The sequence below is a fragment of the Musca domestica genome, unplaced genomic scaffold (assembly GCF_030504385.1).
Source record: "Musca domestica strain aabys unplaced genomic scaffold, Musca_domestica.polishedcontigs.V.1.1 15, whole genome shotgun sequence".
Lineage (NCBI taxonomy): Eukaryota > Metazoa > Arthropoda > Insecta > Diptera > Muscidae > Musca > Musca domestica.
In genome coordinates, this window is record NW_026712207.1 from 15,084,605 (window position 1) to 15,227,734 (window position 143,130).

Below are 143,130 nucleotides of genomic sequence, written 5' to 3' on the forward strand. Positions count from 1 at the left end.
CACTGCACAACGCAGGAAATCACTCTCTTTTCCCCAAAAAAATAAAACCCTTCACACAAATATTGAATTGATATTGAACTCATGTCTTTATTTGAAATTTTCTTCATAAATATTTTGTAAATTTTTAGTTTGCGATATTGTTGTTTTTGTTTTTCTTTACATAGTAAGGGGGTTTCATTTGTAGTTCTTCTTCTTTTTTGTTTTTTTTTTTAATTCATTTAAATATTGACAAAATAATTTAATATATTTTAGTAATTGCAAACATAAATATATACTAATGTATTCATATGTCAGTGTGTATGTGTGTGTGTGTGAGTTAGTGTATATATTTTGTGAGACCCTCATTAGCACTACATTCTGAGCATTTCAGGTTTCATCTTCACAGTACTGAATTTTTGATCCTTGTCTTCGAAATAAGTTTCTTTGTTTTCGTTCCATAAATCGTATTCTGTTGTTTCAAAATTTTAAATATATATTTTCTATATATATATGCTTTTGTGGAAAACTATGAAAAAACATTTATTAATTAATTTTAAGTTGTTGTTTTGTTTTTTTTTTGTTGCTTTTGTTTATTTTGATTCTATATATTTTGTTTTGAATTGTTTTCTTTTTTTTAATTTTTGCTTATTAACTAAAAACATCGCTAATAATAATTTAGAATTTGTTTCAGTTTTGTCAGAGTAAATAATTGTTTGCTCCATTCCTAAAATCTATTTGCTAAGATACACATAACCGCATATAAATATATACTATTAGTGATAGCGTGTAGTACGGTCTGACTGTCGTTTATTTATCCAAGTCGGTTCATTTACCGCTCAATACCAACTGAGTTTTTATTTATATCTTAATTTTTATTTCAAACTGATTGTACAAGATACCGCGTGAAATTGAAATGTTGTAAGAAAAATTGGAATGGATCATATGTATGACTAAAAAATTGGAGGAATATTTCTCGTATACCCCATAAAGTCCGACCGGTTATGTATGTCTGTGGATATAAATTGTCCTCCCTAAAAGGGTATGATGAAGTTCAGATTTTAGGAAGATACCTATAAAAGATAGCCCAAATCTTTTGGTATGGACTGCAATTTTTTTATAGTGGATTCGTCTGATACACTCTCTCCACATTTTTAAATTGCCTAATTTTCCACAGTAACTTTCAATGTATCCATATTTTTTTTTTTTTTAATGATGGTCCTTGATAACTTCACATCCTCTTGACCAACTAAATTCAACGAGTTGGCCATGCTCATAGAACTCACAATATTTAAGATAGGAATCTAAAATTCTATTTTTGTGGGGCTATGTTAAAGCTCATGTCCAGAGCATAAATTTGCCCGTTTCCATCTATGAAAAAAAGTTTACTCTTTACTCCTGTGGATCCTGTGGGAGTGCTCCCCAGACGTTCCTGTTTGTAAAAATAGAGTGAGAGCCGTGTTTGTATAACATCAAAAACCTGGGCATATATATATGGGAGCTATAACTATCTCTGAACCGATTTTCAAATTTGACATACTTGTTTCTAGGATCAATTTGGTCGTAATTACCAAATGCCATCCCTTTTGGGCTAACATTACTCTATCTCGTTTCCTGACCACCTTGTGGTGTAGGGTATAAAAGTGCTCGATAGGTGCACCCTTTGCTCTTTTTTGAACGAATTTTGTACCCACGAGCAACAAGCCCTTATTCGAGCGAAGCTGATATTAGAATTTTGCTCATTTTGTTTTTTCTACAAACAGAAGTGTTCCCGCACGAATTCGAGTATAGAGTGAAACTCGCTCGAAGTTTTTCGGATGTTTCCCTTGTCTGCACAGATGTGGCCTCTTCAATCAACGCATTGGAAAACAACATTGAAGAATTTATACTTAAGATACGGGGTTTACCAAAATTGGACTAAGCGTATGGACTATTTGAGAAACAGTGGAGGTCAACATTTACATGATATCAAAAATTATGTGACAGATCGAAATATTGGTCCCCGACATGGATCTTTCTATCTCGCCGATCTAGCTATGTTTGTCCGTCGGTCTTTCTATGTTCATTTGTATCGATTTTTGCAACAAACTTAATTTGTAATGGTCCAATTTCCATTAATTTGAATATGGAGGAGGGGTTAGGATCAGAATAGAAGCCTATTATTATTTAGAGATGATTGCAAAATATTTAGAGTTGAAATGGACAAAAAAAAAACAGATTTTGCTCACAGTCACAATTATAAACCGATCGACGCGGGATTTTGCATGGAGTTAGAGTATGGGGTTGAGCAGAAGCCTGCCAATTTGGACGAAACTACGATTACACGAAAAGGTCACTTCTGACTATTATAGTGATGCTGATAGCCCATATATATAGCAAAATAGGTACAATATACAAGGTGAGATGAAAAAATTGCAACCAACTTCAGACTGCTGTCATTTCTAAGCCACTCGTCCGACAGCTGTTAAAATTATTCTAGTGACAGCTCATTATATTGTTTACAAGCGTACAAAAGCATTTTGGTGAGAATTTTCCAGAAAAAAAGTTATTCGCGATGGTATTCAAACGTGATTTCTTTATATTTAGCTGGAAAACCACAAGTGGCTATCGTTAGATCACTCCAGCATTTAAATGTGAGTAAATCTTCTGTGTTTCGTGCCATCGCTCGTTACAGTGAAACTGGTAGCGTAGCCCGAAGTGAAGGAACATCAGCAGAAATAGTTTGAAAAGTAAAGAAGCGACTTGATCGAATCCCGCGTCGCAATGCCCGAAAAATGGCTCGTGTGCTGAACATATCGCAATATTCAATTTGGCAAATATTTAAAAATGAGCACGGGGTAAAGCCATTGAAATTCCAGAACGTGCAAGAACTTACACCGCAACATAAAGAAAATAAACTCAAAAGAGCTAAAGAGTTGCTTCGCTTGGCCGAAAGTGGTGAACTGCCGAATTTGGTTTTCGCCGATATGAAAACCTTCGTTGTCCAGCAGTTTGTAAACAAGCAAAATAATCGTGTTTACTTGCCAAAGATGTCAGCTCAAAATGTGCACCTTCGGTTGGCCACCAGAACTCAAGCGCCGGCCATGGTGTGATGTGGGCCGATGGTTTCGTCTCCGCTTGTTTTAATCGACCGTAGCATCAGAATAAATGCCAAATATTATCGCAAAAATATTCTGGTGGGTGTATTAAAACCTTGGGCACGCAAACATTTTAGTCGCAGACCTTGGATATTCCAACAGGACTCAGCACCATCGCACTCAGCACTTACAAAATGAAGTTCCTCGCTTCATTTCCAGCGCACAATGGCCACCAAAATCTCCGAATACCAATCCATTGGACTATTGTGTCTGGAGTATTTTGGAAAGCAAGGTTAGCACTAAAAAATACCAAAGTGTCGATCACCTCAAGCAAGCGCTTCTCCGGGAAGGGGCCAAAACACCGCAGAGAAAAATTTGGCAGCATGGGACGGTTTCATTGGCCATAATTCGTGCCAAAAAAGGCCAATTGGATCAAATCTAAACTTATTCTAAAATTCGATTCTATTTCCGACATTTTTGCTTTAATTCAATAAAATTTAAAAAAAAAAGTGTAAAAATTATGGCGTTTGACTTTGTTGCAGTTTTTTAATCTCACCCTGTACATAGCTTCAAAATAGATAGTAAATCTTTTTATATTCCATAATTTACACTTTGCAATATAATAACAATTAAAATTGTCATCTGGCATCTTCCAATAACATTCTGAATAATTAGAAGTCTCGTATATGGAAAAATATATTACATTATTTCAAATTCACACATTCTGAGCTAAATCTTGATTGATATCCATAACAATTAGCAGCGGTCGTCCATTCTCCGAAAAAATACCCGAAGTGTATTTTTCGCTAACCCTCAAAATATATAAACTTCTAAAGGAAGCCTCTTCAATTTTGTTATGATTGACTACAGCAAAAAGCCCCATCAAGTCCTCAATGGGTTTAGTTACAGGGATTTTTAGGTTTACATATGCATCTTCCAAATTTTCTAAACATAGTGGAGAAGAATTTCAAAACTCACAGGTATTTGAATGCAGTCAAAAAAAACTGTTAGCGGATCTTACAAACTCATTTGAAATTACAATTTGGCATTTCTTTTCAAATAAATCACAAAGCCTTTCTTTTTCACTATACACATTTTAAGCTTATAAAAAACTGCAAAACTTTCCTATACTGATTTCAAACGTTTACTTAACATTTCTATTGTCTTAATTTTGTTCGGCTTATTTCTTAACAGCATACTATCTCTTTCTCGTTTGCTCAACTAAATTACCTACACAAATACATTCATTCTTTCATTATTATTTGAAAATTTGTTGCTCTTGAATTAGTTCTTTGTTTTTTGATATCTTTTCATTTTAGTATTGAAAACTACTCTCCTAATTTAGATCGTTTTGAACTTTGCGTACATTACACAGCCACTTGATTATGCGTGCGTTTCTCTCCACCACCGACGGTGGCTCAGTGGGCCTATAGGTTTGGGTGGTTTGTGGCTGGGTTTCGGTGCTGTCGGGCAAACGCATCGAGTCCACGGTACTGACATCCGAGAAGAACACTGTACTGTGTTCCGAATCACTGCCATTACTGTGCTTTCGCTTCGACATGGTGTAGATCTCATGGAACTTGTCATCGTTGAGGCCCAGACGATCGAAGAATTTCTCCAAGTCCATCATGGACTCATTGCTGGGCGGTGGTTGATGGGCGTTGGGATGTAGCAATTCCTGAGACCGTCTAAGCGAGTTATTGGCATATTGATCCCGAAACTCTTTGATTTGTTGCTGATGGGAGATGGCCTGTGGCGGTTGTGGCAGATGTGAGTGGGACTGCGATTGGGTGTGGGGCTGTGGATTGTGGGTCTGCTGTTGATATTCATCGGCCGAGAAACATTTCGGAAAGAAGTAACGCGGTGGATCCGAACGCCTGTACGAGTCCATTGATGATGGTGTGGGATGGGGCAAATCATTTGACGATCCCTGCTGCTGTTGCGGCTGCTGCTGTGGCAATGAGATGCGACTGCGGTTCTTGAAACGAATGCATTTCTGCCGCTTGAATTGTATCGGCGGCGGACTTATGTCCTCAATGGAAGGTTGGGAGCCGGGTGATTGTACTATGGGCTCATCGGATGATGCCTTGTGTTTCATATAACCCCCCTGACCGCCCAGTATCTGATGAGCCGAGGAACTATAGTAGCGAGTATCATCATTCTGATAGTTGTGCATGCGTGGGGAAGGTGGTATATAGTCATCTTGAAAAGCTTCTGGTACTTCCGGGGTGGTAAAATTCAATAGATAATCGGATGAGTCGTAGTTGTCCAGCATGGCTTTGCATGAGTAATCGCAATAGGAGTTGTTACTGTGCTGCGTAGAGGAACCACTGTCACGACGATATTCGACTCTGGTTGTGGCACTGCAACATTTTTTAGTCGGTCCGTCTCGTCCATCTCGGTCAATATCGACACGATGCTGACGATAGCATGGTTCGCTGCGATGTGTGTAGTGGCCCGACGAGCCGCCGGAATCACGATTCAAAGATGACTCTCCGGCCGATTTGATTGAACGATTACCGCGACTGCAGCAGCTGAGAATCTCACTGTGCGGCGAGTGTCGATTGATTTGGGTGTGTAAATCGGGCAGGGACTTATGGCTGTTAATGTTGTAGGAAGCGGCAGTGTATTTGGATTTATCATTGGCCATTTCGTGGGAGTGAGAATAGGAGCGTTGGTAGTTGTATCTGGCGAAAGAAGAGAGAGAGAGAAAATGTTTAAATTCTTTTCGATTTTATGTGAATGAATGTTTATATTGACCAAAAATTTTGCACAACGTTATTGAAATATTATTTGTAAATCCAGTACTGAAATGATTTTATCCTAATATCGTGTGTAAGACTTCTCCAATTGCCGAAAAACATATCAAGTTAGACTATCTAGTGGGAAACTAAGTTTTTTTCATGACAGGTAGAAAAGTTTTAATGCATGACTACCAATTAATATCGACCTCACACTTTAGGATTTTGAAATTGTGGGTATTATTTAGGTGCGGTGGCGGGCATACAATTTAAGTCGGATCAAACTTGATTTAAGAGAGAGCTCAATTTCAGGTCTCCCATTTGCAATATATTTTTCTGAATTTCTAAAGCAAATTCAACCTAATTGCCTTTTTATAATCCCTGATTGGGCGCCAGGCCAATTGTCTACATTCGTGGTCTACTTTACGTGTTGACATAATTCTGCAAAGCCTATGAAAGCTTTTAATGAACAATTAGCTAAAAATGTCTTGTTGTGTCTTTTGTTGAAATACATAAACCTCTTATCACACCCTCAATAATTAGGTAAACTGCATATATGCGCACATGGGTGTTAACAAATAAATGTACATATCAATAACCTCATGCGGGGCTACATACACACACTTTATATAAATGAATGGACGTATAATTAGAAAGAAATGCCCAGCAGTAAAATAAATCAATAATACGAATAATTACAATAATCTAAAAACCAATATCTAATAAAGAAAGGCCGTGGAATTTGCCGATTAATTCTACAATTCTAAAATCAAATTTAACCTGTAAGGAAAAGTCAAAAGTCGGGCCGGGTCGACTATATGACACCCTACACCACTACAGGATGAGATGAAAAAACTACAAACTACTTCAGACTGCTGTAATTTCTGAGACACTCATCCGACAGCTGTTAAAATTATTCCAGTGACAGCTCATTATATTGTTTACAGGCGAACAAAAGCATTTTGGTGAGAATTTTCCAGAAAAAAAGTTATTCGTGATGGAATTCAAGCGTTAAAGTGTGATTTCTTTAAATTTGGCTGGAAAACCACAAGTGGCTATCGTTAGAGCACTCCAGCACTTAAATGTGAATAAATCTTTCGTGACTCGTACCATCGCTCGTTGCCGTGATAATGGTAGCGTAGCCCGACGTCAAAGATGCGAACGGAAGAAAAAAGCAACATCAGCAGAAATGGTTCGAAAAGTAAAGAGGCGACTTGATCGTCGCAGTGGCCGAAAAATGGCTCGTGAGCTAAAAACATATCGCAATATCCCATTCAGCAAATATTGAAAAATGAACTCGGGATAAAGCCATTGAAATTCCAAATAGTGCAAGAACTTACACAAGAGCTCAAGAGTTGCTTCGCTTGGCCGAAAGTGGTGAACTGTCGAATTTAGTTTTTTCTACGATGAGGAAACATTCGTTATCCAGCAGTGATCGTGTTTACTTGCCAAAGAGGTCAGCTGTGAGCCGATGGTCGCTCATCATCAGAATAAATGCCGGATATTATCGCGAAAATATTCTGGAGGGTGTATTAAAGCCTTGGGCAAGCAAACATTCTGACCGCAGACCTTGGACATTCCAACGCGCCACCCAAGAATGGTTACAAAATTAGGTTCCTCAAAATCTCCGAATACCAATCCGTTGGACTATTGTGTCTGGAGTACTTTGGAAAGCAAGGTGGGCACTAAAAATACCTCAAGCAAGCGCTTCGACGGGAATGGGCCAAAATACTGCAGAGCAACATTCGGGCAGCGTGTGACGGTTTCATTGGCCGTTTGAAGGCCATAATTCGTGCCAAAGGCGATTATAACAAATCTAAAACTCTAAAATTTGATGTCATTTCCGAATTTTTTGCTTTCATTCAATATAATTTTAAAAAATGTAAAAATTATGGCATTCGACTTTGTTGCAGATTTTTTATCTCATCTTGTATATACTTTATGGGGTCTACGACGCATATTTTGGGATATTACAAACGGAATGGCAAAGTTAATGTACCCTCCTTTTTCAAGGTGGGGTATATAAAAATCGGTTATCGTGGTAAAAAGTTTTAAAATCTTGCAGCTCTGGAACAGATCATGTTTCTGAAGTCGTCCATTAACATAACAATTCTGCAAAAGAGGTTATTTGAGAGGGGAATTTTGACAGTTCTTTTGCTGAACGTTTGCCAATTTTTGCTGGAAAATTTTCTTTTTTCACCCACTTGCAACTCTTCTTCTCCTTCCCTTCCCTTTTTGGGCAAACAATAAAGCACAAATTGTTTTATTTTGACAACTCAGCTAATTGCTTGAAATTTTTGGCAGGAATCCCGTTTGTTTACATTTCTCAGTTTCCAAAAGAGAATAAAACTAACTTACTCTCTCTGAAATATTAGCAGCTGGACAGTTTCTGCAGGAAAAGTAACCACACAAAGTTATTTTTTTTATCAATTCTAAAATATTTATTCCATATTTACCAGCAGAATTTGTTGGTTTCACTTACCTCGGTCTAGATTCGTTGTGTGTCTCTGATGAATCCTCAGCATATTCTGCCGGTGGACTTATGGGTCTATAGTTCTCTGTCAACACCAGCGGCTCTTCGCCACTGTCGTACATGTTGCCATAGGATTGTTGGGAGAAATACACCGGGGGTGGAATACGAAAAGCTACATCCTCCTCAAAGGAAACCGATTTTGTCTGAAATGGAAAAGTTTTTCTAATAATTGTGTTCAATAGAGAAATTAGAAGCCTAGGTTCTGCAATAGAGTCATGCATTTCACTGAGACTCGACTAAAACTTATGTACCTGATATGCGAAACCTGTTCATTCTGCATTACTCTTAACATCTGATGTGACTTTACTATCCGAAGCGTTAATTCTATTTTGGTCTTAATATATTGACAAATTTATGCTATGTTCAGAACCTGCAAGAATCTACTTGTTTTGCATTTTTTTTATTTTTGATATCATTAAGTCGGGTATCGTAGTCAAAATTGTTACATTATCGCAAGAATTTTAAAGTTTTCCCAACGATATCGCGAAACCAGTAAGGAAAAGTCAAAAGTCGGGCGGGGCCCAGTGTATGCTACCCTTCACCACCATGCACATTTAGTAGAGCTCCCGTAACAAAAGAATTTATTTGAAGTAGACTATCAACCTTTGACTTTAAATCAGTTATAATTTGGTTCCAGAGGGAACAAATATATAGGAGGCATATCCAATTCGGAATAGATTTTCACTTTTTTCACATTTTTCGAATGTGAGGGACTTAAAACCAAATCGGATGAAACATATATATGGGAGCTAAAGCTATATCCCAACAGATTTTTTCTTCTAGACTGAATTCGGCCGGATGTACCAAAATTCAGGTCATTTGGACTGATATTGGCCATTTGGTGCACAATGAACCCGAAATCCGTTGAAGATATATATGGGAGCTATATCTACATCCGAACCGATCTTGATACAATTTGACAGAGGTAGTTCTGGGCTATTTTTGATATCTTATACCAAACATCATTCTTGTAGGGTGTAAATTACGAATAGGGGGGGTCTTAAACACCAAATCGGATGAAACCTACATATGGTAGCTATAGCTATATCTCAACCGATTTTCCCCGTATTCGATGTACTTGCTTCTAGACTGAATTCGCTCGGATGTACCAAAATTCAGGAATTTTGGACTGCTATTGGCCATATATAAGATATATGGGAGTTTTATCTAAATCTGATATAATTATCACAAATTTCAAGAAGGTTCGTGCTTCGGTCTAACAAATATTGTTTGGAATATTTCATCTCAATCAGATAATAAATGCGACCTGCATTTTGTTCACAAGAATATATGGACAGACGGACGGAAAGACGGACTGACATGCATAAATCGACTCAGAAAGTGATTCTATGAAGATCCTAAAAAGTAACTATGGGTCTACCTCGCCTCCTTCTCCATGTTACAAACAAATGCACAAAGACATACTACCCTTACCACTATGTGGTATAGGGTATAAAAATGCAAAACTAGTAGATTCTTGTCGGTTCTGGGACAGAATTTTTCGAAAAGCATATTTAGTTTTGTCGTAAAATGTTGCGAAATGGCACTAAGTCCTCCAGTGCCAATACCCACAAAAATTAGACTAATTTTTGGAAAATTTGTTGAGATCACAAAATAACGGATTACGATAATCTCTCAAAAAATCTTTACCATCCAGAAAATTTACTTTCACACTTACCTCATTCAAAACGATTGGTTCACCGAATTGCTCCTTACGATAGCGTGACAACTTATCCCTCTCGTGACCAGAATCTGTTGACATCGATAGACGAAATTTACCCTGGTACAGGCCAGAGTTACCCGAGGAAACATGGCAGCCAGAGTTATGACTATGATGATGGTGGTGATGCAACTGTGAAGACCTACGATGGGCTTGGGTGGAACCATAACGCCGTTCTGCCTCAACCGCCGAATAGGTTGTCTCTCCATACGAAGGATTATATTTGCCCTCGTCCAGAATAACACTGGAGCTATTGCGATTCCTTTTGCCACTGCATACCAAAGTGCTGGCGCCGAAATTGGTGCGCTCCATTATGGGATTATCGCTCTTCACAAAATATGGCTTGGATTCGGCCAGCAGCTCTACGGCCGATTTACGTTTCGATTGTTGACGATCTCCTCCAGAACGATATAAAGCCGATGATGTCGGCTGGCTGTGACCCCAAAAGTTGCGACACATATCTGACGAGTTATTGGCACGTTGCACCGATGCCGTTGAGGAGTTATAGGATTTCTGCAGCGTAGAATGCTGCGAGGAATAGCCGGAACTTACAGGCATTCCATAGGCCAAGGATGAAGTGAATTGATGCTGATTGGGCGTGGTCATGGTCTGTTGTGCACTGGAAGATCTGTGATATTTTGGCAATGAGGGATACATAGCCGAGTCGTTATGAAGATGAGGAGTTTTGCTAAAACTTTGGCGACTTCCCACTCCCAAGCCACCGCCCGCCCTTAGAGAGAGGCAGCTTCCAGCAAGGGCTCCCACACCTCCTCCTCCTCCACCGCCACCACCTTCAACCAGTTGGCTGTAATTGGTATCCAATTGTCTCGCAGTTGTCGCTAATGAGGCGCAACTGTTCAACACTGCAGCCATTGAATCTGTTGAATGGTAAGAATGAGAAAAATAGGCTTTGATTAGAATCGGAGGTGACCAACACAAGCACACACCCCACACACACATACACCGTCAGGTGTAACTATTACAAGTTTGCTCTTAACAATGGTGCTCGACACAAATTCGGGTCAATGTAAACAAGTCTAAAAATCACAAAAAAAAAAAACGAAACCAACCAACACCACTGCTGTATGTCCCTCTGTCTGTCAGTCTGTCTGTACGTCCGTCCGAATATGTAAAATGTTTTTTTTTTTCGTTCCGTATAATTTTCAAGGCGTTCAAAGCTTTTTCGTTGGATTGTTCGGACCTGAGTGTGTTTTTGTTGTTTTTAGGTGCAGATGGTTTGGTTTAGACAGCATTCTGCTGTAGACAATCCAAGACCTGCGCACACCGAACAAATGTTTCTATACTAACACAAATTTTCTTCTTCCACCAGCTTTAACCAAAGAAAAAATCCCAAATGTAAAGGAATTTTTCATAATTTTCTTCATTTTATTCACTTAGAAATCGATTTCAATTTCAGTTCTTTAAACATTTCAGACATTTAATTCAGAGATTCCCATTTAAAATGGGTCCATGGAGGTCACACTTTATCCGTAACATTTTGTTTGCCCGATTTTTTTCTACGATTATTTAACTACCTTTTCCTCGGGTGGTATTAAAATTATTGTGCTTTTTTCTTTTTCCAAACAATTCCTCGGTTTTGTTAGTAATTTTTGTGATTTTTCAGTAATTTATTCATTGAATATTTGTGCGTTTTAAAATCCTGTTTCGCTCGTACGTTAAGTGCAATTCTTAACTTATTTACTTCTTATGACAGGTTATGGATGCTTTTCATCTTTGAGACCCTGTCTAACAGAAGTTCACATTCGAAACGGAATTCGAACATCCCCTGTGTGAATTGTCAATGTTAAGATTTGTGGGAGGGAAAAAGCTTCACGGGCAGAGAGGGTGGAAATGTTCTTGTGTTGGAAATTACCGTTATTTTCAAATATACATTTACCATTTTTTTCTTTTGTATTTCCTGCAAAGCTAAAAAATACTGAAAGCAGATAGATAGATCGCAGCTATAACCAATTTGATATGATTTTATTATTTTTTTATAATACATATCTCCCTAAAATTGTTGAAATCTGTCAAACTTTTATTATTATCTTACAGTGCAAAATTTGATATTTTTCGTACACTACAGTACTACAGGGTGATATAAAAAACTGCAACAAATTCAAACGCCTCAATTTTTACATTTTTTTTTAACAATTTTGTTGAATTAAAGCAAAAAATGTCGAAAATAGCATCAAATTTTAAAATAAGTTTAGATTTGTTCGAATTGGTCGCCTTTGGCACGAATTATGGCCTTCAATGTTGTCCTGCGGTATTTTGACCCATCCCTGGCGAAGCGCTTGCTTGAGGTGATCGACACTTTGGTAGTTTTTAGTGCCAACCTTGCTTTCTAAAATACTCCAGATACAATACTCCAACGGATAGGTATCCGGAGATTTCGGTGAACATTGTGCACTGGAGATGAAGCGAGGAACCTTATTTTGTAACCATTTTTGGTTACAAAATGTGTGCGATGGTGCTGAGTCCAATTGGAATGTTCTAAGTCTGCAGCCAAAATGTTTGCGTGCCCAAGGCTTTAATACACCCTCCAGAATATTCGATCGATTAATACGAGCGGCCCACACCATCACCATGGCCGGCGCTTGAGTTCTGGTGGCCAACCGAAGGTGCACATTTTCAGCTGACCTCTTTGGCAAGTAAAACTAGCCAAGCGAAGCAACTCTTTAGCTCTTTTGAGTCTATTTTCTTTATGATGCGGTGTAAGTTCTTGCACGTTCTGGAATTTCAATAGATTTACCCCGAGCTCGTTTTTCAATATTCACCGAATGGAATATTGTCATGTGTTCAGCTTACGAGTCATTTTTCGGCCACTTCGAGAATCAAGTCGCTCTTTATTTTTCGAACCATTTCTGCTGATGTTGCTGTCTTCTTCAGACCACTTCCTTGACGTCGGGCTACGCTACCAGTAACACGATAACGAACGATAGTACGAGACATTAAAGATTTATTCACATTTAAATGCTGGAGTGCTCTAACCACTTGTGGTTTTACAAACAAATATAAAGAAATCACAACATCACGCTTGAATTCCATTACCAATAACTTTTCTCCTGGAAAATTCTCAACAAAATGCTTTTGTACGCTTATAAACAATAGAATGAGCTGTCACTGGAATAATTTTAACAGTTGTGGTACGAGTGGCTTCGAAATGACAGCAGTCTGAAGTTGGTTGCAGTTTTTTCATCTCACCCTGAATTTAATTACAGTGTTGTTTCTTTTCGTACCTTTTAATCACAAAACATTCCAAAACGTACGTTTATCACAGATAATCCAATATGCCATCGTCTCATGGTCTCATTGGAAAAGAATTGCAAAGCTAGTAGATTCTTGCAGGTTATCGGTTATGGTAATAAAAACTTATACGTTATTGCAGTTCGGGAACACACCATTTATTTATTGAACAGGTAAAAAAAAGCATGAGGTTCCACCGGGCCGTACTTTTAATACCCATACCAAAACGGGAACCTCTATAAACAATTTTATAATTCAAGGATTAAATACCAAATTTGAAACAATTTCGTGGGTAGATGTGACTAGGAATATCAAAATACCGAATATCGGTGGGTATCGTTATGTGGGTATCAATGTTCTGCCGCCGGAGCTAGATCCCATTATGAACTACAAATGCCAATTTTTAAACAAATTCGTTGGAAAATACGGCAAAAATCATCAAAATGCCGAACATCGATGGGTTCGTTGTATGGGGGTATACCAAAACGTGGACCTATACATAAAATGTTTCGCCCCACGAGCTAGAACCCATTATGAACTACAAATGCCAATTTATAGACAATTCCGTAGAAAAAAAGTGGAGAAAATCATCAAAATACCGAATATCGGGAGGTATCGTTATATAGCGGCAATACCAAAACGTGTACCGATATATCTCATTTTTGATACCAGCCATCCTAGACAATACAATACAAATGGTTCAGCCAAATTTTGAATGTCTACGTCAAATAATCGTTAAATCGACTTTTCCAATTTGCGAACGAATGGGGGAAATATGATCTGTTCCAGAACTGTAAGAATGTAAAATGTTTTACTACGATAGCCAATTTTCCATTAAAACATCGGTTTTCACTACGATAAGTTTTACAATCTTGTAGTTCTGAAAAAAATATTATTGAAAATGTAATGCCTTGTCTTTAGATATTCAGAGTCGATAAAACCGTCTCCTTGTGGTATTTGTTTTATCGATAATGCGTGTCTTTCAATGATGCTCAGCGCCTTCATTTATATCATGGCTTTTAACAGAATGAACGCAATCCTCTTTTTCATATCAAGCATCATCGTTAATATAACAATCACATGGATACGGAATTATCAGCTCTAAACTTATCCTTGTCATTTTTGTGTCATCTATGACAAGTGACATGAAAATATGTTTTTATGTCATTGCCATGGTCAAAATGCATTTAATTTTGAATTGAACGTATGAAAACGTAAACAAATATTTTGACCGAAGTGTGAGGGGTTTTCATTAACACTAGTTGTTACAAAATTATTGTTTTGCTTTTTGCAAAATTTTATACCTATTCAAGTTTTGCATTTTTTTTCGATATCATGAAGGGAAAATCGATTATCGTAGTAAAAACGTTGACAAGCTTGCTGTTCTGGAACCAACCATAAATTTTTCATTCACAGTTTTGATTTTCATTTTTCTTTTACTGAATGTGCCAAACAAATTCATAGATTTACTTCAAAACATAAATTCTGTACGATGCCACGCTGCCTGAATTAAGACGCACCTTTACATTCACATGTGTTAATGGCATTTGTATGAACAATGAAATACAACTCTGAATGTTTGCAACGAATGAAGGCAATAAAGAAATGCCAAAATTGGAATAGGGATATAAAGTTAAAGAGATTTTCGATTATTGCGATATGTGTTCTACTCCAATCTTAAATGCATCTAATATTAACTGAACACAAAATATTCGCATTCATAATTACAAATATAAAAATATATATCTTATTTGGCAATGTTAGAGAGTATTGTTTTTAAAATTTTTCTCATGATAATAATTTAACTTTAATGTTTAAAAATTGTCGATAAATCGATTAAATAAAAGTCGACCTGCGTAACCCTGGCATAGATTTTTGCAAAAGCGTGTTATTTTTATTTTCCGGGTAGTTTGTTGTTTTCCTATGCCGTGAAATGTGTGCAGTAATAATAGTTTTTTAATAATTATTTGTGTTGTTGTCGAGTCAAACTATGTCTAAACGCAATATTGCCTATATTAAGCCACAAGACCCATCCTTTTTAGCAAAACTGAAGCAAGAAATTGGTTACAAAGAGGGACCAAACGTAGATACAAAGGTGATTAGTTTGCAACGTTTTTAGTGATTTGTTTGTTTATAATTTGGTGTCGGCATGCTTGTGCATGGAATTCGAGTTGTAAATAATGTAAATGTTGATTTATTCCACTAATTAGAGGCAAAAACTTGAAAATTTGGAGGATAATTTTTCGGACAGTGAAGAACCAGAACGTGAAGACGAAAAACCTTTGGTGGTGGTGTTAAAATCTGGTGATCTTACCGCTCAAGAAGCCGAAGAGGAACAGAAGCGCTTGGAAAAAGGTAAATATAAACAAACATTTATTTTCAGGTGGAAATAATTTCGAATATCTGAGCCATTGCGACGTAACCGTAATGCGCCTCCGATTGCACCACGAGATGATTGTGTAGCGATGATGGCGATGTTCGCATGTCTGTCCGCTCGTCCGTCCGTCTGAGTCTGTCCGTCCATAGCTTTACTTTATGCTTGTTTTGTGTTGTTATTCGTTGGCGATGTGTGAGTGTGTTCTGTCAGTTAGCTGTCATTTTGGTTTTAGTTGAGTCAGAAGTCGAGCGTTGGTCTGTCGTTAGTTATTTTTTCTTTTCGTCGTTTCCACGCTCCTCTTTTTTTCTACAAAAAAAAAAAAAAAAGTTCAACAAAATATATTTTTCGCAATCTAGCAAAATAACATTGTGAATTGAAGTGCAAGAAAAATCCAACAACAAAATAGTGAATATTCATCCACAAGTCTTGAAAAAATATGAACAAACAGTGCATAATTAAAAAATTATAAAAAAATTGAATTTTTTATTAACAAAAATATTTATTAAAAGGTATGTCACATAAATTTTGATTGTAAATACTTTTCTGTTTTTCCACAAAAGAAGAAAAGCATATGCAACTATTTTATGTTTCTCTGCATCCAACAATGGAATGTACTTCGTTGTAAGAATTTTCTGGTCCAAATGCAGTTTTTCAAGTCCTTAGGAAAAAGATTTTTTCATAACCTCAAAAATTTTCACTCGACAAATTTTTATTGAAAATCTCAATTGTTTTATGTGGAATCCTTCACTGCCAAACAATAAACGAATGCAGGCAAGATTGTTTCATTGCAATGGAAATGGTTTGGTCCACTAGGGAAACGTTTACAATTCCTGGAACTTTTGCCAGCGGAGCACCCTCGATTCATCTGCTTGGGAAAAAATGAAGTCGATTCTATGTGACACTCATGCACACACATACACATATTCGACCAACAAACCAACAACTGGGGCTCCGCTAAAGCAAATGCGATGATAAAAATGAACATTAAAGCGGAATGAACCAACAACAACAAGAGTAGCGGCGACGATGAAAACGACGGAGGCAACAGAAGCAGCTGTCGTCAGACTATGCCAAGACAGCCCGCGCAATAAACCAACCAAGTAACATACAATATGTTACAGACACCATAACCATGGGGGACAACAAAGAATCTGCTAGGGCTGGAAGGATTTTCCAGACGTCTTTTCCCACTCTTAATATGCAGTGACCATTCACAGTATATAGCCTTCCATTCCCAATGCCTCACAAAAGATAATAACTCCTCCAAATTTACATCAGATAGATTCCATGCACTAGCGACAGACACTTTTTGTCCACAGTATCAACGCCAAAGCAGATGGCAAACACAGTAAGAAATCAAATTTGAAAAGGAATAACAACAAAAAGACACACGATGAAAGGTGCATGGGGGAATTGACAACAAAGTACAGGATAAAGAGTAAAGCGTGATAAATTATCGCATGAAAAACACTTGGTATAAGAACAAAAATGGATAGATGGTTTCATCCAATAACTGCGTGTTTGGTTTTTCACTGCTACAATAGCAACAACATGAGTTAGGTAGGACTGTCACTACATTGGTTGCTTCTCTGTGATCCCCCTCAAGTGGAAAAGAACGGTTCGGATGTGAGGGGCTAAAGCTCTATGAAGGCGTCAAATTCTGTCATTGTAATTTTAATAGAAACTGTATAAACGTCATCATCTTTAATACTTACCTTTAGGAGGAATGGTAATGGTCTCAACAGTTGTATTGTTCTTGACCTCAAAATTTTTACTTATTTCTAAGGGAAATTGACAATAAAACTTGTATGAACATTTAAAACGAATTAAAAATGTATTAAAATTTGCCTTTTTTGTATTTGAAATTTTAAAAGTAACGGACAAATGCTGCAACATGATATATGTTTGAAATAATAAGTTTGTTCACATCTTTGGCTATATAATTTATCCCAAATTTAGAGGAACTTGACAGATTATTTGAATTTCTTATTACTTACTATCAAGGAAAACTGTTTTTGTTTAAACCGAAGACAAGTTGCAAGTCTATTTTCATATATTAGTTATATAAACTTCATGAAATAAAATTCAAAGAGACCACTTTACATTATTTTAGTAAACATTTTAAAAAGAATACATTTTAATAAGAGTTATATCAGTAAAATTTAAGGCTTCGTCTATTTCATGAATTTATGGAATAACATTGTTTGAAATTTGGATGAGTTCTTACATACAACTATTACTATCCTTTGTCTCAGAGACGGCTAGAATTCCCCGTTTGTTTTTTTTTTTTTTTAATAATTACTTTATAAATTCGAAACGTTTTGCAAGGTTTGTACGGGAACATGCATAATTGACACTTATATATAAAGTAACTACTTTCGGAAAATGTTGATTATTTTTAATGTTAATAACTATTTATTATTATATAAATTTACTCCAGATTTCCAGCCACAAGTATCTACAGGGTGAGATAAAAAAACTGCAGCAAAGTCAAACGCCAAAATTTTAACATTTTTTTAACATTTCATTGCATGGAAGCAAAAAATGTCGGAAATAGGATCAAATTTTAAAATAATTTTAGATTAGTTCGAATTGGTCAACTTTGGCACGAATTATGGCCTTCAAACGACCAATGAAACCGTCACACGCTGCCCGAATGTTGCTCTGCGGTATTTTGGCCCATTCAAGGCGAAGCGCTTGCTTAAGGTGATCAACAATTAGGTATTTTTTGTGCCAACCTTGCTTTCCAAAATACTCCAGACACAATAGTCCAACGGATTGGTATCCGGAGACTTTGTGCACTGGTAATGAAGCGAGGAACCTCATTTTGTAACAATTCTTGGGTTGCGAGTTTCTGCTGGGACGGTGCTGAGTCCTGTTGGAATGTCCAAGGTCTGCGGCCAAAATGTTTGCGTGCCCAATGCTTTAATACACCAGAATGTTTTCGCGAAAATATTCGGCATTTATTCTGATGCCACGGTCGATTAATACGAGCGGCCGGCGCTTGAGTTCTGGTGGTCAACCGAAGGTGCACATTTTTAGGTTACCACTTTGGCAAGTAAACACGATCATTTTTTTCTTTACAAACCGCTGGACGACGAATGTTTTCTCATCGGAGAAAACAAAATTCGGCAGTTCACCACTTTCGGTCAAGCGAAGCAACTCTTTAGCTTTGTAGCGATGTAAGTTCTTGCACTTTTTGAAATTTCTGTGGCTTTACCCCGAGCTCATTTTGCAATATTTGCCGAATGGAGTATTGCGATATATTCAGCTCACGAGCCATTTTTCGGCCACAGCGAAATGCTGGAGTGCTCTAACGATAGCCACTTATGGTTTTCCAGCCAAATATAAAGAAATCACACTATCACGTTTCATTTCTATCACGAATAACTTTTTTTCTGGGAACTTCTCCCCAAAATGCTTTTGTACGCTTATAAACAATATAATGAAACTGGAATATTTTTAACAGCTGTCGAGTGGCTTAAAAGTTGGTTGCAGTTTTTTCATTTCACCCTGTATATTGGATAAAGATAGGCCTTATTTTCTTTTCCTATCACCAATAAACTGACAACTGCACTGTTTAGCCCTGACTGAACCCAATGTTTACTTAAACAGATTTACGTTTAGAATTATCCTACTTATAATTACGTCTCCTGAATTTTATATCCTCAGTTTTATGGCTACAGCGCTCTAAGCTTGACTTTATCCAAAATATCTACGACTGAAAGTGTTTCCATATGGAACCGTCGCAGGGATTGTTTTAAGTTCCCAACGGCCTTTGAGACTTTCAATTTATATTGAAAATGGGATTACGGTCCTGAATTTCGTTGCAATGATCGGGTGAAAGTTCTCTTACATGTCGATGATTTACTAAAATAATATCACCGATGAAAATTTATAATCCATGTTCGTCTTCATATTCTTTAAACATTTTATGTTAATAAACTGTGCCATTGAAATATTTTGAGCCAGTGCAAAATATAGTTAAGAAGTATTTTTGAGTACAGTGTACCTGAACCTCTTAAAGAATGGGAAACATTATTGCAATATCATTCTCGAGATTCGATAGATGAGCAAATCTTTTACTTATGTTCATAGAAAAAACGTAATAGCTTACAAATTTCCAAGCAATTTTATAGTTAAACAGCTCTTAATATTTCGAAACATTTAATAAAATAAGTTATATGAAATATAGCAGCTTTTAACAGCAAAAATAGTGTTCTGTAGAGAATTGTCATTTGGAGATTAAGAGACAGTTTAATTCTGGTGTCTAAAATCATGTTTTTAAATCTTTGTGTCTTACAGAAGCCGCTGAAGCCCGTGCCGATTTGAATAAACCAATAGTCTTTCGCAAACGACATAATCCCAAGGAGGCTTCAGAAAAAGCTCTAGCACCATCCTCATCCAAACCAAACAAGCCATCAAGTAAAGAGGAGAAACGCAAAAAATCGGATAACAAAAACAGTGTAAAATTATCCTTTAACGCTGACGACGAGGAGGAAGAGGAGGAATAGTAGTAGAACGAAAAGGAAGATAAAATAATAAAAGAACGAGTTCAACAAACAGTTGTCACAAAAAAATCGATCAATAATTTGGGAATTGCTCCCATAACACCATAACCATTGCAGCTTGGAGTGGCGATTTTTTATACATACATACACACATATAAATGTTGAACAGGTATGTAGGTGTGTAGCTATATCTATAACAAACATACTTATATATGTATGTACATATTTTAGTATATAATCAATGATTTGCAGTACAGACATTCTCACCATATATACTCCTCCAAATAAGCCATCACTAAATATGTATATATACCTACATACATACATACATACCAATGTATATAGCTTTGTATTTATAATACATAAGTTGGGTATATATGTGTGTGCGTGATGAGATTTATATAATTTTATAGTTATACATACTAAAATATGTATTGTCAGGCAAAAGGTATATAAGTATATACATAGGTACGAAGTAGTATGACCTTTTTTGAAACAAAAATTTTAATTTGTCCAGAAAAATGATTTGTGCAATGAAGCAAGGACTTTTAGTAATTCAGTGATTACGAATAGTTTGATTTTTAACTAACTCGTTCTATTTTGTTTTTTTTTTTTTATTGAACAAATAGGATACGATATATTGATATTTAAAAAATACTTGTCCTAAAATTTGAGTAATTCACCTTAGATTTATGGGATCTTCTACCCACAAAGAAGGAAGGGTGGCTATTTGTTCATAATTTTAATTAATGTATATAAAAAAGATTTTTATGGAATATAGAGGTTTTGGGAAACGTGAATATATAATTAAAATTGCAATTATTATAGTTTTTTTTTCAATGGTAGTTGGCACAACTTCTGATTCTACTTTTATACAAAAGCCGATATATATTACATTAGAAAACAGCTACGTAGGCAAGTTTTCAGAACGAATGCGAAGATGGCAAATAATTAAACTATAACTTTTGTTAGATGTAATAGAATTAATTTGATTTACCTACATTTAAAGGTATCATGAAGCAAATTTTAAAATATAGTTTTTATTTCTACGATATTATTATGAAATAGATTAGGGAAAATTATATAAATATAACAGGAAAATAATTAACATCTTAAAACCTATTATAGATATTAATTCATTTATGGACATTATTGAGTGCGACTTCCAACAACCTCAAAAGAAAGAATTGTAATTTTTATTCTAGAAAATTTTGTGTAATTTATATAGGTATACATACCTACATACATACAATGCTGACCATTACTGATTTTTACCCCCGGTATGTCTCCCTGCCATTATGGTAAGCATTTTTTCACAGTTTAGTGAAAAGTGTTTAGCCAGCCAACCAGCCATCCATCCATCCCGTCCCCCCCGCCGACTGTACGTAACTCTTTCCAACCGCCTCCTTTTTATGTTACTATAGTATATTTCATATATTTTATAACGAAATCTGTTTTGCAACTTGTTTATCGGTTTTTGCTTTTGGTTTCTACCTCTTCCCTCTTTTGCTCAGAGTTTTATTCACTTTTCTTTCGCCGTGATATTCGTCGTACTGTGGATTGGTGTTTATTTTTTTTTTTGTTAAACAACCATACCTCACTTTTAAAAATTAAATTTTTGAATGCTACTCCAAGACTTTTACCCCATCGTTTGCGGCTCAGGAGTCTTGATAGCACCTTTTTTGTTTAGACTTTCTATGTTTTCCTTGATTTTTTTATTTTCCCGCTCATCATTTCCCTGCTATTGCACATGTAAAATGATGGATTATATGAATTTAAATCTCTTTTCAAGTAAATTAAATTTCCCAAGTCTTTAAAAAGCGGCATCTATGCTATGACGATGACGACGTCGACAACAGCAGTGAATGTGCGGCGAGACGAGTCTTTGTTTGTGTGTTCCTATTTAGGTTTTTCGTTTTCGTTTGGCATGTTCATCGGTTTTGTTTTGTTTACCGTATTCTTGGCAATTTTGCGTTGTGTTCATCGGTCGGTCGGGGTGCATGAGATAGTCGGTGAAGAGCTGTGTGGTTCAGAGCAGCACATTTGTTTGGCAGTGCTTTGCTTGCTAGGTTGATTTGTTGTTTTAGGAACGCGCGGTATGCGTTCAAGCAAAAAATTGTTGAATATGTTTGGTTGTTTCCTATTCTACTTCATCTTTAAATGACATTTGCTGCTGAGATGGATGTTGTTTGTGGGGTTAACACAAACAAAACATTTCAACAACCTTAAGAGATATTGGGAATTCTCTTGATTTTTACAGAGCCAAATGGTAATGCTCTCTCTCTCTCTCTCTCTTACATTGCTAACTGCTGATGGATTTCTCTTGCCAGTTGGTTGTCACGATTGAAATAAAAACCAACCCTCAGTGGTGAAGTTCAAATGTGTTCGGAGCAAATACTTTGAACTACTGCAGTGTTGCTTCGAAAAGGTACAGTTTTGTATCCAAGAGATAATACAATGTTGTACCCATGTTTCTGTGTTTTAATGAGGTCTTGTCGTTACATAATTATGATATCTACCCACGATTTAGTGGAATTATTCATTCAGATGGTCATATTCTACCTAGTTACTAAATATTTCTTAGGCTTGGCTATTTTGTTTTTTTTTTGTCTAACAGATTTCATGCATTTTGAGACTTCATTAAAAACCTAAATAGAATTTTGGCACACACCGTATTCCTTACAAGATTAATTGTGAGTATTAACCATGGTAGAATAATGCAGGTAGTCGCATCCATACAATGAAGTGTCAAACCAATTTTGCAACTTTTTTGATTTATTTATATTCAATTAACACAGTTACCTAGCCCGTAGGGCCATGGACGGTTCCAAAAACTTCTATACATGACTACTCTGAATTTAAAATTTTGTATGAAAAATTATTCAAATTCGTAAAAATTAAAAAAAAAAACGCATATCATATTATGACTTCGTATAATAAAACATATAAAAATCTACTTATTTAAAAAAAAGACATTTTGGCATATCAATGTTTCTAAGAGGTGATGCATCTACCTGTATTCTTCTACCATGGTATAAAGGTAGAATTTAAATGCTTAGGGCACAATTAACAGCTGATATCGATATTGAATAGAAGCAAAAAACTAACAAAATATTTTTACGTAAATTATCGATTTTTGTTCATCAACGGGACTTTTTCCAATAAACTTAGTAGCATGGTACAATAAGGAGGTAGAATAGCTCCGTAAAACTACAGAAATACAGCCCTCAGGCTATGTCCGCTTCCTGTCAAAATAATTAAAAGTTGTATGCAACCAGTTCTTTTTATTTATTTGAAATTTTTCTTTATTTTTTAATGGAACTAAATATCGCCTGAATTTTTTTCAAGAAATGAACTAAACTGTTCAATCTTTCAGTTCCATTGCAAAACTGGAAATATTTTGTTTTATTTTTCAAAACAATAACTGCGAACACAAAATTAACAGAAGTCGGGCACACCCATGGTACAATCAGGAGGTAGAACAGCTTCTTAAAACTACAGAAATACAGCCCAGAGGCTATGCCCGCTTCCTGTCAGACTCATTCAAAATTTTATACAAGTTGTTTCATTTTTTCATATTTTTCTTCATTTCTTCAAATGAGTTATATAGCGCGAAAAATGATTGAAATGCCTGGATTTTCTCTCAAAAATATGATCCAAACTGTTCAATCTTTCAATTTCATGGCTAAACTGGGTCGTAGCTTTAATGCGCGAGCTGCAATGTACGTGTCTTCCAATCATTGGTTTTGAAAATATTTGGTTCTCATTTTTCAAAACAATCAATTTATATACACAAAATTGGCAAAAGTCGGTCACACTTCGAGAGAAAATTATACCTTTTTATAGTACCATGGGCACACCTAGAAAAAATTGTAATCATCTGGTAGATTTACCTTACCTTTTTATTGTACCATGCTTAGTAGTTTTTATGATATAGTGATGTGAGATTTTTGAATTTTCAATTAAAACTGTGTATTGTGACAACAATCAGAAATCAGATGGACTTGCTGCCCGACCTTCTTGACAGTATATTCATAAATCCATGTACCAATATGCACAATTCATAGATGGGAACCTATTTTCTACGCAGTGAAATTTGTCAAGACATTTAATATGAGGTTACCTTCTTTAATCTATCATTCACTTGATTTCCTTAAATAAGTTTTGGTATAAAACAGGTAGTTGCGTTACTTTGATACACATTTTATCTTAAGTTTAAGTCTTTTTGCACCACGTTTTGGAGATAATTACATTTTCTATTCACTTAAATCAAAAATTTCGTTAGCAAACCGTATTAAATTCCAAAAGCTTTTTCTACAAGGTTGCTTCAATCAAGTTATAGTAATAATTCTACAATCAATGTATAGTTGTTTCCAAAAAAAATTATACTTATCTGTGGAATGTATTGATATATTTGTGTGAAGGCCCCGTCATAATGTTACCAATATGTAAAAAATTATAGCAACCCCTCATAATTATACCTACCAATCACGCGTCAGTATTAATACAGGTGAGCGAAATCATGTCATAATTGCTTTCCAGTAAGCATTTGGCAACCCTGTCGGTCATGGTTACCCAGTAAACAATTTTTGCCGAATTCGGTCCGATTTCTGTCAGAATCTCTGAAAAAATGTCCGATTCTGATTCCGAATTCCTTCCGATTTCGGTACGAAAGTTGTATGGACGTGGTCACCGAATTCGGAAAGATTTTCTGAAAAAAATCTGAAAAAATAATAGATTTTCTGGACGAATTCGGTCCGAATTCGGTGAAAATTCTTGAAAAAATAGGAGAAAAAATTAGATTTTCGGAAAAGATTCGGAGGACAATTCCGAATTTCTGAATTGCAATTTTTTTCCATCATATTTTTTTGGGAACGAAAGAGAAAGAGGCTGATTCACAACAACAACAAAACGCACATTTTTACAACGGAAAATCTAACAGTTCACAATAACAATAACAAATAGCATTTTTGCTTTGCGCTTTGTTGTTGTTGAGATCTTGAAATGAATGATCACAACAACAACTACTATGGGAGAGAATGTGTCAAACCACCACCATCCGTTTACATGTGGGAGAGAATATGCCAGAGCAATAGACAATCTACTCTCTCCGTTTTTTCGCTTAAAAACACAGGAAAATGTGCAGAAATTCTAAAAAAAAACGTTTAGAAAATCGGACCAATTTCTATCAGAAATTTCTGAAAAAAACGTCAGAAATTTCGGAAAAAAATCTAAAATCAGAGCAGTCGGAAAAAATTGTTTACTGGGTAATTTTTACCGAACTAAACAACCTTTCAAATACAACACTTGTAGCCGCAAAAGATACTCTGACAGCAAAACTCTCTCTTACAAAATATTCTCTCACGTTATTCGCTCATTGTGTGTGTGGCGGGATGGAAGGTTGACTGACTGACTGACTGACTGACTCTCGGTGGTTTGTGCGCTCAATGCTGCTCTTGACAATTTTGGCAATCTTTAGTTGTTTGTTGGTTCTCAAGAGTGTTGTGTGTCGTGTTTTGATATCACGGAATCTGTCTATGCGTTACCGTTAGCCGGTCAAAAAACTTTGTTGTAATTATTTGTGTTACGCCTCTTCTTCCCCACATCACTATCAAATCAACCTTCCTTGGAGGCCGAAGCCAAAAAATTCTCCAACGCACATTGCCATTATCAACTAACTCCCTTTCCAAGCATTTCGCATTGATGACAGCCCCAAACCAGGACCTGTAATGTGTTGGAGCCTTTGCTGGTAGCTTTTACCTTGACTCAACCCACAGTATGGACATTAAATGAAGTATTGGACTGCACTTAACTCTATTCATGGTATGAAGCAGCGCTATACTAAATACCCTAGCCATCCCCATCATGGAATACCCAAAATTAACTGATGGATTTTTGTAAGGCCAACCTGAGCTAGAAGCTGCAGAAATTTATATTCGACAATATCTTCTTACCCTTGCACCACGCCGCTTATCATGCCATTGCGCTCCGTCCCGTTCTTCTTCTAGTTTCTTAATTTTACTCCACACTCTTTGGACTGAATGGTTGGTTGGCTGACTGACTGATTCACTTATAGCGAAACCAGCAAAATATATTCTCGCTTTGTGCGTTTTCGTTTCATTTTCGTCGTTGTTTGTTGTATTTTGCTTTAGTCGATTGTTTAGCGTTTTGTCCGTCTAGTCGTTTGTTTCGCTATTCTTCACGCTGTCCGTCCGTCCATCTGTCGAATTGTTGGATCGTATGTTCGTACCACTATTTCGAAAGACTGAACACCAACGAGAGCAGTCAGAATGTCAGTTCAAACACGCTGTTCAAAACGTCGTATAGTCGGTCGATGTGTATGTATGTTTGTACAAGAAAGTTATATGTTTTGTTCAGCAGCTAACTTTACAAATTGACGGACAACACAATGTGTTTTGCTATTATATAAAAAACACGCATATACCTACCTACATGTACTTGGGTATATAATCTAATATATATAAATTTAACAATTCAAAAATATATAGGTAGTTTGGATATTTTATCAGTAAAATCTTAGAGTCCCTTCCGTCGAAATCCTCGCTTTACTTCTATTAAAAATTAGAAAGTTTTTGCATGAATTCTAGCTTAATTCTTTTGTCATTCGTTTGGCGCCAAATTTAAAGAAAAATGGCTTTTTTAACTATTAGACATTGTAGTTAAATTTTAACTGGACATTACCAACTTCTATGGAATCTAAGCTCGAATTCCATGCCCATGCCAATTTGATATTCATTATTGTGTATGAAAATAACTCCTAATAAAATTTTAACCTACTTTTATAAATTCAATTAATTATACCTATACTATATATATTCCGATTCCACGTTCTAAAATATTCGTCTATATTCTTTTTATTACAGTTTTCCTAACTACATTCGCATTTGAAGATATCCACACATTATTAAAATCCACAAATAATTTGGCATCAACAACTCTAGAATATGACTGAAGTTGATGTTTCTATGCCGGAAGGTTCAGGTTTATCATCAGCGGCTAACCTACAACATCCTGAGACACATTCAAGTGGCAGCCACGAAAATGGGAGTCTTACGAACACAGCAAACGATAGCTCCAACACTAACACAACTCAGACCACTGGAGTCAAACTAAATCAGAATAGTGGCAAAGATGAAAGCATGGAAGTAGATGGTGTTGACACGGAGGAAGACGATTCACAGATAACCTCTTCAACAGAAAATGGAGAGGGGGGTAATGCGGGAAACGACCGGGCCGATCGTGACGAAAATAGTAATAACAGTAAACCAGAAATACCTTCGAAGACCTCGGCCAACGTGAATGAGGATTCGTCAAATGCCTGTGAAAGTATATCACAGAATTGTGATAGTGTAAATAGTTCGGATGCAGGAAAAACACATTCTTCAAATCATGTTCGAGATTCAGACAACGACACAAATACCAATGACAGTCATCCCGTATCAAAGACACAACACAGCGAAGATGGCGAGGGCGCTATTAGTGCAGATGGGTCGGCTAATCATGTCGACGACACTTCCAATGATAATTCCAACCACACAAATCCCGATCCCTTGGCTGTACCGAATTCAAAACAAAGCCAGAATGGGTCAGCGTCGGCGGAGGAGAAACAATCTGATGGTGTTGTAGATTTGGGCGATGATTCAGATGTTGAAATGTCTGAAACCTCAAACATCAAAGACTCGCAAAGCAAAGAGAAACCTCCACAAGCACAAGACTCAGATGGTGCTGTTGTCATCGGTTCTGATTCAGAAAACGAAAGTGAAAAACCGGCTAATACATCCACAGCTGCTACGGCGCTTCCTTCTAAGCCATCTGAGGCAGCACCGAAGGCACCCGCAGTAGTTGAAGACGATGACGACGATGATGATTGTGTGGTAATAGAAGACGATAGTCCGCCGCCAGCACCGAATGATCTCTCGAAACGTAAGCTGGATGCTACTGGTGGCCAGGACGATTTATCTCAGCCTCCCAACAAACGGCAACGTAACAGTCTAACACCAACTCAAGGTCAGTTGAGTATAAAAGACGCTCGGTCCTTGATGGGACCGGCGGCGGATACAACAACTAAAAACGCAATTGTATATCCTGTAAATATAACACCCGCCTCCCCTGTAACTGGGCCACCAAAACTTGTACCCGTTGGAGCACCCATTGCGGCAGCATCTGGTGCGACAGCTTCGTCTATACCAGGTTTGCCGGTTATGCCCGGCATGAATAACACAACCAATGCCAATTGTTTGCCCGGCCTGACTGACGATATGTTTGTTTTAGAGGCCCCCTCGTTCATAGTTCCGTATATCTATGAGAAACCTCCCTCTGACCAAATAAAAAATGTCGTCAAAGAGTTGGAAGACAAATTTGCCTTTACAAAAGAAGACTTGGCAGGAGTTGACAAAACAGATGAGTTCGACATGATGACCGAGCAGAACAAGGAAGATCGGGAAGAAAAAAGTGCCAAAAAGAAGAAACGAGGGCAAGGTGATGATGACTCATGGTCTGAGGAAGAGGAAGATTCGGAGGAGGACGACGATGACGACTCTGAGTCGGGCGTACGTACAAAAGTCCTAATAAAGGAAGCGTCAGATGACATATCCGCCCTAAAAGGAGCTATAAAACCGGCGGCTGCGGTGGCAGCAACAGGCACCAATTCAAGTGTACCTGCTAAACCTGGCCAGGAGAACTACTTCGAGAGTCCTCTGGGTAAATTTTTCATGGACATTGGTGTCGGTTTAGTTCAAGAATATGTACAGAACGACCTAATACGTCTGCAGAAGCGAAAAATGCGCAAGAGTCTGGGTCGCAATACGGGTGAATTCGAAAAGGCAATTGCCGCACTCACAGCTAACATGGAGGCCTCAAAGAAAAAGAACGCTCCATTCAAGTTCAATATGAAACGCTGTGAATTCTGTAACTTCAAATCGGAATCCGCACTTGCCATGGCAAACCATTACGAGACGCCTCATATGAATGGAGCCATGTACAAGTGTAACTTCTGTATTTTCGAAATACGTAATGCCACAGAAATTGTTTACCACATGGAAGCTGTTCACAACATCAAGGCTCGTCTCATCAAACCCTTGCCCTATCATCAATGTCCTAATTGTGGATTCGAAGACAACGGCAAAGCGAAACTGGCCCGCCATCAGCCCGTGTGTGCAAAGAAATTCCGACCTGAAATCAATTTGGCTCCACCAAACGATTGGGAAGCGCCTGCTAAAATTCCCCGCATTAAGCCAAGACATGGACTGGTTGGAACTGCCACGGCTTACCAAGCTATGGCTGCACAGGCTGCAGCTCAAAAAGCAGCCTTGGCTACTATACAACAACAGCAGCAGGCTAGAAATATGCAAGCAGCAGCACTGGCAGCCCAGACTGCTGCAGCCAACAAGCTTAGAGGACGTTCTCCACAAATGCCCGTGGGCAATAAAAACATGCCACCATCAACGGGAGCTATGATTCGTGCCGCCAATCAAGTTCGAAATCCTGCAGCTACAAATGTTGTTTTGCCCAACAACTATCAGCTAGGAAATATTACAGGACAAATTCTAGCTGGCAACGCAGCATCGTCGAAAAAGCAGCTCAGCACGGGTCAACCTAGCATTTCCATAACGCCACTACCTCGTCAAACAGCTGGTGCGACATCCCAGTCGCCAACTACCAGTAAGGTACCACCACCTGGTATGAAACCGGGCCAGAATCCGGCTGGTGGTAAGGCTCAATTTGTTATATGCGAGATATGTGATGGATATATCAAGGATTTAGAACAATTGCGTAATCACATGCAGTGGATGCACAAAGTCAAAGTAATTTCGACAGTGTGAATTCCAACTGAGCTAACTGTATTCATTATTTTAACATCTCTTATTTCAGATTCACCCCAAGATGATTTACAATAGACCCCCACTAAATTGCCAAAAGTGTCAGTTCAGATTCTTCACAGACCAGGGTTTAGAACGCCACTTGTTGGGCTCTCATGGTTTGGTGACAAGCTCTATGCAAGAGGCCGCTAATAAGGGCAAGGACGCAGGAAGATGTCCTGTTTGCGGTAGAGTAAGTATCTTAAAAAATGCTATGTGTAGCCAATGAATTAAAAATAGTTAAACGAGTATGTGTTATTGGTACAATCAACAACACAATTTAGTCATTTTTTTAACATTTCAACTCTCCCAATTTCAATTCATTCTCATTTTTTTCTCACTGCACGCTCTGAATGCACCTTAAAATATTTTTATTATATTTATTTCCTCAAATTCCCTGTTAAACTAGAATTAATGGGAATAACATTACCATCAAGATTTATTTAGATATGTAAAAAAATAAAAATATCTCGATTTTACCTCCAGTCTATTCAAAACAAAAATTCTTTGGCACCATTTATTTTAAAACTTACTGAAATAATATATTTTTCTTTCACGTTTTCAGATGTATCAATGGAAGCTATTAAACCACGTGTCACGAGACCATCACATGACTCTGAAACCAGCACATTTATCCTACAAATGTACCGTTTGTACGGCCACGTTTGGCATGTACAAGCAGTTCGAGACGCATGTCTATACTGCACACAGTACCGTGGCCAAAAAGGCTATGGATGGCAAAAAGAACTCACCAGCTACAAATTCATCGGCAGGTGTTAGCGGGCGTAATAGTTTATCAGCAGCAAATGATTCACTTTTGAAACCATTAAAAATAAATGATGAAATCACAATTATACCACAACCTGCATCAAAATCGCGCATTTCAAACATGGATACTCATGTTATTGGTAAGAGCTACAATGTGAATGAATGACTTCAACGAATAATGCTAACAACTATGAAATTATCTTTTGCAGATTAAATGTCTCTATTAAAATATGGTCAAGAAAAAGATATACACACCGAAAATGTGTTGGCGACGTAGCAGCCTGTATGACTTTGTTCAATGCTAGACTTGGACCGCAGCACACTATACTTTAGAGAATCAACTGGAAATCTGGTTTTATGTTTAAACAATAGTTTTAACAAGTCCATGCAAAAGTGCTGGGACATTCAACGATTAGAGAGGCTGCTGTGTAAAATATTTATAAATAATTACAGAATTTTTCTGGCCCATAGTCAACCCAAAATGACATAAACCCGACAAACATATTTGTTGGTATTTCCTCCTATTCTCCATTGACTTAATTTTTGTCTCATTGCCAATATTAACACCCTACCGGATCTTTTGTTTCTACTTAACTTTCCATTTTTATTTACATTCTATTTAAGCACATGCTACTACAATAATAATGAATTTCAGATTCGAAACCCACCCTTTGTTTCTCTTTTTCTTTGCCATTTTCTTTTAATTGGAGCGGAGGAGAAATGAACAACAAACAAACACAGTAATTACAAATTTCAAACATAAAAAAGTTACAAAACCACAAGTGGTACTTGTATATTAGTTAAATACCTAATAAGCATAGAACAGTAGACTATATAAGCAACAAACTAAAATGGCAAATAAAACAATAAACTCAACAAAATTGCATATATTGGATAAAAGAAAAACAAGCGTTTGATTAAGTATCGTGCATTTGGTTAGCGAAACATATTCGGAACAAGCAACACAAAAAGCCACACCCACTCTTCTGCATCTTCAAAATGTATTATCATATGAGAATGCACGTATCCTCTTCTAATTTGTAATCAATTATGAATATTACATATAAATATATAAAAAAAAACTGAGAGATAGTATACATACATATATATATCTATATACGAATGATAAGAGACAATTCTTTGAAAATGTGAAACAAAACATCTTTAGAATATTCATAAAGAAACAAAAATAACACATTTAAGTAAAAATATAAGGTATACACACTAAAGGTAAACAATTTATAATTATATTACACATAATTTATATTATTTTTAATTTTGAGTAAATAAATGAAAAAAAAACTTCTTATTAATACTATAAATAATATAATAAATGCAAACATTTTAAAACTTATATTTTCATTTGTTTTCAATTTTGGGTCAGAAATAAGAAGTACGTGAAACCTTGTAGTATGTGCAAATGTGTTCTCAATATTTTGTAACTGTTATATATTCAAAAGTGCTGTAAATGAGTTTGCATCGAGGAATGTTTTGTGATCATTTTGACACAGATAACTCGATAAATTGTATTCTTTAAAATCAAGGTATAAATACGCGGTGTGGCTGGCAAGAAAAAATATTTATCCCATTTATAATTCGAAAATGCAAGTACGAAGAGTTGCATATGGTATTTATAACAAAATGTTTAGACATGTTATGAAAACTTTTTCAACTTTCGACTTAATGTTGAATTTTAATTAAATGTTGATTTTTTAACTTTTTATTTTGCGAGAGTAAAATCTGGAAAGGTTCAAGGCCAAATCCAATATTTTTGTAACCTCTCTCTTTTGTGCATATACACAACAGTCTTCTAACCCTTTTTTTTTGTCCGACGAAGGGTTTAAACTTGCCATATTCTAATTGGTAGTTGGGCAGACCATGTACTCAGTCCATGATACTTTTATATCCACAACCATACATAGCATGGAAAATAATTACTTTAGATTGAACTAAATATACAGGGTGAGATGAAAAAACTGCAAACAACTTCAGACAGCTGTCAGCCACTCGTCCGACAGCTATTAAATTTATTCCAGTGACAGCTCATTATATTGTTTACAAGCGTACAAAAGCATTTTGATGAACATTTTCCAGAAAAGAAGTTATTCGTGATGGAATTCAAGCGTGATAGTGTGATTTCTTTATATTTGGCTGGAAAACCACAAGTGGCTATCTTTAGAGTACTCCAGCATTTAAATATGAATAAATCTTTTGTGTCTCGTACCATCGCTCGTTACCGTGATACTGGTAGTGTAGCGCGGCGTCAAGGGAGTGGACGTGGAAGAAAACTACAACATTAGCAGAAATGGTTCGAAAATTTAAGAAGCGAATTGATCGAAACCCGCGTCACAGTGGCCGAAAAATGGCTCGTGAGCCGAACAAATCGCAATATTCCATTCGCCAAATATTGAAAAATGAGCCATTGAAATTCCAAAAAATGCAAGAACTTACACCGCAACAGAAAGAAAATAGACTCAAAAGAGCTAAAGAGTTGCTTCGCTTGGCCGAAAGTGGTGAACTGCCGAATTTGGTTTTCTCCGTCTTCGATGAGAAAACATTCGTTGTCCAGTAGTTTGTAAACAAACATAATGATCGAGTTTAATTGCCAAAGAGGTGCACTAACAAATACCAAAGTGTCAATCACCTCAAGAAAGCGCTTCGTCAGGAATGGGCCAAAATACCGCAGAGCAACATTCGGGCAGCGTGTGACGGTTTCATTGGCTGTTTGAAGGCCATAATTCGTGGCAAAGGTGACCAATTCAAACAAATCTAAACTTATTCTAAAATTTGATGCTATTTCCGACATTTTTTGCTTTCATTCAATAATATTTAAAAAAAAATGTAAAAATTATGACGCTTGACGTTGTTGCAGTTTTTTTATCTCACCCTGTAGGTCAACATTTTCCAATAGCCTAACATAACGGTGCATTCGCTATTTCGATGATTTTATCCACATTTTCTAACGGAATTACTTAAAATTTGGTGTTTGGATTTCGTAAAGGATTTTACTCCTCTAGCAGAACAATCCTATCTTACCAAATGGTAAAAAAAAGTCCAGCCCGGCTGCACTTAACATTGTTTTTATTTGTTTTTCTTTTTTTTTTTGCACCCCTGCCTTGGTAAAGTAAGTTTTTTGATATTATAATTGTTTTCGAAATAACTCATTATTTTTTAGCTTACTGGTCATGCGGAAGGCATATAGTTGTCATTATATTCAGTTTACTGGTAATGCAGAGGTCACGTTCGGTCGGATGTGCACACTCTATACCGGCGTTACTTATTGCATGGTAACATAGAACCATTTCATTTTTGTATTTTTTATACCCTCCACCATAGTATGCAGGATATATTAAGTTTGTCATTCTGTTTGTAACACCTCGAAACCAGCGTAAAATTCTATGTCGATTTAGCGATGTCCGTCCGTCTGTGGAAATCCCTCTAGCTTCCGAACGAAATGTAGCAGGTTGATAAAATTTTACTCAAATGTCTGCAGGACATTTGGTATTGAAAATGGACCATATAGGTCTACGTTTTGGTGTTCCCCCATAAAATGGTAACTACCTATTTTCAGTAATTTTGTGATTTAAGCGAAAGGTTTCAAATTTTGTATTTGAAGTTCGTAATATATACTACAGCCTGTGACAGAAAATTGTCCGCGCAGATCCACGCCTTCGTATAGCCCCCATATAACGGCACCTCCAGATATTCGGTATCTTGATGATTTTAACGACATTATTCACAGGAATTGTTTCAAATTTTGTATTGAAGTTCGTAATGGATACTACAGTCTACGACAGAAAATTGTCTGTGCAGGTCCACGTCTTCGTATAGGCTCCATATAACGGCGCCTGCTGATTCGGTCTTTTGATGATTTAGCGACATTATTCACCGGAATTATTTCAAAATTGGTAGTTGAAGTTCGTTATGGATACTACAACCTGTGGCAGAAAATTGTCTGTGAAAGTCCACGTTTTGGTACAGCCCTTATATAATGGTACCTCCCTATATTCGGTATTTTGATGATTTTAGCTACATTATTCACCGATTTTTTCTCAAGTTTCGGTATTTATTAATTTTTTTTAAATTGCCGGATTCGTTTTAAATGTTGACGGGTATTCAAAGTTCGGCCTGGCCGAACTTACAGATTTTTTACTTGTTTGATATACCTTACTACCTCCATATGTTAGGGTTCCTTATTTGTAGCACAATATAATTTAAGTTTTCCTAATGCAGAAAACTGTACAATACTCCGAAAATATGTGCTTCGTAGAGCACAACCCAAAAAAAGGTATAATAAAAACTTCTATCGAAGAGAGATTCTTTTTAACTTTTGTAAAAATGTTATATTTCTTTGCATATGTGTAGGTATGTGTATTTATGTATACTGATCTACAGTATACATCTTAAATAAACAAAACAAAAAAAAATACCTATGTATGTATAGCTCAGCTAACATGTACCAGCCAATTTCTCCTATTGTTGTAGCTTTAAATAAAAATATTATCCAATTGTTTGTTTTGCAGTCTTTTTCTAAACTCTACATTCTATAGAAAAAACGTAAAATTGTACAAATTTTCCTCAGTTAACTTCTAACGAATTTGATGCGTCATCATCGGTGTTTGTCTTAGAACCTGTTGAGTGAAGGCCCCCGGAGGGGAAGAGCGATGCAACTTGTGGCAAACTGGCCAGATCGTCGTCATTGATAATTTTGGGTTTTTCATCCTCATTGGTACTGGACCTTGTTAGCTTATAAAAAGCCGTGTCGCTGTGTGTGATGTTCACGATACTGCCAGTCAACGGCAGGGACTCCAGCAATTCTGCAGGGCTGCTGAATGCTCCAATGTTAACTGGTGCAATTCCGGTTAAAACCTGACCCGTTACATTTGTCTGGATGGGAAGTGGAATATTGCCCAAATCAATGTGACTTTTGTTTGTGTGCGTATCGTAGAATGTCAAATCGACACGTTCCTGGGATTCAAAACTGGTATCGTTGTCACCAACCTCGGTGAGAATTCCAATTTCATAGACAACAGCCTTAACCACATAACTGTAATGGCAAGCGAGAGTGAGAGAGAGCGAGAATTAGCACTGTCATTGCTGATGATTATGATATCACTTACAGATTCTTGGGTGTGTCATTCAAACTGGATTGTAATGCTTCAATTGTCTCATTATCTATGCCGGAACTGGCATCCAGAACTGGCAATGACAAACTAAACGAGGCCAAGGTGGCTAGACAACACCAAACAGCTATTACGTGGTAGTTTTTCATTTTGCCTCTGTCGATTTTGTTAATCCACTTGTTTTAGGTTAACTTAGCTGTTGTTAGTTCACGGTTGGTTATCCTTAGTAGTCCTGCGATTTAGAAATCACAAAACAATACTACAACCACCAGAATTGAATAGAAAAATTAAGGCAATTAGTTTTGCTCCTCCTAGCCACCAGCTCCGAACGAAATACACAATGTTTTGAGATCACCATTATTATGGAACACACTTTTATATAGGATCTACAGTTTTAACACCGACAACAAAGTGTCATAAATACATACAAACATACAGACCGATATGATAATGTAAAAAAAAAGTTTGTGACTGTATCAATATAGCCCCCAGTCGGTCCATCATGCGGACAATTAACATCCCTGTTGTTAATTGGCAATCTGGCTGTGAAACGTGGTAAAGTGGATCCAACAACAAAAAAAGTGCTAGATTTTAATGGTGACGTTAGCAAAACTGAAATGTGAGGGAAGCCACCCTAAATCCTCAACTTGAATACGGAGAAAACCCAGAAAGAGAGGTTAGTGTGAGAGAGAGAGGTCTGATGACGACGTTGTTTACTTTGAACGAATGTGCTAATTAATTGGGGGTAATTTGGAGCGTGTTTCCTGGCGAAGAAATAAAAAACGCTTAACACTCTCTGCCAATAGCCGAAAATTATTAGAATTATTATTATTTCTTGCCTTTGTTGATCTGTTTGTTTTCCTTAAACGTGGAAATGACATGGTACATATCTAAATTCATGTGTTAATATGCAGAATTTATTGCAATTTAAACCATTAATATACAAATTCACGAAGGACACATGACCTGCATTTTGTTCAAAAAAAAAAAAAAAAAAAGAAAAAAAAATACATAGACAGACGGATTGACATGCATAAATCGACTCAAAAAATGATTTTATGAAGATCCTCAAAAATAATATCTCGCTTCCTTTTCCATGTTACAAAAAAATGCACAAAGACGTAACACCCTTACCACTATGTGGTGTAGGGTATAAAAATGGGTTAATACCCTCCACAATAAAGTAAACAAACCCTATAAAACTATAGGGAAACTATACATACAGGGTGAGATGAAAAAACTGCAACCTTCTTCGGACTGCTGTAATTTCTAAGCCACTCGTCCGTTAAAAATTATGTTAAAATTATTCTAGTGATAGCTCATTATATTGTTTACAAGCGTACAAAAGCATTTTGGTAAGAATTTTCAGAAAAAAAATTTTGTGATGGAATTCAAGCGTGATATTGAAAAATGAGCTCGGGGTAAAGCCATTGAAATTCTAAAAAGTGCAAGAACTTACACCACTACAGAAGAAAATAGACTCAAAAGAGCTAAAGAGTTGTTTCGCTTGGCCGAAAGTGGTGAACTGTCGAATTTGGTTTTCTCCGACGAGAAAACATTCGTTGTCCAGCAGATTGTAAACAAACAAAATGATCGTGTTTACTTTCAAAGAGGTCAGTTGAAAATGTGCACCTTCGGTTGGCCACCAGAACTCAAGCGCCGGGCATGGTGATGGTGTGGGCCGCCATAACAACCGCTGATCGCTCTCCCCTCGTATTAATCGACCGTGGCCGAATATTATCGCGTAAATATTCTGGAGGGTGTATTAAAGCCTTGGGCACGCAAACATTTTGGTCGCAGACCTTGGACATTCCAACAGGACTCAGCACGTGCCACCCAAGAATGGTTACAAAATGAGGTTCCTCGCTTTATTTCCAGCGCACAATGGCCACCAAAATCTCCGAATACCAATCCGTTGGACTATTGTGTCTGGAGTATTTTGAAAAGCAAGGTTGACACTAAAAAATCCCAAAGTGTCGATCACCTCAAGCAAGCGCTTGGCCGGAAATGGGCCAAAATACCACAGAGTAACATTTGGGCAGCGTGTGACGGTTTCATTGGCCGTTTGAAGGCACGAATTATGCCAAAGGGTGACCAATTCGAACAAATCTAAACGTATTCTAAAATTTGACGCTATTTGCGACATATTTTGCTTTCATTTAATAAAATTAAAAAAAAAATTACAATTTATGGCGTTTTACTTTGTTGCAGTTTTTTTTATCTCACCCTGTATATATGGGACCTTTAGCTATATCTTAACCATTTTTTTTACCAAATTTTATACATTTTCTTCCAGGCTGAATTCGTTTGTGTGTGCCATTCGATTCGGGTTTATAATAACCATTTGGTGCACAATAAACTTGACATCGAGTGAAGACATGTATGGAACCTAAATTCAAATATGAAGCGATCTCTATAACATTTGACAAAGGTATTCCAGAGCTGTATTTGATATATTTCTCCGGATAACGTTGTTACGAACTATAGCTATGTCTGAACCGATTTCCACCAAATTTGACACTCTTGTTTCTAGGCTGAATTTTGATATATGATTCAATTTCAAATACATTCATTTTTTTTCGATATCTGGAATTGACGCTTGATCTAGCCGTCTAACGGTCATAAGTTAAGGCTCAAATTCAAAAATATAAATAAAATATTTATTAAATAAATGTAATGAAAATATTTTTTTGTGTTATCTAAATTATATTTTTGCATCGTAATTTATAATGGTAATTATGGTTTCCTCATTATTTATAATTACAATTATGTATTCAGATCCTTCTTTAAGTATGCAAACATTTATTTGGATGACTGTATGTATGCGAACACAGTTAAGCAAATGTATTTAAATAATTGGGCTATCGTGTAATTCACGCTCAATATCAAAAAAAAATATCTCAGCACCAAAGGCTGTCTTCGATGTGTGTACAGGGTGACGTATGAGCAACAATTATCGTATTTGTACGATAATTATTGTTCATGGGAAATGATGCGGTTTTGAGAAAAACCAAGTCATCAATGGGTCAAGATGCAATTTGAAAATACCGTTTTAAAGATATTTTCAACAAACCACTGAGGATTTATTAACAACCCACAAAGGGACAAATCTGTCTCAGAAGTTACTGAATGCTTCCCAGTAGGTATTTGGTTTGTTTTGAATATCGTTTAGTTTGTTTTGTTTTCATTCCATAAAACAATGGAAAATTTCCAAACTCAAACATTTAATTCACACTTAGCGAACATACAAACATTTAGATTTGAACGCGTAAATACTGCTGAGAGAGGATTCAATATTGATTTTGTCGTTTCGAGCAAAAAGCCCATGAAAACAACTTGCCAATAAATTGATTTAAACAAAATGATCTAGTTTGAACTTGTGCTTCTTATTAAAATCAATATTAATTGAATACAACATACATCTTATTAACATGATAAATAGTCAATATTACAAAATGACTAATTAATTTGTACGCAATAATAATGAAACAAAAATATATATTTCTACTAAAGTGAGCGCAAATCCAGTTGGAGACAGTATTCTATTGGTTATTTGGGTGATCAACAGCTGCCAACCATATTTGCTAACAATCCCTTGATTGTTATGGCCAAAAGATACAATGACTATTTTTTTTAATTGACGTTTAAAAACTTCTTTATTTCAGTAAGTTCTGTATCGCAAAGTTGCTTTGATCCAGCTTTGAGTTTTGTTCTCGTTTTGTCTAACCTAATCCGCATTTATTCAATCTTCGCTGGTTTATTGTAATTATCACCTTTTGTATTAGCTAAAATTGATATATCTAAATCTAGTCTTGTGTTCTAAATAAAGATTGAAAAATTACAAAAAATATGAAACTAAATTGATTGACGTGTAATAATAGAGAGTTTTAGATGTTATGACATACCGCATAGCATTGTCTGCCGTTGCTAAAAGTTTTTTAACGGGAAAATTAGAAATAATTGTTGTTGAAAAAATTGTTTTTGATCACCAAAATTAGTATCTCTTTATCCATTACGAAATTTAAATACAAAAATTCGTTGAATAATGTCGCTAAAGTCATCAAAATACCGAATATGGGGAGTTACCATTATATGGGGGTTATACGAAAACGTGTACCGACATGGCCAATGCCTACTGCCTACTGGTAAAATACACACGTGTGCAAAATTTTAGACTTCTATCTGAACTCGTTCGGAAGAAAGCGTGATTACAACAGACAGACATACGGGCATCGCTAAATCGTCTTAAACTTTTATTCTGATCCAGAATATATATACTTTGTAGGGTCTATCATGAGTTTTTCGAGGACAAAGTTAATACACCCTCCATCGATTGACAGAGGGTATTAAAAACAAAATCTGGCCATTAGAAAAGACCGACAGAAATTATCAAGATTGGTTCGTATCGAGAAAGGATAATCCTATTTTGATCCAACTTTGAAAATCCTAAGATTTGCATCAGAAGTAGGTGAGTTGCGAAAATGGAAAATATTGTTCCAATCCATCATGTACCTCCCCCACAAAGGGTCAAAGTTTTCAATATCCACGAAGCTTATACAATGCGAATCTAACATTCGATTCCTCTTGGCACATATTTCTATCAATTCGAGAGCTGTTATAAAGATGGTAGACATCGGACCATTCCTTCTGATACCTCCCCCACAAAGGGTCAACATTTTGAATAACGAAAACGATTATAAAATTATCTTAATAATGCAAACATCCCATCATTTTTACTAACACAAAATCTGCTGAGAAGATAGGATATATCGATCCACTCCTTCTGGTATTACATCCCCCCTCCCCCACAATTGGTCAAAAATTTGAATATCCATGTAGCCCAAAAAAATGGCAAACCCGACTGATGCTTTTAACTTGTTTTATACTTATTCGGATATGTCAAAAATAAATACATTATTAGTAGACCTATGGAAATATTACAATTTTCGCCACGAACTTCGTCGAAAAACGGACAAAGTGTATTCGGCGCAAGGATGGAACATATCATTGTACTGTGACGAACACTTCTCCTCAATACTAATACCTCAAACTACAAGGTGAGATAAAAAACTGCAACAAAGTCAAACGCCATAATTTTTACATTTTTTTAATGTTTAACAAATGAAAGCAAAAATGTCGGAAATAGCAACAAATTTTAGAATAAGTGTAGATTTGTTTGAATTTCCATGGCCTGCGGCCAAAATGTTTGCGTGCCCAAGGCTTTAATACACCCTCCAGAATATTTTCGTGATAATACTCGGCATTTATTCTGATGCCACGGTCGATTAATACTAGCGGAGAACGATCATCGGCTGTTATGGCGGCCTACACCATCACCATGGCCGGCGCTTGAGTTCTGGTGGCCAACCGAAGGTGCGTATTTTCAGCTGACCTCTTTGACAAGTAAACACGATAAATTTGTTTGTTTACAAACTGCTGGACAACGAATGTTTTCTCATCGGATAAAACCAAATTCGGCAGTTCACCACTTTCGGCCAAGCGAAGCAACTCTTTAGCTCTTTTGAGTCTATTTTCTTTCAGTTGCGGTGTAAGTTCTTGCATTTTTTTGGAATTTTAATGGCTTTACTCCGAGCTCATTTTTCAATATTTGCCGAATGGAATATTGCGATATTGCGAGCCATTTTTCGGCCACTGTGACGCAGGTTTCGATCAAGTCGCTTCGAGACTTTTCGAACCATTTCTGCTGATGTAGCTGTTTTCTTTCGTCCACTTCCTTGACGTCGGGCTAAGCTACCAGTATCACGGTAACGAGCGATGATACGAGACACATACGATTTATTCACATTTAAATGCTGGAGTGCTCCAACGATAGCCACTTTTGGTTTCCAGCCAAATATAAAGAAATCACACTATCACGCTTGAATTCCATCACGAATAACTTTTATTCCGGAAAATATTCACCAAAATGCTTTTGTACGCTTGTAATCAATATAGTGCACTGAGGGAAAAATCCCGTTGCGAAATCAAGCACGTATGTTGTCATTTTCGCAACGACCCGTTGTTATATTTTTCAACAACGGCTGTTGGTGAATTGTGCACGAACGTGCTCAAATTGACACCGAGACGTGGTCAACTTTCGGTACCAACAACAGCCGTGCTTAATTTGTCCATTTGTAATATTGGTAATTGCAGCCGATTACACACGAGTAAAAAATGACAACGGTGGTGCATGATTCACACACGGTCGTTGTCAATATGACACCGGTCGTGTATGAATTATGCACCACCACCTGCATAATGATGCACCACCGTTGTTACTTTGTACACCGACGTGCATGAATCGTACACGATCGTTGCCATTTTAGCAACTACCGTGTATGAATCATGCACCACCGTTGTCATTTTTTTTACTCGTGTGCAATCGGCTGCATATTTACCATTTTTTCCGTGTTATTGAAAGAGAAAGGACGCATTGTGCAAAAAATTTATTGAAAATGAATAATAATTCGCAAGATCCTCAAAATATCATTGGTGAGTTGTTAGAAATCGATGGCAATATTGTTGTGGTTCGCGATACAAACCATTGCAGCAGTCAAGATGCGGAAAACAATGAGGACGATTATATGTTAAGGGAGTTCTTAAAAGGAATAAATATGGAGTCGCTTTTTGAACAATTAAAAGGTAAGTAAATAAAAATGAATTTTTCAGTTAATCAGTGTAATTAACAAAGAATTTTCTTTTTTGTTCTTTTAGCATCACATGTAACATTTCGCAGCTTGCAGTACTTGAAAAAAGAAGATTTAAAGGAAGCAGTGCCACCATTGGGACTGCGTGTTGAATTCAGAGAAAAGCTCTTTGCTTGGAAAAAACGAAAGGTACGTATTATTTGTTTTACAGAGTTGAACTCAGTATTAATATTGTCATAACAATAGCTCGGGATTGATGACGAAACTATGTCAGTTCCATCTAAAATAGGTGAATGGTGGAAACGCAACGAGACACCTGCAAGTACTCCTGGTACTCCCGACACTACAGGTTCGAACTGCTCAAAAGCCAAAGGAATTTTGTCAGAGGTAAGGTAAGAGTAATATTTGTGTAAGCATAGTTAATGTAGTTTTTTTATTTAATATAGGATCTAACGGAATTGTTAACACATACCTCGAAGGGGAAACTAGCGCTTGAATGTAGTAGCGTTAATAAGAAATTAAGTGACGAGCAAAGAGATGATATAATTAATATAATTATTGAAGATATTTTAACCAACAATGTTACTCTTTACACTCAAGACTATATGCGCATATTGGATGAAATTTGTTCCGTTTTTCCTCTTGAAAACGAAATGAGGGTAAGATTAACAATATAAACAACGTATCTGATTATGTAGTTTCTTAACTTATAATATGTCTTTATTTTTAGGATTATTATTACATTTCAAGAAAAGGAAAGAACAACGCAAGCGGAAAACTTTATGCCAAGTATAGAAACAAGAAGTCCAAAAGAATAAAGCTTTTGATTTCCGAGCCTAGCACAAGCAAAGCAGCAACTCACACATCTCCTAATTTTTGTAACAAAGATGTTCCCGAAATTGATGAATCAGTTGAAAATTCATTGAAAGCTTCCTTACTAAGAGAATGTAATGATTGGGGATCGATCTGCGAAAAATGGAAAAGATCTTTTAACATACGGCAAAGAGATATAAAAAATTTAAGTAGCCATACATTTCTCCTTGAATGGACGAAGTTGTCCGATGCAAGAGCTTCAGAATTGGTAAGTAGCCATGAGCTATTTATTTGTATATGGATACTAATGTTTCGTTTTAGGTCAACATTGATTTCGATATTATGTATCCACAGAAAGGCAATCTTCTACTTTCTAAATGGGACCAATTTAAGAAAAAAATTTACAATTATTATGGGAAAAATATTCATAACGAACATTGCAAACAACTCTTCGCAAATGTTTTGACGGCAAGCAGCATAGGTAAATTTTAATTCCTGATTTATCATAAACATTAAAAGTAATATTTATTTTATATTTCGGTTGCAGATGCTCAAGATTATATATACGCAATACTGTTGAATTCAGTTTTACCATCACCTGCTAGGTTTAAATGTGGAAACGGTAAATTACGAAAAAAAGTAACAATAGCTGATTCGCAGGAAAGTTTCGTACTGCGACTACCGACAATTAACGATTATAAAAGGCAAATTGATACAGTCACTGAAAAGTATTACAATGCTGGATTAACTATACAGCCATTTATAATTGTGGAGGGTTTGTCCGATTTCAATATAAAAGGTTTTTATGTTTTTTTTAACCACAATTTGTTAAAATTTCAATCGTTCCTCGAATGTTTAGATACATGTTTTAAAATTTTTCATGCACTTTCTTTAAAATATCCAAATGCCTGCCAAATTCCATGGATTTTTATCCAAAAATATTTTTATGAAATTAATACTGTATATGATATAAAATCAGTTAATTTGACTTCACTTATTAATTTCTGCAACAATAATTAAAGTACAATTCAAAATGTATATTTGCTTTCGTTGCCGTAAGCATTTTGATAAGGCAAATCTTTTAATAGCTCATTTGAAAACAGACCATTTAATGTCCACTAATTGAATTGTTTTGTTAAATCAAATATGTATTTATATTGAATTTATGTAATTGGTTTCGTTCAATAAAATACTTTTCAAAAAATGTCGTTTCTTCTACTAAGGGTATAAAATGGAAAAGGAACGGATATCAAAAAATGACCACCATTGATTTCAATCTGACAACGGGCGTTGACAATCCGACAACGGAGCGTTGACAATCTGACAACGAAGCGTTGACGATCTGACAACGAAGCGTTGACAATCTGACAACGGGGCGTGCTCGAAATGACCACGTATGTGCTCATTTCATGCACATCTGTTGTTGAAATCGTTGCCAAAATCTCGGTGTCAAAATGACAACAGCGTGCTCATTTTGACACCAAACGTGGTTGATACACTATCATACACGGATGTGGTCATTTCATACACGGATGTTGTCATTTTTTCTCTGGGTGTGAGCTATCACTGGAAAAATTTCAACAGCTGTCGGACGAGTGGCTTAGAAATGACAGCAGTCTCATCTCATTTCATCTCACCCTGTAAAAATATTTTTCCATAAAACATGCATGTGCTCATATTTTTGAACGATTTATGGGAGAGAAGAATTGATAATATAAATTTCGAACGGGTCTTATATACTGTACTACAGTTTTCGTAGAGATTGTTTGTAAAATTTTAATCTTCATGATTAAAACTTAATTGAATCTTTGATGATTAACAGCATTTTTTACCCTCCTCCTCATGATGGAGAGTAAAAATAATATTGTGTTAACACATATGCTTACATTTCCCCCCTTTTATAACTATAGCTATGCCGCACTGTAAATGATATACTTTTTAAATAATTAATAACTGAATATTTTTTAGAAGTAATAACTGTAGCTTTCTGAGGCATTTGTAGTTCGGTGCTTTTTTTTGACAAAATTCAAATGAAATCTCTATTAACACAAACATTTCGCACCTTTTGGGACAAAGCGATCAGCCCACAAAACCCCAACAACAGCAGATTAAAGCAGTTGGTAGGTACAGCGGCTAACTCACTTTCCAACCAGCGAATAGTCGAACGGCTTTAAAAGCTCCGCAACAACAGCAATGACCGTCATTATTAAAGTCACCGCTGAAGCGAAACATTCGGGAAAACATACTCGGTGAACATTTTCGGTAGGTTACCGTCACGACTGGAATGAAGAGCTTCAGATTATTGGCAGTGGTGTGTTTGGTGGTGGCCACGGTGTCCTCCGCACCCGTGGATCAGTCTAAGCCAAACAATGATTTATTTGCTGGTATTCTGGGCTTCGCCCAGCTCGGAAACCCACCGAAAGAAAGTGAACTGGTAAAGAGACGCATTTACGAAGAAAATCACGACAGGGAATTGAAGCAAATCTCATTGCAATCGTTAATAAATAACATGGAAGATAGTCTATTTGCCTCGGCCTTTAGTGTCCATAATGTGGCGCATGACCCATCTGCCGTAATTCCAGAAATTAGATCAGAAGGCGGAAAAGTAAAACTCGACCATGATGTGAATAAACGTAATTTAATAGCCGAGACCACCACAGGCCCCAGTGTGGAGACAACAACTCTGATTCCGGTGGAAGGTGAAGAACGTAAAGTAGTTCTTCAAACAACTGAAAGGGTTCCCGAAAGTGCTGGTGTACCCGCTCACATCATAATCGATCGCATCGCCATCCAACCTCATCATGGCAATTTTGTTCCTTTAATACCCGCATTCGAAATCAAACACACCCGTACGGCCAATGGCGAAAAAGTACCGGAAGTTACTAGAATAAGTATTTCTAAAACGGAAATTACATCAGTGCCAAATGCAGCATCCACTACAGCAGTGCCAACTACTAGCTCTCCAGAAACAACTACAGCAGCTACTACTGCAACATCAACCACAAGCTCTACAGAAGCAACTACAACCTCAACAGACAACACGTCCACAACATTAGCAGGCACTAGTTCAACAACAACAGCAACAGAGACAACTCCAACAACATCTACCCCCACAACATCTTCAACCACTGCTGTTGTGGCCACCAAAGAAACTGAATCGACTACCGCCAAAAATATAGAACAGCTAAAGGAAGAGGAACAAGAGCTCAAGGAAAAAGTGGCCGAAATTGAGGCCGAACCCATCATCCTTTCAGCACGCGTCTAAAATTCAGGGTATTTTGGCACTTTCACAATTTTCCTTTTCTCAAAAAAATGTACATAACTTCAAATCCTTATTTATTGTATTCCAAAGCTTTTTTTGTATCATTCCCATTCGATCAAGCCGCATTTCTAACGACTGGAAATCGTTGTTTGTCCGTTTAATTTTCGAAAAATCATGTGATGTGAAATTCTCAGTATTAATTCGTATCGACCACTAATTTGTAGACTTGATTCATTTCATTATTGTTTTCAGCAATAATACAAGCATAACCGTGTACAGCAAGCAAATGTACATATGTATGTATGCATGTGTAGCTCTCTAGATATATAAGTAAGTGTATGTATTTTTGTCATTAGCATATAAGTGAAGATTTTGATTTTTGCAAAATTTGTTAAACAAATAAAAAATTATGGCGTCGTTTTGTTTAATTGTCGCATCGAAATTAAAGTTTTTTACCTCATTTCGAATTCAGATTGTCTGGATGATGTGAAAATGGAAATCAATAATTATTTTCTTTTTAAATGCAGAGAGATTTTTCGTTTGGAGATTGAGTTTGTGGTGTATGATGAGACATTTTTATACCCTCAGCAATATAACTAGAGAGGATATATATAATTTTATACGGCCAAAACGTGCATCATCAAAACAACTGTTTTAGACCCTAGGTATCTTTGGACCAAATCCGTTTCAGCGCATTTGGAGTCGATTTAGCGATGTCCGTCCGATTTAGCGATGTCTGTCTGGCTGGTGAGCATGATAAGTCTCGAAAGGAGTATCCGATTTGGTCCAAACTTGGTATATCGTAATATTTTTGTCAAACTTAGATCGAGTTTGGAGAAGGGCAATAACGGTCCTCTCCTTCTGTTACCTCCCACACAAAAGGTCAAAAATTTCATAGAAAATAACTTACCACATAGGAAGAGAACGGATAATCTGATTTTGTTCAAACTTTGCAAATCGTGATATTTGTATTACCGCAAAATTGGGTGCAAGAATGGATAAGATCGGAGTACTGCTTCTAGGGTAAAATTTTGGAATAATCGTAACGTCTATAAAATGTGATGTAAGAGTCCGATTGTCTTGAAATTACACATATAATAATATTTTTATTAACACAAGATCTGTCATAACGATGGTACAGATCGGGCCATTTCTTCTGGTACCACAAAGGGTCAAATGTTTGAATAACCAAAACTGTCTTCATATTTCACACATCCCATTATTTTTACTTACACTAGATCTGTTGTGAAGATGATATATACAGGGTGAGATAAAGTCGAACGCCATAATTTTTAATTATTTTTTTAATTAATTTTTTTAATTTTTTTTTAAATTTTATTGATTGAAAACAAAAAAATGTCGGAAATAGCATCAAATTTTAGAATAGCTTTAGATTTGTTCGAATTGGTCACATTTGGCACCCATTATGGCCTTCAAACGGCCAGTGAAACCGTCACACTCTGCCCGAATGTTGCTCTGCGGTGTTTTAGCGCATTCCCGGCGAAGCGCCTGCTTGAGGTGATCGACACTTTGGTATTTTTTAGTGCTAACCTTGCTTTCCAAAATATTCCAGATACAATAGTCCAACGGATTGGTATCCATCCGGAGATTTTGGTGGCCATTGTGCGCTGGAAATGAGGCGAGAAAGCTCATTTTGTAACCATTTTTGGGTGGCGCGTGCTGACTGCGATGGTGCTGAGTCCTGTAGGAATGTCCAAGTTCTGCGTCCAAAATGTTTGCGTGCCCAAGGCTTTAATACGCCCTCCAGAATATTTTTGCGATAATATTCGGCATCTATTCTGATGTCAGGGTCGATTAATACAAGCGGAGAGCGACCATCAGCTGTTAAGGCGGCCCACACCATCACCATGGCCGGCGCTTTAGTTCTGGTGGCCAACCGAAGGTATACATTTTCAGTTTACCTCTTTGGCAAGTCAACAGGATAATTTGGTTTGTTACAAACTGCTGGACAACGAATGTTTTCTCATCGGAGAAGACCAAATTCGGCAGTTCACCACTTTCGGCCAAGCGAAGCAACTCTTTAGCTCTTTTGAGTCTATTTTTTTCTGTTGCGGTGTAAGTTCTTGCACTTTTTGGAATTTCCATGGCTTTACTCCGAGCTCATTTTTAATATGTACCGAATGGAATATTGCGATATGCTCAGCTCTCGAGCCATCTTTCGGCCACTGTGACGCGGGTTTCGACCCAGTCGCTTTTTTACTTTTCGAACCATTTCTGCTGATGATGCTGCTTTCTTCCGTCCACTTCCTTGAGGTCGGGCTACGCTACCAGTATCACGGTAACGAGCTATGGTACGAGACACAAAAGATTTATTCACATTTAAGTGCTGGAGTGCTCTAACGATAGCCACTTGTGGTTTTCCAGCCAAATATAAAGAAATTACAATATCGCGCTTGAATTCCGTCACGAATAATAAAATAATGAGCTGTCACTGGAATAATTTTAACAGCTGTCGGACGAGTGGCTTAGAATTGACAGCAGTCTGAATTTGGTTGCAGTTTTTCATCTCACCCTGTATATTAGTTCCTTCTGATTTCAAATATAACTGTTATATAGCCATAATACGCATTCAAAAGAAGTTAATAACTGCTGAGATCTACTTCACATTAATTCCCCATAGAAATGTATACTTCTTACGGGTAGCTCTGCTAAATATGTATCGTGGTGTAGGGTATCATCTAGTCGGGCCCGCTCAACTTTTGACCTCTTTGCTGGTACTTTAGGTCTGTTCAGGCCTCAGATTACAATATGCCATCCCTGACAGGTCTTCAGATAGATTTTGGATAACCGTATATACATTATTTGAGTGAATCGAATCCAATTCCCAAACACTGTGCATTGTTGTTTGGCAATATTTACTATTATATCTTATCAGAAGTCATTTATAATGCGATTTCTTTTCATCATTGTTTTTCCAGCTTTGCTGAATATGGGGGGAGGGTATAGCACGACAGGTGTGTAAAACAACAACTGTATGCATTTCGCCCGCCAACAACAGCACCAACGAAACTTATGTTTTAAGAGGGGGGCTTCTGAATTCCCCGCCATCATAATACTACGGTTCGTTGTGCTGTGCAAACACAGATCGCTGGAAGGGAGGCTAGGTAAGGCAGATGATTCAGGGTAGGGTAGGGCAGGGCAGGGCAAATCGACTGTTTTAATTCGAGAGTGTACTTGCAGTCAGTATCTAACCAAGTGTTTAACCGTCTACTTGATGCGAGAACCCATTTAAAAGTGACAAAAACCTATCAACAACCGATCGATTTCAAATAACAATTGTAACAACATCAACAACGACGACGACAACGGTAAACAAACATTGTTCGTTTATAACAAATTTCAAAAAAAAGGAAAAACAAACAAAACAGCTACGAAAATAATTGCGATTTAAAAATGCTCACACAAAATGGTTTTGGGAGCAGTAGCAGCTGGAGGCAGCAGAAACGCCAGCAGAGGGCAGATTGCTCCCGCATATGTCAAATATAACAGCAATGAGATAGTTATTTCAGTAGTGTCGTCTTCTGTACAATTTCACATTAACAACAGCAACAACACGAAATAAAATTCTCCCAATTTTTCATATTTGAAATGAGTCATGGATCGGACTGTGTGCGCCTCAGTGTTTTGTTGGACTAGTGACTGTTGGGGTTGCTGCCGCTGCTATCATTAAGTAGTGAAAATGAAAACTTGAAGATGATCTAACTATCGTTTCGTACGGACGTCGCGTAAATGTGGGTGCAATCTTTAGTCTCTGTATTTACTAGATCCATACAAGTGCCGGTATCTATTTTTAAAGCGGGTTATCTCACAAGAGTGCAAGCGGCGCGAGTATAAACACAATGACGCCAGTGTAAACGCAGTCATTGTTTACCCACCATTATATTCCCATTCAGTCCCTGGCCCTGTTTTGAAATATTCATGCATATTCGTTTTTTTTTTTCTCAATCACTAAGGACTTTTTTATTGGAATATGGCGAATTTGTCAATGGAAAAATGACTTACAACATGAATGGTCCTTTTCAAACCACTTGTGGCTTCTTTGGCAAATGTGAAACAAAACAGATGAACCAATTAAATTGTGATTGTGAGGCGGAATATCGTATTGGTATAGCGAACTCATTTCAATCGACATGGATTTGTGTTTGTACATTTGAGTTTGATTTGAATACAAACTTTAAATAACTCTTCGCATTCGAAAAGCTACAATGTACTAATAAAAATGCATTTCGATCGAAATTGTTCTCAATGTGGATTGTGAGAACATTTTTTTCGATATTTTTTTAATATCAAACTCTATTTTTATACCCTCCACCATAGTATGGCGAGTATATTAAGTTTGTCATTCCGTTTGTAACACCTCGACCCCTCAAAGTATATATATTCTTGATCAGCATAAAATTCTATGTCGATTTAGCGATGTCCGTCCGTCTATCCGTCTGTGCTTTGACTTTTGGTATTGAAAATGGGTGATGTAGGTCCACGTTTTGGTATAGCTCCCATATAATGGTACCTCCCTTTTTTCGGTAATTTGGTGATTAAACGACATTATTTACAGGATATGTTTCAAATTTCGTACTTGAAGTTCGCAATGAGTACTAGAGCCTATGACAGAAAATTGTAACGGTACCTCCCGATATTCGGTACTTTGACGATTTTAGCGACATTATGCCCTGGAATTGTTTCAAATTTGGTATTTGAAGTTCGTAATGGGTACTACAGCCTATGTCAGAAAATTGTCTGTGCAGGTTCACGTCTTCGTATATCCCCCATATAACGGTTCCTCCCGATATTCGATGATTTTAGCTACATTATTCATCGATTTTTTTATTCAAGTTTCGCATTTGAATATTGGAATAGTTTATGCCAAAGTTTCCTATGCAGGTCCCCATCGTCGTATAGACCCTAATATTACTGCTACATTCGATATTTTTAAAATGTTAACAGAATTTTTAACGGATTTTATTTCTTTTTGAAATTGCCAAAATCGTTCCAATTGGTGGAGGGTATTTAAAGATCGGCCCGCCGAACTTGCTGCTTTTTTATTTGTTGCAATTAAGTATGTATGCAAATCTTGATTAATTATTATTATTTTTTTTTTTGATTTATGGCAAGTATTTTTCTTCCCGTCATATCCCGTTTCATCGTAAAAATATTCCTAACTGTTAATATACCTACCAAGGGGCATATCTGTTGTGCAGTTGTAAACCTCGTAACTGAATGTTTTCTTTTATCGCTTTCAATCGACGAGTGACACAATTTGAATTGCATTAAATAATGAACTTTCAATAGTCAGTCGTAAATAAATATACGAAGAAGAGCTCACTAATTGCCAAAATAAAAATTAAAGACACTTGTCGAAAAATAACAGCCAATGGAAATGAATGAAATTCCTATTTACCGGTGATATTGATAAGATATGACGAAAATTTGTATGAACTTGGAATTGTTTCTTCATGCCACACAGTGATGGAATAAAGTCTATATACACGCCTTAATTTTTAATATTTTACATACTTCTGGTACAATTATTCAAAAAAAGTTAAGTCGGTATCAGCCGACAAATGTATGCGCCCAGCCTTGAGTTATGATTATTCTAACTGGTGACCCTTTATGGGGGAGGTTCCGAAGAAGTTGACTAATATTGTCCAACCAATAGTTTAGCATAGACGGTGAAACAGGACTGTTGCTTTTCTCACTAAAAATTTTTTCCCTGAAGATGACTGTCGAAGACAGTCGAAATATCGGAAAATTAAAATCAAAATTATAAAAATAAAACAATGATGTTCTCAATTGACCTTAAGCCAAAATAAAGTTAATAGGAATCCAATTTGTATGTAAAATAAGTCTGATGTAAATATTGCAACGTACCATATTTTAACTATATAAACTACTTCCTATACTTTATATGAGATATGTGCAAATTTTGGGAAAATATGGAAACATTCATGAGGTGCCAGATCTAGCGGACCGAAGTATTCCATTTCCATTCTTCATCTAATACAGATAAAAATATTGGTATGTGCAAAATTTGAAGGAAATCTAACATATCCGATTTTATGCGAAATCGTTTTCGCTTTCTATGAGTGTCTTGTTTTTCAAAATCTTGAACCCTATGTGGGGGAGGTACCAAAAGAAATGGTCCGATCTCTATTACTTTTATAATAGTTCTCGTGTTTATAGAAATATTAAGATGTCAAGTCAGAATGGAATCAGATGTTAGTTTCACGTTTTATAAGCTTCATGGATATTCAATACTTTGACCCTTTGTGGGCGAGTTGCCAAAACAAATGGTCCGATCTCCACAATCTTTCTAACAGATCTTGTGTTGATGGAAGTATTGAGATGTACCAAGTCTGAATGGAATCGGATGTTAGCTTCGCGTTTTATGAGCTTCATGGATACTCACAGTTTTGACCCTTTGTGGGGGAGGTACCAGAAGGAGTGGACTGATATATCCCATCTACCCACCAGACTTTGGGTTAATAAAAATTTGACGAGCGTCTCAAACTACCTAATATCGGAAGGTACCGTTATATGGGACCTATACGAAAACGTGGACCGGCATATCTCATTTTGAATACCAACCATCTTAAACTCAAAATTTTAAAGCTCTTCGTAAAAAGTTGTCTGCTTGTTGAAATCGCGATCGTTAAATCGACATAGAATAGTATGCTGATCGTGAATATTTACACGTTGTGGGATGTACAACGAATATTTATAGGTGCTACAAAAGGAATGAGAAATTAAATATACTCTCCTTTTCAAGATATAAAATATCACGATTTTGGTTCTGCAGGCGTTTGAATATTCTAAAAAAAGCGTCGAGAACTTTAAAATATGCTAAAAGAACAATATGTTTTATCTGTAGTTTTCTGAAATATATTTCATAAAAATCCTTAAACAATCAAATATTTTCGTCACGAGGTCCTTAAAAAAATATTCAAATTCACCATGGTATAAAATCCTGTAAAAGCCGCTATGTTTGGCCTGAGCGTCTTTGAAAAAGTACTTTTAAAATGGACGATGTTTGTTTCAATGGTTGGTCATTGAAAAAAATCAAAAAGGATCATGATGTTTGGTGTCAGGATAAAATTAAAAAATACACGAAAATCCAAAAATATATTATAAAAATATTCTTAAAGAATACGTGAGTAAGTGGTTAACCAGAAAGACCCCAAATATATTCTTTGAACTTTCACTGTGTTTGGTTAGGATGTTCTTAAATAACATCCCTAAAAATCTTTGATTTGATTCTTAATAATCTACCATGCTATGTGAGAAGTTCCTTGAAAATATTCATTAAAAATCCACAAAGGTTGGTAAAGATTCTTTAACCCCTCGACATTTGGTCAGGAGGTCCTTGTAAAATATTCCTTAAAAACCCATAATAGTTAATATTTGCAATATTTTCTATGAACAAGTTGAAAGAACAGTATTGAGTTACTGGAATTTTGCAAATTTAATACTGGAAAATATGTTTCCAAGTTTGATCAGCTGATTTTTGCATTTTCAATTTTCAAAAAATAATTTATATATTTTAATTGATATTTCGATAATATGCAGTCTACATTAAATTATACCGTGATGCAATTAATAACTAAAATGTTTGCATGAAAAAACAACTTCTCTCAGCAGAAGTTACTGTTTTATATATGCGGGGAATTTTATTGGACCGACCCAACCAACATACCACAATATTTGCCAGGTGCAGAATGAAATATGGGTGTGTGTGAAGTTTATAAAAGATAAATTATATTCCTTTTCTTATCGTTATAATGTGTAAGTCAAATTCGGTTATATCATTAAGAAACATCAATCAAATCGGCAGTAACAGTCCAAAAATAAATACAAGGGATATCAATTTCGAATTTTGGTAATTGAAACATTCCAGTACAATACTATGAAATATTTTGTAATCGTAAATACTATGTGATCGAGACGTGCTTAATGATCAAAAATTGTCTGTGCAAAAGGAATGTAATGGAGGAATTACACAACCACTATCTTACAACAAACACCGTTACAAACTACAACCGTTACAAATTAAATATTTTCGGTGAAACTGTGCTGCATTACCCCAAGGACAAACATTTCATATACAGGGTGAGATGAAAAAACTGCAACCAAATTCTGACTGCTGTCATTTCTAAGCCACTCGTCCGAGGGCTGTTAAAATTATTCCAGAGACAACTCTGGAGAATTTTTTTTGGTGAGAATTTTCCAAAAAAAAAGTTCTTCGTGATGGAATTCAAGCGTGGCTTATATTTGGCTGGAAAACCACAAGTGGCTATCGTTAGAGTACTCCAGCATTTAAATATGAATAAATATTTTGTGTCTCGTACCATCGTTCGTTACCGTCATACTGGTAGCGTAGCCCGACGTCAAGGAAGTGACGTGGAAGAAAACTACAGCACCAGCAGAAATGGTTCGAAAAGTTAAGAAGCGACTTGATTGAAACCCGCCTCGCAGTGGCCGAAAACTGGCTCGTAAGCTGAACATATCGCAATATCCAAATTGGCAAATATTGAAAAATGAGCTCGGGTAAAGCCATTAAAATTCCAAAAAGTGTAAGAACTTACTCCGGAACTGAAAGAAAATAGACTTAAAAGAGCTAAAGAGTTGCTTCGCTTGGCCGAAAGTGGTGAACTGCCGAATTTGGTTTTATCCGATGAGAAAACATTCGTTGTCCAGCAGTTGGAAACAAACATAATTATCCTGTTTACTCGCCAAAGAGGTAAGCTGAAAATGTACACCTTCGGTTGACCACCAGAACTCAAGCGCCGGCCATGGTGATGGTGTGGGCAGCCATAACAGCCGATGGTCGCTCTCCGCTCGTATTAATCGACCGTGACATCAGGATAAATGCCGAATATCATCGCGAAAATATTCTGGAGGGTGTATTACAGCCTTGGGCAAGCAAACATTTTAGCCGCAGACCTTGGACATTCCAACAAGACATTCCATGGCACTCAGCACGCGTCACCAAAGAATGGTTACAAAATGAGGTTCCTCGCTTTATTTCCAGCGCACAATGGCCATCAAAATCTCCGAATACCAATCCGATGGGCTATTGTCTCTGGAGCATTTTATTCTAAAATTTAATGCTATTTCCGACATTTTTTGCTTTCATTCCATAAAATTTACAAAAAATGTAAAAATTTTGGCGTTTGACTTTGTTGCAGTTTATTTATCTCAACCTGTATTAGTCAAATATTATTCATTTAAAAAAAAAAAAAAACATACATAAATATTTTTAACTTGGTCCTATTAAATCCCCCATTATTAAGGATGAATCAACGATCAAAATATTTATATATATACACTTGTAAATCTATCACATGCATTTTTATATTTGTTTATTATCTTTAATTATTATCGCTCTAACGTGTTTCTATAAAATGACTCATGTGATTGATTTGTATATTTCTTAAAATGTGAATCGCATTTGGGGTGTTTGGTAAACAAGTTTGCCGATTTGTTTAAAAAATCGCAAGCCTGCCTTGAGAACATTCATAAAACTCTCCTTGTAATGATTATGTACACCTTATCCAAAGAAAAAAAAACCCTTCAGTACGAATATCCAATTATTAGTTTTATGAATAGTCAATTGTTATTTGTATAACAAATCTTTTTATTAATATTCCATAAAAATATTTTACTCTTTATCAAACATATGCTTTTTAAATTTTACCAGTGCCAAATTGAATTGAAATTACCTTCATTATAATTGTAATCAAACTTTCTTTAAACCATTACAACAGTTTTGCCCAACATTGACATTGCTTTCAATAAAAAGCAATCCTCTGTCGCCCTTTACTATTCACCTTTCGCCAAAAAAGAGAGAGAGAGCCCCACGAAATCTATTAATATGGAATAAAATACAAAAATCCAAAATGAAACTCATTATGGTCGCACATCGATAAGATATCGCAAAGTTAGTACTAAAATATCTATGGTCTAAAAATTTTCTTTTTTTCTGGTTTCTAATCAAAAACAGCAACAACGACAAGGAAAGAACCAACGTTTTTTTTCATTATTTACCTGATCACTTGAAATCGAAACGACGATTTGCGTTCGAATTATTTGATTTTTCGTTGCCTTTATCATTCAAAGGCCTGAGGGCTCATTGTTCAGTTATTTATTCAGTCAGCCAGTCGGTTATATGGAAGATTATGACCGTGTGCTGTACCCACTATATAGAATAAATTAATAAGAAATAATTAATAAGTACATCAATTGGAGTAGCAGCAACGCGAAGGTGATAATCCACGACGAAGTGACGAAATGTCAAATTCTGGAGTTAATGGCGCTTTCGCCAAATGTTTTATACTGTTTATGGCGGTAGTTATATTGGTAAGTAAATTCGATTTCAATTAATGTCCACGGAACTGAAGAAACACATTGGTCTACTAAGTAAATAACTGGATGAGTAATTTGTTTGGAATGGGTATTCCGTGCCAAAAAACCGTGTCGACAACTTGAAAATATTTGATAAGAAAATATATTTGCATTATTGTTATTAAATATTTGAACTTTAAGATCAACTACAAGTCAATACCATGGATGGAATGCTGAGGTAGACAGTTGGCCCACACAATTTAAACGAAATTTTAGCCTTTAAGGAATCGCATTAGTAATAGGTTCCCAAGTAAAAACATTGCCACTGTCATAACGGTAAAATGTCGATAGATGTTGTCGGCTAGACATTACGACTCAAACAATAACACAATCAAGTTTTATATATATTTATATATATTTTAATCGTTTTAAAAGAATGGTTTTTCACAAAGATTTGGAAACATCCAAGATATTCAAATTCTGTATTAAAGATTATTTTCCCATTATTAAACTGAAATCTGCATAAAACAAAAAGTGTTTAAAGGGAGAAACGTTCGTAATATATAAGAAGTTTTTAAATAACCCTTTTTAAAATATTCGTGACACTTAAATGTAACTGCAATTTTCAAAACTGTTGAAAGTCTTTTATTTTTAGCAATGCTGATCTATCAACGTTTACGTCAATGTGTATAATTTATTAGTTAACCATGACAGTATGAAAAAAAAAAAATTAAAAAAAGTTACCTTTATGTGGGATTCCAACTTTGTGATTATTTAATTAAAAATTCCCCAAATGAATACCAACAAGCAAATACAATACAAACTTATCTTATCTCTGTTAATAGTTTTTTGCTAATTAATCTTTAAATTTCTTTGAAAGGTAGACCAATTTGATTTCTTCATGTAACCAGAAATGTACGCAAGAAATTAAAACTAACAACAAATGAATTTGCACCCTTATTATTACAGCTACAAGGTTGCCTCTATTTGGGTCTTTCCATATGGGGTATTACTCTGAGAGAATGTTCCAAAGGAACCACAGATGTAACGCAGGATCCACTAAAATTTGTATTTGATTTAATTTACTTTTTGGGTAAGTACTAACAACACAATAACAACTTATTTTTAAAACAATATGATATGTTGGGCTTGATGTCAATTTTAATCTTTTCATTTTCCATGAATTACATTAACCATTTCAATTTTTAAATGAATCCATTTAAATTAAAAAAAAATTATATATTAACATTTTTAGATGAAAATTGTGGAAATCCATCAATTTCTGTACCAACTACCGAAAATTCTTTGGCGATAGAGGTAAATTGGGGTGAATCTGATAATGTTACAAATAGAACATACATTATTATGATTGTATATGCCGCAATTAGCGCCCTGTGGATTGTTACCTCATTGTTGGTGATTACAACAATTTGTGGTCCGGTAACCAAGGTGGTAAGGGCTTTATGCTTTTGGCCTTGGTTTTTAGTTGTTATTGGTGGAAGTATATTGGATGCAGTGGCCACTGGATATAACATACATGACATTGTGCACACAACTGTAAGTAGAGGAACGTTACATATTTACGGTAAAGTCCTTAATTGTTTTATTTTGTAGACCCTCGAAAATACTTTTAAATATCTGCAACTTTCTGCTTCCGACATGGCCATGGAAATTTTGAAGCCATTTTCCACATATTTTGTAACGCCTTCGATAATAATGACTTGCATTACTTCAAGAATTGTTTTAATTTGGTTTTTGAATATTTTCGGATGCAGCTTTTGTCTTTCTCTGTCCAGTGCTCTATCAAAGAGGGTAAGTTAAATAAACGAAAAGAGTATTTTTCAATAAAGTTTTCCTAACTTCATTCCAAATTATTTTCTTTGCACATAGAATTCTTCGACCAAGAGCAGCATAACAAGTGCAAACACAGCCAGCACCCTTCCAGTTGCTACACCTCAAGAAAGACAGCCATATCGGGAAGCACAGATTATGGCTGAGGAAATACAGCAACAACAGAGATCTGCTACCCCTCCACCACAGCGTGAATCAGAGTTAATTCGACCCAAGCCATTGATTGTTCAGAATCCTGCCAGCGTACAAAGGCAATCATCTATACCACCGCCTCAGAACAACCGACCCTATGAACAGCAACAACCACCATCTGCCCCAGCCCCATCACCGATTTACCCATCCATTAACGAACAAGTAACTTATCGCAATACAGAAACACATCCCGACAGATTAAATTACCCAACTCAACAACAGCAACAGCAACCGCCTTTGCCCCAATCCCAACCCCCACAGTTACAGCTGCAAGTTCAGCCACCAAAGACATCCCCATCTCATGAACAACTATCGCCGATATCCCCATTAAACTTGCGTTATTCGACAAGTTCTCCCGGGCCTCAATCCCAACAAAATCAAAGAGTAAGCGAGGAACTAAGAGGTCAATTACCTTGGTCCTACACCAGTATTCCACCACCAACACCAAAGAAACCACAAATGCAAGTTTATCCAGAAATACCAGAACCTGATTACGGCCATTAGTTAAGCGGCTGCGTAAATTGTGTGATACAAATGTAATTTGTTTTTGTTCTCTTATTGTTTCATGTTATTTCCTAATGTAGTAAATTTAACAAAATACTTTTGAAATAAAAAAATGCTTACAGTACGTTTATATATATGAGGGTTAACCCACTGGTTTGGATTTAAATTGTCATATCCATTATTTTTACTTCAAATAAATCCTCTCAAAGTAGGTTAACAGTACGTTTATATATATGAGGGTTAACCCACTGGATTTGGATTTAAATTGTCATTTCCATTACTTTTACTTCAAATAAATCATCTCAAAGTAGGTTAACCCTACAAAAAGTTCTAACGTAAACATGGCATAACCCTACAAAAAGTTCTAACGTAAACATGGCATTAAATTGTATTTTACAATAGAGCTAGACTAGTTTTATGTTTGAGGTAATCGGTGATTTCTGTCAAGGCCAAATTGATCTCCAATTCCTTTGACACTCCATTAATATGGACTTCGACTTTGGGGACTTGTTCGCATGATTTGGAGCCAATCACAATTATAATTGGATAACCCATTCTGAAAATGAAATGTTTATCATTATTATCTTTGAAATTACTATTATACACAGTGAGTTAGTTTGTTTGCCACTCGACAACACAAAGCCATTCCATTCAATGATACAGAGCCCACAAGGTAAATTAATAATATAAATAATTATTTACATTTCAAGTAGAGCTTGTTTATAAAATCAAAATCGTCAAATACAGCAGGGACTTGGCAATCATTGGATTACATTTATTTTTTGAAAAATTATTTTATTTACCTTTTTGCATCCATTAAGCGCTTTCCAATAGTCAAATATTTTCGATCGTCATGTAAGAGTTCTCGCCTACAAATAGTCTTCAGTTGTTCTAACAAGTTTTCCTCCACCAAATCGCCTTGATGGGCTTCTTTACTACCTTGTTTAGGTCCAATTACACACACATCATAAGGAGCTAACAGCGATGGCCATTTTAGTTCATTCTCAGTTGATAACACTTCCAGAGAAGCTGCCAATATTCGACTGATGCCAATGCCATAACAACCCATAATCAAGGTTTTCGGTTTACCATCCGTATGCAGATAAGTGGCATTAAAAACTTTTGAATATCTATCACCCAGAAGAAAGGCATGCGCCACTTCCATTCCCTTGACTTGTTCAACATCAGAACTTTTACACTTGAGACAGGAAACATTATTGTCCGTTTCTCCTGTGACTTCAACATTAAATGCATAATTGCAATTTTTACATTGCAAAAGATTATCTTCGCCAGCCGATGATATATAATGGTATTCATGTGACACTTTACCGCCCATCATACCAGTACAAGCTTCAACTAAATATTAAATATTTTTCCATATTAAAAATGTGAAAAAGTTGAAAAATCTGTTTTTTGCTCAAGCAATACCTTTTTTAAACGGCACCTCTAGCTGCGTAAAAAGTTTTGTGTAGGCTTCATTGACCAGCTCATATGTTTCACGAGCTTCATCCTCAGTCCGATCAAAGGTGTACATGTCTTTCATGATAAATTCTTTGGCTCGCATTAAGCCAAAGCGAGCCTTTAATTCATCACGAAACTTTGGTCCAATTTGATACAAACGTAGTGGCAATTGTCTATACGAAATAGGTGCAGTCGATGCCAACATTGAGGTAATTGCCTCTTCATGGGTCTACAAATGAAAGTAGTTAATGACATGCTACCCATTTTATTGTTGTTGATTGTCTTACCGGACTCAATAGGAACGATTTGTCATGACGATCACGTAACATAAAGAACTCTGTTATATCTCCCTTGAGACGCCCAGATTTTTTCCATAGCGATGAAGATGTTAACACAGGCAAGGAACATTTTTGTCCATCTACAGAAAACATGGCGTCATTGACTAAATTGCACAATTTATCCAACGAACGTTGGGCAATTGGCATAATTTGGAATGTGCCATTTGTTGCCGGCTTCAGAAGACCCAGGTCTGTCATTAACTACAAAATAGTGTGATGATGAATTAAACTCATTGCAATATTCCTTTCAAGGGCTGTCCATTTATACCTTTTGGCTTTTGGACACTGTATCCACAGGCTTTGTAACGGCATTTTTGGGAGTCACCAGCAATGGCCAATATAAACGAGATACCTTCTGCATGTTTCTTTCTGGCCGCTAGCAGGCAGTGTTCTTGTTACGTCAAACGAAACAAAACAATAAACAGCTGTTAATGTTATCAAATCATGTGTGTTAAAACATGCTGCCAATATACGGTATGTTATACCATGTTCTCATTGCAATCTGAATCACATTGTTCATTCCATGGCAGAATAGAAGTTGTGGCTGCTGGGACAATGAACTCTCAAACCAATTTCGAAATGGAATATTTTGAATGAAAATTTAAAAAACTGTTTAAAAAATTGTTATAAAAATGTTTAAAACTGCATATATTAACAATCTCCGATAGGTGTCTTATAAGTATTTTTTCGAAGAAATATAGTATTATAAATTCCACACCATTCCATTTCTCCATTTTTTTTTTTAATTTTTACAATCAATATATTTTTCTATATTCTAAATTTTTTCATACACAACATTTGAACGACATCATATAAAAAATAAATAAATATTTTAGACATATCAATCTACGAGTGTTGATGCATCTACCTGTATTCTTTTACCATGGTATCAACCAAACCTATATAAATTCATATCTAATCATTTTACGGCGAGATTAGCTTAATTTCTCCCTATGTTATAGTAAACCACAATTAATTTTCCATTTTTTAATAAAGATGGGATTATATTAGCTTTACTGGCCCTTAGATTCAAGAGTTTTCACTAATTTTGCAAAATAACGAATTAAGTAAATTTTGTTGAAAATATAAAATTCATCCAAATGAATGAATTCACTCGTAAATGCACCGAAATATAACTTGTCAAAATTGTTAATACATTATGCTAGGAACACAATTGGAGCGAACGACGAATTTTTTCGCGGCGTATGTTCGTCGTCAAAAATAAAACACATATGTGTATATGGAAGTGCACACAATCACGGCACCGGCGAAAATTTCGTCGGTCGCCGCGAACTCAATTAGCTTTATGCTAGGAACACAATTGGAGCGAACGACGAATTTCGCCCTACGCGGCGACAAAATGAGCCGCGAAAATTCGTCGTATGGAACACAATACCGACGAAATTATAAAACAGCTGATGAAGTTGTTTACTTTTTGCTCATTTGTTGACTACAATGAATTATACAAGAACACATAATTCTTTACGTTCTCTATTATAATTTCACTTATGTCCATCTTCTCTATTATAAATTCACTGATATCCATCTTCACTCAGGCGCAAGTACACAAATAAATAAACAAATTAATTATGTTTTTTTTTATACGAGTAACAGATAGTAGAGTGACCATAACAAATTTTAAAGTAAAAAGTAACTTTATTTACTAAAACACATAAAATTCGTACAAGTATGGCCACCTTGTACTGTTTTGTTCGCCGGTCGCCGGCGTATGAAATAGAAATAAAGCTAATTGAGTTCGCGGCGACCGACGAAATTTTCGCCGGTGCCGTGATTGTGTGCACTTCCATATACACATATGTGTTTTATTTTTAACGACGAACATACGCCGCGAAAAAATTCGTCGTTCGCTCCAATTGTGTTCCTAGCATTATTTCTATTTCATACGCCGGCGACCGGCGAACAAAACAGTACAAGGTGGCCATACTTGTACGAATTTTATGTGTTTTAGTAAATAAAGTTACTTTTTACTTTAAAATTTGTTATGGTCACTCTACTATCTGTTACTCGTATAAAAAAAACATAATTAATTTGTTTATTTATTTGTGTACTTGCGCCTGAGTGAAGATGGATATCAGTGAATTTATAATAGAGAAGATGGACATAAGTGAAATTATAATAGAGAACGTAAAGAATTATGTGTTCTTGTATAATTCATTGTAGTCAACAAATGAGCAAAAAGTAAACAACTTCATCAGCTGTTTTATAATTTCGTCGGTATTGTGTTCCATACGACGAATTTTCGCGGCTTATTTTGTCGCCGCGTAGGGCGAAATTCGTCGTTCGCTCCAATTGTGTTCCTAGCATTAAGTAAACTTGGCCACATGAAACTAGCTGATGTGCGCTGGCCAGTGTAGCCAATATCTTCTCCCAACAAACTCGTAATGCCATATTTTTAGGAAAAATTATCAATACTGGCAACACCGGGCCCGGCTAACAAATGCAGATAAATTAATAAACTAATAACAATTGACAATCGTATTTTAGGCAAAATTCCTAAAAATCGAGCTCAGCATGCACCAGGATCTATACAAACGCAGTGTCGACAACTGCGAAAGACAGGAAATTCGTCGGCAAAGGTTGTTGCAAGAACAAAAAATTAAACGTTTGGAACAACAAGATGAACTGAGGGAGTTGCGTGAAGTACACAAGCCTTGTGGAAATCGACGGAGGTATAAACAGCAAACCTTTCAAGAGATTTATGGATCAGACTTGGCCCCCCAGCTGTCCGAATGGATGAGAGAAAAACCAGAATGTTTAGATGATTGGCTATTAGTACCGTGTCCAAAAGGCCAGCGATGCCTGGTTGTATCCTCGAGAGGAAAAACAAGAATGTTTAGTAAAGCTGGACGATTTCGTATGTCTTTCAAGTCATATTTGCCTGGAGGTGGAGCATCTGTAAAACATGGAAGTGGATTTTCCATTTTGGATTGCATTTACAATACCGACAACGACACCTTTTACGTATTGGATGTATTGTGGTATGGCAAACAATGTTTCCTGGATTGCGAGGCGCAGTTTAGATTCTTTTGGCTTAAATCGAAATTTGATGAATTGGACGATGAAGCTGAAGAAAGAGATTACGTGGGGGATAATATTAAAAAAATCAGCCTTATAAATAGTTGTGACATTGCCAACAACGTTCTGACGGCCCAAATGCTACAAATGTATCCTTTGTGGCCTGAAAATAGGCCAGAACTGGATGGCTTTTTATTCTATCACAAGGATGCTAGTTATACATGCGGCCCCACGCCGCTAGTTTGTTGGCTCTTCCCCTTTATGGTGCAGGATGTTTTAGAAATGTCCGTCAACAGTAGTTATGAACCACCACCCAACTACTCCTCCCCCTGGCTCTACATGGACGAGTTTGACAAAGATTTGGCGCGCAAACGACACAAGAGACAAACAAAACAAATGAATTGTTCTGTTGACACAGATACCATGAACAGTTTTTCAACAGAAATGGGTGAGGGTGTGGAAGGAGAGGAGTTGAGAACGAAAGAAGACACAGCCACCGAACAATTTTTTGTGGGAGAGAAGGATTGCGATTCTTTGGAGCGTATAATGAGTGCCGAGCGTCTGCTAGAAATGGAGGGAATTTCGGAAATGTGAATGGATGCGATGCATATGCTTTTGTAGATGGAACGTTTTGTATTTCAGACATGCGCAGTACACTTCATATTCTCACAAAGGACACACAAAACCTATCTATGGCCGCGTTGGGGCTACAGACACAGTGAAAATTAGAATTAAAAGCACAACTGCAGACATGCAAATGTTTCGTAAAGGACAATATTAAATAAAGCAAATCCTAACAGAGTGTAAAGGAAAAAAATTGTGTGTTTCAGTTTTTTTTAAATCATGGTTATCCAACGTGGTTGGAAAATATTAAGTGATGCTGGTTCTACTTCGGCATCATCTACTGAGGCAAACCGTTCCCCTACGGGCCTAAACTCCTCTTCTGACGATTCCAATTGCTCCAATCAAACAACTCACTCAATGGTTACTAGCGCCAGTCCTGTTTCAAACCATCATAAATTGGAATCAACAACAGCTCCAAATAACAATTCTAGTGCCACCAGCAATACAAACAATAGCGATACAATGGTAAGGGGTCTAAGTAAATTATTGACCTTCTTTGCATAGGTGATTGTGATATATTTTGTAGAAATACGTTACCACTCCCCAAATGGCTGAGATGACTTTACAAAAGATACGCCAACGCTTTTCCAGCACGAGCCTGATGACTGGTTCCACAACTGAATCGGGTATGAGGTCCTTAGAATTGGTAAGAATTGCTGTACAGAGTGCATTCGACAAGGAAATTGACGAGCTGATAAAGCGTTATATTGAGGTACCGCTTCACACCACTAGTTTATGGTTTCTCTTCGATTTATGGTATTAATATGGTAATTCTTTCAGACATATTTTAAACCAGCTTTTAACAATATAAAGGAAAATTTGGGTCAAGGTGCCATCAATGAAGATGCTGTAAGACTTAGCTTTTACTATTCGCTGATCCACATCTAAACCATTTTTCTATTCTCCTTTCTAGTTACAAAAAATGTGTTGTGCTCTGCTGGAGAATTCCAAGTCGCAATATAAGACGGTACTTCGTTATAAAACCCAAGGATCCTCACTACCAATTACCAGCACACTTTCTTCGGTTGCCAGTGGGCAAGAAAACAGCACAATTCGAATGGCTTTGAAACGACCTGCTGCCAATAAACCCTCTACGGCTACTGTTATCGAAATACAAAAGCGTTTCTTCCCTGATAATATGCTCATAAAGGCCACAAATTCATCCCAGCAACAAACCCCAACACAAATGTTACCCGTTGTAGGAACTTTAATACAGAGTCAGCCTACTGCTTTTGTCCAACAGCAGGGGCAGCAACAGCAGCCGCTACAACAACAACAGCAATTGCAAAAACTTCAACCAAATATTGTAAACCAGCAACCCAGAAGACAAATATTTTGGAATACTGCACACATATCTACAAGCACTAAGTTTGTCCTGGATGTTCAAGCCAATCAGGCATTTGGATTCGGAACTGAGGGCAAAGAACGACGTTTGGCCAGCAAACATCCAGAGCTAATACGTTATTTGCCAGATAATGAAGATCGTGATTGGTTGGTGACACAACAGATTATACCACAGCCGAATCGCAACTCGCGCTTCCTATTTCTTATATACGATGAAGTTTGTCGCCTATATCAAACACATGAGGCATACAAAAATAAAACTTCTATTGACTTGTCCGTTATGATGACCTTTACGGTACCGGAATTCATGATACAAAAAATGAAAATTTTCTTCGTTGATTTGAATATAAAAAGCCGTGGTCTAATAACAAATTCGTATTCGATAGGAAGTGGCGTAAATTCCTCGGTAGCACAAAGCAATAGCCACCTACGAAATGCATTGCTTTTGGGTACGTCACAGGTCCCAACAACCGTTCCGACCACATCTTCGCCGTTGCCTTCTGTTATCGCTACATCCAGTGGTGTCATGGCAGATGCATCATCAAGTCTTAATATAGGCCAATCTCCAGCTACTTCATCACCATCTTCGAACATTAGTTCAACAGAAGGTTTGCTTCAACCACCACCACAACAACAGAAGAATAAATCAAGCAATTTAAGCTCTTCTCATGCTACGTTGACAGCGCTATTAAATAATTCATCAACATCAGCCTCTATGAACGATAAATCAGCAAACAACTCTATCAATATTCCAACGTCTTCTTCTTCAAATTTGTCATCATCATCAACACCGACTTTGTTAAATAAATTGAGAAAATAAAACCTTTGTTTCATCTAAGAAATGTCAATCTGTATGGTTCATAAATGCTAGTTGTTTTATTTTTGATTGGTGTTGTACCTTTTGCGAATTATCTGATACGAATTCAACTGATTACACTACATTATTTTTATTTGGGCTACAAATTTTTGCTTTGACTCATTGTTATTTCATTTTTTGGCTTATGGTGGTGACTATAAAGAAAAAAAAAGAATAAAACTTGTTATAAAAACTGGCATCTTTTTCTCAAACAATGATAATGACCTGTGCACCACAATGTTTCTTAACAACTAAAATTTAAGACCTGTCAGAAAAATGTTCGCGTTAGAAACTTTTCCTCCGGTAGCTTTATCTTTTTTTAATATTTTGCTGGAACAAGCAGCAACATGACATTCTAATAACTATTTTTGACAACAGCTTCGATTACCTTGTTAGTATTGAATGTATAGATATGATAATGGAGCACATCGCTATCGTAAAACGTTTCATTTAGCTAAGTTTTCTTAAGAGTGGCCACCAATGTTAAATAGCACACAGTTGAAAATGTTGCGGAAAAAAGAGCACACGAATTATTTGATTAAAGCATTTTTCGCTATTGTTTTCGTTATCATTATAATTTCCTACTATTACGCGAACTGCGATGTGTCAAAAAGAAGGAATCCTAAGTTAATGTCATCACCGAATGCTCAATACCAAAGACCCATGGAATATTTAGTCTGGAATGAAAACTGTCATATTCCATCAATGGATCCTTTTGCTGCGCATTATATGAAGAACTATAAAGAAGAAATCGGACCAATCTGTTCGACCAAACCTGCCTTGGTCAGTAAATCATTTAATAACTCAACAAAGTTATATTCTGTTAAAGTACACATGGAGTTCAAACATTTGTATTTAAAAGGAACATCAACTGATGACGATATCAAATGTTGTTATCGCCAGGTTTTGAGAAGGGGTGATCAACGATTTAAGTAGGTAATCATAAAAAAGGCATCTAATCTATGAGGCAATAAATCCTCTAATATTTTCGAATTTCCTTTATATTCAGCTTACTGGAATGCAAGCAGTTTGACCAATTTTTTACAGTCCCTGGGAATATAGATTACATGCTTGTTAGCTGTGTAACAACCAGAGATAATATCCTTGTCTATGAAGATGGACTGACATTCATTCAAAATCGAAAATTGGTAAATGAAAAGCTTCGTAAAAGCATGCAGCAGCAAAGGCAATTTGGTATATTGCTTATCGGTATAGATTCTCTGTCGCAATTTAATGTTCGCCGTGTCATGCCGAGAACATTTAAATATGTGGAAAATGAAGATTGGTTTGAACTATCTGGATATAATAAGGTAAACAATTTAAGAAAAGTGTCGTATGAATAACTGGTTGAAAGTGGTGAAAAGTGATATTGAAATAGCCAGCCAATAATAAGGGAATATATATTTATGTTTTAAGTTTTTTAATTATCGGGACTGAATGTGATTACAAACAACAGTAATGAAAGGATGTTTTTATATAGTGGTTTTAGTAAAGCTTTTAATTGGAATAATCCTTCGCCAAAACATATTGTTTTTTTTCTAACGTTTGGAAAAATTGATATGTAGATCAATAAAGGACAGATTTATGGGTCGATAGTACATTGGAATAAAACTTTACTTAAGTTAACAGCCAAATTTCTGCATTGATGGAGGTATAAAGTTTGTCATTCCGTTTGTACCTCCTTGAAATATACATTTTAGACCCCTCGTATAAAATGTATATATATTCTTGATTAGCATAAAATTCTATGTCGATTCAGCTATCTATCCGTCTGTGGAAATAACTCTAGCTTCCCAAAGAAATGGAGTAGGTTGATAAAATTTTACTTGATCAAAACTAAATAAAGGTAATTGCTTCAAACTGCCATACAACTTTGTTCAGTAATACGATAACTGTGTACAGGTATAATCATTTTGTCATGTAGTAGTGTTGGGCAACAGGCTAATCATTGACATTGAGGTTTCTCTCTTTTCATTTTGGGACCAAAATTTGGTGACGATATCATTATCTTTCTTATAATAATAATGATTGGCGTTATACCGATAATAAATGTTTGATTGGTAGTCGTATACCGTTAAAAGACTATTGATTGTATAAAAACCAAATCGCCATAAGCCAATGAATTTATACATTAGGGTGTAGTGCTATGGTTATCAATAATTAATGTCTACTGATTTATCATATATTAAGATTATAATTTATCAATGAACATGGGCGGCCAAGCTATGACATACGAATCAAGTAAACACCAAATGTAATGGAGTTTAACCCTTTAGTGTGACTAAATGTTATGTATATATTTAACTCTGCTAATTGTAAATGTTGATTCAGTGATACCTATGCTAAGTCCTGATTTATTTTATTTATTTATTTATTCAAACTCATTTGTGTAATACAGGGCCTCTAAGACCATAAAATCATATTACATAGCTAGCAAAACCTGAGTATTTAATACTTATAATTAAATACAAAAAAAAATTAAAACTATAAAATAATTTCTCTTCATTGGCTCCCCAGCCATAATAATATAATAAGTCAAGAAAAATATAGCGTCCAAGCAAACAATAACTCAAATAGTTGTAATACAATGCAATCATTATGAAGATCATTTCACCAAAAGTCAGAAAATCAGAAGCATGGCTATTTAGAAAAGAAAACTACAGCTCAAAAGAAGCAAAATGAATAAAAAGTTTCTTCCTAAAAACATTATTAGAGTGGGAAAATATCCTCAGTTCATAGGGTAATAGATTCCAATTCCTTGCAATTCTAACTAAGAACGATCTCGCACAAACATCTCTATAAATCCTTGGTATAACTATTTGAGGATTTCTTGTTGAATGAGAAAACACAAAAAGACTGTATAGAGATGTTGGTGTGCGACATTTGATAATATTATAAAAGGCAACAAGAATCCTATAAGACACAAAATCGGTAAAAGAACACCCCAGAAAAAGTTTAACATATCTAGATATATGGTTCCTTCGGGGAACGTTGTAAACAAAACGCACAACTGAATTTAAAATTCTCTGTAAACGTGTAAAACTGATCCCGATACAGCCCGAGATTACTTCCAAACCATATAGGATGTTAGACATCAGCACAGCATGAGCTAAATATTTTCTAATACGAAGAGGCATATATAATTTGGCGGAATAGATCTTTCTCAACAAAAAGCAAACTCTCCCAGATAAAGCATCAATATGTTGTCTAAAAGAAAGCTCATTATCCACTATAACACCTAAAATTTTGTGGTGAGTAACAAATTCAATATTATTGTAATTTAAATGGACATTGATATCGGAAGCCATATTATTCCTCTTACCAAACATCAAAGCCTTAGTTTTTGACGGATTAATTGTAAGATAATTCGCCGATGCCCAGACCAGGTGACTTTACTGGCGGCAATTTTTGTCGTACTTTTTTGCTATGCCTTCTGAATTTATACAAGTCAATTGGATTGCAGTAATTTTAGTTTTTCATCGTTGCTTTTTCTGTCATTGCTATAAATATTTTTTTATAAAAATAAAACACAAAAGGAAATGCCAGTAGGAGCAATTTTTATACCCTCCACCATTCTATGGGGGGTATATTAGCTTTGTCATTCCGTTTGTAACTCCTCGAAATATTCTCGATAGACCCTACAAAGTAGTACAGGGTGAGATGAAAAAATTGCAACCAACTTCAGACTGCTGTCATTTCTAAGCCACTCGTCCGCGAGCTGTTAAAATTATTCCAGTGATAGCTGTTTATAAGCGTACAAAAGCATTTTGATGAGAACTTTTCAGAAAAAAGTTATTTGTGATGGAATTCAAACCCGTTAGTGTGATTTCTTTATATTTGGCTGGAAAACCACAAGAGGCTATCGTTAGAGCACTCCAGTATTTAAATGTGAATAAATCTTTTGTGTCTTGTTCCATCGGTCGTTACCATGATATTGCAAATATTGAAAAATGAGCTCGGGGTAAAGCCATTGAAGTTGCAAGAAGTGCAAGAACTTACACCGCAACAGAAAGAAAATAGACTCAAAAGAGCTAAAGAGTTGCTTCGCTTGGCCGAAAGTGGTGAACTGCCGAATTTGGTTTTCTCCGATAAGAAAACATTAGTTCTCCAGCAGTTTGTAAACAAAAAAAATGATCGTGTCTACTTGCCACAGAGGTCAGCAGATAATGTGCACCTTCGGTTGCTCTCCGTTCATATTAATCGACCGTGGCATCAGAATAAAGGCTGAATATTACTGCGAAAATATTCTGGAGAGTGTATTAAAGCATTGGGCACGCAAACATTTTCAGCACCAACGCACTCAGCACGCGCCACCCAAGAATGGTTACAAAATCAGGTTCCTCGCTTTATTTCCAGCGTACAATGGCCACCAAAATCTCCGGATACCAATCTGTTGGACTACCGTGTCTGGAGTATTTTGAAAAGAAAAGTTGGCACTAAAAAACACCAAAGTGTTTATCATCTCATGCAAGCGCTTTGCTGGGAATGGGCCAAAATACCGCAGAGCAACATTTGGGCAGGGTGACGGTTTTTATTGGCCGTTTGAATGCCATAATTCCTGCTAAAAGTGACCAATTCGAACAAATCTAAACTTATTCTAAAATTTGATGCTATTTCCGACAGTTTTGCTTTCATTCAATAAAATTTAACAAAAAATGTATATTCTGGATCATCGTGAAACTCCAAGACAATTTAACGATGCCCATCTGTCTGTGTAATTACGCTATATTTCGAACAAATTGAAATTGAATTGAGAAGGTTAAAATTTTGCACACATTTGTATTTTTCCAGTATTAAGGGTTAAGTTCGTAAATGGGCCATGTCGGTCCACGTTTTCGTATAGCCCCCTTATAACGCAAACTCCCGATATTTGGTATTTTGATGATTTTAGCGACATCATTCAGACGAATTGTTTCAAATTTCGTATTCGAAGTTAGTAATGGATACTACAGCTTATGCCTAAAAATTTCGTAAGCAGGTCAACGTCTTCGTATAGCCCCCGTAAAAAGGTTAAGTTATGACCATTTATTTTTGAAAATTTTCAAGGTCGCTCCAAATGGTGGATAGGTGCGTTTTTAATGTTTGCAAACAAAGAATCGTTTCAAATTTCGTATTCAAAGTTAAAAAAAAAACAGCCTGTGAAAAAATTTCGTATGCAGGTCTACGTCTTCATATAGCCAGCCTCCGTAGAGTTTAAGTTATGACCTTATATTTTTGAAAAAATTCAAGGTCGTCGTGGAGAGTAATAAAAGTTCGGCCCGGCTAAATTTAGCTGCTTTTTTATTGTTTTACAAACAAATACTTGCTGTCAGAAAACGTGCCTAAATTCGAACTATGAGTAACCTTCCGGCACAGCCCAGTTACGAAAAACTGTTAGTGGCAGACACGAGTGTTATAAAATCTTGTAATAAATTTTTTTCTTTACCTTGGTTGATTCAATTTTTGTTGTAATACAAAAATTTGCATTTTGTTAATATTTAAATATTGTCAAAGATCAAAGAAGAAGTTATTGTATTTTAATTATTGAAACACCCTAATGACTTGATCTAGTTTTAAGTTCACATTGTGAGTTAATCCCTTGTTGTTGTTTACACATTAAGTACTTTTGTCTTATATTTAGCTATTCGAAATTCTGCATAAATTACTTAAAAGTACGTTCATTGCCAATCAATATTTGTGAAACAGGTTTTAATGTTAGCACTAATTTCTTGTTTGGATGCAAATGATAACAATAATAATATTTAATTAAACATTTAAATCTTCTTCGTCTGGCAAAGAAAAAGATGGCTGGATTTTTCTTGCAGTTGCTATTGACTTCTTGGAAGCAGCACAACGCGGGAAACTAATTTTAGATTTGTTGAAAAATCTAGAATGAAAACGTTAATATAATCGGACCGCATTTTGAATCATTTAAATTTTCGAGTGGTTTAAAAAGTGATCGAACATCAATGAAGCGTGTATATCAATAAAACGTAAAATATATTCAAATAAGAAACCGTTTGACAAAATCGTGGAGAATATATGTAAAATAATGCGTCAAAAATTCTGAATATTTTCCCAGTTGTTGCCATTGAATGTGTTAGATTTTATTTTTCAAATTACGTCGTATTTAACAATACTCAATCATATTAATAAAACGTAAAATATATTCAAAAAAGAAACCGTTTGACAAAATCATGGAGTACATGTGTAAAATAATGCCTCAAAAATTCTGATAAAAAGAAAAAAAAATTTTTTCCAGTTTTTGCCATTGAATGTGTGAGAGTTTATTTTTCAAATTACGTCGTATTAAACAAAACTCGAAAAGCTTCCAAAACGTATACATTTGACTTGTAAATTCACAATTAAATAATATCCCATAGATAATGTAAATCTTATTTGAATATTTCAAATTTCTCTCAGTATGTTAATTTTAAATCGAAAATCTAACTCTACATTTCAAAAAACCGTGAAAGTGTTATTTGCAATTTCTTTGGTAACTCTATTAACCGTGTATAACAATGAAACATATAATATATTCAATGAAATCCGTTGGAAACATTTCAAATTCAATGGCAAACCAAACCATAATAAAATGACGACAACACAACCACTTAAAGTGCCCAACGGATATTTAGTGTGGAGTGAAAACTGTCATATGCCATCGATAGATCCATTTTTACCCGATTACCAGGAGACAATGACAGAATCACTGGCCGCTAGATCTGTTCCCAATTGCACAGACAACGAGCTATTGGTGACGAAAGAGTACGATGTCGCGTTGCAATTGTACACTCTGCACATTAATGAGGCTCCGAGAGATGTTTATCTAAATGATACCGATGATGAAGATATTAATTGCTGCTATACAAGAATTATGCGAGATGGCGAAGAAGGTTATGGGTACGTGCAAGACATCCGATTTACTTGCCCAGAGAATTTAATTATTTGTATTGACTTCCACGCACACACACAGCTGGTGGGAATGTATGCCATTTGGTGAAAATTACCCAGTACCAGGGGAGGTCGACTATGCCTTGATCGAGTGCAATGGGACAATGGAAACACCAACCTTCTATCAGGATGGTATGAGTTTTATTCAGCAACGCGATGACATAAATGAGAGATTTGAAAACAAAAGCAACAACAATTTGAGACAATTCGGCATTTTATTGTTTGGCATCGACACCATGTCACAATTCAATATTCGTCGCATAATGCCGGCAACATTTGCATACATAAACAATCATCAATGGTTCGAGATGTCTGGTTATAATAAGGTAAATCGTTTGTTTTGTTTTCGTGGTGCATTGTTTAGGAATTTACAGTACAGTGGAACAAAAAATACACATTATTGTAGAAAATTAAAATTGTAAAAGAGTTGAATATCAGTGTTGACGTTATACCATTAACAATTGTAAGTTGGAAAGTATCGACTATTTGATACCCTACAAAGTCTGGGAATGAAAATTTCTTTGGGAATGACAGGCCTGGACGAATATTTCACCCTTTAAACTTAGTTATTTCTAAATATCTCATGTCCGCATGTCTGTCTGTTGAAATCACGATACAGTCCACATTATTTGATGTAGAGCTCAAAAATTTGGCAGAACAATTTGCATTGTGTCTAGAATGGTCGGCATAGAAAATGAAATATATTGGTTCACGTTTTGGTGTAGCCCCATATAACGGTAACGGTATATTTTCATGATTTTCGACACATATTTTCACGGGTTTGTCCAATAATTGGTATTTGAAGTTCGTGGTGGGTTCTAGCTTCGATGGCGGAATGTTGCATGTATAGGTCTAGTATTTTAATAGCCCCCATATAACGATATTTCCCGATATTCGGTATTTGGTATATTTTGCCACATTTTCTCACCGATTTGTCTAAAAATTGTTATTTATAGGTTAAAATGGGTTCTAGTTTCGGTGGCGAAACATTGTATATATAGGTCCAGGTTTTGGTATAGCTCCCATATAACGGTACCTACCGATATTCGGTATTTTCATGATTTTTGCCACATTTATCCACAGATTTGTCTAAAAATTGGTATTTGTAGTTCGCAATGGGTTCTAGCTCCAGTGGTAGAATATTGAATATTTTGGTTCCTATAGCGCATATATAACGATACCCACCGATATTCAGTATTTTGATAATCCTAGTTACATTTACCCCCGAAATTGTTTCAAATTTGGTATTTAAGAAGATTTGAAAGATTACAATCCTTGAATTATAATATTGTCTATAGAGGTTCCCGTTTTGGTATGGCCTCCAAAAAACGGCCTCACCCACTTTATGATTTTTTGAAAAGTTTAACAGCATTACCCAAGCGGTCTTACTGGAATTTGTAGTATATAGTAGAACACGTTTGAATCCAGATACTTTTTTTTTAAAAATTTTCTTCTTATACAAAGGGTATTAAAAGTTCGACCCGAACGAAGTTCCCTGCAACTTTGTAACAATTATACTTTTCGAACAATTATAGTCCACATTTCCAAAAGCACTTCTCCCCCTTAATTCCAAATAATTAATTAATAATTTTCTGTAAAAATATAGGACGCATTTCCAAACTACCGCCAAATCTCTTCACCCTATACCAAATATAGTACAATGCAGTACTTTTTGTATACTTTCCGAAACCACCTCCATATTTTCAGGTTACGAATGAACAGCGACCCTAATGCCAAATTTCAGCTTTGAAGCACTATATGTTACCCTAATACCAAATGTAGTATTATTTAGTTCTTTTCGTGCGCCCAATCAATGACTCTCATTCAAAAATTTACTTCTAGCTAATTCTGTTTGTCCGATACAAAATATTCAATTTTTAGTATATTTTAATTCTATGCACCAAGGGTGAATCTCGCGCAAAATTTCAAGATTCTTCAGCCGTGTTGTCTGGGCGTTGATTCTTGAGTCAGTTATTTGACTACTCTTCAAGAAATTGAATGATATCGATATTTTTTGAATACCAATATCTATATAAGCATAAACCGATATTGAACAGGTTTTATTGGAACTACAGGGTGAGATAAAAAACTGCAGCAAAGTTAAACCCATATTTTTTTAATTTTATTGAATGGAATTTTGGAATAAGATTAGATTTGTTCGAATTGGTCACCTTTGACACGAATTATGGCCTTCAAACGGCCAATGAAACCGCCACACACTGCCCGAATGTTGTTCTGCGGTATTTTGGCCCATTCCCGGCGAAGCGCTTGCTTGAGGTGATCGACACTTTGGTATTTTTTAGTTTCAACCTTGCTTTCCAAGATACTCCAGAAAGAATAGTCCAACGGATTGGTATCCGGAGATTTTGGTGAACATTGTGCACTGGAAATGAAGCGAGGAACCTTATTTTGTAACCATTCTAGGGTGGCGCGTCCTGAGTGCGTTTGTGCTGAGTCCTGTGGGAATGTCCAAGGTCTGCAGCAAATGTAAATGTTTGTGTGCCCAAGGCTTTAATACACCCTCTAGAATATTTTCGTGATAATATTCGACTTTTATTCTGATGCTACGGTCGATTAATAAGAGCGGAGAGCAACCATCGGCTGTTATGGCAGCCCACACCATCACCATGGCCGGCGCTTGAGTTCTGGTGGCCAACCGAAGGTGTACATTTTCAGCTGACCTCTTTGGCAAGTAGACACAATCATTTTGTTTGTTTACAAACTGCTGGACAACGAATGTTTTCTCATCGGAGAAAACCTAATTCGGCAGTTCACCACTTTCGGCCAAGCGAAGCAACTCTTTAGCTCTTTTTTCCGGAAAATTCTCACTAAAATGCTTTTGTACGCTTGTAAACAATATAATGAGCTGTCACTGGAATAATTTTTACAGCTGTCGGACGAGTGACATAGAAATGACATCAGTCTGAAGTTGGTTGCAGTTTTTTCAATTCACCCTGTAGTGTACTTATATTTTCTGCAGAGGGTGGTTTATATCCCCGAGAAAATTAAGTATCAAGTAACAGATAATTTTGGTTGCAAAATGCGTCTAAAATCTGTGCAATTTTTTAAATGCCAACACTGTTCTAGTTCTTCAAATCTGTAGATACTTTCATATGAGATCTCTTATAAGTAGATTAGATATATTGAATCCTTTGATAATAAAATGCTTGCCACTGAGAACCCTTGTTATGGCAGGATCGAAAATCAGCTAATCCGATGACCATAGACATAAATTAAACCGTGTTGACTTGTTTTAAAGCTCTGCATAAAATAATGTAGGATCTACATCAAGATTTCAACAGATCAGTAACTTCTTTATGAGAACCCTTTTCCACATACAGTGCACTCCAAAACTGTTCCTCTCTAATTTCAATATATTAACTTGTATTTTCTCGATTATTTTCAGATTGACGACAACACATTTCCCAACATTATGGCCATATTTACAGGTATGAATTTGGAAACTGCGCAGGAACGTTGCCACTATGATGAAGAAGGTGGTCTGGACAATTGTACGACACTTTTCAATTGGTTCAAAGAACAGGATTTTGCCACCGCCTATTCGGAAGATGCTTGTTGGATGAGCACATTCGACTATTTAAAACCGGGATTTATGGAACCGCCAACGGATTATTACCAGCGTCCGTTGCTTTTGGCCATCGAGGAGAAGTTGCAAGCCCAAGAATTGTCCGGTCTGAAATATTGCATTGGTCCACGAAGATATGGCGAATATGTCTATGACTTTGGTGTGGAATTTGCCGAACGATATTTGGGGAAATCCATCTTTGGTCTCTTCTGGACAAATTCGTTCAGTCACAATGATTGGATTGATCCCGCCACAATGGACGAACGAATGGTTGAATATTTCAAATACATGGACAAGTCGGGAATTTTCGATAACAACATTGTCATATTCTTTAGTGATCATGGTGCTCGTTGGGGCTTTTTGAGGGGGCAGAAAGAGGGCTATGTTGAAGAACGGTTGCCAATGTTTTTTATGCGGGTGCCACAATGGTTTCAAACACAGCATCCGGACATTGTCGAGGCACTGAGATTGAATAAGAATCGGTTAACCAGCCCCTACGACGTTCATGTTACGCTGAAACACTTGGCCCTATTGTCTCTGGGTAGAAACGGAACAATAGAACTGCCCAGTAGTTGTCCCACCTGTCAGACACTTCTGCAACCTGTCCCCCACAATCGCACATGTTCCATGGCGGGCATTGAGGATCATTGGTGTACGTGTATACCATTCGAAAGTACCGATAAAGATTCCGATGAAATGAAATCTATTGCCAATTTAGTTATAGAAAAAATGAATAAGTATCTTCAGGATAGCGTCTATGCCATGCACTGTGTATCCTTGACGTTGGATCACATCATTGAGTCGAATCTGAAATTGGATTTACACACGGATGTTCATAAAAATCGAATACAGGAATATCGTATAAATTTCGTTGTAGATCCCAATGAGGCGGAATTTGAGGCCACCTTTTTGTATGACACAAAAACGAAGGCGGTTCTTGTCGATGTCACGGAAATCAGTCGCTTGAATCGTTATGCCGAGGATTCGACATGTGTAGACGATAATATTGTTAAGAAGTATTGTATATGTAGTGATAATGTAAGAGAGAAGGCTGATGATTGAGGTTTCTTTGAGCAAACGTGTTTTATGTTTGCCACGAAATCAATAAATACAGTTTTAAGAAAAGTTGCCAAAGTTTTTTGGCAAAGAAACTTCTTAAATAACATCAGATTTTTTGTTTTTTTATACCCTCCACCATACTATGGAGGGTATATTAATTTTGTCATTCCGTTTGTAACTCCTCGAAATATTCATGTCAGACCCAACAAAGTATATATATTCTTGATCAGCGTAAAATTCTAAGACGATTTAGCCATGTCCGTCTGTCTGTCTGTGTGTCTGTCTGTCTGTCTGTCTGTCTGTTGTAATCACGCTATCTTTCGAACAAATTGAGATAGAAGGCTAAAATTTTGCACACATGTATTTTTTCCCAGTAGGCAGGTTAAGTTCGTAAATGGGCCATGTAGGTCCAAGTTATCATATAGCCCCCATATAACGGTACCTCCCGATATTCGGTTTTTTGATGATTTTAGCGACATTATTCACCGGAATTATTTCAAATTTGGCATTTGAAGTTTGCAATGGATGCTACAGCCTAAGACAGAAAAGTATCTGTGCAGGTCCACGTCTTCCTGTAGCCCCCATATAACGGTACCCCACATATTCGGTATTTTGACGATTTTAGCTACATTATAAACAGATTTTTCTTCAAGTTTCGCATTTAAATATTGTAATAATTTATGACAAAAGTTGCCTATGCAGGCCCACGTCGTCGTATAAACATTCGGTATTTTTAAGATTTTAACAGAATTTTTAACGGGTTTTATTTTTTGGAAATTGCCAAATTTGTACCAAATGGTGGAGGGTATTAAAAGTTCGGCCCGGCCGAACTTACAGCTTTTTTACTTGTTTTTTTTTTTTTTTTTTGCAAAAATGTCGTACAAAATCATTGATCTCATGGTATGGAGCCTTGAAGAATCCTTTGAAATATTCGACGACGATTTATATAGACTGGAATCGTAATCAATCATTAATTGAAAATGTAATTTTGACATCCATATCAATTGAAATTCATAGAAAAGATGATACACGGAAGTCCTTAAAAATCCCATCTCCGGTTCAAAGTTTTATAAAGATATTCGGATGCACATTTTTTTTTAATTATACCTTTCTACAAAAACGAGATAATTTATATATCCAATTGTCTTATTTCTGTAGAAATATTGTGGTATGAGAAGTTTGGGAAAATTTGGTTCTTTTTTACGCTTTATCCATTGTTGACCTTTAAGGGGGGAGGTACCGGAAAAAGTTGACTTATAGCATCCTTTTTTAGGCTTGAAGAAATCTGAACTAGTTTTACAGAGCCGCACCAATACAAATAAGTAAAAAAGCAGCTAAGTTCGGTCGGGCCGAACTATTTATACCCTCCACCATTCGGAAGGAAAAAAAATCCGTTGAAAAATGCCGCTAAAAAAACTTTATATCGGCGCTATACGAAGACGTGGTCTTGGATAAGTAATTTTTTGTCATAGGCTGTAGTAACGATTCCGAACTTCAAATACGAAATTAGAAACAATTCCGGTGAAAAATGTCGGTAATATCATCAAAATACCGAATAAAGGGAGGTACTGTTGTATGGGGGCTATACTAAGAGAAGTTGTAATACCCATTACGAACATCAAATACGAAATTTGACGCAATTCCGGTGAATAATCCTGGAAATACCGAATATCTAGCTAGCTTTATATGGGTGTTATACTACAACTTTGACTTATATAGACAATTCTCTTCCAGGGGTAAAGTACTGAGAGGGAACTCCTCGTGTGGATTTTCAGACATTGAAAAATGGGCTAAAATAATCAAAATCCCGAATATCATTGTGTGGGGACTATACGATATCGTGACCTATGTAGACCATTCTTTTTCAGGACGTAAAGTAATCACGAAGAACTGCTTTTGTAAAATTTAAGAAAATTCCATTGAAAAATGAAGTTAAAATCATCAAAATACCGAATATCGGGGGTATCGTTATGTGGGAGCAGAAATGATTCGAAAAGTTGAAGGCCATAATTCGTGCCAAAGGTGACCAATTCAAACAAAACTAAACTTATTCTAAATTTTGATGATATTTCCTACATTTTTTGCTTTCATTCAATAAAATTATAAAAAAATGTAAAAATTATATCTGTATATATATCTGACAACCCCTTCTGTTTCCTCACCCACAAAGGGTCACAATTTCCATTACTTATTATCTGTCATAACTTGCGAAACAAGTCGGCGAATATATACAACTTGCTACTTTAGGTCAGGTACGAATTAGACAATTTTGGCCAACTGCTTCGGAACCACCCCATAAAGGGTCAACAGTTAGAATAATCATAACTCAAGGCTAGGGATATACATCTGGCGGCAAACCCGACTGATACTATTTAACTTGTTTTTTCTCCGCTCCGGTTCTTTTTAGTTTACTTGAATTTTTACTTGAGTTCCACGTTTCCTACTCATCTGGAACGTCTCAGTGTTATAGATCATTGTTGGCATGTTTGTTCGGAATACCGTAGTATTTTGTTGCTGCAAAATAGTTGGACTTATTCCCAGTATTGTTGTTTTTATAAAAAACAACGTTTGTTTTTTAGTGGAGAACGATGGTAATGTTAGGCGGTAAGGCTGGGAATACCATCCTCATCCACGACTTTTGCCTGGGATATTCTTTAACTTTAATTTCTTTTAAGTTTTTATTCTAGCTTTGGCCCTATAGTCTATACCTTATATTTTTAATTTATAAAATTCCAGGCGAAAATCAATGTAAGTATAATTTCCTTCCCCCTTGTTCAGGGTATACCAATTTCTTTTACATGCGCTTCTGTTTGACATTTCAAGTTAATTTTTCATTTCAATTTAGGGAAAAACGATTAGCGAAGAAATAATGAAAATGAAATAAATATTCATAATTGTTGTTTTCGGTCGTGTGCGCTGGTTTTTTTCTTTCGATTTTTTTTTCTTTTATCGCACAAAATGTATTTTCATCAAAACCACAAAAAAATCCGACAAAAGCCTATAATTGCAATATTCTTCTACATCTTGTGCTGTGCCAATTTCTAGTAGAACAGACTGACGGACAGACAGACACATAGGCAGGCACACTGTTCGTATAAAACACTGACAACAGCTAGAAAAGAACAACGACCACGAAAAAAAAAACAATGTGTGAAATTGTTTGCAAACGGCTTTGAAATATTGTGATTTCGTCTTCTGTATATGAGCGAAAAAGATGCTGCTAGCCTCCTCTCCTGTCTTGCAATGTGGCCAGCATCACAATCATCAGCAGCAGAAACACAATGAGGCTAGATCGCCACCAACAGTCGCTGCGATAATGAAACACAGCAATGGAATGGAGCGGAGAGTACGGGCGGTGGAAAATTAAATGAAAATTTTTATAAACATTTGCAAACCACTATAGTGGAAATTGCTCAGCGGACGACTGACTGACTGACTGGCAGCCTCACAGGCTGGCTGCATGCAGCAAATATCCGAGTTTTTACAGTATTTTTCGAAAAAAAAGCGCACACACACACAATAAAAAAAATCAGAAATGGAACACTCATTTCAGTTTATGAGGATGGCAAACAACAACAATAATGTGTTTTTGGAACCATTTAATAGAAACTGTAAATGCGTTAAACTACACTATTAAATATTGGAATTTTATACCCTCCACCTTGGAAAGAAGGGTATATTCAATTTGTCATTCCGTTTGTAACACCTCGAAATATACATTTTAGAACCCACAAATTATATATATTCTTCTGTCTGCCTCTCCGTCTTCGGAAATCAATCTAGCTTCCGAACAAATTGAAGTAGGTTGATAACATTTTACTTAGATGTGTGTTTGGTCTGCAGGACTTTTGGTATTGAAAATAGGCTATATATGTCCACGTTTAGGTATAGCATCCCTATATCAGTACCTCCCTATAATCAGATTTTGCTAATTTTAGGTACACTTCGTAATGGATACTACAGCCTGTGATATAAAATTATATATTCAGGTCCACGTCTTCGTATGGACCCCCTCCCCCATATCGGTACCACCCTATATTAGGTATTTCGATGATTTTGGCTACAATTATTCATCGAAATTGTCTATGCAGGTACAGGGTTTCGTATAGCCCCGTATGACGATATTTTTATATTTTTGCGACATTATTCACCGGAAATGTTTCAAGTTTCATTGTGCGCTGGAAATGAAGCGAGAAACCTCATTTTTTAACCATTCTTGGGTGGCGCGTGCTAAGTGCGATGGTGCTGAGTCCTGTTGGGATGTCCAAGTTCTGAGGCAAAAATGTTTGCGTGCCCAAGGCTTTATGCACCCTCCAAAATATATTTACGCGATAATATTCGGCATTTATTCTGATGCCATGGTCAATCGATAGGAGCAGAGAGAAACCCTTGAATTCCATCACGAATAGCTTCTGAACTATTTTTCACACATTTTTAGGCAGGTTTTAATTTTTATAAGAATTTCCTAGACATACTTAATCCAGTACTTTTGGGGCCAATATAAATTTCGACAAATCTGCGATATTAAAAAGCAATTTTAATTGGTTTTAATTACTTTGTGTCTATTGCATTTAAATTAGCTAAAAAAGACAATAAAACCAGATCAACGATTACAACGAAAATTCAAATTGAATTGTAGTGAAGATATCCGAGATGATTTTCGAATTTGAAATCTTTTTAAATAACTGGTGAATGACATGCAAATGCATTTTTCATAAATTTATTAATGTATGTAATTAAATGTAGAATTCAAAAAATTAATGATAATTGTATGAGTAATGAAAAAATGGGAGAAAAAAACACAACAGATTCCTTAAATTTGAAATGCTAATAAAGCTTTCGCCTTGAATCGTTTTCCTAGAGCTGGGGGAACTTTTTCAAAAAAGAGAGATTTAAGACAGAATTTTTGAAAGTTCTTTAACTGAGAGTTTGTAAGTTCTCGATAGGTTATTGATTATACAAAGTGAGATTAAAAAAATTGCAACCAACTTCAGACTGCTGTCATTTCTAAGACATTCGTCCGACAGCTGTTAAAATTATTCTAGTAACAGCTCATTATATTGTTTACAAGCGTACAAATGCATTTTGCTGAGAATTTTCCAGAAAAAAAGTTATTTGTGATGGCATTCAGGCGTGATAGTGGCTATCGCAACTAAATAATATTTTGTGTCTCGTACCATCGCTCGTTACCGTGATACTGGTAGCGTAGCCCGACTTCAAGGAAGTGGACGGGAGAAAACAGAACTAAAGAGTTACTTCGCTTGGCCGAAAGTGATCGTGTTTACTTGCAAAGAGGTCAGCTGAAAATGTGCACCTTCGGTTGGCCACCAGAACTCAAGCGACGGCCATGGTGAAGTTGTGGGCAGCCATAACAGCCGATGGTCGCTCTCTTCCCGTATTAATCGAACCTGGCATCAGAATAAATGCCGAATATTATCGCGAAAATATTCTGGAGGGTGTATTAAAGCATTGGGCAGGCAAACATTTTGGGCACAGACCATGGAAATTCCAACAGGACTCAGCACCATCCCACTCAGCACGCGCCACCCAAGAATGGTTACAAAATGAGATTCCTCGCCTCATTTCCAGCGCACAATGGCCACCAAAATCTCCGGATACCAAACCGTTGGACTATTGTGTCTGGAGTATTTTAGAAAGCAAGTTTGGCACTAAAATATATCAAAGTGTCGATCACCTCAAGCAAGCGCTTCGCCGGAAATGGGCTAAAATACCGCAGAGCAACATTCGGGCAGCGTGTGACGGTTTCATTGGCCGTTTGAAGGCCATAATTCGTGCCAAATGTGACCAATTCGAACAAATCTAAACATATTCTAAAATTTGACTTTTTTGCAGTTTTTTAATCTCACCCTGTTATTATTTTTCTTGAAATTAGGTGCATTTGCTATTAGGCCATAACTTCATCTTATATATTTTTCCTCCCAAAAAGATCAACGGACCTTCAAACGAAATTTGTTTTGCTCAACATTAAAATGTTTTATTACAAAGCAGTTACAAGTTAAAATTGCTCCAAAAATGTCCTTCTTTAATGACATTTAAGCTGGAACCGAGTATTATTGTGCTTCTAATCCTTATTTCAAATTAAGAATTTCAACAATTTTCTGGCGGTGCATAAATTTTCTTTTTATATAAAATTTATTTTTTATTTTGAATATATTTTGGAAAAACGAATTTTTGTTTGTTTCGGATTGTAAACTACGGAGGAGGTAAACAGGCAGGCAGGCAGGCAGGCAGCAGGCTATAAGGTGGTATAATGTATTTTATGGATTTTTTTGATTGTGTTGTGTTTTGAACAACAACTAGAAGTGATACCAACACTCGGTGATGATGCCTGATGCGACGAAGCGAAGTTTATTACTGTTCTATGTGTGGGACGAAGTCGCCACGGCGTACATACTCACGCACATAAATCGCTGGTACATATTGTTTAGATGGACACCAACATTCATATATAGTAGAGTAGCAAGTGAGTGCGTCGACGTCTGTTGGCTTTATTGTCGTTCTCGTCAACATCGCTGGCTAAAAAATTTTGGAAGTATTGTTGCCGAAAGTCAACATCAGTCAGAGCCCAAACTCAGACCGTTAAGGACGTATCTTATCGAAAGTTTATTGTCTGCTTGATTTCCTGTGAATCTCACATAAAGACCCCAAAATGAGTTCCACAATTGTGAGTAGTGAAATAAATAAACGAAACGAAAACAAGTGTAAATAAAAAAACATATTTTTTTTGAATTTTCCAATTTAAAACAGGATGAAGATCTTACACCCGAGCAAATTGCTGGTAAGTTGGAGGATAAAGAATTCTGTGGTGTGAAACAAAAAATATAATAATTGTTTTCCTTTTGTACAGTTTTGCAAAAGGCTTTCAACAGCTTCGATAGCCAAAAGAGCGGCAGCATTTCCACTGAATTGGTGGCCGACATCTTGCGTTTGATGGGTCAACCTTTTGATAAGAAAATCCTTGAAGAACTGATTGAAGAAGTCGATGAAGACAGTAAGTGATAAGGAAGAAAATTTACCCAAGAGAAATGCGTAATAATATTTGTTATTTTCATTTAGAATCCGGCCGCTTGGAATTCGAAGAGTTCGTTCAATTGGCAGCCAAATTCATTGTTGAGGAAGATGCTGAAGCCATGCAAAAGGAGTTGCGTGAAGCCTTCCGTTTGTATGACAAACAAGGCAATGGTTACATTCCCACCACCTGCCTTAGAGAAATTCTCAAGGAATTGGACGATGCCCTGACCGAACAAGAATTGGACATTATGATTGAAGAAATCGATTCCGATCGCTCTGGCACCGTTGATTTTGATGGTAAGTTGAAAATACAAATTTTGTGAACTAAATTTCAAACTTTTAGCTAAAGCAGGTGTATTGTTTTTAAAAAGCTACGTTTCTAGTTTATGGGAAAGCCAACCGGCGTTGGCGATGAAATGCCTTATAAAATGCAAATTTTGCATGCCACTCAGTCATAAAATAGTAACAAACAATACAAAATATTTCTCGCAAGGCAAATTGCATTAAATCTATTATATTTTTGCATTGCAATGCAATTAGAATTGAGCGGTGTACAAGAGCGATGTTCAAAACGTGATATTCGAGCAGTAAACTAGAAATGAGTAAAATATTAAAAGTATTTTTTGCGAACAATATAATGATTATGAGAACAGCTACTCTAAATGCAGGGTGAGGTAAAAAGAACTACAACAAAGTCAAGTTCCATAATTTTTCAATTTTTTTTTTAAATTTTATGAATGAAAGAAAACATGTCGGAAATAGCATCAAATTTAAGAATATGTTTAAATTTGATCGAATTGGTCTCCTTTGGCACAAATTATGACCGGACAATGAAACCGTCACACATTACCCGAATGTTGCTCTGCGGTATTATGACCCATTCCCGGCGAAGTGCCAACCTTGCTTTCCAAAATACTCCAGACACAATAGTCCAACGGATTGGTATCCGGAGATTTTAATGGCCAGATATTCGGCCAAAATGTTTGCGTGCCCAAGGCTTTAATACAGCCTCCATAATATTTTCGCGATGATATTCGACATTTATGCTGATGCCACGGTCGATTAATACGAGCGGAGAGCGACCATCGGCTGTTATGGCGACCCACACCATCCCCATGGCCGACGCTTGAGTTCTGGTGGCTAACCGAAGGTGCACAGCTGACCTCTTTGGCAAGTAAACACGATCATTTTGTTTGTTTACAAACTGCTGGACAACGAATGTTTTCTCATCGGAGAAAACCTAATTCGGCAGTTCACCACTTTCGGCCAAGTGAAGCAACACTTTAGCTCTTTTGAGTCTATTTTCATTCTGTTGCGGTGTTCCGTCCACTTTCTTGACTTCGTGCTACGCTATCAGTATCACAGTAACGAGCGATGGTACGAGACACAAAAAGATTTATTCACAGCCAAATACAAAGAAATCACAATATCACGTTTGAATTCCATCACGAAGAACTCTTTTTTGTAAACAATATAATATATAACACTACAATATAATGAGCTGTCACTGGAATAATTTTAACAGCTATCGGGCTAGTGGCTTAGAAATGACAGCAGTTTGAATGAATAAAAATGTGCTAACTTTGGGCCAAATTGGATATTTCCTTCTAAATCTACAGTCAGCCAGTCAGATAGACATACGGACATAGGGGCAGAGCTAACCATAGCACAGATTTTCTCGAAGAGTGAGAGTTTTGATTTTGCAAAACAGCGCTCCCGAGTTTCTCCTGTTTGGAAAATTAGAAAATCGCTAAAAATAGAGCAAAATTTTGCTCTAAGAGTTAAAGTGAGAGGAAATAAGTAAAAAAGCAACTAAGTTCGGTCGAACTTTTTATACCCTATACCATTCGGATGGAACTTGAAAAATTAAAAAAAAAACCCATCGAAAAATACTGCTCAATTAAAAACCTTTATATGGAGGCCATAGGTTATAATGCCCCGAAAATCCTGGAAATACCGAATAACTCGGATTAGCTTTATATGGGTGCTACAATAAACCGTAGACATGTATCTTCCAGGGGGGGGGGTAAAGTACTCAAAGGGAACTAATTTTGTTGATTTTCAGACTATTCCATTTAAAATGTGGCTAAAATCATCAAAATACCGAATATCGGGAGGTACAATTATATAGAGGGAAAATACGATATCGTGGAGCTATATAGACAATTTTTTTCAGTGGGAAAGTAGTCACGAAGAATTTTAGACAATTCCATTGAAAATTTAATTAAAATCATTAAAATATCGAATATCGAGGGTACCGTTATGTGGGGGATATACGATGTCGTGGATCGATATCTTCGAACTTGACCTGCCTGCAGACAAAAGACAGGTCATTGCAAAATTTTAGCTTGCTATCTCTATTCGTTTTGACTCTAGCGTGATTAAAACAGAGGTACAGATGTACGGAGGGACGAGGTTAAATCTTCTTAGAATTATACGCTTATCAAGAATATATATACTTTGTTGGGTCTAAAATTATTATTTCGATGAGTTACAAACGGAATGACTAACTTAATTTACCATCAATACTATGTATGGTGGAGGGTATAAAAATTACTTTGTTTGCCGATTTGTTTCTGCATGCACCGGTTTTGATGTTGCTGTGTACTGTAGAAGAGGGGGGGGGGGGGGGGGGGGGAGGGAATACATATACATAGAAATACAATAAAATCTGCTCGATTTCACATGAATTTTGCTCCCACTCAAAAAACGAGGAAAATATGTTCACCTCTATTCGAGCGACAAATTGATTTTGCTTCATTTTTTCTCTTCTCCCAGGAACTCTCCTGCTCCAATACGAGTGAGTTATGTTTTCAAGTTTATTTATTCAAGTTCGAGCGAGTTATCTGTAGGTTTGAAGGTTACCGACTTGAAATGTTCTAAAATGGATATCCTCCAACAAGTCATAGTCCTAAAGTGAAAAAAATCTCTTAAACAGGTCCTTCTGAAGGAGATTTAAGATTTTTTTTTAACTTTAGGGTTTTTTTTACTTTTTTACTTCTGATGGAGATTTAAGGAATGAAAGCATTCCACAGTAAATATGACATTAGAACTATCAAATCCCAAACTGAAAAATCAAAAAATTGGATAACGTCTCTTTGGGGAAAATCAACTCAAGAAAAAAATTTTATATGTGTACTAAAAATTCTTAAAAGAAAAATATACAAAAAAAAAATTATAACAATAAAATCAGAAAAAAAATAAATTTTGAATCACTGTGCCAAGAATGTGACTTTTGTTTATTTTTTTAATTGTACACATCATTTCGTATTTTTTATGCATTTTCTCTGATCTGTATAATATACAGGTGGATTTATTAAAAAACCAAAGGCTAATAAACATTTAGATTTTATTTTTAATTGTTTTGTAGCTGATTCCCATGGGGGTAACACAAATAAAAAACAACCATACATATCTCCAAAAACACACATCTACAACAGATGTGATTCGCATTTGCACTCTAAAAACAAATAAACACAAACTGCTAGAATCCATAGCCAGGGAGTATATCTAAAATTCGAAATCATCAAAATCAAGAAAAACAACGATTATTAAACAAATTAATGATCCTTTTGACAAATATAATGGTTTTCGGTATTTGTAGAAAGGCCAAGCACATAACAATAATGTAGTTCCGCTGAACATGAATAAAAATGTCTCATTAAATTTTGAAAAAAAAAAATATATTTTTATTAGATTTTATATACATTCCCAACACACATAATTCATTTCTATGAACCATTTTCCAATCTATTTACAGAATTCATGGAGATGATGACTGGCGAATAAGCTGAACACCTACATACCAAACAACCAACCAACCCACCCACCCATCAAAACAATCTAGCAAACACACAAACTAACATCTTCTACAAACATACAGAACACCTGTATTATTTAGCTTTTTCTATTCGGAATTAAAAGTTTGTTGTTGATCAGTGCTGCAGTCCATGGTGTCGTCGTCGTGTTATGTTTCAAAGACATACGTAAATTGGATGGATGATGGATAAATGCTGGATCGACCATCACCAGCAATATCGCTTTCAGTCAGTCCTCTTTTTTGTGTTTTTTAAATATTTTGCAGTTTTCAAATATGAAATTATGCATTGTTAGGATTTTTGATACTAAAATATAATAACAAAACCAAAGAACTTAAAATATTCAAGCCATTGAAGCCTATGTGAAAAGTTGTACCATTAACCAACCATCATACGTTATTTCATATTTTGTCATTTTTTTTATAAAATAAATTTAAAAAGGAAACAAAACAACTAGTAATGATTATTTTCATGAGTAACACAAAGGTAAATACAAATACAAATGTGGTGTAAAATGTGAAACAGAGTGAACTTCCATTGAAAATGGGTGATTGGACTAAATAATAAGCACATTAAAATTCGTTAAAAATTCTGTTAACATCTTAAAAATACCGAATGTAGCCGCTATATTAGGGTCTATACGATGATGTGGACCTGCAAATGTGAAACTTGAAAGAAATCGGTGAATAATGTATATAAAATCAGCAAAATATGGAATATAGGGAGGTACCATTATATGGGGGCTATACCAAAACGTGGACCTGCACAGACAATTTTCTGTCATAGGCTGTAGTATCCCTTTCGAACTCCAAATACCAAATTTGAAACAATTCCGGTTAATAATGTAGCTAAAATAATCAAAATACCGAATATAGGGAGGTACGATTATATGGGGCTATACCAAAACGTGGACCTGCACAGACAATTTTCTTTCATAAGCTGTAGTATCTATTAGGAACTTCAAATACTAAATTTGAAACAATTCCGATGAATAATGTCTCTAAAATCTTCAAAATGCCGAATATAGGGAGGTACCATTATATGGGGGCTATACCAAAACGTGGAACTGCACAGACAATTCTCTGTCACAGGTTGTAGTAGCCATTACGAACTTCAAATACCAAATTTGAAACAGTTTCGGTGTATAATGTCGCTAAAATCACCAAAATATCGAAAATAGGGAGGTACCATTATATGGGGGCTATACCAAAACGTGGACCTATATGCCACATTTGAGTAAAATTTTATCAATCGACTTTATTTCGTTCGGAAGCTAAAGTTATTTCCACAGACGGGTAGAAGGACACACGGACGGATTTTGCTTAGTCGACATAGATTTTTATTAGGATCAAGAATATATATACTTTTTGGGGTCTAAAATGTATATTTCGAGGAATGACAAACTTAATACACACTCCATACAATGCTGGAGGGTATAAAAACTATTGTTCTGGCCGAGCCTTTGATATTCTCCACCATGCGAAAACTAATCGGTTATCCTCAAAATCTCTACTACTACTATGATCATGAATATACATCCTTCATGGGGTCTCCGCCGCATATTTCGAGGTTTTGCTAACAGAATGAAAAATTCCGTATAATCTCAATTTTTTGTGTTCCATGTACTATGTCTGATTTTCTTTTTCAAATACTTCACAAAATAACTGCCAAGATTTCCGTTTCTAGGGGAATTTTTTAGTTGTCCTAATTCAAAATCACACTAATTAACACATTTCATGTCGTAAGAAGTTCGTCAGCAAAAAGCAGCAAGTAATAATAAAATTATCTTTCTTCCTCAAATTTTAGCATATTTTTAGGCGAATAATTTACTCATTTGCAATTTAACCTGTAAATAAATTATGGTGCTAATTATATTTAAATTAACAGACGGCGTGGCGTGTTGGGGATTTTTTTGCCAGAATAAGTCAAAAGCTTATGGCCGAAAAACACGTGTGCACCGAATGGTGTAGATTTGTAGCTGCATCAGCAAAATTAAGCCACAATAGCAGATATGATTTCAGCAAAACCATGAAGGGCATATATCAACAAATGACTTACTTTAATAAAAATATTATATTTCGAATGGCAGTTTCAAATGAGAAGATGATATCCATGAGAACGTCATACAATATTTTCTATTCCCAAAAAATAAATAAAGTACGTATGATGTAATATATATAGGAGAACTTACAGTTTGGTGTAGTTTATATAGGACGGACCATCATAAAAGCTATGCAATTATCTGATTTGAATTATCTGATCTGATGTTTCCAAGAGCATAACTTGGAGCATGCCCTCCTCCTTTCACCATGAGGTAAAGAAAACATAAATACACGCCTAGGCGGGGGAGTTTTATCCACCTAATTACACTGATCATCTGGGCTCCGAGTCAATATTTCTGGGATATAAGAGTAGAAAGAAAGCAAGTCGAATGATATCAGAAACAAGTAAAAGCAAACAAATAGTTCGCCCGGCGAACTTTTATTACCAAATTTGAAACAATTTTGTGGGTAAATGTAATTAGGATTATCAAAATACCGAATATCGGTGAGTATCGTTTTATGTTCGCTATAGGAAAAGGTGGACCTAAATTTGTGTTCTGCCGCCGGAGCTAGAACCCATTACGAACTACAAATACCAATTTTTGGACAAATCAGTGGAAAAATGTGGAAAAAAATCATCAACAAAACGAATATTGGGAGGTATGGTTACATTGGGGCTATACCAAAACTTGGGCCTATATATATCATGTTCCGCCAATGGAGCTGGAACCCATTTCGAACTACAAATGCCAATTCTTAGACAAATCCGTGGGAAAATGTGTCAAAAATCATTAAAATAGGGAATATCGGGAGGTACCGTTATATGAGGGAAATAAAAAACGTGGATCTAAACATATAATGTTTCGCCATTATGACCTACAAATACCAATTCTTAGACAAATCCGTGGAAAAATGTGGCAAAATTCATTAAAATACCGAATATCGGGAAGTACCATTTTATGAGGGCTATACTAAAACTTGGACCTATACATAAAATGTTGCGCCACCGGAGCAAGAACCAATCATGACCAACAAATTCCAATTTTTAGACATATTCGCGAGAAAAAATGTGGCAAAAATCATCAAAATACCAAATATCAGGAGGTACCGTTGTATGGGGGCTATACCAAAACGTGGACGTATACATAAAATGTTTCGCTAGAACCCATTATGACCTACAAATACCAATTTTTAGACAAATCCGTGGAAAAAATGTGGCGAAAATCATCAAAATACCGAATATTGAAAGGTACCGTAATATGGAGGCTATTCCAAAATGTGGACCGATATATCTCATTTTCAATACCAACTATCCTAGACACAATACAAATTATTTTGCCAAAATTTTAAGCTCTACGTCAAATAATGTGGGCTGCATAGTGATTTCAACAGAGAGAATCTGATTATGAATATATATACTTTATGGGGTCGTAGAGGGTCACTTGTCACCAAACCAGAAACTATTAAAAAAACTGGAAATACCTGTAGTATGTAAAAAAATCTAATGAAAAAAATTCTTAAAAAGGTATTTGGAACCTAAAACGTAGTGTAACATTTTCAGAGAGCATTTGATTTTAAAACAAATATATTGATATTTTGTGTTTGTAATAGTAAAATAGGGTAAACTTTAGTCTGACTATAACTTCAGATCTTAAAAAGTTAATTGTCACATGAAAAAATAGAAAACATATATCAATATCGACAAAAGAAGTTAAAGCAAATTTCAACAAAAAAAAAAAACTTAAATTATTAAGTGTTAAAAAGAAAAAATTGTGTTTTTTTTAACCCAGGCCGAATCTTTTATACCCTTCAAACGCAAAAAAAAATAACGAAAACGAGGATTATAAAATATCTACATACAGAACCTACATTTTTCAATCATAAACTAGCACGGTGGGATTCTTGAGTGGTTCTAGTACGAAGCTAGTTCAAACTATAGTTAGAATAACTAAAAATAATGTACACTAATTATTATTTCGCTTTGTCGCAAAAAGTACGGCAAACATAATATGCTCTCAATACCACACGTCATGTGTAGGGTTTATATAAACACAAATGTGAAAAATATCTACATACATATACCTCTTCCCTCCCGCACTCTACCGGACGACATATCATGCTTGAAAAAGCACACTTTTTACTATCTAATCCAGCAAAGTTATTGATTAGAGTTATTAATTAAACAAAATATTAACGGGGTTTTCGATAATTTGCACTTTCTCTCGGTGACATCAAAATATATTTTTTAATCTACAAAAACTTTTTAGGAAACCGCCAACAAAAGATTGAAATATACTAAGAAGGACCGCTTCTGTCGAGGGGAAATAATAAATAAACAATACAACATATTATGAAATTGCCAAATAAAAAATGCTTTGTGGTCATTGGGAACAGAGCAGCAAACCACTAAGTATAATGAAAAAAATTCCCCAATATATTAAACAAAGTAATTCTTTCATATCTTAATGAATTTATGGCAAACATTTGGAAGGTTAAATGTCCAAAACAACAACAATAACAGCAGAAATCAACAAAAGATGTTTTGACAGAAATCTGAGTAATAAACAAATTTGTTGACCTATAATATCCAATTGATAGTTGTCGCCCGGTCTTACGGACATTGTTCATTGTTCTGGCGGCAGATGTGTACTGTTTTTCATTCAGTCGTCATTTGTCACAATTTCTTATTAACACATTTTGCCCACGAATATTTGCTCTCTTTTTTAACATTGGAATTTTTTCGGCCGCATGACATCGATTTAAAATTATGTAGACATTTAGAAAAGATATTCTTTTTGGGTCCGAACAGTGTTTCCAATCAGCGTTTATGTAGTTTTGTCCATGTGTTATCCCTTCAGTTTGCATGTATATCTGAAACAATTGAATATTTATTTTGTCGGTCAAACCTCTTCAATGCAGGGAATTTCGAAATTACATAACATTTAAATGCTCGTATTTCATTCATAGAAATGATATCAAACTTTAAGAACTTGATCCAGGGTATTTCGTGTATGCGTCACTTTTTAACGACTACAAAGGGAGTTTTTTTTCTTTTCTTTTTGCTGTGCATTTGACGATCATTGATAAGATAAGCATGATGAAGGTATATTCCACAGTATATTATCTCGTCCGGCACACCTTCTTAATACTGGGAAATTCTAAGCAAAAATTGGAAACTAAATTTATCTACATAGAAATGATCTAAAAATAGAAATTAAGGTTTTATTTTACATTTAAATAAGAAATATACGCATATTAGAGTCTAAGAATTCCGTTTTAGAGTCTAAGACTTTACGCTAGAGCAAAACTAATTTAATAAGGTCACAAAGGAGGCGAATTTCGAACTTAATCTCTTTTCTTCCAAAATATTTATGAAATAATATTTAATAAATAATATTTATTGGTATGTCCATTTGGCTGCACTTCAAAATGAATAAATAAAAAATTGGACGTTTAAGCAAAATGTTCAGAAAAAGTATAACTACAAAGATTCCATTTTATAGAATAGCTACCCAAAAATACGAAAAAAGTTATTAATTCAAATGTTTCAGATGACAAACGTTACATCACTTAACTTATGTTAAAGGAAATGTACATCTCTTCTGTTACAAACTGGCGAGTTTGAGAGACATACTCTGGCCGTAAAAATGATGAATGATTTCATATGTAGACACAAGGCTAAAGGTGGAATCAATTTTTAATATTTTCTTTATTTTTATACCATCAGTCATATCTCTCTCTAGTCATATGACTAGAGACAATATTTTTATACAATATTTTTATAAGCTCAAAATCAGGTGTTAAGATGTAATATATCGGTCCACTCCTTCTGGTACATCCCCCACTAAAGGTCGAAGTTTTGAATATCCATTAAGCTCATAAATTGCAAAATTAACATCCGATTCCATTTAGACTGGGCACACCTGAATATTTCCATCAGCACAGGATATGCTATAAAAACGGTAGACCAGAACGGTATCGGACCAGTCCTTCTGATACGCTGATCCAGAATATATATTTATAAAATATATTTCGAGGAGTTACATACGGAATGACAAAGCTAAAATACCCTCCATAGAATGGTGGAGGGTATAAAAATGTTAAGAACACAATTCTTGACACACGGTATGTAAATTCTAAGTAATTCTACAAACCCGCTGGTCCCTTGCTATGGCGAAAATATCTGGATTCTGAAGCATTTATTTCATTTTTATATTAAATGTTCTGTGTAAGGAAATATATACCAATATAATGTCATATAGACTCATATTTGATTTAAAGTAAAAAAACCAAATGGCCACAACTTGGATTCCGGTTGAGTTTGCGCATTTCAATGTCTAGTCTTCCAAATATATACAGTATCTTCAATTCAATTAAATATGAACACAATATTTGGTCAAATGATAAACAAGCCAACCAACGTTTCGAATGAAAATGAAGTGTAGAACGTTAAGCAAAGAACATTTGTACTCTCCGCAGCACTCCAAATACCTATGTGGTCTGCTGTATGACTGGCTGAGCGAGCGAGCGAGTGAGAGATAGATAGAGAGAGAAACAAATTCACATTGTTTTTTGTTTTATTAAGTTAGCACGTAAGTATGATACGGACAGACATGCCTTCATCAATACTAATAATAAATTCTTTCTTATCATTTAATTTCGTTAAGACCAACAAGTCAGTCGCTGATTGACTACCTGCCACTGACAATCTACCTGGGTGTTTGTTGGTGCTGGTGGGGCCTACAGTTACGGCTCCGGGTCTATAGCTCTCTAGCTCGCAAAGCACAGTCTTTGACAGCGCGATAAATTTTGTTAACGTTGTACTAAGTTTTCAGTATTTCTTTTTTCGGCGATAGTTAGTTTAATTTATTATCGTGGATTCGTTCAGTCAGTTAGACGCTTATGTTTGTTTGTTTGCCTGGATTTTTTGTTTACCGGAGGGGCTTTACAATACCTTAGCGCTGCGCTGACGGTTCAATTGTTTTTGTTTGTTAACCACATTCATGGAGCGCGCTGCCGGTTATGCGAACCTTATTTTCGGGTGAATCTTATTGAAAAGCTTACTTTTCATTTAGTTGTTATTTGAACCAGCCGTATGGTTGGCGTACAGAGACTCTCGTTGTTGGATGCCGTGCATTTGGAATTGAACCATAATAAAATAAATAAAGTCGAAATAAATTTTGTTAAGTTCTATAATAATTACTACAATTGCGCGGGTGTGTGTTAATGATTGAATGTGTTTGTGTGTTTACAAAAGAGCCCGTCGTGTTCGTTTTGTTTAAGTTAATAAAGTGAATTTGGATTTGAACACGTTCTACTCTACAAAGCCAGCAATATCAGCAAAAATGCCTCAAAGAAGCAGGTGTGTGTGCGTGTTTTTGTTGTTGTTTAGAAATGTTTTAATACATCTTCTTCAATTAAAAGCAACAGTAAAAGGTTCAAAAAACCAATTAAATCCAGTAAATGTGACCAAGACAGAAAAGCAGCAGCAGCAGCAGCAAAAAAAAAAAAACAAAAATTAAAAACGAATTAAAGCTATATTTTAAATGTTTTCTATACTCAAATGACGAGCGACAATTATGGAAATTTGTTTTGATTTTTGAATAAAAAAAAAAGGTTATATTATTTGTTTGGGTGACCAAAAAATGTCCGAGGGCATTGCTAAAATATTTATGTGTAAATTTGTGTTAACCGAACCTACGTTATTTAAATCGCATACATTTTTTATCATAAATTTGCTTTTAACATGATTATTATGGACTGATAAAATGTAGATTATTTGTCTTTGATAATAACAATTTGTTTTGACATGTTCAGTGGCAATGATTTATTTTTGGAAAGTGAAAGCCTAAAAATATGCAGCAGTGGGAGCAGTAATGCACAATGGAGTAAAATTTTTCGAATTATCAGAAAAACTGAAATGTATTTGTTGTTTTGTATACGAAAATCAAACCACAATGAAATGTATTTTTGTTATTATTCACAAAATTCAAACCACGTTGGTGTAAAAATGTACTTCGTTGGTTTGAAATTTTAATGATTGCTGATTCTTTAACTCAAACTCCTTATTTAAATTAAATCTCCACAGTTGCTCAGAGAAAAGAAAATTAATTGATTAAAAATAATGGCGAAGTGCTTGCTTGAGGTGATAGACACTTTGGTATTATTTAGTTTCAACCTTGCTTTCCAAAATACTCCAGACACAATAGTCCAACGGATTGGTATCCGGAGATTTTGGTGGTCATTGTGCGCTGGAAATGAAACGAGGAACCTCATTTTGTAACTATTCTTGGTTTGGCTTGCCAATATTTTCATATTTATATAGTCTGATTAAAAAAAACAATTATTTCAAAAGTTTTAAGTTTGCTTCCTATGTTAGCACACTTTGCTTCTGATTCAATAATAAAAAAATAATAACATAGCTCTTCTGCTTTCACAAGTACTATTTATAAAAAAATTCAAAATATTTCGAAGATTCTTATCTCCACTTATAAACCACAAATTGATTTATGATGCCAAACAAATCCAACTTTTCTAAAAATACTGGACCTTTGGGACAAAAGATTATCGAACGTTTGTCAACAATTCCCAAAAAAAAAAAAAAATACCACGTATTTTCTAATCTCAAAATAATCCAAAAAATTAGAGCAACCAAAAGTAAAAATGACAAACTCCCTTCAACTGGCCATAAATAAAAAATATTTATTGAAAAATTTATAACACATTTTCAGTATTTATTAGCCACGAACCTATGGACATTATTTATTAACATGATTAATCACGAAATTTAAATAGAACATGATATACAGTCTAATGTAAACAAAACGAAGCGCAAATACTACAAACAGATTTATCAATAATTCACAAAAAGCGAAAATTTACGATAACAAGTAACCGATGAAGAGTGGAATGATTGTTCGAGTGGCCCTAAACAACAAGCTACTCGAGAACTTATTGGTATCTTAGAAATCGAAAACAAAAAGTACTAATGATATATCTTAATGACAGTATCTGTTCATATTAATCGCCCACTGTGATTCATTGTTACGCTTGACCGTAAACAAAACCTTTTGCAAATCGAACAGTCATTCAACTTTTGTCTCTATGTTATCTGGCGCTTTATCCATTCGTATTGATTAATACCATACGTATAAATACAAGAAAAACCTTGAAACTACAAAAATCTCCGAACTGACTGACTAACCATGCTTCAACGAAACGTTAAGTGTTATTAGTCATTTCTAAGTAAAGATAAAATATAACGAACCGAATGTATGTATGTCTGGTTGGAATTTTGTGCGGATATTTGCGGCAAAAGTAAGAAATTTTAAGAAAATATTTTGCCGCATTCAGTGGTTATTACAAAGGGTTATGAGTTCATTAAGTGGCTTTGTGTATATCTGAGCTTGGTTCTCTTGGAAAAAAATGGAAGTGAAACATGTTTTTATATTAGAAATGAAGTGAAGCATGCAACAAACAAGGTCTTTGTATGTCTTCATACAAAATACAATCGCAGAGGCCTTGTTAAAAAGGTATTGGATATATTTAAAACTATATACACATTTTTTGATAAAATTTAGAAACTGCAACAAATTTAATTTATTTAAATTAAGTACTCGCAGCAGAAAGCGAAAAGGTGTGCTAGTGTAGTTCTTTTATATTTTTTAGTAATATCTTACAAGAATTATTTGTTTTACTCCAGAGTACATAGATCGGTTAGGTCTTCTTTGGTTCGTACTAGAAATATTTTAATGTTTTTCTTCCTCTTAAATAAATACCGAAAAATCTGCTTAATACCAGTTAGAGCTAGAAAAATAAAACAAATTTTCGAATCTGATAATAATTGACTGCGATTGAAGGTCGCAAATAAATAAATAATATTATATACGGTCTGGAATTTCATATGTTTGAATTGAAGACAAGTTAAGTTCATCCATTTGGTTAAATATGTGCACATATTGTTTTAGAATCTATATATAACTCTTCTACACAAATAATATAAGGTATCTTTAGTTACTGTGGCTCGATACAAAAATTTGAATTGGCATGGCACTCTATTTATACCACCACAGTTTGGTCCTTGTTTCCTTATAATTGGTTATACCTAAGAAAAATGTATAACAAGGTATTTATGGAAAATTTTACATGACAGAGCGGGGCAGGATAAAACTTGTTTTTTATGGATATGATTTCTTCTTAAAAATATTTCTTACCTTAATGAATCATTAATTAAAACTTATTTCTTGTTATACCTTACACCACAAGGTGGTCAGGGTATTATGTTTTTGTGCATTTGTTTGTAACAGGCAAAAGGAAACGAGATAGACTCATAGCTCCTGATCTGCACAGAATCGCATTCTGAGTTGATTTATGCATGTTCGTCCGTCTGTCCATGTATTGTATGAAATTTTGCAAAAATCATTTCTTCGACTCAAGGACGAACCATAATAAAATTGGATTTAATCGGTCAAAATGTAAATATCGCTCCCATATATATCTTCGTCCGATTTGCATTTCATTGTGCGCTAAACATGTAATATTAGCCCAAATGGGATGGAATAGGGCACATACGACAAAATTGATTCTAGAAACAAGTATGTCAAAATTGGTGAAAATCGGTTCATATATAAATAACTATAACTCTCATATATAATCAAATGCACTCAGAAATACCCTTGATCTTTGAAATGACCTATTTTTCGAGAAGTCATTCCTTCCAGAAAAAACCGTATTATTGTGCTAACAACACATTGACCTAAATGTGGTAACAATTTCAAATTCACAAAAACAGACATATTGTATTACACCGCCTAACAACCCTTTAACGTTTTTTTAATAATATTTAATATTTAAATTTAGATTATTCGAAATTCTACTCACTGCGTCTTGTGTCTCATTTCCTTGGTGACTAGGTCTCCCGTTCTTTTTTCTTTTTAGTTCATTTACTTTCTTTTTTATACAACATGTTGCAATTGTATTCCGAATGGTTTTAATTAAAATCACTTCGATAAAAATCATAAATAATTTGACTTATCCTTTCGCCCATTGGTCTCTCCAATTGACCATATCGGATATTTGCCAAAAGATTTCTTGCTTCGTCGGATGTAATACAGGTATCATATGCATCCATAAGGCAGCGAGGTGTGGGATACAATTCAACAATGGCCATGGCTCTTTCCAATGACAATGAATGCAACTGTAGTAGTTGTTGTACAAATACCTCACGAACTGTTAGAAGGGCATTTCGAGCTGAATCTTCATAGAGAGATTTGAATTTTAATAAACCGATCATTCGCTGTGTTGGTGTGTGCGGCTGCAGATCTTCCTTGTCACAACTCAATAGGACTTTATCTTTATATAGACGTATTAATGTCTGGGACATACCTTGGAGATACATCATAGATCTGCGGTGATTCTCTGTTCTCTTTATGGAAAATTGATTGTGTATCAGTGTGTTGCTGAGGGCCTGCTTCAGATTTTCCAGTGGAAGGCCAACATGTTCGTTGTCTCCGTAATCTTCAACTAAATAAATAATATGTTGAATTCCGCATTGTTTAAGGCGATGCTTTTGTTCACGAAATCGACCGTCGCGTATGCTCGAAGCTAAATCATCCATTCGTTTGCGTTCCACAATGTATGGCAAGACCAATTCGTTACCCTCACTATCACGGGCAATCCACAGAAAATCACCAACAGTAAGTCGGCGCACTTCATATTCGACATGCAATGACTCCAAGTAACCTCTGGTTTGATCCAGGGTTTTCTTATTTTTACCACTTGTCTCTTGTGTGTCCACAATAAGAATTATACGGAACGAACCCCCACTCATTGTCACCTGCTTGACACGGGCCTCTTCTTCCTCAAGAGCTTTCTGTTGTTTCTTTGTTAGTTTTGTTGTTTTCTCCTTAGCTGGTGCCGTTTTTGTTTTGCTCTTTTTCACGGTTTCAACGACTTCCTTAATATCCTGTTCGTAGAGGCTGCTATTCAGGTTAATTGTTTGGGCTTTTTCACGCTGTTGACGCATCTCCTCGTCAATGAGGTTACAAAGTGTAGAACCGAACCCTCTTAAAATGGCACATTCTCGACCGGAGGCCAATGGCAACGGATACATTTTCAAAGCTTCCAAGGCCTCACGTAGTTTGTATTTGGAACGGCTATCTTTTCTTTCTGCCTCCTCCAGCCATTTTTCCAACCAGGACTCGAAGATGGCATTAGGGCGCTCAAGTTTAATCTCAAGCCGTTGTATAGACATTACATTTAACGTGTTCCCAAGAGGTTCAACCGACCAGATTTAAAAACCGCGCTAATACTACATACAAAAACTAAAGCGGAATGCGCGATAAAGATGAAAGTCACAACAAAAACAATGATCACAACAATAGAAAATAGAGATTCAAAGATCGAAAACGGTCTTCAACCTAACTAATCAGACAAAATTACCGCCTTTTAAAGTGTCGTAGCCAATAGTCAAATACTTAAGAAAATTATCCTATATTTTTAAAAATATTCTGCTCATAGCAACCAATCAACTCTATTTTTTATTTGTATGGCTTATCCTGCCAAATGTTACAATTTATCTATTGAAAAAAGAAATCCTTGCATTACATTCAGTTTTCAAGATCCGTGTTTATTTAGGAAAACAAACAAAACAAGCTGCTGTATATGTTGTTGTTAAACCACTTTACAATCATGGCACAATCATAATGTTTGCCATGTTAACATAAAATACTGTTATTTACAATATTTTTAAGTATTTTGATGAGCGATGGCATTAAAAATTTCAAATTATCTTATTTCAGCACAAATGGTAACTGGAGTTTTTCGCCGTACGCCCGGCGAAAACATCAACGTCATCTGGCGCCATTGCCCGAAGCAATTGTCATATCAGCTGTTCAGCAAAAACACACAACACCAACAGATGATGATGAAGGTATTCGGCGTTTATGCATTACACTCATTCGTAAACAAAAGACTTTTTATGTCATTTTGTTTTCTGTTTATTTTTTATTGGACATTATGTTTTGTCTTCTTATTTGACATGGTTGGGACGTTTTTAATATTTGTAGGTGTCCCCAAAGTTCGCACAACCATGGAAGCAGAGAAACAAGAAGAATTTAATCTGGCAAGTGAAAAAGAATAATTAATGAAAAACATGGATTTTATTGAAATAATTTTGTGAATTGCAGCAAAAAGAGTTCGAATGGGTGTTGCGAGAAGAGGTGCATCAATTACTCAAGAAGTTAAAGTTTATTCTCATAGTAAGTAGTTGTAACTATTTTCCTTGTTATGCTAGTTGGATTCTTTTTTAAATTGCTCGTCTGTCCGTCCTCCCGTTGTCTTTGTCTATCACTGATTGGACTGTGTTGTTTTTTCTTTGATTTCATGTTATTGTTTTTGTTATCTATCTAAGAGTCAAAAGCGTTGGAAGAAAGACTATTATTAATATAGCTTTACAATTACCATTATTGTACAACAATTGTGTTATGTTGTTGCCTTTGTTTTTGCAATCATGTTTTTTTTCTTTCTCTGTGTATCTTGCTTAGGAATGTGCCCATCGGTTTCCTGTTCCATTGTATGAAAATGAGGGAAAGAAGACTGAAAAATTCATATTATCTGTCCAACCGCCAGATCAGTTGAAGGCCATTCTCACCCTCACGGGTGATACTATTACACAAGCGGTAAGTTATATGTTTCCGAATGGATTCCTTATTTGTAATGTTTGCTCTTTTCAGGACATTAGTTTTAAATTATCCAAATCACCTCACCAAATTCAACGCACCTCCATAACACAGGATTCACCTTGGAAATTGCAGCAGGTCCAGGATGCGGCGAACCATCTACAGCAAGCCATTAATCACATTGATGACGTCGATGAGTCGTACCATTTTAAGTGAGTATATATCGCCAAACTATTTCAACGTTTGTGTGTAGGTAGAGTTCTGATTCCCCCTGCCCTCAACGAATGTTTATATAAGAATTAGTTGTGATAAGTGACGGGAAAAAGATTTCCGAAGAAGAAACTTCACATTACTCATACCTAGAAACTATATGTTATCGTATGAAAACAAATCTTGGTCACCCCCAGTTGTTCATGTTGAACTTTGTTCTGTAGTACGCAAGAAAGAAATGTAGAGCAGAATATGTGCCATACCCAATGGCTCAATGCATGTGAAGATAAAATTAATGCATCATTATTATTCTTTGCATACATATGTATCTGTCATTGTTTACATGATTCTGTAAAAATTGTGTATTTTTTCTTTTCAACACCCTGCTTATCATTAATTGTGCGTTTCTTACAAGGATTATGAATGTTTTTTTTTGTCTGAAATCTATAGTTTTACAATATAGACAATGAAGAATATAGCTAAGAAAAAATTATTTCCCAGAGGCAGATTTTATTTCTTGTTTATATTGTCTAATTTTACGTACATATTACTTTTTTAATACCATCCAAAGATAATAAATTGTTTTGTGTTCAATATTTAGTCATTCAATTAATATTTCAATAGCATTCTGTTTTTTTTTTTTCATACAATACTTCAAATTAATATGTCATCTCATGATTGATTATATTTTCTCGTGATTAAATCAAATATTAGCTAATTAAATGTCAAAAAATAAATATAAATTGACATTCAATGTTATGCGTACGAGTAGAGTTTATTAACATGGCGTGTTCTTTGAACCATTTATAAAGTCATTTTGGTTTGAATTAGCAGAAACAATTTTATAACAATTGTCGATTTTTTTATCGAATGTTTCATTTCCGCTTCATGTTGTTCTTAGTAAAACAAAAGAAATGGGAAATATTGTCAACAAGCTAGAGAATAAGGAAGTAAATGTTAATGTTGCCAAGTATGTGATTTGAAAAAAACTAAGCCCAGAAAATGTTAATTTATTCAATGAAATTGAATATTATTCAGATATGTATGTATGTAGGCTTTAATACAGTACAGCACCTTGAAGAGTATTGAAAGAAAAAAAAAAAAAAATAAAGGAGTGCCTTTGAAAAAATTGAATGGGTATCAATACACGATAGAAAGGTAAATCTTTTCATATCATGTTACATATACAACAGACTCTCTTTTCTCCGTTAACGCAATGATATGTACTTATATTATTTTAATATTGCATTTCTTATATGTATGCATAAAAAAATCCCACAGTTCTTTACCGTACTGTTTTGTTTTCATTTAAAATTAAAAAATTCCTATCGATAATCCGTTTTAATTAGCTTTCCTATTAAAAACAACAAATCTCTTATCAGCAACACGCTTCTTTTCTTTTATTTGTATCTTTTGCCGCCCTGCTGAAATCAACCATAAAAACCCCAACAAATAAAAACAAACTAACCAAACAACAACACAACAGAACATCTGATGAAGTAATGCATGTTGTTGGCAATATACTGGAGGCGTTGCAAAGAGGGCGCTTATCGCTTGTCATACCAAAAAAGAAACCCATAGATGAATTAATTAAGGGACGCAATATGGTGAGTTATTAAACCGCAATGATTTTTATGTCCCCTTATTTATTAATAATAACTTTTGATTGATTTATACAGAAATCTCTGACTCCGAATTTATCGGAAGATTTAGCTGTTAGTTTCTATTTACAATCGCATAAACTAATCATTGCCGTATATCAGCTAACCAATATTCATGGGACAATGCGTTTCGACTCATGCCAGGCTGAGGTAAGTGTGATTCGTTTATAATAATCTTTATGACAGTGATTATAAGCATTTTATTTATTTAGGCTTCCATCAATTGGCTAAATGAGGTTCTGTTCATGCTGTCAGCCGGTCTTCAGCTATGTCAACAGCTAAAAGATAAAGTAAATCAAATTAATAGACTTTTATGTGAAATATTCTAATATTTTGTTTTTTTTTTCTCTACTTCCAGATCTCAGTTTTCTCTTTGTACAAAGATTTTAAAGTTGGTTCACGAGCATCCTCCGCCCTTTCCTATTGACCCATTCGTATGGGATATTGTTATTGGCTTCTAATGAAAGACTTGGTTGTATTCTATTTCATATTTATAATTTAAAAATTAAAAAATAATCAAAATATTCAAAATAACAGATCGGTATTGAGTTTATCGAATATTTAAGTTATTACGCATTAAATGCTTAACTATCTAAATGTAATAGTGTAATATAAATAGAAAACAAGTTAATACAACTACTCTATACTCAAAAAACGCTTCAGGTTTCTGCAAAGAGATGAAAAACCACTAAACTGTAATGCCTTTTTAAAGAACATATTTTTTGTATGTTACCTACAGTACTTAAAGAACTAAAATGTTGACATGTTGTTTGAAAGGAGAATACAAGAAAGAAAATGTTACTAAACTATACACAAAAAAGACACCATTCGCTGCCTTATAGCACAATCTATGTTTAATCGAGTTAACAATGTTGCAATGTGTAATCCCAAAAATTTAGAAACAAAATTGCTTCTATTTTTATAATTTATATTTTTAATTGTAAATTGTATTTTTTAAATCTGATGATATTTTTTTTAAATGTAAATCTAGTTAAATAATAAATCAATTGTATATTTTGTATTAAGTTTTATTGTACAACAAACGAAATTAATAAATTATTTCTAAAAGGTTATTTTAAGAAAATTATACAAAAAAACAACTCGTCACTTATGTTTACTTTATTCGGAGGTGCAAGCTAGATGTTTTTGGCAAAATTAGGGTTCTATGTCTAAATGGATCCTTTAATAGGATCTGATTTAGGATACTTCCTTCTATCCCACAAACTTTTATTTTAATTCGAACATTTTCTGTCTCGTATGGCGAACTAAATAAATAAAATAAACAAATATCGATCCAAATGAATTAAATGAAAAATTGCGGAAAATGTTATTCCCAAATTGAGAAAAAAAAAAAAAAAAAAAACGATTGACACTCCTAAATAAAAATATGAAAATGATTAATATTGGCTAAAAAATCGATTCCAGTGTATTTCCGTGCACATTTGAGCGATAAAAATCAGTAAATACGTCAGGACTGTAAAATTACTATATAATTCTACGTCATTACCAATCATCGGTATCAAGAATGTTTGAAGTATTGATGTATTTTTATACCCTCAGTCATATGGCTAGAGATACGACCAAAATGTGCCTCATCGAAATAACGGTTAGACCCTAGGTCTTTTTAGGCAAAATCCGTTTCAAGACATTTGGAATCGATCTAGCTATATCCGTGCGTCTGTCTGACTGGTGCGCATGATAACTCTCGAAGGGAGTACCTCCCCCACAAAAGGTCAAAATTTTGAATATTCATGAAATTTATAAAATACGGAATTAACATACGATTCCAGACTTGACACATCTCAATAATTCCATCAACACAAGATCTGTTATAGAGATGGTAGAGATCGGACCATTTCTTATGGTACCTCCCCCACAAAGGGTCAAAGTTTTGAATAACCAAAACGATCATAAAGTCCGAAATAAGCATCCGGTTCTCTTCAAATTCCACACATCAGAATATTTTTGTTAACCCAAGGTCTAGTGTAAAGATGGAAAGTATCGGCCCACTCCTTCTGGTACCCCCTACCCCCACAAAGGTCAAAATTTTGAATATCCATGAAGCTCATAAGACGGGAAATTAAACTCCGATTTCATTCAGACTTGGTACATCTCAATATTTCCATAAACACAAGATCTGCTATAAAGATGGTAGAGATCGTACCATTTCTTTTGGTACCTCCCCACATAGGGTTCGAGATTTTGAGAAACAAAATGCTCAAGGAAAGCGAAACAAGCATCTAATTCTCTTCAAATTTGAAACATACAAATATTATTGCTAACGCAAGATCTGTTGTGAAAATGATATATATCTGCGAACCCCTCCTGGTACCTCACCCACAAAGGGTCACAACTTCTAATACTATTATCTGTCATAACTTGCGAAACAAGTCGGCGATTCTTTAAAACTTTCTATATCTTAATATTTATCTTAACCAGAAATCTGATATGAATACGTAATTTATCGGAATTTATGATTTCGCATACAATTGGATATAAATGTATAAATGTAAATTTTGAACATACCAATATTTTTATCAGTTTTAGATAAAGAATGAAAATGGAATACTTCGGTCGACTATATCTGATATCTCACGCATATTTCCACATTTTCCAAAAATTTGCACATATCTTATATAAAGTATAGGAAGTAGTCGATATAGTCCAAATCTGGCACGTTGTAATATTTATATAAGTATTGGCCAACTGCTTCGGAACCTCCCCCTCAAGGATAATCAGTTTGAATAATCATAACTCATGACTGGGGGTATACATCTGTCCACAAATCCAACTAATACTATTTACTTGTTTTTTTTTTAATACATAATTGAGCGCAAAAAATTAATATTTGTACCACATTTAACGACTTAAGTTAAATATTCATACTAAAGACAGACAGGAATGTTATATGACTAAACCACATGATATTTCGGAATTTTCGATGTTTTTTAACACGTTTCTGAGATAATATACATTGTGGATTATCTTATGAATATAATCCAAATATCTTAATGTCACCTTTCGATTATGTTAACATACGTCCTTTCGATTATGTTAACATACGTAACATCCATCTCTGGACTAATAAATGTTCACAGTGAGCTAGAAAACAAGTTAGCAACACTTAAAAACTGTGAGAAGGCCAACAAACCCAATCTGCAAAGAGAGAGAGAGAGAGTAAGTATTACTTAATTATTATTGCGCAAGCGTACATGTCTCTCTTAGCCATGCATAATTAAACTCTCTTGAAACCTCAAAAAAACAGCTAAAAACCCCACTTTAACACCAACAGAGGCCAAATACAGCTACCGAATGTTTGACTTCATTCAATAGGCAGTCACCAAACCAAACAGTTGTTAATTTAAAGCAAACTCAAGAAGTGAACAAACATTTTAATAATAAAAAAATAATTTAATAGCTTAATTTTTAATAAATGTAAGTAATAACGTGACTTAATAAAATTACAACTCGAATATTGTCTCAATACTTTTTTACGTTACATTTTAAAAATTTGCAAAAAAAAACAACTAAAAATCATAGAGGTGTGGTTTGAATTATTTAAGTGCAAAACATTTTTCAAGAATCTTGATAAAATATTCCATTGATCACGTTGTTTCATGTAAAGTTTACTCAACCGGTTCTATTGATCTGAAATATTTGATTTATTCTTTGATTGTGCTTCTTTTGTGTGCATTTTTTGAGGACAGTTTCAATGAAACCAAAGTTAAGATCTAAACTTCATCTCATCTATGAACGAACGCTGGTGAAACAAAAACAGCAATATTGCTATTGACCATCAGCAGCAGCGTCTGTGACCCTGGCCAAATTTTCATTTCTTTAGTGAATAGAAGACCAAAAAAAAAAAACACAAACCCAGATACGCAAGAAAGACGTACCCATGAAACTTGTTTGAGCCAAGTGACACACAAATCTCGAAGCAAACGAAAGAAGCAAAACCCAAGCAACGAATAACTTTTATTTAAAATTGTAAATGCAATTAACGAATGTGGATAACAAGCAGAGGAAGTATCATCTTGGTGTAAGAGTAAATTTTAGGAAATTACAAAACAATTGCCAAATTACATTAATCATATAATTTTAATTAAATTTTCTAAGCACCTGTATGATTTGGTGGGAAAATTCGAAAATTGGGTCAACATCTTGCAAACTCATGGTGAAAGAAGCGTTCGTTCGCATGTGACCCAGTAAAGGTCAAGAGCCGAGGTCAAAGTTATACAAATAAACGATTATTAATAATCTTATAACTATTCCAAAAATAGTATCGAAGCGCGGAGATTTTGAATGTTGGTTTCAATTTTATAAATGATAAACGGATATTTATCATCTTCACCACAAATTTTGCGTTAGCAAAAATGTTTGGATATTTGAAAATTTAAGAGAGTTTGATGCTTATTTTGCGATTTATGAGCGTTTTGTTTTTCAAAATGTTGAACCCTTTGTGGTGGAGGTACCAGGAGGAGTGGACCGATGTATCCCATTTTCACAGCAGAGTCTGATTGGAATATGATTACAAATTTTGACCCTTTGTGGGGGAGGTACCAGAAGGTGTGGACCGATATATTCCATCTTCACACCAGACCTTAGGCTAATACAGATATTTTGATGTGTGTAATTTGAAGACAATCGGACTCTTAAAGTTATAATTATTCAAAAGTTATAATTATTCAAAAGTTATAATTATTCAAAATTTTGACCCTTTATGGGGGAGGTAATTGATGGAGTTAACAAATATTGTCCATTTTCGCACCTGACCTAGAACTGATGCAAATATTAGGATTTGCAAAGTTGAAGCAAAATCAGATTATCCTTTCAGTAAAATATTTTCTTTGAAAATTTCGACCTTTTGTGGGGGGAGGTACCAGAAAGTGTGAACCGATATGATCCATCTCAAAACTCAAACTAAGTTTGATAATAATATTACGATCGGATATTCTATTCGAGAGTTATCGTATGCACCAGACGGACAGACATCGCTAGATAGACCCCAAATGTCCTGAAATGGATTTGGTCCAAAGAGACCTAGGGTCTAAATCCGTTATTTCGATATGGCATGTTTTGGTCAAGTCAAGTTTTCACATTCTGGAAGGTATAAAAAGTCCAAATAATATTGAAATATCTAAGCAGGTGATGGAATCTCGAAAACTTTTTTACGTTGTGATAAGATTTTTCATAGTTTTAATTTTCTATTTTTACAGAATTAAAAAAAAGTTCCAACCATGGCCAGTGGCGAAGTTGTTTTGGTTACCGGTGGTAGCGGTTTTATTGGCCAACACATTATCAGACGATTATTGAAGGACAAAACGGAGCTGGGAATTAAAGAAGTGCGCAGTGTGGATTTGAATGCCTTCAAGAATACAATTGATGGTATGTATAACTAATACAATTTGAACTTAATTTCGAGATTCAAAACTCTTTTGGAAACTAAATTACTAAAATTTTTATATATTTTGTCCTTGCAGATGAAAAACTTGATATTAAAACCTTTGTTGGTGACCTGTGTGAACCAGATTCTGTGGAGGATGCCTTTAAGGGTGTTGACACTGTATTCCATTGTGCCGGCAAGATGAGTCTGCAATATCCCCCCAAATACGATGAATTGAATCGTAACAATATCGAAGGTAATTGTGAAAATAAAAAAGTAATTTCTCTTTTAATTACCAATTCCATTTTAAATTCCTGCAGCAACTCAATCAGTGGTGGATCTTTGCCTTAAACATAACGTGCAACGTTTAATTTACACCAGTTGTGGATCGGTGTGCATGGTCCCCTTTAAGGGCAGTTCCAGTACTGTTGTTATTAATCAAACCGAGTCAAAAGCCGCCACACCGATGTTCGATGCCAAAAAACCCGAGGAATTCGACAAGCAGTTTATTATTCGTGGCTATTCGTCATCCAAACTGAAGGCCGAACAAATTGTTCTGAGTGCTCATGGAAAGACACTGAAAAATGGCACTGGACAATTGACTACAGCAGCAATACGTCCACCATTGACCTATGGCGAGGGTGATACATTCTTTATGCCAGATATGCTCAGATATTTGAGCAGACATTCTTATGTCTATCCAAAGATTGCGGGCGCGGGTGGCAAGCAGCAACTCTGTTATGCTGGTAAATATACCATTTTTATAATCACAAACCACTGCTAATGAGTTTTTTTTATTTCAAGGCAATGTTGCATGGGGCCACATGTGTGCCTACAAGTCCCTCAAAGCTTCGCCCAAATCTGTTGGCGGTCTGCCGGTTTTCATTACCGATGACACACCGCTGTATGACACCTCAAGATTTATCCAAAAAATCGGTTTAGTCAGTGGCAAATACAAGGCCCGTCACTCCTCATGGTCAATTCCACATTTCATCTTCTATTTCTTTGCAATGTTAACTGAACTGTTCATCGATTTGCTGGAACCGGTGAAAAAGATAACACTTAAGTATTCCATTCGATCGCTAAGTTCATATGCATCTTCGATAATATTCTTCAATCGTCTGAGGGCATCCATTCACATGGACTACGTGCCATTGATAGATGAAGAAACATCGGTTGGCAACAGTGCCAAATGGTATGGCAAATGGTGGGAGGAGAATATAGGAAAAGGCCAGCGAAATGGTGTAGCAAAGAGTAAAAATAATTAAGTTGCTTTTATGCATTAAGATAGATTTAAGAGCCAAACATTTCGTTATTTGGTGTTTGTTTTTTTGTTATTATTGTATATTTTTAACTGAGATATTTGAATAAAGAAAAACATATTTGAAAATTGTATACAAATTTTGTTGTGTGTGACAAGGTCCGGTTGAAGTTAATCCAGAGTTGTGAAGACTCATTTGAAATGAGGCTACCATATTGGCCACTGCGAAAGTTAAGCACGTGAAGCAAAAGATGAACTGCCAGCCACTAATAAAATGTCATAGCATGTTTAAATTAGGAAATGGTCCAGGTCATGGTCATCTCCTCTCCAAATTGAAAGGGGAGTTAATTAAATTGCAACTAATTTGATTGGACTGCAAATTTTAAAATGCAGAAATGACAGTCAGCGCCTCTCCACCCTAGACACCAACCAAATTTCAGAATTCCACCTCTATCGAGCAACTCCTTCTCTCAACCACAGACACCAACAGGGACATCCATATGAAATTTCAGGTCTTCTGCTCTATACCTTCACCAAATACAAAATTGGTACTTTTTTTTGTACTTTTCGTACAATGTGTACTATTTCTAAAACCATCTCATATCCACAGACAACAACAGTGTCCTCAATATTAAATTTAATGATTTCGGTCCTTTTCCTTCACCCAATATCAAATTTAGTACCATTTAGTACTTTTCGTAAAAATATAGGAAGCATTTCCATAAACACCGTCACATCTTAACCACGGACAGCAGCAGTGACCTTAATATTAAATTTTGGGATTCTAGCTCTATCCCAATTGTGCCATATTTAGTACACATACAGGGTGAGATAAAAAGAAACTGCAACAAGGTCAAACGCGATAATTTTTTACATTTTTTAGATTTTATTGAATGAAAGCAGAAATTGTCGGAAATATCATCAAATTTTAAAATAAGTTTAGAATTGGTCACCTTTGGCACGAATTATGGCCTTCACACGGCCAATGAAACCGACACACGCTGCCTGAATTTTGCTCTGCGGTGTTTTGACCCATTCCCGGCGAAGCGCTTGCTTGAGGTGATCGACACTTTGGTATTTTTTTGTGCCAACCTTGCTTTCCGAAATACTCCTGACACAACAGTCCAACGGATTGGTATCCGGAGATTTTGGTGGCCATTGTGCGCTGGAAATATAGCGAGGAACCTCATTTTGTATCCATTCTTGGGTGGTGCGTGCTAAGTGCAATGGTGCTGAGTCCTGTTGGAATGTCCAAGGTCTGCAGCCAAAATGTTTGCGTTCCCAAGGCTTTAATACACCCTCCAGCGCGATGGTATTCGGTATTTATTCTAATGCCACGTTCGATTAAAACGAGCGGAGAGCGACCATCGGCTGTTATGGCGGCCCACACAATCAACTTCTTTGGCAAGTAAACACGATCAATTTGTTTGATTACAAATTGCTGGACAACGAATGTTTTCTCATTGGAGAAAACCAAATTCGGCAGTTCACCACTTTCGGCCAAGCGAAGTAACTCTTTAGCTCTTTTAAGTCTAGTTTCTTTCTTTTGCGGTGAAAGTTCTTGCACTTTTTGCAATTTCAATGGCTTAATCCGAGCTCAGTTTTTAATATTTGCCGAATGGAATATTGCGATATGTTCAGCTCACGAGCCATTTTTCGGCCACAGCGACGCGAGTTTCGATCAAGCCGCTTCTTTACTTTTCGAACCATTTCGGCTAATGTTGCTGGGTTACGTTACCAGTGTCACGGTAACGAGCGATGGTACGGGACACTAAAAATTTATTCACATTTAAATGTTGGCGTACTCTAACGATATCCACTTGTGGTTTTCCAGCCAAATATAAAGAAATCACGCTTGAATTCCATCACGAATAATTTTTTTTCCGAAAAATTCTCACCATTCTTTTGTACGCTTGTAAACAATATAATGAGCTGTCACTGGAATAATTTTAACAGCTGTCAGATGAGTGACTTAGAAATAACCTTTGAACTCCTGTTGTGGAGGTACCGGAAGAAGTGGATATATATTTTCCATCTCCGAACTCAATCTAAGTCTGATAATAATACATATTACGATGTACAAAGATTGACCCGAATCGGATACTCCCAGCTAGCCATATAGATGGACAACTGGATTTCATCCAAAGAGACCTGGGGTATAAAACCATTATTTCGATAATGGTAGACATATGACTGAGGGTATAAAAATAAGTGGACTTTACGATTTCCTACCAAGTTGATAGCATTTCCAGTCAAATTGATTGGTAGTAATAGACAATTAGAAAGAGGACACTTCCTGCTCCCTTTCTGCTAAAACCTTATTCTACGTCTTTCCACACATCAAAAGTTCTACACCATAAAAGATCGAATTTTACTAAAATTTAGCATCTGTAAGAAAAGTAAATAGCTCATCCCTTGTAAACGCCACAGTAATTTACTTACCACCAACATGCTACCCAATTTCAAAGAACAATTCGATTGTTTTTTTTTTTTTTTTTTGAACAATGTTCATATTTTTATTTATTTTCATTATTTGCATCAAAGTTGTTGTTGTTGTTATCATCCTTATAATTATGTTTTTGTTTTCTTCCTTTTGTTTATATTTTCAAATAACTGTTTTTTTTTTTGGTTTTGTTTAAAATCGTCTCATGTTTTTGTTGTTGTTGTTGTTTATAATATATATATAATTAACTTAAATTGTATTTGACTTTATGTTATTCTCTTGTTGGTTTCCTTTTTGTTGTTGTTCTTGTTATTTTTTTGTTCTTCTTTCTTTTTCAGTTGTGGTATTTATATAACTTATATCATTACATACAAATGTATATTTATATAATGTTGTTGTAATAATTATTAATAATTATTATATAATATATTTATATGTATATTTATTGAATTTATTAGTATTTCTTGTTGTGGTTGGTTGTTCTATGCAAAAAATTTTGCAAACCAAGACCCGCCCAGACCCAGATGGGTGCTGAGTGTGTGAGTATTTGTATCCCATCGGGTGGACAAAAAAAAAGTTCCCTCCTCCACCTCCTCTCGCGGAGTAATGAATGTTAGTGTTAGTGTGCGTTTCAGCTGCACATGCCTGTATTAGATCTGAGGAAATAGAGGAACCCATGTCGTCGACCGGTAACGCCCCTCCCCAACACCGATGGGACATCATCATAGTTCCATTGAAGTAAATAATTTAATTTGTATACAAATTGTGAACAAAATAACAAAACTCCAACTCCGATCAGGTGTTGGGTTTTGCACGTTTTCCCTTTGTTTGCTGTTTTAATTTGTTAATAAATTTTATAAAGAAAAATAAATTACATTATAACAGTTTTATTTCATGTTTATGGTGTTGCTTTTTTTCAAGAGAGTTTACAATTTAAATTTAATTTATGTTTTAAGGTTTTTTTTGTTTTATTTTAAATATGTAATTGCTTTTTGTATGGTTTGTTTGGTTTTTTTTTTATAATCAATGATTTTATTTCCATGCATTTTTTTGCCTTAACTTATGTTGTTGTTGTTGATTTTTTTATTTTACTAAAAATGTATTTTTTTATACAAATATTTCGAATTTTGCTTAATTTCAATGTTTGCTGCGGATGACAAAAAAAAGATGTGTGTTTCTTTCTTTCGTTTTACATTATGGGGGGATTGTTTTCGAAAAAAATGTCCAGTTTTGCTGATATCGTTTACAAAAAATTTTCATTAAATAGTTTTTGGATTTTGTTGTTGGTTTATTAATAGAATTTGTTTTACATTTCATTTTTTTTATTTTGCTTTTAATATGTATTCTTTAATTGGTTTTCCTTGTATGTTTGTTGTATCTGTAGTTTATTGGTTTTGTTAGTTGTTGTTGTTTTTTCGGGTTTTTTTGAATATATAAAACTATATATGTATGTAGTTCTTTGCGTAAGGTTTTCGTTTCCTTTTTCCTTGGGGACCATTAACTTTAAACAATATTGAAATGTTCAATAAAAAAAATTTTAAGATTACAGTATTCCAAATTTCTCGTTGAAAAATTAAAGGCTGTAGTGAAAATTCAACCCAATTCGAGGTTTTTAAAATTATAAAAAATTATTTTCGACTGCATTCGAGGCTAACATTCCTTTTTCTAGAATACATTATATAGAATACTATGGATCTTCAAAAGACAGAATATCTTCGGTAGACAGAGGGCCTTCTATAGGCATAACACCTTTTGTAGATGTTCTATGTATATTCAGATTTTCTTCATACAGTAGAACTTCTATATGTGTCCTGATGTTCGAGGATCGATATGTATAGTCGATATCTGTCGCTATAGGCGATTTCGACTGCGTTCTATAGACATTACTTTTTAATGGACAGAATTCTCCTCATATGTCCTAGCAATATATATGTACTGGGTGAGATGAAAAAACTGCAACCAATTCCAGGAAGCTGTCACTCATCCGACAGCTGTTAAAATTCCAGTGAAATCTCATTATATTGTTTGCAAGCGTACAAAAGCTTTTTCGCGGGAATTTTCTAGAAAAAAAGTTATTCGTGATGGACTTCAAGCGTGATAGTGAGATATCTTCATATATGGCTGGAAAACCACAAGTGGCTATCGTTAGAGAACTCCAGCATATAAATGTGAATAAATCTTTTGTGTCTCATACCATCGCTCGTGACCGTGATACTGGTAGCGTAGCCCGACGTCAAAGAAGTGGACGGAAGAAAACAGCAACATCAGCAGAAATGGTTCGCAAAGTAAAGAAGCGACTTGATCGAAACCCGCGTCGCAGTGGTCGATAAATGACTCGTGAGCTAAACATATCGCAATATTCCATTCGGCAAATATTGAAAAATGAGCTCGGGGTAAAGCCGTTGAAATTCCAAAAAGTGCAAGAACTTACATTGCAACAGAAAGAAAATAGACTCAAAAGAGCTAATGTGTTGCTTCGCCTGGCCGAAAGAAAACATATGTTGTCCAGCAGTTTGTAAACAAACAAAATGATCCGTACTTGCCAAGGAGGTCAGCTGAAAATGTACACCTTTGCCGCCCATGGTGATGGTGTGGACCGCCATAACAGCCAATGGTCTCTCTCCGCTCGACCGTGGCATCAGAATAAATGCCGAATATTATCGCGAAAATATTCTGGAGGGTGTATTAAAGCCTTGGGCATGGAAACATTTTGGCCGCAGACCTTGAACATTCCAACAGGACTCAGCACCATCGCACTCAGCACGCGCCACCCAAGATTGGTTACAAAGTGATGTTCCTCGCTTCATTTCCAGCACACAATAGCCACCAAAATCTCCGGATACCAATCCGTTGGACTATTGCGTCTGGAGTATTTTGGAAACCAAGGTTGACACTAATAATACCAAAGTGCCGGGAATAGACCAAAATACCGCAGAGCAACATTCGGGCAGCGTGTGAAGTTTTCATTGGCCGTTTGAAGGCTATAATTCGTGACAATGACCAATTCGAACAAATCTACATTTATTCTAAAATTTGATGATATTTCCGACATTTTTTTGATTTCATTTAATAACATTAAAAAAAATGTTAAAATTAAGGTGTTTGACTATGTTGCAGTTTTTTTATCTCACCCTGTATATGTGTTCTGCTGATCAAGGATCGATGTAAAGTCGAGATCTGTTATAAGGAAGTTCAATGGATCAATAATATTCCATCGTTATAGGCGATTTCCACTGTATTCTTTAGACATTAATTTTCTATGAACAGAATTCTCCTCAGGCCTTCCACAGATATTCTATCGATTAAAGATAGTATGCAGATAAAAGACCTTCTAAAGGTTTTCCACAGAGACCTTTTATATTGCTTCTATATTCAAGATTTTCTGTAGTTAGAAAATTTTCTGTAGACTTTGAATATATCGGTGGCATTTCATAAGAAGCCTTCTATTGGTTTTATACAAATATATATGTCTTCCATGAAGGACTAATAGATTAAAGTGTTTCTTCGGAATTCATATATTCCAAAATGATTATTTGCTCCAAATAGTGCCAAGATACCAAAAATAATTTGTTCATCTTCAAAAATGGAGGGAAATGTCTTCAACCTCGTTTGTCTACCAAATAAACGACAAAGAAAAAAAATCCAAGAAGGAATATATTTAAAAAAAATGTAATTTAACGCAATGCCTGAAACAAAATGTCTATGAAATACATTTTAAAATATTTATTTTTGTTTAATAATTAACATGTCCCCCTAATATCTCAATATATTCAAATTTTGTTTCCAGTTTTAATCCACCTGTTAGTTAGTATATTTATTTATATAAAATAATATATATTTATGTGTATAGCTTACAAATGTAACGTATCTCTTAGATATTATATCTTTGCATTTCAAAAGAAAATTAGTTGTTTTTTCTTGTTTTGTTTTGTTTTATTTATTTTAATAATTATAATTTTGGTTTTTCCATTATAGATTTAATATTTAAGTTTAGGTATGTATATATAAGTTATATATATGTATATTGACTTAAATTTAGATTTGTAGTATGATTTTTTGGGCTTTCATTGATTTTTGTTTTATTTATTTGTTGTAAGTGTAAATACAATGTGGTTTTGTTTGTTGTCTTTCATTTATTTATTTTTTTTCATTTTTTTTATTTAATATATATTTTTTTTGTTATATTTATATTTAAAGATACTCATCACTTAATTGTTAATAGATTTCATTTTATATTTAATTATAAGTATAGTGTAAAATATAAAGATATTGTCAATATAGTGAAAGTGTTTTTTTTTTTTGCGTTTTTTCTTCTTTTCTTTTGCTTGGTTTTCATATCTGCTATATCTTCTTTTTCTTCGTCATCGTCTTCTTCTTTCTTATTCGTATATATTTTTGTTGGTATTTAGATTTTGGAAAAGCTTTTCGAGTTTGAGGGGTTTGTTTTGCTTCCTTCGATCTCAGACTCGAAATGTAAGTAAAATTGTTTTTATTTTTGTTTGATAATGAGATAGAGAGCAGATGAAGTGATGTGAGTTTGTTACTCTCCGAAACACTTTCACGGGGAGAGAGAGAGCCTCTGAGTAAGATTTTGTAGAAGATTTAAGTGTAGGGTTCTTTGTTTGTATACCAGAGAAAGATATTTATTTGGTTGTAAGGCTTATTACTCAAGAATTATTAGAGTGATAAAAGAGGGAGAGAGCGAGCGAGAAATGAAAAGAGATTTTATTAAAAAATTATGCTTAAAATTAATTTTAATAATTATAATTATTTCCTTTTTCTACTAATATAAGTGTATAATATATTTTTATTTAAATTTGTATTTAAATATTTTTCTAAAGAAATGATATGTTGTCCAGAGAGAGGGAGAGAGATAGAGAAAATGAGAAGACGCATGAATATTTGAATACAAAATGATGGAAACAACATCAGAGGCTAAAAACAAAATTATTGAATTGTGAAAACAAAAACACAAAGCAAAAATTGACTTTTAAGTAAAATTCGTTATGCTCTTTTAATGCAAAAAAATTTGTTTCTCTTTTTTGTTATTTTGTGTGGGTGTGTTTTGTGAATGAATTTTGTCTGTATGTGGTTTTATTAATTTATTTTAATTTAATTTTTTTGTGATTTTTTTTTTTTTGTTTTTGGAAGGTTTATCATATCACCTTTGTAATCATCAACATCGTCGTATTTTCTTTATCATTTTCATTGCAATATATGCCAATAAATGTATGTGTTTTATTAACATTATTACAAAGAGATAATAACTTGACAAAAAAAGTTTTTTCTTTTTTTTTTAAAGAAGAAAAAAATTAAAAATGAAAATAATTAAAGCTTTTTTTCAAATAACATTTTAAATATACATTTCAGTTTTGTGTATTCTTTTTTTGGGGTGTTTCCTTTTTTATTGGGTCTGAAAATTCCATAAAAAACCTTGTCCTTTTTTTGTTTGGTATTTAAAAATTTATTTTGCTTTTGGAGTAAACATTTTAAAAACGCTTTTCTTTTTCTTTTAGTTGTTAATTGACTAAAATTGATCTTGGTTTTTTGGTTTTTGCTTTTCGTGTGATTTTTGTAAAAAGGACGCATATTTATTTCAGTATTGTTTTCACTTTTTTTCCATTTTGTGGTTGATGCTGTTTGGATAAAGCAATTTCGAAAAAAAAATTGAAAATATGAAAAATTTTATTTGAAATGGGCTTTGGCAATTCAAGGGATAATAAATGTTTGAAATTTGCATTAAACTATAACTGAAAGGAAGGCGGCAGTCATGTGAATTGCATATCATCTGAGCGACTTGTGAGAAAGTATTCGGATCGCATACGTGTAGAAAATTGGAACTATTAAATTGGAAAATTCAAATTTCATTTTAGCTTTCTTCAGAACTTGCAAAAATTTACTTCTTTTGGAATAAATTGCTCTCCCTAAAAAATGTTTTCCAGCAATATTTTGCCTAGTGAAAAAATTTTAGATTAACAACTTTTGATTTGTGATATGTTACGTTTAAAAAAGCCATTAAGTTTTGACGGGAGATTCTTGATAAAGTTGTTATTTAAAAGTGAACACATGGATCTTAACCTTAAAGAAAAAATGGGAACATTTTTAATTTAAAATTAAGTTCTGTCAAAATAACTCTGGGAGAAAAATGAAGACCACATAAACAACAATCAGACAATGACAGTTTCCAGGGTGGGAAATTTGAAGAATTATTATATTGATAATATTTTTGACATATGAACCACTGGGTGAGATGGAAAAACTGCAACCAACTTCAGACTGTTACAGAAGCATTTTGGTGAGAATTTTCCAGAAAAAAAGTTATACGTGATGGAATTCAACCGTGATAGTAGTTCAGCTGTGCACCTGGCCACCAGAAATGAAGCGCCGGCCATGGTTAATGTGTGGGCCGCCATAACAGCTGATAAACGCTCTCCGCTCGTATTAGTCGACCGAGGCATCAGAATAAATGTCAAATATTACCGCGAAATTATTCTGGAAGGTATAGTAAAGCCTTGGACACGCAAACATTTTGGCCGTAGACCTTGGACATTCCAACAGGACTCAGCACGCGTCACCTAAGAATGGTTACAAAATGACGTTTCTCGCTTCATTTCCAGCGCACAATGGCCACCAAAATCTCCGGATACTAATCCGTTGGACTATTGTGTCTGGAGTATTTTGGTAAGCAAGGTTGGTACTAAAAAATACCAAGCAAGCGCTTCGCCGGGAATGGGCCAAAATACCGCAGAGCAACATTCGGGCAGCGTGTGACGGTTTTATTAGCCGTGTGAAGGCCATAAATCGCGCCAAAGGTGACCAATTCGAACATATCTAAACTTATTCTAAAATTTAATGCTATTTGAGACATTTTTGGCTTTCATTCAATAAAATTAAAAAAATGTAAAAATTATGGCGTTTGACGTTGTTGCAGTTTTTTTTATCTTTATATATATCTTTTTTCCCAGTTTTACTATAAAAAGTAAGGGAACATTGAATGATCGATCAATCAAGATTTTTGTAATCCACATTTGAACTAATTCCATTTAATAATTCGGTGTCGAAACAAAATCCTATTGGAAGCAAAAATTCTGTCAAAATCACTCTGAGAGAAAAATGAAGTCAACATAAAAACCAATCAGAAAATGACAGTCACCAGGGTAGGACATTTGAAGAATGATTACTATATTGATCGTATTTTTGACATTGCTTCAAATACCCAGATATTCATTACAATTTCTGCTATCAAATTCATTTTCTCAAATTTTGAAAAGTTTGTCTAATCAATTTTGATTTTCTTAAAAAAAGTGTCTTTCTTTGTAATTCTGATAACCAATAATATCGGTATTTTTTTGCGAGCATCGATACTTTCTTAACTCTGAGGTACATATACACCTTGAAACTTTAATACACCTTAAAACTTCGATATTTGACTTCCTTAAATGCATTTCAAACAAATTTCGTTTATCTATTCCCTTCAATGCCAGTTCCTTAAAAAAAATATTTTAAAGCGTTTTTGTTCTTGGTATGAGTTTTAATTTGAATTGATGTAAGTTATGCTAAAAGACAGTCATTTATGCATTGGTTATGTATGTATGCAAGTTTGTCAAGTTTTGGAGGAGTGGTTTCTTCCCATTTATCTTATATGTAAATAATAATTTAAATAAATATTGAATTATTATGGTTTCATTTTATTAAGTTTTCTTTTTCTTCTTTTTCTTTGTGTATAATTTTATAATAGTTGTTGTTTTTTTATGTTTTCTTTAGTTTGCTTTATATTTAACTTAATAATATAGTTTTGTTTTTTTTTTTTTTAATTTGAATTTATTTATATTTAATATGCATTTTTTAAATTAGTTATATTTAATAATTATATTTTTTTTGTTGTTGTTTTTAATTATTGCTTTTTGAACATTTTCTTAAAAATATATATTTTTGTTGTTGTTGTTTTTTTTTAGTTTTTAATATTTGCTTTTTCTTGTCAATATGTAATATATATATTTTCTTGTAATTATTTATGTAGGTATATATTTTGGTTGTTGTTGTTTTTTTTTTTAATTTAAAATAATATTATTTTATAAAGTAAATAATATGTTTTTTGCTTTATTTGCATATAATAATAATTGTAATAACTTTTGGTTTTTTGTAACAAACCAGATTTTTAGCTTCTCATCTCCTTTGAAAAGAAAGGAAAACAAAAAGAAACGAAAGAAGAAGAAACATAAATCTCTTTATTTTGCTAGTTATCAGGGTTTTGTTTTTCGTAAAAGAAAACTTATTCCGTAAAAAGAAGCCCTTAACTGAAAACATTAATTTTTGTAGCAATTTGTTGTTGTTGTTGTTTTTGTCGGTTGGTTTAAAGTAACAGACAGGACACAGTTGCTTCTCCTATGGGACATGTTCCATCTTTCCAATCTAATGCATAATACTAACTAAATCCTTTTCTGATCTGGTGTCCTGTTCCGAGGATAGCTCATCCTTTCATTTGTTTTTGTGTGTTTTTTTTTTTTGGTTTGCTTAAGAAAACTTCTAACTACTGTCAGTTTTTTGTTTTATTTTGGTTTTGGCCATTTGCCCATGCTCTTTCTTTTAGCTTTCAATTTCTCAATCTGAGCAGGGGTGTACTCCCCCAGCTTTTATATATTTATCTTATTTTATTTTTATTTTTGGTTTTAACTAACTAAAGCTGTTTGATTTTTTTTACAAATTGTATTTTTTTTAAATATATATTTTGTTATTTGTAATTTTTTTTTGGTTTATAATATTTGATTTTTGTTGTGTTTGTTTGTGGTATGTTTTGTTTTATTTTTTTTTTAATTCGTTTGAATTCATTTTGCAGAAATTTTCCATTGTTTTCCTAGCTTGATTGAAAATATCCTTTTAAAACATCTCTTGAATTTGTCTTTATAAAAAATTGGTGTTATTCAAACTATTAACATTTTGTTGGTTGGTTGGTTTAGTTCTTTGTTACTTTTTTTTGTTAATAATATTGCATATATTTGTATTAGTATTTATTTGGTTCTTTAGTATTACTTATTTGAGTTTGTTGTTGTTGTTGGAAAAAAGAGAGCAGGATATTGAGAATAAACGAAGTAAAACGCTGTGTTGTTGTTGTTCGGTTATTTGTTACAAAAATTTGGCAAAATTTCAGGAATCAAGTTAAGATTTTGTAATGTGGGTTATTTTTTTAATCGTTCAATACGAAAACAATGGTAGTCTATGGGTCACATGAGTACGGGACACTGTCAGGTGACCCCATCATTAGGATGAGTTTAATACTCCGTAAAAAAGTTGTGAATATTTCGTTTTTTGTTGTTGTTGAAATGCCAGTGATATAAAATTAAGTTTTCAAATTAGAATTTAAAATATAGAAAATATTGTTGAAATAAGCAAAGCACATGTTTATTCAGAATTCAAAGTGAGTTCAGCAGGCTCATCAAAAAATTAATTTTGAGGATGTATTGCATATTGAAAATTGTCTATTTTTCTCTAAAAGAATTGAATTTTTTGGAGAATAATTGAATTTTTAAATAATTTAAATTTTTAAATTAAATTTTAATTTTTTAAATTTAATTTTTTGGATTAAATTTTATTTTTATTTAATAATTTTGAGTTTTGTATAATTACTACTTCGTGACAGTTTTCGTTCCGAATTCGGTCCGTCTTTTGTGGGTGACGTTTTTTCGGGCCGAAGATTTGGATGAAAATCTGAAGTTTTAGCCGACTTTCGAACCGAACTCGGAATGAAGTTCATAGGAAATTTAGAAGTGAAAATAGAATCGTCGGATCAATTTCAGAGCTAACTCGTTTGGATTTCTGATTTTTTGGGCGAGTTCTAACACTATTCTTTTCGAATTCTGAAGAAGTAGAAGAAAAAACTCTACAGAAAGAAAAAATCTCTCAGACAAATTGCTCAGATCTCGGACCTACGCCTGAGATCAGACGTGTCGGGCGTCCATTATTTGGTTCGATGGATTTTTGATTTTTTGAGCGAGTTTCTAACATTACTCTTTCCGAATTCTAAAGAAGTAGAAGAAAAAACTCTATAAAAAGGAAAAAATTCCTCAGTCGAATTGTTCAGATCTCGGACCTACGTGTCAGATCAGACGTGTCGGGCGTCCCGTCATTTGGTTCGCTGAGAATGAGTCAAAAGATTGTGTTGGAATTTTGAATATTTAAATATAAAAGCATACTTCAAGTCAAAGAAAATATTTTTTTAATGAATGAATGGATGAAATTCTCCACAAGTAAACGTTTTGAATTGGACTGATCTTAAATTGTCATTTCTATTCGTCTGATTTGACACACTCTGATATTTGAATATTTAAATATTTCTTGTTCATTGTTGTTTTAATTCTTTGCTATAAATTGCACATAGATTGGCCTAGCTGGGGTATTAAATATCCAAATAAATAATAAATTAATTGATTGATTAATGGTATTATTGTAACACGATATTATTTTGCAGAACAAAAAAAAAACTCAAAGATGCCAATGGATGCATTAACGTAAGCTGTATGAGAATGCAATGCTAAAATTGCTTGTCAAAAAAAAAAAAAAGAACAATGTAAATAAACCAAATAATCATGGTAATATTTGTATATATGTATGTAATCAATGATTACCTTGTTTTTGATGGTATTGTTAATGTTTGTATTTCCTTTTTTTTAATTAGCGCACTTAAAGATTTTGATTCAGTTTTGTAAGGGGGAATTGAATTGTTGTGTACATGTGTATGTATATGCAATAATGTCAGTATATTTCAACTGTTTTGTTATAATAAATACTTGTATGTGTGTGTATGGACTTATTACTAAAATTCATGAATATAATTTTTTGTTAATTTTTTTTTAATATTTTGTCTTGGGTGTATGAGAGTGAGTCTCAGTGTGTGGTGTTTTATTAATTATTTATGTTTCATATAATATATATGTATATATAATATGTAAATAGTAACATATTTCCCTAACTATTTGCTAAAATCATGTTAAAGAAAATGAATTGAATTTAAAACAGGGGTTTTTTTCAAGCCTTCAAAATCGTGGTGTTACAAATTTTACAAAGCGAAAATAAAAAAATTGTTTTGTTTTAATGGAGAAAATATTAAAAAAATCTCTTTGTGTGCATATGACATTTTTTGGCTTTTGTATATTTTTAAATTGAAAATACATATAGGATAGAAAACAAGTTCTATTATTCAAAATCACCTCTTAATTTCACATTAGAGACATGCAATTTAGACGAAACTTGTCTTTTTTTTCAAAAGGTTAAAAATTAAACATTTTTGAATATTATAATCTTATATTATAATTTATAGATGGGCCTAATTTTGGCAAGGCCCATACTCTTTAGATCCGATTACACATTACGTTAGTCATATGCGAAGTGCCTTTCTCATATTGTATATTTTATCTTTTTAAAGCATACTTTAGGGGGCATGCAATTTTGTTTTTACTTAAAAGTAGCGGTATATAATATAAAGTAGATACTATGCATCACTATAAATATATTTGTATTTTCTTCATTCCATTTTTTTTATTATATTTTTGTATTAATTTATACTATAAAACGCTGTTTTTTAAACAAAAAATTCTGCGAAGTTTCTAAACGCATTTTATTAAAAATAATTTTGAAAAAGTCACTTTACATATGACTCTAACATCACTTTTGCCTTTTAAATAGGACTTATAAATGTGAACTTCCCTTCACATAACAAACAAAATTTGTTTATGGGGAAATTGTGAAAATTAAATCATACCAACTGTGATTATAGTTATATTTGAAAGTCCAAAAGACAAAATTTGCCAAGGCATTTGTGTCTTTTCACGTTTGGTGCACAATAAAAGACAATTTGGACGAAGTTATATATGTGAGCTATGTCCAAATCTGACCCGATCTCGATAAAATTTAGTAAAGATATTCCTGAGCTGTATTTGATATACTTCCCCAAATATTGTTGTTACAGAGCGCATATTACGGCTGCGGAGAACAAAAAAACCAAATCGGATGAACAATATATGTATACGGCAGCTATAGCTATATCTGAAACGATTTCGATCAAATTTGGCATACTTATTTTCCGGTCTAATTTGGTCGTATGTGTAAAATTCCATACTATTTGAGCTGATATTAAACGTTTGGTGCACAATTAAAGGTAAATCGGACGAAGATATATATGGGAGATATATCTAAATTTTGACCGATTATCTCCAATTCCAGAGACGAACCCTGTGGTCAAACAAATGTTTACAAAAATACATGGACAGACGGACATGCATTGAACGACTTAGAATGTGATTCTATGCAGATCATCAAAAGTAACTGTGGGTCTATCTCGTTTCCTTTCACATGTTACAAACAAATGTACAAAGACATAATACCTTGTGGTGTAGGGTATAAAAATGTATGCCATCTGTTTATGGCTTAGTTGTTTGTTTAATATGTGTGCAAAATTGTCGAATTAAACACGCATTTCATATAAAATATTTGTTATTAAATAACATCCTTTATAAAGACCAGAAATGGAATATTAAAATTGTGAATAAGTAAGTGTACTGCATAAGGGGGAAAAATTTAAAGGATGAGAAAATATTCAAAAATATTTTTTTTTAATTGAATTATTTTCCTTGGCTGTAAATAATTCTCATGGTAATGTGAGATCAATCTGATCGCCCTTTATGCCGATTTGTTTTAAATATTGCCTAAAATAAAATTATTTCCTTTCATCTTCCCCACCATTAAACATCCATATGAACACAAAGAGCCATAATTTTAATTTATTACCAAATGAAAATTAAATAAATCAATTATGGAAAGAGTAAAAAGCCAATTGAAAAACAATGATAACAAATGACGCTTAGAAATGTTGTTGTTTTTTTTGTTTGGTTTTCAATATTTATAGCAAGATTTTCTCCATTGAATTTATATGAAATTTTATTTATTGTTTAAACGTGTTCTGTCGTTTCGTATATTGTAAAGATTTCACACGAAACGCAGAACATTTCAAAGAAAACAACAAAAAATGAAAATGAGACACAAAGAGCAATAAAGAGAGAAAAAAACAATGAAACATGTATTGTTTTGCATATTTCAAAAGTGTTCAGATAACGAGTACAATAATGAAATTACTTGTTGTTGTTCTTCATTTTCTTCTTCTTGTTGTTGTTATTATGATTCTTTAACCTGTGATTTCTTTATTTTGTCTTAATATGTAACAAGGATTTTTTTTGCATTGTTTTTTTGGGGATTTCTTTCGTTTTGACTATATGAGAGGATGGTTTTTGGGAGTACTGAAGTTTTGTTTCATAATCATCATCTTATGCATTTCGCTTGAGTACAAATTGTTGTTATTTAAAAAAATTAAATATATTTTAATAATATTTTGTTTTGTCAATTTTCTCATTATGGTTATAATTTTTTGTTTTTCTGTTTTATTTGGGGTTTTAATTAAAAATTTCATTTATGTTTTTTTGGTTGTTGTTCAATTGTGGTAATATAATTTTACTAGACAATTTGTATTAAGACTCAATTTGTTTTATTTGAATTTTATGTTTTTCTTTTTGCAATTATTAACAAATATCGAAAGGGTTGTCCAGTCATCTGGCAGACAAACCACCATTTAATTATATTGCTTGAGTCCATCCAGCCAGCCCCATCATCATAATCATTGCTTTGTGGCTAAGGACAAAAATGTCCAAAGCCTATCCTTGTTTTAATTAATAATGGAAATTGTTATTTGTTGTTACTGGTGCTGCTGCCGCTGCCGTTCATTGTGGTTGTTAATTCTTGATGCCATTTAAGTTGTTATTGCTGTTGTGGTTGCAATTTTTCTTCTCTCCTTTTGTTTGCAATTGTAGACATTTGTTTGTTGTTGCTGTAAATATGGCTACTGCTGTTCTTGTTCACCTTTTCGATTTGTTTATAATCATCATTTGTTGCTGTTGTTGCTGCTGCTGTCTTTGTATACAATATAATGCCATTTATCCATGTTTATAGTTTTGTTCTTGTTGTTCTTTTGCATTCAGATGAGGTTTGGGTTTTTTTGTTTTGGTTTTTTGGGGTTGGGATAGGGTTATTGTATATAATTCAAATTATTTGTTTTTCATATATATTAGTATATAGATTGTTTTGTATATATATATAATTATGTATATATTTTTTTCTGTTCATATATATATAGTAAGAGTTGATGTAAATATGTATTTGGTGTAATTGGTTTGGTTTTTTTTTTGTTTTTGTTATAAATTGTTGCAACATTTTGTAACAGATGTTGTTGTTATTCTTCCTCTTCTTCTTCTACATGTTCAATTGGCTCGTAGTAGTTGCTGTTGTTGTTTCTGCTGCTGCTGCTGTTGTAGCTAGCCATGGTCATGTCATTGTTGCTGTTTAACAGAAATTTAATGTTTTATTTTTATTTGTTGCGGTCGATGCCTCCACTTAATGGTAACCATTTGTAAATGCCGCAGGAATTAGTGGTCCCTGCAAAAAAACGGAAACCAAGAAAACAAAAACACCAACTTTTAATATCGCACCATTGAAGAGATAAATAAAAAATAAAGCATGTGTATATATATATTTTTTTTATTTTTTGAAACCACCAACAAAAATTAATATATAATTAGGACATTACGTGGAATCACCACATAATATTTATTATAGTTATGGAAATAATTAAATATTTATATTTTAACATAAACACTCATTTATAGGTTATATATTTATTGATTTTCTGGGTGATGGATTTTTGGATGGGCTACATAAAATAATTTTGAGAATTTTTTGAAAGTCTATTTAAAATTAGATTAGTAAAAACTTTGGATTTTTTTATTTATCTTTTATATATTTGCATCCTGATCCCGAGAAAATATTTTTTTCTTGCGAGACGGGCCCGGATGCTCAGATATTTGTCCGGGTCTAAGGCAGGGTACGGGTATGAAAATCTGCGATACATAAGTAAATCAAAACATTCCAAAAAAATATTATTTTTCGTATCCTTCTACATTTTGCCAACAAATGCACAAAGACTCTGAGGTACAGGGTGACGTAGGGCATAAACATACAATTTTTCATTTTATATTCTTCACCGTACTAAGGCGGGTATATTAAGTTTGTCTTTCTTCGAAGTAAGAATTTTTGATCCCCCAAATGTTGATTTGGCCATGTATGTCTCTCTGTCTCTGGAAATCACTTCAGATTCCGAACGAAATTAAGTAGGTTGAACAAATTTGGTTGAGATTACTTTTAACGTCTGTGGAATTGGCAGTTTGTGTTTCCAGTAAGTAGGAAACATCCTTGCAGATAACAGTTTCCATAGGCCCCATATAACTGGACCTCCAGATATTCTGATGATAAGTGATACACTTTTCACCGGAATTATTTAAAATTTGGTATTTGGAGTTTTAACTGGGTACTATTTCATATCACAGAAAATTTCTACATACATCTTTGGATTTTATCTATATATTTTTTGATAGAATTATCTCAAACTTGGTATTTATTGTTCTTATTAGGTACCGCCCTCGCTGGTAAATAATTAGTCATATAGATCTGCGTTTTCTAATAAACCTATATCGGTAAAACCTGATATTCGGCGATTTTAACAAGTAAATAAACATTAAGTTCGGTCGAGCCGAACTCTGAATACCCTCCACCATTTGGAACGATTTAGGAAATTTTCAAAAATAAAATCCATTTAAAATTCTGTTAAAATCTTTAAGGAAGGTGCCGATATATGGGGGCATATACGATATTGTAGGCCTATATAGACAAATCTATGTCTGGGGGTAAAGTACTCACAAAGAAATCCTTGTGTAGAATTTCAGACAACTCCGTTGAAAAATGTGGCTAAAATCATCATAATACCGAGTACGGGGGTACCGTTATATGGAGGCTATACGATATCGTGGATCTATATAGATAATTATCTTCCAGGGGATAAAGTACTCACAGGAAACTCCTTGTGTGGATTTTCAGACAATTCCATTGAAAAATGAGGCTAAAATCATCAAATACCGAATATCAAGGGGTACCGTTATATGGGGGATTTTCGATATCGTGGACCTATATAGGTAATTCTCTGTGAGCACTTCACAAAGAACCCCTTGTGTAGAATTTCAGACAATTCCGTTAAAAAATTTGGCTAAAATCATCAAAATCGTGGTCCGATATAGCCCATCTTCGAACTTGACCTGCCTGCAGGCAAAAGAGATATCTGTGCAAAATTTGAGCTTCCTATCTTAATTTGTATTGACTGTACTATGTATGGTGGAGGGCATAAAAATGTTCGCCTCATTTTCAACTGATTATTTTAATTTTGCACCCTTTTTTAAAATTGGCTCAGCAGAATGTTGAATTTTGTCACAGGGGTTTTTTTTTTGTAACTCAGGGCAGAATATCCCCAAACAAAAGCCATGGGTGCTGACGAGAATTTTTGGTTCTTTCTGAAACCATTTTACGATTCTAAACACACTGTATAGATTTGTATTCACCTACACAAATTGTTACAGTTAAATATAACTGAAATGGTTAAAAAAAAAATCTATTTAAGTTCTTACTTCCCAAAATTTAATCATAATGTAATTTTATCCTAGACAATTTAGTAGTGCTTATTAAACCAACTAGTTTAGCAAGCAATTTGATATACATACGTTAATCATTCTCTGTAATAACATATTAACGCCATTAAATAATTAAATGGTTTACACATACACACATGTGTGTATATATAATTATATGCACATACTTTCAGGCATAGAAAGCTATGTTAAAATATTTGATTGGTTTAATGATAATGATAATATGATTTGTTATTACACATACTTGAACATAATGGTAACCCATCAATCCAAAACCACCCGCCACCCATCAACACACACACACACACACACACACATTCACATATACCCTCAATTATCCCATAAACGTTTAATCAGTTGGGTTTAGTGTGAATTGGTATTTTCTAGTATATAATTTTAAGAATTTAATTTAGATTTTGGGATTAAAAAAATGGAAATCAATTAAGAGTAAGAGTGTGGGTTTTTTATTTTATTTCTATGCTCTCAGAGTGATGGGTTTGAAATCTAAATCTAATAATTGGTAAAAGTCTAACAAAAAATATATTTATTAAAAAACACGTGGAAGGGCAACCAAAAGTGTTTCTAGTCTTCGTCTAGAAATAAAATAAAATTAAAGGGGGGATCACATAATTCCGAAATTGAAAGATACTTCAAGATGAGAGGCGGAAAACGCAGTAAGAGAGATCTTCTTATTTTTTCCACCTCTGGGACTAATTTAAAATAACATTTGATCTCGGTAATAACCAATTCTTTGATTTTTTAAGAATATTTAAATTTTATGTGGCTATATCTCTGATTTTCTGGGACATATATTGTTTATTTAGTAGTCACAACAACAAAACAAATGCAATCGAATTTAAAATTAATGAAATTGAAGTGACCCACATGAATTCCCATGAATCCTTCTAAAATGTCCTTGTTATTGTCATTGACAGTGTAATTGTTCTATTAAATATCTGCAATTTGCGGTTAAATGTACAAAAAAAGAAACAAAACAAAAACAACAACCTATGATTGGTTGGGCGCCGGTGGTGGCCCATTGCTGTTGCTGTCGTTTGGCATGGAGCAATTTAATTGAATTATAAAGTGATTGCATGGCTTTATAAAATATAGCTTTTATCAAAAATTATATTAATTTGCATACATTTGCGAGTATCAACAAAACATGTTCAGTAATGTTCGATATAGAAATTTGCTTTCGTTTTTTTCGCTCGCTCTCTCTCTCTCTTCTCTTCTATTTGTGTTTGTAATACAAACTGTGGTTCTGTGATTTGTTCAAAATCCATTAAATAGCAGCAGCCTTGGCCAATGCCGGCCGTGGAGCCCTGCTACATACTAACAACTCAGATCGCACATTATGTATAATTTTATGCTAATAATAAGATAAGGGATTTGCATAAAATACATTTCAAATATTAGGAAAAAATAATAATATTTAAATTGAGTAATAGCAAAAAAAAAAAAAAAACTTAAATATGATTTATTTTTTATTAAAAGTGTGTTTAAATCGTATTGCTTTAATAAATATGGAGATTAATAAAGTTTGACCTTTTTTTAATGTAGGCAAATAATATAACGGATCTGGATCAGGAACTAAAAACTTTGGCAGCAACTTGTAGTAGTCCTGTTATATAACACGTTTTACAAGGATTCCAAAATGAAATCAAATGTAGATTCTAAAGGTCAGTGATGGACTCACCATTACCAAATATCAGATATTATACTGAACAGTGAAGAGAGGGAGAGAGTGAAAAGGACAGACTGATGGAGTTACCTATCACAACGCAGATTTTACGGCTGATAAAAATATGTACTGTATGAGGCAAATATGTCCCCACATGAAGCCTATAAGAAAACATACGCAATAATTACACCACTTATCACAGTAACTTGAACAAAGTGATCACCGAAGACCATTCAACTGAGTAGCGGACTATTTTTCAATCGTCAGCAAATCTAAGATCATCATCATAATCCCCGTATTCGACGTCCATTCGAAAGGGATCCCGATTATCTTTAAGCCGTCTACAACCAAATATGCATGAGGTACCAGATATAGTCGACAAGAGTATTCCGGACGAAGATATATATTGGTGTTATATCCAAATCTAAACCGATCTCGATAAATTTTGGTAAAGGTATTTCTGAGCTGTATTTGATATATTTCCCAAATATCGTTACTACAGAGTGCATATTACGGCTGTGGAGGACAAAAATAACAAATCGGATGAACAATATATATGGAAGCTATAGCTATATCTTAACCGATTTCGATCAAATTTGCCATGATTATTTTCAGGCCTTATATGGTCGTTTGTGCAAAATATGGGCTAATATTACACGTTTGGTGCACAATAAAAAGAAAATCGGACGAAGATATATATGGGAGATATATCTAAATTTCGGCCGATTATCTCCAATTGGGTCAAACAAATGATTTGTGCAAAATTTCATGTAGATCGACCTTTAGAGACAGACACCGACGGACATGCATAAATCGATTATGAATGTGATTCTATGCAGATCATCAAAAGAAACTATGGGTCTATCTCGTTTCTTTTGCCTGTTACAAACAAATGCACAAAGACATAATACCCTGTCCACCCTGTGGTGAAGATTATAAATATTGGTATTGACAAAATTACACGAAAATGGAAAATTGATATCCAATTTTTGAGAATTCCTAAATTCCATATTCATCTCAGGTTTCTGGTTGAGAGAAATATTTAGACAGAGCAATTTTTAAAGAATCGCTGACTTTTTTCGTAAGTTATGACAGATAAAAGTATTGAAAAATTGTGACCTTTTTTGTGGGTGCGCTTCCAGAAGGGGTTCGCAGAGATCTTCACAACAGATCTTCTTCAGAAATAATGGAATGTGTGAAATATGAAGAGAACCGGATGCTTATTTTTGATTTTATAATCGTTATTCAAAACTTTGACCCTTTGTGGGGGAGGTACCCGGAGGAATTTTCCAATCTCTACCAACTTTATAACATACCTTGTTTTGATGGAAATATTGAGATTGGAATCGGATGTTAATTTCGCGTCTTATGAGCTTCTTATGGTCTAAGTTTGATAATAATATTACGATGTACCACGTTTGGATCAAATCGCATTCTCCCTTCAAGAGTTACCATGCGCAGCCAGATAGACGGACGGACGGACATCGCTAGATCGACTCCAAATGTCCTGAAACGGATCTGGCCCAAAGGGACCCATGGTCTAAAACCATTATTTCGATGAGGTACGTTTTAACCGTATCCCATAGGGCTGGGGTATTATGAAACAACTTAAAGAAGAACTCTACTCTTTTCTTTTCATTAGGTTTATTGGGGGATTATGGATACCCTGCGACAAAGCTTATTCCAGTCGAAGAGAAAATTTCAAAAAGGGACCACTTTGAAAATGGAGAGTAACTCTCACTATTATAATATGGACCTAGATGTTTATTTTTTTTCTCAACGACGTGCAAAATTATATAACCTCCGACGTTAGTGGAGAGTAAATTTGACATTGCGTATCACACATGGGATTGGCGTTTTGTGGCGTTTGGGGGAATATCGTTAATTGCCACTAACCATTAAATCTCAAAGTCCCAGTTCTATTAGTTTAAAAAAAAATATAAATGCATGCATGCGTGTGTGTGTGAGTTGATATGTTATTGCGTTTGCCTACGTATTTATACATACATACGCATATGCCTATGAATATTGTTTAAATACCTTAGAGATCAACGGAGCGTATAATTCATATTATCTATTCAACAATATTGCGTATACGGCACATTGGGAAATGAGTATTTATTTCATAAGATATACAATTTGTTTTGGATTTTTTTTTATTAAATTTGTTTTTCATATCTCATTGAATTTAAATATATTTAACATATTAACAATTATTTGATTAAAAAATAAAGTTCTATGGTTGTCCAATGCAGAGAATTGAATAAAAAGTAAATTTTTGGGAGTGAAAGGAAATTATTGAAAAACAGTTGCCTTGCTCTGATGGAGCCATTCCCTAATAACTCAATTATTTGTGTTAATCTTACTATATATGACTTCTGAAATGCTGTCGCTAAAAAGCCTTTTAGAAACTGATTTAATTGCTGACGTTCTCCTTCAATTTTTATTCCTTTTTTTCTCAAAACAATTAAAAATATTTACTTTAAAATAACATAAATATATATATGCATTTAAAAATATAGCGAATATTTATGGTGCTAATATAATGCATGTGTGCGTGTGCATGAATAAAAAAAACTAAAAAAATAATAATTGTTGATAGTTTGACGATGTCCTACCTTGTGCAACTGCTTTAGGATTTCAGTCTTATATATTAGCCATCGCAAAGTTCAACGAATAGATCTAAACGAGTAAACGAGAAACGGGAGAAAGAGAGAAAAATACAAATAAACAGAATTATAATTTCGTAAGATTGACAACTACTTTCTGTTGTTTTTTAATTAGACAAGACAAAAATTGAAGACAAACAAACAAACGTAAGAGGTGCGAGAGAATAGAGACATCCGGTATTAAAAAAAATAAAAGAAGAAGACTAATTCCAACGAATAATAGAGTGCAATTTAATTTACATAATCCAAAAAAAAAAAAAAACATCATTCATTGAATTCAAAATTATTTACTGGGAACCGTTAACCGATTTGTTTTTGTTTTTTTACAAATTGACATTGGAGATGACTAATAATAAGATTCCAATTAAAGGTAGTTTATAAACACAAACAAAAAAGAGCTGACGTTTTTTCATTTAATTTTTTGCTGTTGTTGTTGTTGTTTTTGCTGCTATTGCCTATTCTCAATAAAAGTGCAAAACAATACAGTGTTGTGAAGTAATTGTGATTGGCTGAATGAGTTTGTTTCAAAGCAAGCCGTCCGTCGACCGTCGAGTGTCGAACAAACTGCCATACTTACCGGACTATAGTTGAGGGGAGCTCGACTCACGGCTATGGGGAACCCTGATGGCTGGGGACTGGTGGCCTGTACATAGCCAACATTATCGGCGGCCGTTGAACTGTACATATCAATGGCGGGCACCGGAGAATTGGTGGAGGGAAACCCCTGTCGTGTTGTAGTGGTGTGTGGCGATGCCGAGGGGGCGGCAAAACTATGAGCAGCTGCAGCGGCGGCCTGATAATTGTTCATTACTAAATTGAAAATTGCAAATTATCACAAAAAGTCATGGAAAGAGAGAGAAAGAAAGAACGAGAAATAAGTAAATGAGGCATGGATGCAAATCAATTGTTTGGTAAATTGTTGAAAAAATGGCAAAATGTAGATTTTTTTCGCAAAAAAATTTGAAAGAAAAAAAAAACATTTTGGGAAGTTTTTGTTACAACTGGGCGATTGATTTTCAGACTAAAATGCAAAGGAGTGTAAATACTATTTATACATTTTACAGATTCTAGAATTCGTTGTGGTAGAGATTTCAATATTTGTAAATGAATGCTGTTCAACGAAATAAAGCTCGAAGTCCGAGGTGGAAATTGGTGTTAGTTTCCTTGTTGTAGATTTCTGGTGGCCAACCGAAGGTGAACATTTTCAGCTGACCTCTTTGGCAAGTAAACACGATCATTTTATTTGTTTACAAACTGCTGGACAACGAATGTTTTCTCATCGGAGAAAACCAAATTCGGAAGTTCACCACTATCGACCAAGCAAAGCAACTCTTTAGCATTTTTGATCCTATTTTTTTCTGTTGGGGTGTAAGTTCATGCACTTTTTGGAATTTTCCGAGCTCACTTTTCAATATTTGCCGAATAATATATTGCGATATGTTCAGCTCACGAGCCATTGTTCGGCCATTTCGATCAAGTCGCTTCTTTACTTTTTGAACCATTTCTGCTGTCGATGCTGTTTTCTTCCGTCCACTTCCTTGATGTCGGGCTACGCTACCAGTATCACGGTAACGAGCGATGGTACGAGACACAAATGATTTGTTCACATTTAAATGCTGGAGTGCCCTAACGATAGCCACTTGTGGTTTTCCAGCCAAATATAAAGAAATCACACTATCACGCTTGAATTCAATCATGAATAATTTTTTTTCTGGAAAATTCTCACCAAAAAGCTTTTGTACGTTTGTAAACAATATAGTAAATTGTCACTGGAAAAATTTTAACAGCTGTCGGACGAGTGGCTTAGAAATGACAGCAGTCTGAAATTAGTTGCAGTTTTTTCATCTCACCCTGTAATAGTTTGGTAACTCCTAGTCAGGTGCTTCGATAAAAGTATGCTATTACCCTTAAGGTATCCTCATGTAGATGGTCTCCTGGTGTCATGAGGAGACCGGCTACCAGTGAAGCCCTATGGAGGAGCTCTGACAGCTCTTAATCCTTCTCCGGTCTTAATCCTTCTGCCAATCGACTTTTTTACGATCGATTTGGGGATTTTGCATCCTTTTCAGACGTTAGAGCATTACCGAAATCTTATTTTTGAGGAGACCAAAAATCGTACAATTTTTTTATACCCTTTACCATTACCATAAAATTTCGTAAGCAGGTCCACATCTTCGTACTGTCCTCATATAGCGGTTTTCATTTAAGAGGTAGCTTTCGGTTTTTTTTTTTTTTGAAAAATTTCAAGTTCCTTCCAAATGGAGGAGGGTACTAAAAGTTCGGCCCGGCTGAACTTAGCTGATTTTTTACTTGTATTTTCTTCAGTTATATATAATTATTCTTGAAAATTTGAGCAAAATGTTGAAGGTACTGTACTCGCGGGAAAGCAGGAACCTTATTATTTTAAAATTGTTACCTTATGTTCTATTAATCATTCATTTTCATAAAAAATAATAGTCTCCATATTTGTTGACTGGGTTTGTCTACCCGTCATCTAGACACCCCACTCCTGTAGCAAATAAAATACCTCTAGAAATTTCATTTAATTTCTGTAGTTATTGTTGTTGTTGCGAAAAAAATTAATCCTATTTACATTGGCTTCCACTTTAGCCAGCTCATTAACATTTTCCATTTTGCCATTTATTTGTTTTGTTCTTAACTCGCTACCACTTACCCGATAAAGCTTGAGTAAGTAACGGTGTATTATTGTTTGGCGTTAGCTGACCATTACTCAAATCCACTAAAATTGATTAAAAGTCCAGGCGAGCGAACGGCCATGGTGTCCATTCCAACGACGACCATCAAGGCGAGGAAGAAGAAATCATGGGAAAAAAGTGGGAGGAGAATGAAAAAAAGACGAAAACAAAATTCATATATTAAAATTTAATATAACACAGATAAACATCTTGATTTACAGTTAGTTAAATATAAAATGACACTAAATTCATTAAAAACATAGGAAGAAGGAGAATAAGAAGTAGAAGTAGAAAAGAGAATGAATCAAACTCGAACTATTAATCAAAGACTTTTCTAATTGAATAATATTGGCTCATACAGACACGCGTTTTAGGTTCTTCGTGTTCTATGGCAGACATTCACAGGCACACACGCATACACATACATTGATGGCATTCAAACGCTTTGCATGCTAAATGGACAAACAACTATATTAAAAGCTAAATGAAAACAAAAAAAAAAAAGAAAAAAAGAAACAGAACTAAAGAGAGCATACAAGTTAACTATAATGCCATAGCATTTCAAAGTAAAGTTAAGTATCTGTGTATGAGTGAGAGAGTGTGGCGATGTGAGTTATAAAAGAAAAATGGGAGAGGGAGCAATATATGAGTGTGGGTGCCAAAGGAGTGTTGCTGTTGCTATAATTGTAATTAATGTTGTTTCTTTGCTTCTTGTTGGTCACTATTAGTTTTACTCAGAGCTGTTATCTCTCTTTCTCCATTTTAGAGCAAAAAGACGATGTAATGCTAAATTCAGAACCGTCTTTATTTTCGAGCAAAACAACAATGAAAAAGTGCAACAGAAAATGTCCAAAGAATAATAGCACTAGGTGATTGATTATGGAAAACACAAATGGACAGGAAAACAAAAGATGAAAATTAAGAATCAAGGTTTCCTTTTTCCTGGGGCAGAATGAAAAAAATGAAATTTATTTTTAAATAAAATAGACTTTTCCTTCAGTTTCACACACCCTCACCAAATCACCCGGCAAATGTAATTAATATTTTTATACGTTTTTTCAACAAACTATATTGGTAATTCAAAAACAATTACAGTTTTTGATTTAAAGTAAATTGAAAATTTCAATGACAGATTTCAGGATAAGAATATTGCATTGGAAATGAACGAAAATAAATGGTTGCAATGACAGTTGGAGGAAACAAAGGAAACTGCCAATGATTAATGTTTAAGAAAATAAAGAAGACTTTTTTTTTGAGAATTTAAATATTTTCATTTGAATGCTTTTTAATATATTCCAAACAAAAGATTAATTCAGAATAAATTCATTTCAACATTGCAAACAATATTAAGTAATCTCCGCACATCGTTGCCGTAATGGCAAATTCGATATTGAAAAATCTACTTTCAAATTGCAAGTTATGTTCGGCACACACCTGACGTTTGCTCTCCAATTTACTTACACCATAACAATGTGGTTGGAGAGCAGGAAGGGAGTTGAGCAGAAAGTTACCCAACAATGCAATTTTCATTTTATTTTGACACTTATGGCGCCACAGAATTTCATTCGTCTGTCTACAACCTTTGAGATATTCAATTTTTTAGCTACTACTTGTTTTGAGATAAATTAAAATCTTATAAGAAAAATTACACTTGTGTAATGTTTTTGTAGACAATATTGATTGGAGTGTTTTTTGCAGTGCATTGGAAGATATTCTGAAAATGTGTAAAAAGTGAATAATATTGGTAGAAGGGATTTCAGGAAAGAGTAAAACGTTTCTGAAGTGGTTTTCAAAATGAATACGAATTTTTATTAGTCAAGTATATATTTGCTTTTATTTTATACAAAAAAAAAATGACAAAAAAGGCAAAATGGGCTTTAATTCTGATCCCCAATGCAAAACTTCGTGAGGATCGGATTATAATTGCGACCTGTATAAAATACCCTTAACAAATAGTGTTGCCAGGTGTAGAAGAACTTTAGAAAATGTACAATTCCAAATTGTATTGTGATAAAATATGACAAAAAATTGAACAAAAAAATATTCACTTTTTATTGTCATATTTTTTCGCGATTTTCTTTCTGGCAAGATGCCATTCCGAATTGATGATAATTGTGAAAATCAGTATTTTGACCCTAACTCCACCTCTATTTTTAATTTCGTTAGGATCGAGCCATAATTGCGACCTATAGCGTGATTACAAATGACATACATAGCTAGATCCACTTAGCTCGGCGAGATAGGAAGATCCATAACACTATGTATGGGGGTGTATGTGGGGAATCAATATTTCGAGGTGTTAGATAATTTTTGCCCCAATCAAACTTATAATACCCCCAACACATAGTGTTGTAGGGAATAAAAATGCCGTAAACATAGCTTTATATATATGGGAGAGGCCATTCAAAAAGAGAGAAAAAGAACGAACGATAATGCTTTACCTAGGGAGAGGAGGGGGAAAATCTCAGCTTTATTGTTAACTTACAACTCAGAGAGACCTTAAAGCTGCTATGCTGCTCTAGTTTGGTGACATAGGTTAGGTAAGAAGTCGTAAAGGCAAAAGATGGAGAAAAACGCGCAACTTAAAATTCTCTAAGGACTTGCAATTGTGGCTCAGGATATAGACTGCTGCTGTAATTCTTTAAATCTAACATTCTCGCCAGACTATGAACTTTGGGCAAATTAATGTAGACAATTTGTAGATAATATAGATTTTTAAATGGAAAATGGCGTGGAAGCCGATGTCTTTCGCGATTTTCTAATAAAATTACTATAGCCTCTTCTAGGTTAAGATTTTTGCAATCAGAAAATCTAACCAGTAACCAGCCGACTCCAAAAACACTCAATTTCTATGCCATGCATTTTTACAAAGCATAAATGTTCTGAACAGGTTTCTCGCAAATAGACATGGAACCTACAACCGCTATTAAGAATAAAACATTTTTGCGCAGTATTTGATAAGTTGACTTTAATTTCCCACTGAATTTGCAATAGTTTGATATCCAGAGCTTTCAGTGGATATAAAACAAGGTTACTAAACATTTTTAATACATAGTTGTTTATATTTAAAAAAAAATTGGTTCTAAAAAATAACTATATGCTAACCTTGAAATTTGATACCTTTTGTTTTGTTCTGTACCGTCAACGTACGCAGAAAAGAAAATTGTGGATCACTGGTTAAAATATCAGCATTTCCTATTTTCTTTTTTTACACCTTTTCTTGGTATTTCATGAAATCATAAATACTTTCTAAAACAAATTTTTTTCTTATTAAAATGGAAAATCTTAAATACTTTATTTTCCATAAAAAGAAAACAAAGGCTTGCCTTTTTGTATTTTGTCTATTGACTGGCAGAGATTCTTTTCTTTAATCTTTGATTTTTAACGAGACAAAGCATAACAATAGTAATAACTGCAATATTTGCCTAAATTCCTTAGATTGAAAAATTTTGTAGTGTCCATACAAATATGGTATTTTCTTGTGTGGAATGTTTTTTGCTCAGCCTTTAAGGAATTTATTTTCAGAGTTTTTACAAAGACATTGGCAAAGTATATAAATATTACAAAAGAATATTGGATTATTCAAAAATCATTTTCTTTAAAAGCAATTTTCCTAAGATAGGAGAAAAGGCGATGGATCAGTTTTTGAATTACCAATATTCATATATAAGACTTCAGAAGGGGTTAATAGGTGAAAGAAAATTTATTGTAAAAATGAAATATTTTTTTTTAAATCTTATTGTGCAAAATGAAAGCGATAAAACAGAAATAATAAAATTATATTTAGTGGCTCGTACTCGCCGTCGAACACACACACAAACAATTATTGTGGTAACTTTGTTTATAAATATTCAAATAAGGAAAATGAGAAAAAATACAAAAAATAAATTCTATTAAATTGTGATTTGTGACGCCAAGTTTTATAGCGTTTTGTTTCTCTTTTTTTTTTGCCATAAAACTCTATTTTAAAATTCTATAAATGTGGTTTCTGTACGAAAAAATTACATATACATGTGAACGAGTGTGTGTCGTTGTATTTGTGGGTGATTATGAAAGAAATTAATACAATTTACATACATTTATTACAAAATTTGTTATATGTTTTTGTTTGTGTGTTTTCTAAGGTTGTTTTTTTTATTTTGGTAAATTGTAACTTCTAAATGAATTTTATATTAGATTTGTTTTTGTGGCGGTGTGTGTGTTTTTTTGGCTACTACATTAAATTTAATACCTAAAGTTGCATATATGATTTTTTTTTGGTTTATAGCAATAAATAATTCGATTATATGTATGTTTGTATATTATTTGACAATGCTAAGGGAGTACAAATATGTATATAACAATAATAAAATTACTAATATTTTTCTATTGGTTTTTTATTTTGGTGTGTGTATGTGTGTTTGTTTTTGTAATACTGCTTACCCTAATCTGGGTTTATTTTACTTTTTTCTTTATTTGTTTTGGGGTAAAGGCAACATGACTACATTAAATTTATGACAATTTGTTTGCCAACTGTTTTTGTGTTGTTTTGTTACGCTTTTTTTTTTTAATTTCGATCGCAAGTAGACTACGGTATTTTTAAGGTTTTGCTGAATTGCCATAATAAAATAAGATTTGTATTTATATGCATTTGACATATTGAAGCTCGAAGGTAAATACCTTATGGCGTTTATTTTATTTTATGTTGTGTCAACAATTCGTTTTCGTTCGTTTTTTCATTTCAAGTTGAAAATAATTGATCTAAGTAATCGGCATCAAAAGAAAAAAATAATAACAAATTTTAATATACCACAATGAGAGAAGAATAGAAAGAAATTTTTTATTGAAATCAAAAAAAATCAATTGGTTTTTATTTTACAGATATGGCATGTTTAGACAGATTGCAGAAACTTCAGAAGGAACTTTTTTTGATTTTTTCAATTTAAAGAAAGTCATTTCGAATAGACGTTTATAAATTTTGTTCTTGGGGAGCAAAAATACAGGGAGAGACAAATTGATAGGGGATGTAATCGCTGAAAGTAAGTCACCGATTTTCTCGTGGACTGTCCACATATATTTATCAGTAATCACTGATCATTTTTTATACCAAATTCTGGTTTAAAAAGTAGTAAAATTTTGTATTTTTTTAAATTTTTATAAAAAGTTCACATTTTGTTGAGAATAA

General features: G+C 34.7%; 15 protein-coding genes across 26 annotated transcripts in view; 10 read left to right on the top strand and 5 right to left on the bottom strand.

Annotated features, from left to right (window-relative positions):
• Positions 1 to 75: 75 nt before the first annotated feature.
• On the bottom strand, positions 76 to 11,762 carry LOC101900803 (uncharacterized). Its single transcript, XM_005187627.4, has 4 exons — positions 11,583 to 11,762; positions 10,006 to 10,925; positions 8,277 to 8,470; positions 76 to 5,740 (listed from the first exon to the last, which is right to left on the bottom strand). Exons 2-4 carry the CDS (start codon positions 10,918 to 10,920, stop codon positions 4,390 to 4,392), a joined length of 2,460 nt encoding a protein of 819 aa, XP_005187684.1. The 5' UTR covers positions 10,921 to 10,925; positions 11,583 to 11,762; the 3' UTR covers positions 76 to 4,389.
• A 3,384-nt stretch (positions 11,763 to 15,146) lies between these two features.
• On the top strand, positions 15,147 to 20,191 carry LOC101900619 (uncharacterized protein KIAA1143 homolog). Of its 2 annotated transcripts, XM_005187626.4 has the most exons (3): positions 15,147 to 15,391; positions 15,507 to 15,651; positions 19,979 to 20,191. In XM_005187626.4, the coding sequence occupies exons 1-3, from the start codon at positions 15,287 to 15,289 to the stop codon at positions 20,185 to 20,187; spliced, it is 459 nt and encodes a 152-aa protein (XP_005187683.1). In that variant the 5' UTR covers positions 15,147 to 15,286; the 3' UTR covers positions 20,188 to 20,191. The 2 variants fall into 2 exon arrangements, 1 of the variants encoding a protein (XP_005187683.1); XR_009341752.1 differs by lacking the exons at positions 15,147 to 15,391; positions 15,507 to 15,651 and adding an exon at positions 15,662 to 16,182 and having other exon boundaries at positions 19,979 to 20,114.
• A 13-nt stretch (positions 20,192 to 20,204) lies between these two features.
• On the top strand, positions 20,205 to 32,184 carry LOC101899649 (uncharacterized). Of its 3 annotated transcripts, none has more exons than XM_011295912.3 (5): positions 20,205 to 20,353; positions 27,069 to 30,008; positions 30,076 to 30,255; positions 30,628 to 30,970; positions 31,040 to 32,184. In XM_011295912.3, the coding sequence occupies exons 2-5, from the start codon at positions 27,150 to 27,152 to the stop codon at positions 31,042 to 31,044; spliced, it is 3,387 nt and encodes a 1,128-aa protein (XP_011294214.2). In that variant the 5' UTR covers positions 20,205 to 20,353; positions 27,069 to 27,149; the 3' UTR covers positions 31,045 to 32,184. The 3 variants fall into 3 exon arrangements, with proteins under 3 accessions (XP_011294214.2, XP_019893796.2, XP_019893797.2); XM_020038237.2 differs by having other exon boundaries at positions 20,215 to 20,361; XM_020038238.2 differs by lacking the exon at positions 20,205 to 20,353 and adding an exon at positions 25,664 to 26,007.
• Positions 32,185 to 35,147: 2,963 nt separating this feature from the next.
• LOC101899490 (hypothetical protein) lies at positions 35,148 to 36,317 on the bottom strand. The gene is made up of 2 exons (XM_005187619.3): positions 35,951 to 36,317; positions 35,148 to 35,877 (listed from the first exon to the last, which is right to left on the bottom strand). Exons 1-2 carry the CDS (start codon positions 36,100 to 36,102, stop codon positions 35,409 to 35,411), a joined length of 621 nt encoding a protein of 206 aa, XP_005187676.2. The 5' UTR covers positions 36,103 to 36,317; the 3' UTR covers positions 35,148 to 35,408.
• Positions 36,318 to 45,577: 9,260 nt separating this feature from the next.
• Positions 45,578 to 47,181, top strand: LOC101899314 (integumentary mucin A.1). The gene has a single exon (XM_005187618.4). It carries the CDS (start codon positions 45,698 to 45,700, stop codon positions 46,676 to 46,678), a length of 981 nt encoding a protein of 326 aa, XP_005187675.2. The 5' UTR covers positions 45,578 to 45,697; the 3' UTR covers positions 46,679 to 47,181.
• Positions 47,182 to 49,911: 2,730 nt separating this feature from the next.
• On the top strand, positions 49,912 to 59,717 carry LOC101899140 (uncharacterized). Of its 2 annotated transcripts, none has more exons than XM_005187617.4 (6): positions 49,912 to 50,004; positions 56,694 to 57,049; positions 58,004 to 58,127; positions 58,290 to 58,591; positions 58,649 to 58,846; positions 58,925 to 59,717. In XM_005187617.4, the coding sequence occupies exons 2-6, from the start codon at positions 56,981 to 56,983 to the stop codon at positions 59,579 to 59,581; spliced, it is 1,350 nt and encodes a 449-aa protein (XP_005187674.1). In that variant the 5' UTR covers positions 49,912 to 50,004; positions 56,694 to 56,980; the 3' UTR covers positions 59,582 to 59,717. The 2 variants fall into 2 exon arrangements, with proteins under 2 accessions (XP_005187674.1, XP_011294213.1); XM_011295911.3 differs by lacking the exon at positions 49,912 to 50,004 and adding an exon at positions 50,277 to 50,427.
• LOC101900442 (probable proline--tRNA ligase, mitochondrial) lies at positions 59,618 to 61,803 on the bottom strand. The gene is made up of 5 exons (XM_059119707.1): positions 61,649 to 61,803; positions 61,330 to 61,581; positions 61,010 to 61,271; positions 60,385 to 60,937; positions 59,618 to 60,137 (listed from the first exon to the last, which is right to left on the bottom strand). Exons 1-5 carry the CDS (start codon positions 61,739 to 61,741, stop codon positions 59,975 to 59,977), a joined length of 1,323 nt encoding a protein of 440 aa, XP_058975690.1. The 5' UTR covers positions 61,742 to 61,803; the 3' UTR covers positions 59,618 to 59,974.
• A 1,987-nt stretch (positions 61,804 to 63,790) lies between these two features.
• On the top strand, positions 63,791 to 65,230 carry LOC101898965 (snurportin-1). The gene has a single exon (XM_005187616.4). It carries the CDS (start codon positions 63,913 to 63,915, stop codon positions 65,008 to 65,010), a length of 1,098 nt encoding a protein of 365 aa, XP_005187673.2. The 5' UTR covers positions 63,791 to 63,912; the 3' UTR covers positions 65,011 to 65,230.
• A 19-nt stretch (positions 65,231 to 65,249) lies between these two features.
• LOC101900278 (uncharacterized) lies at positions 65,250 to 67,249 on the top strand. Its single transcript, XM_005187624.4, has 4 exons — positions 65,250 to 65,505; positions 65,567 to 65,752; positions 65,821 to 65,889; positions 65,954 to 67,249. The coding sequence occupies exons 1-4, from the start codon at positions 65,260 to 65,262 to the stop codon at positions 67,202 to 67,204; spliced, it is 1,752 nt and encodes a 583-aa protein (XP_005187681.3). The 5' UTR covers positions 65,250 to 65,259; the 3' UTR covers positions 67,205 to 67,249.
• Positions 67,250 to 67,807: 558 nt separating this feature from the next.
• On the top strand, positions 67,808 to 78,906 carry LOC101900104 (uncharacterized). Of its 3 annotated transcripts, none has more exons than XM_011295910.3 (3): positions 67,808 to 68,172; positions 68,250 to 68,550; positions 77,580 to 78,906. In XM_011295910.3, the coding sequence occupies exons 1-3, from the start codon at positions 67,871 to 67,873 to the stop codon at positions 78,819 to 78,821; spliced, it is 1,845 nt and encodes a 614-aa protein (XP_011294212.3). In that variant the 5' UTR covers positions 67,808 to 67,870; the 3' UTR covers positions 78,822 to 78,906. The 3 variants fall into 3 exon arrangements, with proteins under 3 accessions (XP_011294212.3, XP_019893798.2, XP_011294211.2); XM_020038239.2 differs by having other exon boundaries at positions 68,050 to 68,176; positions 77,580 to 78,903; XM_011295909.3 differs by lacking the exons at positions 67,808 to 68,172; positions 68,250 to 68,550 and adding exons at positions 73,025 to 74,122; positions 74,196 to 74,499 and having other exon boundaries at positions 77,580 to 78,902.
• A 6,397-nt stretch (positions 78,907 to 85,303) lies between these two features.
• On the top strand, positions 85,304 to 90,121 carry LOC101898794 (troponin C). The gene is made up of 5 exons (XM_005187615.4): positions 85,304 to 85,503; positions 85,587 to 85,617; positions 85,687 to 85,830; positions 85,896 to 86,147; positions 89,611 to 90,121. The coding sequence occupies exons 1-5, from the start codon at positions 85,489 to 85,491 to the stop codon at positions 89,637 to 89,639; spliced, it is 471 nt and encodes a 156-aa protein (XP_005187672.1). The 5' UTR covers positions 85,304 to 85,488; the 3' UTR covers positions 89,640 to 90,121.
• A 6,269-nt stretch (positions 90,122 to 96,390) lies between these two features.
• On the top strand, positions 96,391 to 106,343 carry LOC101899505 (protein rogdi). Of its 3 annotated transcripts, none has more exons than XM_059119718.1 (10): positions 96,391 to 96,751; positions 102,510 to 102,640; positions 102,777 to 102,832; positions 102,897 to 102,968; positions 103,254 to 103,388; positions 103,443 to 103,600; positions 105,085 to 105,205; positions 105,278 to 105,409; positions 105,472 to 105,549; positions 105,618 to 106,343. In XM_059119718.1, the coding sequence occupies exons 1-10, from the start codon at positions 96,714 to 96,716 to the stop codon at positions 105,684 to 105,686; spliced, it is 990 nt and encodes a 329-aa protein (XP_058975701.1). In that variant the 5' UTR covers positions 96,391 to 96,713; the 3' UTR covers positions 105,687 to 106,343. The 3 variants fall into 3 exon arrangements, with proteins under 3 accessions (XP_058975701.1, XP_058975702.1, XP_058975700.1); XM_059119719.1 differs by having other exon boundaries at positions 96,392 to 97,072; XM_059119717.1 differs by lacking the exon at positions 96,391 to 96,751 and adding an exon at positions 99,163 to 99,242.
• On the bottom strand, positions 100,683 to 102,350 carry LOC101899330 (crossover junction endonuclease MUS81). The gene has a single exon (XM_005192196.4). The coding sequence runs from the start codon at positions 101,960 to 101,962 to the stop codon at positions 100,700 to 100,702; it is 1,263 nt and encodes a 420-aa protein (XP_005192253.2). The 5' UTR covers positions 101,963 to 102,350; the 3' UTR covers positions 100,683 to 100,699.
• A 4,138-nt stretch (positions 106,344 to 110,481) lies between the features above and the next one.
• LOC101899660 (3 beta-hydroxysteroid dehydrogenase/Delta 5-->4-isomerase type 1) lies at positions 110,482 to 112,032 on the top strand. Its single transcript, XM_005192198.4, has 4 exons — positions 110,482 to 110,644; positions 110,740 to 110,898; positions 110,963 to 111,388; positions 111,447 to 112,032. The coding sequence occupies exons 1-4, from the start codon at positions 110,497 to 110,499 to the stop codon at positions 111,908 to 111,910; spliced, it is 1,197 nt and encodes a 398-aa protein (XP_005192255.2). The 5' UTR covers positions 110,482 to 110,496; the 3' UTR covers positions 111,911 to 112,032.
• Positions 112,033 to 127,637: 15,605 nt separating this feature from the next.
• LOC101897588 (RNA-binding protein Musashi homolog Rbp6) overlaps positions 127,638 to 143,130 on the bottom strand; it is an 824,018-nt gene continuing 808,525 nt past the window's right edge. For 3 of the 4 annotated variants that reach the window (XM_059119712.1, XM_059119713.1, XM_059119711.1), the window contains exons 13-15: positions 137,945 to 138,010; positions 135,848 to 136,080; positions 127,638 to 128,821 (exon numbers count right to left, since the gene is read on the bottom strand). In XM_059119712.1, the coding sequence (XP_058975695.1) occupies positions 128,780 to 128,821; positions 135,848 to 136,080; positions 137,945 to 138,010 (341 nt within the window). In that variant the 3' untranslated portion in view covers positions 127,638 to 128,779. Of the gene's footprint in view, positions 128,822 to 135,219; positions 135,284 to 135,847; positions 136,081 to 137,944; positions 138,011 to 143,130 lie in introns of all 4 variants that reach the window. The other variant, XM_059119714.1, reaches the window with a different exon arrangement.

Coding starts and splice junctions, on each gene's coding strand:
- LOC101900278 (XM_005187624.4), top strand. CDS start 65,260: ATGGTTATCCAACGTGGTTGGAAAATATTAAGTGATGCTGGTTCTACT. Junction 65,506..65,566: donor CAAACAATAGCGATACAATG/GTAAGGGGTCTA, acceptor TATATTTTGTAG/AAATACGTTACCACTCCCCA. Junction 65,890..65,953: donor GTGCCATCAATGAAGATGCT/GTAAGACTTAGC, acceptor TCTCCTTTCTAG/TTACAAAAAATGTGTTGTGC.
- LOC101900442 (XM_059119707.1), bottom strand. CDS start 61,741: ATGCAGAAGGTATCTCGTTTATATTGGCCATTGCTGGTGACTCCCAAA. Junction 61,272..61,329: donor AATCGTTCCTATTGAGTCCG/GTAAGACAATCA, acceptor TTTCATTTGTAG/ACCCATGAAGAGGCAATTAC. Junction 60,938..61,009: donor AGAGGTGCCGTTTAAAAAAG/GTATTGCTTGAG, acceptor TTTAATATTTAG/TTGAAGCTTGTACTGGTATG.
- LOC101899140 (XM_005187617.4), top strand. CDS start 56,981: ATGTCAAATTCTGGAGTTAATGGCGCTTTCGCCAAATGTTTTATACTG. Junction 57,050..58,003: donor TTATGGCGGTAGTTATATTG/GTAAGTAAATTC, acceptor TTATTATTACAG/CTACAAGGTTGCCTCTATTT. Junction 58,847..58,924: donor CCAGTGCTCTATCAAAGAGG/GTAAGTTAAATA, acceptor CTTTGCACATAG/AATTCTTCGACCAAGAGCAG.
- LOC101899505 (XM_059119717.1), top strand. CDS start 99,178: ATGCAACAAACAAGGTCTTTGTATGTCTTCATACAAAATACAATCGCA. Junction 102,641..102,776: donor ACCAACAGATGATGATGAAG/GTATTCGGCGTT, acceptor TAATATTTGTAG/GTGTCCCCAAAGTTCGCACA. Junction 102,969..103,253: donor AGTTAAAGTTTATTCTCATA/GTAAGTAGTTGT, acceptor TATCTTGCTTAG/GAATGTGCCCATCGGTTTCC.
- LOC101899490 (XM_005187619.3), bottom strand. CDS start 36,102: ATGAAAAACTACCACGTAATAGCTGTTTGGTGTTGTCTAGCCACCTTG. Junction 35,878..35,950: donor AATGACACACCCAAGAATCT/GTAAGTGATATC, acceptor TTGCCATTACAG/TTATGTGGTTAAGGCTGTTG.
- LOC101898965 (XM_005187616.4), top strand. CDS start 63,913: ATGCACCAGGATCTATACAAACGCAGTGTCGACAACTGCGAAAGACAG.
- LOC101898794 (XM_005187615.4), top strand. Junction 85,618..85,686: donor TACACCCGAGCAAATTGCTG/GTAAGTTGGAGG, acceptor CCTTTTGTACAG/TTTTGCAAAAGGCTTTCAAC. Junction 85,831..85,895: donor TGAAGAAGTCGATGAAGACA/GTAAGTGATAAG, acceptor ATTTTCATTTAG/AATCCGGCCGCTTGGAATTC.
- LOC101900803 (XM_005187627.4), bottom strand. CDS start 10,920: ATGGCTGCAGTGTTGAACAGTTGCGCCTCATTAGCGACAACTGCGAGA. Junction 8,471..10,005: donor AACCAATCGTTTTGAATGAG/GTAAGTGTGAAA, acceptor TTTCCATTTCAG/ACAAAATCGGTTTCCTTTGA. Junction 5,741..8,276: donor CACAACGAATCTAGACCGAG/GTAAGTGAAACC, acceptor TTCTTTCGCCAG/ATACAACTACCAACGCTCCT.
- LOC101899660 (XM_005192198.4), top strand. CDS start 110,497: ATGGCCAGTGGCGAAGTTGTTTTGGTTACCGGTGGTAGCGGTTTTATT. Junction 110,645..110,739: donor CTTCAAGAATACAATTGATG/GTATGTATAACT, acceptor TTGTCCTTGCAG/ATGAAAAACTTGATATTAAA. Junction 110,899..110,962: donor GAATCGTAACAATATCGAAG/GTAATTGTGAAA, acceptor AAATTCCTGCAG/CAACTCAATCAGTGGTGGAT.
- LOC101899330 (XM_005192196.4), bottom strand. CDS start 101,962: ATGTCTATACAACGGCTTGAGATTAAACTTGAGCGCCCTAATGCCATC.
- LOC101899649 (XM_011295912.3), top strand. CDS start 27,150: ATGACTGAAGTTGATGTTTCTATGCCGGAAGGTTCAGGTTTATCATCA. Junction 30,009..30,075: donor AGTGGATGCACAAAGTCAAA/GTAATTTCGACA, acceptor CTCTTATTTCAG/ATTCACCCCAAGATGATTTA. Junction 30,256..30,627: donor GATGTCCTGTTTGCGGTAGA/GTAAGTATCTTA, acceptor TCACGTTTTCAG/ATGTATCAATGGAAGCTATT.
- LOC101899314 (XM_005187618.4), top strand. CDS start 45,698: ATGAAGAGCTTCAGATTATTGGCAGTGGTGTGTTTGGTGGTGGCCACG.
- LOC101900619 (XM_005187626.4), top strand. CDS start 15,287: ATGTCTAAACGCAATATTGCCTATATTAAGCCACAAGACCCATCCTTT. Junction 15,392..15,506: donor GACCAAACGTAGATACAAAG/GTGATTAGTTTG, acceptor TCCACTAATTAG/AGGCAAAAACTTGAAAATTT. Junction 15,652..19,978: donor ACAGAAGCGCTTGGAAAAAG/GTAAATATAAAC, acceptor TGTGTCTTACAG/AAGCCGCTGAAGCCCGTGCC.
- LOC101900104 (XM_011295909.3), top strand. CDS start 73,644: ATGTTAATTTTAAATCGAAAATCTAACTCTACATTTCAAAAAACCGTG. Junction 74,123..74,195: donor GATGGCGAAGAAGGTTATGG/GTACGTGCAAGA, acceptor GCACACACACAG/CTGGTGGGAATGTATGCCAT. Junction 74,500..77,579: donor AGATGTCTGGTTATAATAAG/GTAAATCGTTTG, acceptor GATTATTTTCAG/ATTGACGACAACACATTTCC.